A 144,179-nucleotide genomic window follows, 5' to 3' on the forward strand; every position below is an offset into this window, starting at 1 on the left:
ATTGAATTAGAGATAAGTTTGTATGCAAGTGTCAGTCGCATTGGTAAGAATCTTCTGGAGCTAGAATGGGGGTTTATAATCCTAGGCGCATACAAACAATATTTAGGGAGCTTTAAAATGCCCCAGTGCCCACATCCCACTCAAGAATGAAATCTGGGTTTTGGGAGAGTGGAGTCGGGGCGGGTGGGCTTCATGGGCCCCCCCATGTGTGGCAGTTTCCCGAGGCCCTACACGGAGTGCCCTGCCTTGGGTTTAATGCTCTGCCGCAGCGTCTTGAAACTCTTAAGTAATTTTTGAACGAAGGGCCCCTCAAATTATGTAGTAGGCCCTGGGGCCGGGCATTAGCATCTTTTTAAAAGCTTCCCAGGCGGTTTCAGTGTAGGAAGCACTGAATAAAGTGCACTAATAAAGAAGCCTTGGATCAGCTTGCCAGCAAACACTAGACTCTGCTGATGAAAAGAACCCGGAGCCAAAGCCTGTCTCAAAAAGACTGGCGGTTGCCCCGCCCCGGAGCCGCTCCTGACCCCGCCCACCTGCCCTGTCTCGAAGTCGCTAGAGGCCAAGGGGTGTGAGCCTTGTGGGAACCCTCTAGCACATCTCCTGCGTCCAGCCCGAGAACCTAGGGTTAGACAGACAAGAATGGGTGCTGCCTTTCTCCCGGTCCGCTGCTTTTGAAAGAAACAGGCTGAGAGGGCTGGGGTTGCTTAGTGCTCTTTGCCAAGGTCAAGTAGAGAGAGCAACCCATAGGTTTCCCTTGGAGCCAGGTACACAGAGAGGTCTTGAAACCGTGTGAGAGACTTGGCGACTCTTCAGCTAGAAATCTCAGACCCCTCAGCACCAGGAGGAGTGACGTGACCCTTGGCAGGCCAGAGACTAGAGAGAAAAGAAGGCAGGAAACCCAAAGTCCTGAGTGCCTTTCCTTACTGCCCTCACCTTCCAGAGGATGGAACCTGAATCTTGTGTTCTTTGAGTCAGAGACTGCCTTCGCCATCTCCGTGGTTGGAACCCTTGGAATTCTGCACAGAAAGCAAGGAAAGACCAGATTATGCAAAAGAACAGTCTTGAATGGACGAGTGCTACGGTTCAAAAATTGTGAGGTAGATGTATGTTGTTAATACGTTCAGAAATAAAAATTGAGCTGATGAAGAGGCGGGACACAAGGGGCTCATGGTGAATCTTCTTGTTTACTTTGTACACTATCTCATTATTATCAAATCTTTGCTACAACAAATTAAAGTAAGACCAAAAACAAACAAACAAACAAACAGAAACAAAAAAATCCCATGAACTGACTTATCCTCTTAAATAGGTGAGCACGTTGAACATTCTTCAGTCCTATTCCGGGAATACATGAAGTTTTTTTTTTTTAAGATTTTATTTATTCATTTGACTGGGAGAGACACAGTGAGGAGGAACACAAGCAGGGAGAGTGGGAGTGGGAGAAGCAGGCTTCCCGCTGAGGAGGGAGCCAGATATGGGGCTTGATCCCAGGACCCCAGGATCATGACCCAAGTGGAAGGCAGATGCTTAATGACTGAGCCACCCAGGCGCCCTGAAATACATGAAGTTTCAACACGTATTTATTGAGCACCTAGAATGTGCCAGACATTGTTGCAGGGGCCTGGGCCTCAACAGTCAACACAATAGACTCCCCTCCAAAAAAATCCCAGCCCTCAGAAGAAACGTGTTATTCTAGTGGGGAGGTAGACAATAAAAATACATGAGTAAAATATAAAGGATGTTGATGGGAAAAGATGCTACAGGGAAATAGAAAGCAGGAAATGAAGCTGCTGGAGGTTGGAGGTCTGTGGGGGTTGGGGACTCAGGGAATATTCAGAGGATCACTTTGGCCTTGGTGGGTGGGGAAGTTTTGTCCTCACTCCCGGCTAGGACTGGCCACCATCTAGTGCCCTCTTAACAAAAATAACAGAAATACCACGAGGAGACCACTAACATTTCGGGTTGCCGACTTTTCTTCAGGGGCCCAATTTCAGATTTAAAAAAAAAATCGGATATAAAATTGGTTTGCCTTCTACTGTAACGCTTTGATTCAATCTGTGGGCCACCGTTGAGCTCCGCCCGCACATTTTCATGGGGGAATACAGCCAGTGATGTTTCAAAGCAGCTCCTGACTGCTTCACACGTTTTCAAAAGTTTTTAGAGGCTAGGTATCGAGATCCAACCACAGACACACAGGGAGAATTATTCCAGTTTTCCTTTCTTCAGAGAATCGACGCTTTCCTTTTGATTTCTCTTGGCACTTCTGGCTTAAACCCGCTCTGTTCATGTTCAAGTTGGTGCGGACGTCTCTCCGAAGTGCTTGGTTCTCTTCTCTTTTACCGATGCTTGACGAAGCGGGAGGATTTCTAATGGTGACTGTGGGTCCATCTTGGGGTCTGTCCCCGGCATGCATTGCAAAATGAGTTCCTCTCTAGCAGCGGCAGCTCCAGCATTTCCATTAGGGAAGGACACAGGGGCCCGCTTCTAATTGGGAGTTTGAAGGTTGGGGGCGGGCATGGGGAGTTCGGCTGGGGCCTGCTCAAGGTTACATTTGCATTGCAAATACATGATTTTTCTTTGGTTTAGGTGTTTTAGGGGAAATGGCTGGAGAGGGGGTGAGAGCTGGTGGAGGTTGTTAGAGAGGCCGAAAGCCCGCCACCCTGCTCCACACCACCCTTTAGGGCCACAGATGCTTCCCGGACTGGGAGGAGCAAAGGGAAGACTAAGCTCCTAGCTGACCTCTCACTCCTGTGTTCCAGTCCCGGGTCACGATCAGAGTCAACTCTAGGACTTCTTTATAAAGCGCTGGGATTTAGTTTGCCTTGGGCTCTCCTTTGCTTCCTCCTCTCTGCTTCAGCCTTGCGGGGAGCTCCGGCTAATCTCTGCTTCTCATTTCAGTTTAGCAAATATTTATGGAGGATACTCTAGGAGCTCAGCGTTCTACTAGGCAATGGAGAGGGGGATAGAATGATGAACTGATAAACATACAAGTTGGGAACCGACAGGAGTTCAGGCCAGGAAGTCTTCCAGACTCATTTACATTTTAATTTGGGATTACTGAAGACCAAACGCTTTAACACAAAGGGACGAAGCTATTATAACCCAACAAGGGGAGGCAGGATTGAATCAGTGGGGCCAGCGGGGGGTTGGGGGTGTACTGTGTTCAGGTCATCCCATCCAGCACATTTTTAAGTTATGCCACCCAGGTATCATGTAATCTCAAAAGAAGAGAACAAACTCCAATGGTCTTTGAACACATTAATATTCTGTGCCTCTATGATTCTTGGTCATAGCCTAGTTCCATCTTGGGGGAGCCATAAGATTAGGTAAATGCTCAAGATTCTTTCCAATTCCTGGATGATTCTATCCAGCTGTTGTCCTTCATGTACAGAGATGACTCCGCCTATCATTCTTAAACATTCTGCAATTAAACGTTTACTCTGCGCTGGATATGAGAGATTATGGGCTGGCATCCCCAGGAGTTGATGATTCCCTGGTATGTTGGTTTCCCAGGGCTGCAGGAACAGAGTACCACACACAGGATGGCTGAAAGAACCGAAATTTATTGTTTCGCAATCCTGGGGGCTAGAAGTCCAAAATCAAAGCACTGGCAGGGCCTCTGAGGAAAGATCCCTTCTCCTCTCTTTCCATTTTGAGTAGGCCCAGGTGTTGTTTGGCTTGTGACAGACTAACTCTGTCCGATCTCTGTCTTCATCTTCACAAGGTTGATTTCCCTCTCTGTGTGTCTCTTCTCTTCCAGCAAAAACACTAGCCATATAGGATTAAGGGCCCACCCCACTTCAGTATGACCTCATCTCAACTTACATCTTAAATACATCTGTAAAGACCATATTTTCTTTCTTTTTTCCTTTTTTAAAAAAAAGATTTTATTTATTTATTTGACACAGAGAGAGATCACAAGTAGGCAGAGAGGCAGGCAGAGAGAAGGGGGAAGCAGGCTCCCTGCAGAGCAGAGAGCCCCATGCGGGCTCAATCCCAGGACCCTGATATCATGACCTGAGCGGAAGGCAGAGGCTTAACCGACTGAGCCACCCAGGTGCCCCAAGACCCTATTTTTAAAAATATTTTATTTATTTATTTGACAGACAGAGATCACAAGTAGGCAGAGAGGCAGGCAGAGAGAGAGGAGGAAGCAGGCTCCCTATAGAACAGAGAGCCCGATGTGGGGCTTGATCCCAGGACCCTGGGATCATGACCTGAGCCGAAGGCAGAGGCTTTAACCCACTGAGCCACCCAGGACCCACCCCCCCAAGACCCTATTTTCAAATAAGGTCACATTCATAGGTATCATGGGTTAAGACTTCAACATATCTTCAACAATTCCACACACAACATCTAGTGACCAACAATGTTTGTCCATGTGGAGAAATTAGGTTTTGATGGGCAGCCATGAAACATAACAAAACAAAATGGTCCTGGGGGAGGAAACCATGATCTGACTAACCTGATGTGCTTATCAGTTGTGCTAATGAGTCATACATGTATACACCAGATCTATCACACTGGCTTAACTCCCCCTCCCTCCCTTTCTTCCTTCCTTCCATCCTTCCATCCGTCCATCATGGAACGATATGGTTAAATATTTGGTGCTCTGAAATTTATGGGAAGCTCTGGATCGGAAAAAGGTACTGTTTGGGGCACCTGGCTGGCTCAGTGGGAAGAACCTGATCTTGGGGTCATGAGTTTGAGCCCCAAGTTGGGTGTAGAGATTACTTAAAATAAACTAATAAAATTAAAAAAAAGGGTACTTTCCTGTGAGTAAGGTAAATACTGAAGTACTCCTTCGTTGATCACATACCCAAAAACCATAAGAGAGCTTACTAAGAGTTTCATAACTGAAGGATCTATTGTAAGTATTCAGGTTTATACTTAGCTTCGAATTATACATATATACACCTACTCTCACACACACATTTTAAGTAACTTCGCTTGGAGCATCAACATTTCCATCTGTGCATTATATGGGTACTATTGTCTCTATCATTGTCTCGTGTGATAACTGGTGACGTAGTTTCCTAGCACCAGGAGACCAATTACAGTCTGGCATTCTGCAAGTCCAAATCAAAGATGTTGCTCTCTAATCCCAATCAACCAAAGTGAAGAAACTCAGTTCATGCTTTTCTTTTCTTTTTTTTTAAAGATTTTATTTATTTATTTGTCATAGAGAGAGAGGCGAGAGCAAGCACAGGCAGACAGAGTGGCAGGCAGAGGCAGAGGGAGAAGCAGGTTCCCTGCCAAGCAAGGAGCCCGATGTGGGACTTGATCCCAGGACGCTGGGATCATGACCCGAGCCGAAGGCAGCCACTCAACCAACTGAGCCACCCAGGCGTCCCTCAGTTCATGCTTTTCTTAGAGCCAGAAGAGGAGACTGGCAAAAGAGCTGTCCTATCATCTCCCCTTCCCCCATAAGTGATCTCCAATCCTCAGTTATCACAGAAAGAAAGGACAGAAAACTACGCCTAATATGTTTGGGCTCACTGTGAGTTGTAACATAGCCCAAAGAGTAAATGAATGAAAATTTCTCAAAACAATTATCAGGAGAAAATTGCTCAAGAGGGGTAAGCTGGTGTGTTACAGAACTCTGTGCCGCGATGAGGATCAGAATGGGACATGCCGATAGGATTAAGCTGTTAAAACAAACTTGTGTTTTGTTTCAAGCTCACTGTTTTGAATTTGGACCGGTTATCGGAACTCCCTCTCCATGGGTCTATGTGGGATGTTCAGATCTGTCCTTATCAATGTCATGGACGTTTAAAAAAAAAACTTTTGGGAAAACAAGTGGAAGGTGATACAGGATCCCTTGGAGGCTGCAGGAGTGTCTGGTTGCACTCTTATTTAAAGATTAGTGAAAAATTCTCAGTAGCACGGGACCCAAAAGGGAAATGTGAAATGTAATGGTATTTGGTCAGTGGAGCAAAGGGATTTGTACTGGTGAAAGAAAATACAGATGAAGTTATTTGGATTGTGCTTTTTATATCTCTCTTAGCATAATTCAGGCTTAGAAAGGATCTCAATTGTGATTTTGTGGGCTTAGTTTTGACCTGAACAAAACGGATTTGCCAGTTTTGTTTCTTCTTTTTATTCAAATGGGACACACCCTCCTGGTTTTGAGAAATCTGATTGTTATCTCTTAGTCAGAAGCATGCTTGACGAAGTACTCTTTCCAATTTTGGATGGTTAATCATGCTGGATTTTTACCAAAGACCTCAAGGGACACTTAACTTGAAGGACAAAGATGGTTGTCAAGTGAGCTAAGGATTAGGATCTGCTTCTTTGGTGGAAGCTCAGTGAAAATAGTTTAGGCAAAGGTAGATTCAATAAGGCAGACACAAAGAAGTAAAATATGCTTCTGGGGAATAAGCGAGGCAGAGCAAATGCACTGGAACTCATTAAAGAAGCAGCCGATGAGCAATTCATAACCAATATCTGAGATATAATTTAAGACCCGAAGGTCACGTAATATCAACTCTATTGCAACACACATGCACCAAAAGAGTCTGGCTGGCAATTTTCTTGAGCTAGCCTTAGCTGTTTTTATTTCTCACAAAGTGTTTCTCCGTAGGCACGGGCGCGCGCCCGCGCGCGCACATACACACACACACACACAAGATATGAGTAAAATCGGATTTATCGGAGGCATTTACTTGGATTAATTAGGTAATAAAAGCATTTTCAAATTGCTAATTTACTAAGCAATGTCACCGGAATACTGAATTACTTTACTTTTATTATGATGATCAAAAGAGATAAATGCAGGCCCAGCCACAAAACCAAAGCAGAGAGAAGAGAGGCAGCAGTCATTCTTTGCATAATTACTGGTATTTGTTATCCTTGCCTTGAAAAGGGGATCATCAGTTTTTCTAAAGACTGTTTTCTTTGCTTCAGAGCCTCTTCTTCAGAACGCTGTTTATCATCCACGTTGTCCTCATTTACCCAGAAACAAATACATTACGAATATGGTCTTCATTAGTCAATTTAATTTTGGTTCAAAATGTTAATTAAAGAGTGTACATTTCATTCTTATAGGGATGAGACTTAAAAAGAAAACTCTTGGTTCTCAAGTGCTAGGTTAAATTACTAAAGGCAGAGTTGAAAAACAGGGTTAATCAGTGTGAAATTTAGTATCATGAACCTGGAGTTGATTTTGATAATCGATTATTATTCATCTTCCTATCCCTTCAGGAAAAAAAAGGCTCAAAAATCATGGAATCTTAAAAAAAAAATCATGGAATCTATAGCTTTATATATATTTAGGGGGAAAATTTTTGAAGAAAAGAAATGTAAGAGGAAACAGAAAGGAACTTTGCCTCAAAGAGAAAAACACTAAAGAAAAAGCAGCTAAACCAGATACCCCATCCCTAGAAAATGAATGAGAATTTTATTATTTCTTCGTTTAAAAAAAAAATCCGTCCTTTGCCAAATCTAAGAACGCTGCCAACTCGGGAGAAAAAGGATCCATTTTTCTACATAACCACATTTAATAATTTCCATGAAATTGACATTTTAGAATAATGGCAGAACGCCAAACTAAAAATTATGGATTCCTAATCCCTAAATTCTGAGCTAATTTTCTTAAGAAATATCTAAAATACACTTTAAAACGAACCCAATTAATATAATTACAGAGGTCTTAAATAACACATACAAACTGGATCTGTTTCTGTAAAACACAGCTGTTCTGTTATTTATATTTTGCTATTACTTAAAATTAGAAATGTGGCCATATATATTAAGTAACTTTTTGAAAAGAGTGAATCTGTTGTCTTCTGCATCATTAAATTTTTAAAAAGCCCCTACGACCAATTAGCTTGGAAATCTTATATCCATGCCTCCTCTGAATATTGCTGTGGTCTTAACAAGGAAAGCAGCACATTCAGGTATTCAATGTAACAGAAACAAGGCACAGGCAGCAACTTGTATCCCTTGGCAGTTGACATGCTAATTTCTTTGCCTTCTCTCTTTTGCTCACTCCACCCCGCTTCACCAACCCCCTTCCCCCCAAGAAACGAAGCACCCTTCGGGCGGTGGACGGTGCCTTGCGGCGAGTGGAGACGCCGGAAGAGCGCGGGCAGAGCGCGCAGTGCCCACACCCTTGACCGCCGGGTGAATGCGGGTGGCCGCGGCTGGCGCGGAAGAAGGGAGAGGGTCCGGAGCGCGGGGTCTAGGCGGCACCCCTCTATCCCCCCTCCTCCGCCGAGTCTGGGGAGCTCCGACACGAGGCCCGGGGCCCGCAGCCCCCGGCTGGGCCCGGGCGGGGATGGGCGGGCGGGGGGCGGAGCGCGGCGCTGCGCGGGGCGGCGGGAAAGGGGCGGGGAGGACAGCTCAGGCTCTGGCGGGCAGAGGGACGGTGGCAGAACCTGCGGGCTAGGTGGGAGGCTCACCGTCAGGGAGGAAAGGCAGCTAGGACCGCACGGCTGGGCAGCGAAGAGACGCTGGGGGAGTCCGGGGCTCAGGTCGCCTACACCTTCTCCTGCAGCGGACACAGCGCAGCGGGCGGCGCACCGGCCGCATCGGCTATCCTGCGCGCAGGTGGGCACCCCCGCGCGCAGCGCTCTGTTCCCCTCCAGGGCCGCTGCGGGCCGGACGCCCTGGCGTCCAGGCCACCAAGCTCTCGGGGACGAGGACCGGGCAGGTCCGGGGGCAGCGGGAAGGTGCACGGCCCCTTGGTGTTCCCGCCTGTGCGCGCGCGCTGTGCTCGGTGGGGAAGAGGTGCGGAGAAGCCGCCTCCCTGGAGATTCTGCCCCGCGGGTCTCCCGGTCCCCACCCCCACCCCCTCCTCGAGAGCCGAGCCCTGGAGTGGCTTCGGAGGACTGCGATCGCCCCCCACCCCCATTTCGGTGGTGCGTGCAGGTCGCTCCTCTTCCCAGTCTACACCCAGGAACCATCCGGAGGCCCCCTACTCGGGGGCCCTCGGGACTGTAGAAACCTGGGGAAACGGGAGAGCGGTGGCAGGACCAGCTGGGGCGTGTGCGGGGAAGGTAGGAGTTGCTGGAGTATTGTCTGCCGGGCCGGTGCCTGAGCCCGCGCGTTCGCTCGCGCTTTCAGGGCCAGAGTGGGGTTGGGGGAGGGGGGAGAGAGGGTGGGATGGGGTCTGCCGAACTTCTCTCCGAAGGCAGACGGTGCACATGCACTTGGCGCCCTGTGCACGTTTGGATGAGGGTTTAGTGGAGGCACATGGGAGCAGGATTGGTCGCCGGTGGCCCCCCACAAGAGCCTCTCGGGATGGCCCAGCGCGTGTTCGGGGTCGGGAAGGAAGGGAGTGTGAGTGTGTGTGAATGTCTGTCCTAGGGAGAAGGAGGAGAGTGGCTCAAGGAGACTTGATTTTTTGGATTGGCTGCAGTTCTTTAAACCAAGCCAGGCTTTCGGGGCGTTAAAGTAAATTGCGGGTAAGTTGGCACGGATCTCTGGTGGGGCTAAAAACAACAACAAAAAACCAACCCGCTGGGTTTGCGGGTTCGGCGGGCCTGCTGGCTGGGTGGCTCCTGGCGCTAGCTCGCCTAGTAGGTGGGGGTGGGGCTGGGGGGTGGGAGTAGGGGTGGGGGTGGTGCTTGCGACTTTGGCTTAAGGTGCTGGAGCTGGAGCACTTGTTCTCGGTGGACTGTGGGACTCAGAGGAGGTAAAGAGCTGCGCGGCGCGGTGTGTTATTCTCAATTAACTCTAGAATCTGTATCTCTCTCACACGCGCACACACACGCACACACACCCCGGTTTGGTCTGTAATTCTCAGTTAACTCTAGAATCTTTGTCTCTGTTCTCTCTCACTCACACAAAAACCACCCTGGTTTCATCTTATTTTCAGTTAACTCTAGAATCTGTATCTGTGTCTGACTCTTTTTACACACGCGCGCGCACACACATATCCCTCTCATCTCGTGGCGGCTTTGATTAATTGATAGTTGTTTGTGGATTTTTTTTTTAAAAGAAAAAAAGACCTACCTGGATTAAAATCTGTGGGGTGTCGGAAGGACTTTACAGCACTCTACATTCACATTCAAAACGGGTGTAGGGCATTATGATGAAAAATAACCCGTAACTCTCTTTAGAATGGAAAAAGGACTACTTCATCTTAGAATTATTATTTTATTACTATTTTTGTTACTTTATTATCTTAAAGAGACATTTCACGACCGTTGGAGAGAGTACCCTTTGCCTGAATCTCTCCCTCATAGTTTTCTTCTTTGTGGTAATTTACAGAATTCTTAATTACCCAGTTAACAAAGTGGTTAAGTTGTCTTCTGATTTGAAATGGCAGATCTTGAAATGGTTGTAGGTTGGCATGTGGGTGAGTTCTGTGACTCCCATCTCTTTCTTTAATGAACTGATCGAAGAGAGTGGTGTTGATCTGAGGCTTAAAGCATGTTTCGATTTCTAAGTAATTTATCAAATCACTGGGGGAGAGGGACTCCTTAGAAATTTTCCACAGAGGAGAAGGTACTCTTTTATCTCTTGGAGCAAATATTTTGCCACTTTTTCCTCAACTGCCCGTGTTAGTTCCCTAGGAAAGATGCGTGGTTGATGAATAATACACAAGGCTTATTTCTCTTTTATGTCTACAGGTGGCAGTGTGGAAGCCAAAACGGGAGCTTCCCGAAGTGGTTTCTGAAAAATAAAGATAAGCTAGTACAGGAATCAGAAAAACCACAGGTATGTAGAACAATTAATACACCTAGCTGGCTTTATAATTATTGCATTCCAGTATCTTGCCATTTATATAGACTTTTATGAAGTGAAACCTATTTTGAGGTATTCCCAAGGAGAAAACGGCTTATTCTATTCTAGACAATGTATTTAAATAAAATCCTGCATTACTTTTTACTCTGCTAAGAGAAGCATTGTTTGTCTGTTGTGACCATGTGGCTTTGCATTTAACCCATTGTTGCTTGATACTTGCTTTGAAATTCAAACACTTCCCAAAACTGTATAAAACTGCCCATTTTGGGGAATAATTGCATTTGGGACACTTTTAACAGGTCACCCTGTTGAGCCAACGTAACCGCATCTGCTTTTCACAAAAATTACGTCTCACTTGACTTGGCATACCATTCTCAGGCAGAATACCAATGCGTTAAGCTGCTTCTTTTAAACTAGCTCCCCTCTTGTTTTTTTTTTTTAAACTGTCTTGTCTGTCCATTTTCTTCTACCAAGCTAAACATATACAACGTACCTTCATAATTCACCCATGTCACTGAATTAACAGCTGGTTTCATACGGGATCAAAGACAATCAGATTGAGGCCGTTTTTCATTTTGATGCAATTTAAAAGAATTGGCCTTTGAGGGTCTTTCAGATATGAAGTTTTGCATATTAAGGCCCTTTTCCAACAGCTGGGTAGCACAGTGTTACGAATGGTAGAGGAAGGGGGGGGTTCATCCCTGTGGATTTTTACCTTAGAATGGTGCTCTCATGAGGAAGCTAAAGTTATTACTACGTTGGCTGTGTAAGGGACAGACATCAAAATGGCTGTTAAAGAGAAAGAAGCCTTCTCTTTCCTCAGGGTGTATGCATTCATCACAATGCGGGAATGTGGTGATATCTTGTGATTTTTGACATTCTGCCTTTACAGCTGAAGAGGGATTTAATTAGCCCCTGCCAATGAGGGTGTAAAACAAAGTCAGATGCTGTTCCCGAAGCTTAAAAAGGCCAAATTGGACACTTACCAGTAGAAAGCACACTGGGAACTCTGACTCAGAAAGTATAGGCTGCAATAAGGACCGAGAGGTTCTTACTATAAAGGTTCTTACATCCCATGGAGATGGAGTGGCTTCTGGAAAGTTCGAGGACATTTAGGAGCACGTAAGTTTGCACTTAGATTCCTTATCTGACTCCGGCCTCTGGGAAGTAACTAATCAATCCCTCAAAGGCTTTTAATAGGAATAAGGTCTAATCTTCTAGGGCAGAAAGGAAGAGGGCAACAAGTTGACATTTTATTCCGGTTTTGAATCCTGCCAAACTCATCATAGAGACTTGAGGTGCTGTAGAGATTTTATGACGTATAGAATCCATACAACAAAATGCACTGTTTTCGATGTGTCCTGCTCAGTGAATTTTGACACGTGCACACCCCATGTGAACCCCACCCAGGTGAAGATAGAGGACACATCCACTACCCCCGATTTTCTCCTCTTTCCCCTTCTGGGCAGTTTTTATCCCACTTCCAACCTGAATGAAGGTAGCCATGTTGTGATTTTTTTTCCCACATTGTAATTTTTAAAAACTTCATCCGCTAGTTTTGTCTGCTGTTAAGGTCCATATAAATAGTATGCTACAGAAGGGATCCTTGTGTATGTCCTACACATTAACATAATGTCTAGGAGATTCACCCGCGTTACTGTGTGTGGTAGTCATTCATTCTAGTTTCTTACTGATTTGCAGTTCCAGTGTATGGACCTACGTTTGCTTATCCATTCTGTTGGAGTTTTGGGTTGTTTTCAGTGTGTGGCTTATATGAATAAAGCAGCTATGAACTTTTTAAAAAAATTTTTAAAGATTTTATTTGAGAGAGAGAGTGTCCATGCGTGCATGCGGGGTGGGGGTGGGGGTGGGGGAGACAAGCAGATGGGGGGAGAAGAGGGGGGCAGGGATCTCAACGGGACTAGGAGGCGGAAGAAGAGGACGACCATGAAGCAGAGGACGACAACGTGGGGCTCGATCTCATGACCCTGAGATCACGACATGAGCCGAGACCCAAGAGCCAGAGGCTTAACCGCCTGAGCCACGCAGGTGACCCTCAACATTCTTGCTTATGTTTTTTGGCACACATGCCCACCCATTTCTCCTGAGCATATACCTAGGAATGGAGTTGCAGGCTCATAGAGAAGAAGCCTTCTATTTAATTTAGCTTTAGCAGATCATTGCCAAATAGTCTTCCAAAGCGATTTTACCAATTTAAATTCCACAGCGGTGTCAGGAGTTCCATTCGTTCCCCATTTCCACCAACACTTGGTTTGGGGGGGGTCTTTGTAACTTCGGCTGTTTTTGTGGGGGGTGGTGGTGAATGACTAGCTCCCTGTGGGCTTTAAAATTAAAAAAAAATTGGTTGTGGTAAAATACACATAACATAAAATTTACCATGGTAACCATTTTGCACATGCAGTTCGTGCCATTAAGCACATTGACTGTGCTGGGTAACAACCATCAGCACCATCCATCTCCTGAACGGTTTTCATCTTGCAAAACTGAAACTGTGCCCGCGAAACAATAAATCCCGGGCCCCTCTTCCCCCAGCCCCTGGCAACCACCGTTCTATTTTCTGCCTGTGAATTTGACCACTTTAAGTACCTCGTATGGGTAGAGTGCTAGAATATTTGTTCTTTTGTAACCAGCTTTTCGTACTCATTGTACTTAGTTTATTGTACCTTAAGAATTTTTCAGGCTGAATAATACTAAGACTGTATGCTCAGTTTCTTCTATGTGACCTCCAAACACAGCAGTATCTGGGGAATTCATACGAAATTTGTTTATCCTTCTGACACTTCGGTTGCTGCCACCTTGTGCCTGTTGTGAATAGTGCTGCTCTGAACAAGAGCGTACAGATAGTTGAGACCCTGCTTTCAGTTTTCTGGGGGTACATACCCGGAAGTGGAACTGCTGTATCAAATGTTAATGCTATTTAAATTTCTTGAGGAATCACTAGCTACTGCACCATGTTACATTCTCAAAATGTGGAGGGGGGTTCAGTTTTTCCACATCCTTGCCAATATTTGTTCTGTTCTTTCCTTTTTTTTTTTTTAAGAGAGGAGTCATGAGTGAGTTGGGTAGGCAGAGGGGGAGGGGCAGAGGGACAGGGGGAGAGGGCTGCGCACCCAACCTAGCACAGAGCCAGAGTCCGGGCCCAATCCCATGACCCTGAGATGATGACCTGCACTGAAATTGAGTCAGACACTAAACTAGCTGAGCCACCTGGGCACCCCTGTTCTGTTGTTTTTTTTTTTCCTCTTTTCTTTTATGTCCCCTCCCCCCCTTCCCTTCCCTTCTCTCCCTCCCCGTCCCCTCTGACAGTAGTCATTATCATGGGTGTGAGGTGGTCCTTAGCTTTTAATTTATGTTTCCTGGTGACTAATATTAAATGCCAATTCATATACTTATGGGCATTTTGATATCCTCTTATGAGATTTTTGTTAAAATGTCTTGCCTGATTTTTGGATTGGCTTTTTTTTCTTTTTTTCTGTTGGAGTTATTTTCTATTCTGTATGGGAGTCCTTTGTCAGGTATATGTATTATTACAAATATTCCAGTGTGTGGCTTGCCTTTTTACTGTCTTTGTGCAATCTTCTGATAATTTTTTTGATAATTTTTAATGAAGTCCAGTGATAGATTTTTTTTTTCTTTTATGGCTTTTGCTTTTTGTGTTCTGTCTACAAAACTTTTGCCTACTTTGGGGTTATTTTTGAAAAACTCCTTTAGTTATTGAAAATATGTAAAGGCAATCTGCTTGGAAAATGCAGTATTTTATAAGCTCATTTCAAATACGTGCCCTAAGAATGAAAGTTGGGAATGTTCTTTGCTGTAGCAGGTGCCAGAAAAAGTGTTTGAAAAAAAATGTTTTTCAGTAAGATACATGGACACAGGTGCTGTTACTCAAAGTGGCCCCTGTTGTGGCCTCCCCCTAACCTTGACTATGTCCTCAAGGGGCCCCCTGGAGTGGCAGGAACCCTAGGGGGAGAGCCTGCTGATGACTTAGCTTGAAGAAGGGATGTGGCCAAATGGACGAGTATTCACTTTTCCTTAATTCATAATCCATACTCCCCGAATGATCCTTCCCTCCTTCCATTCCCAAGGAAGGTTGCCACTGGTCCCCTTATTTCTTTTACCTCTGAAATAGCAATGCTCTGCAGGATTCTGCCATTTATTAGCCTTTTCTCTTCTCCACCTATATTTTTTCCCCTCGGTGCCCCGTGTTCATGTTTGCTCTTAGGTCTTGAGTTGTCCCTCTCCCTCTGCGCTGTGTTAAAGGCTCCCTGGATCTTTGTCTCCTGCTCTCACCTCCTGTCCTTCAACAGAAGGTCTAGATCTGTATCCTTACCTGCCTCTCCTGGACATCTCGCACAGGATATCCCACAGGTGCTTTTATAAAACACACGTGGTGTTCCCCTTCAGTCTGCTCTTCTGCTTTCCTGCCTTAATTAATGTGTTTACCATTAATCCAGGATCCCAAAGTAGAAATCTTGGCACTGTCTGCATCCTCCCACATGGCCCCTGTCCCTCTCAGAGGCTGTGTTTAGTTTGGTTTGGGTCCCCTCTGGGATTTGTAGTAATAGCCTCCCCCACCAATCTCCCTGAGCCTTTCCCCTTGCCTCTAATCCCCCACTTGTCATCAGCTTGCCTTTCCTAAAACACAGATTTAATCATGTCATTTCCTACTTAAAAGTGATTTGTAGCTCTCTACAGCCTACAAGAGGCATTCAGATTTCCCTAGCATGATTTACAGTGTCACATCCTTCATTATTTGCCTTCAACCTGCTTTTCCTGTTCCCGTCATCTGCCATGTCCTCCCCACACTCCATCTGTCCTCAACTATTTGCCATTCCTAGAACATTCCTTGAGTTCTTCCCTGCATCTGTGCTTTCGCACATGGCCATTTCTCGTCTCCTGAAGTCCCTTCCTATGTACTGGGGACTTCCTGTGTTTTCCTCTAAAAACCAGCTCCAGGGTGACCTCTTCTTGGAGTGAGCCTTCCTATCATCTAAGTAGATCTTGTTACTCCCCCTCTTTTATTGTCATTAGAGGAGATGGGGAAATGTCAGCACGATTGCGTATCAATCTTTGTGCCCCCAGCAATGAGTGAGAGCACTGCCTCACAGAAGAAGGCATTTACTACATGTTCGCTGAGTGAATCCTTTCCTTATGGTAGCAGTTAGCTTTTTGCTGTTTAACAAGACACCACAATATCATTTTATTTTATTTTATTTTTTAAAGATTTTATTTACTTGACAGAGATCACAAGTAGGCACAGAGGCAAGTAGAGAGAGAGAGAGAGACAGAGAGAGAGAGAGGAGGAAGAAGGCTCCCTGCCTAGCAGAGAGCCCAATGCGAGACTCGATCCCAGGACCCTGAGATCACGACCCAAGCCGAAGGCAAAGGCTTAACCCACTGAGCCACCCAGGCAGCCCCCACAGTATCATTTTAGTCAGTGGTTCATTTTAATCTCTATTTTATTTGTTTATTTTTATTTTTATATTTGCTTATTTGAGAGAGAGAGTGGGAACAGCAGGGAGGGAGAGGGAGAATCAGACACTCTGCTGAGCAGGACCCTGGGAATATGACCTGAGCAGAAGGCCGTCCCCACCCTGGTGCCCCCCAGTCAGTGGTTTAAAACAACCAGCATTTAGTTGAGCTCTTGATTCTGTAAATAGGATGCTCTACTGATTGAGCCAGGCAAGTGCCCCAACATATTTTTTTTCTCGTTTTTTAAAACTTCTAAAAAAATTGTATTTTTTCAGTGTTCCAGAATTCATTGTTTATGTACCACACCCAGTGCTCCATGCAATACATGCCCTCCATAATACCCACCACCAGGCTCACCCAACACACCCCCCCCCCCCCAACCCTCAGTTTGTGTCTCAGAGTTCACGGTCTCTTTATGGTTTGTCTCCCCCTCCGATTTCCCCCAATTCCCTTCTCCTCTCCTCCCGGTGTCCTCTGTGTTATTCCTTATGCTCCACAAGTAAGTGAGACCATGTGATAATTGACTCTCTCTTCAGGCTGGCCTGGGGTTCTTCACACTGTGGGGTGGCAGGGTCCTAAGACTGCTGGGTGGGGTGGGGCGCGGGTGGTGGTGGTGGGCACACAAAGCTTCTTGTGGCCTCCACTTGCAAGTGCCACAATGTTACTTCCATTAGCCGAAACAAGGCGCGAAGCCAGCCTTGATCCAGGAGGTGGCGAAATAGATTCTACCTCTTGAAGGGAGAGTGTCATGTTGAAAGGAGCACACATAGAGGAAGATAATTGCAGCCATTTTTTTTTTTTTTCAAGTAATCTACTGCATTTGCCTGGGAGCAGGGAGGTGGGATCTGTGACTTAGGTCACCAGCAGGGAAGACAGCTTTGACCTCAGGTGCACCTAATTGCATCTAAGAGGAGTCTGGCTAAGATGGTCGCATGTTTGCCAGCATCCTCCTTTGATTCTCCTGCAGACTCCTCTGTCTTAACCATTTAGCCAAAGCATATTTAAGACAGCCTCAGTGTCTTTCTGGCCTTGATGAGATACCGTTGATGCTGTAGGAAGGGGGAGTTGCTCTAAAGTGCTGGAGAATGGAGAAACCTCTCTCTCCTCCTCATTCTGAAAACTGCTGTGGATACTCTCGGGCATGGGGGACCCTCCCGTTAGGACGCACGCTTTAGTGTTTGCCATTGAGTTGTCCTGGGCATCCAATTTAAAGGGCACTTTGGGTGGGGGAAGGAGAATGTCGGGAAATGAAAAGGGATCTGACTGATGAGGGTTGTTCCATCTGTGTTCTCTCTCTCACCGTGGGTGAAAAGTGAAGATCTTGTATTGAGAAACAGTAGTAGTTGACCCAATCTTAATGTGTGTGTACTTTCCCAGCTGTTACAAACTGTTCAGAGTGAAAACCTGAATTTAAGTGTTTCTCATTTACTACTTATTCAAGGATTCTTTGTAAGGACTAACATACATTGAGAGAAGTAAGGTTACAGTACACATGCAGGAGCTTGGTTGGAATATACATATATGAAGTGTATACTGGTAAATATCCTCAGAAAAACGCACCTGAAGTGACCCTGACTTCCAGAGGTAGTAGAATAACCTTGGATCAGTTTGAGTTTCTCCAGAACTTTGTTTTAGTACAAATTGGTTTTTTTTTTTTAAGATTTTATTTATTTATTTATTTATTTGACAGAGATCACAAGTAGGTAGAGAGGCAGGCAGAGAAAGAGAAGAGGAACCAGGCTCCCTGCTGAGCAGAGAGCCCGATGTGGGGCTTGATCCCAGGACCCTGGGATCATGACCTGAGCCAAAGGCAGAGGCTTAACCCGCTGAGCCACCCAGGCGCCCCCAAATTGGTATGTTTTAGTAGAGCTGGTAGAAGAAGTAAAAAAACTCAGAGTGCCTGGGTGGCTCAGTCGTTAAGTGTCTGCCTTCAGCTCAGGTCATAATCTCAGGATCCTGGGATCGAGTCCCTCATTGGGCTCCCTGCTTGGCAGGAAGCCTGCTTCTCCCTCTCCCACTCTTATTTGTGTTCCCTCGGTGTGTCTAATCTTTTAACAAAAAGAAAAAAAAGAACACAGATCTAAGATTTTCTTCCTTCAAGCCCATTTCTACTGATCCTAGAGATGCAGGTGAGCTGTGAAGTGACCAAAAGGCATAAAATAATAGGAGGCACTTGAAGGGCCTTAATATCTGTTATGACCTCTTAATGACCTTTTTACAAGTTTGCCTCCTGCCTTGTGCCATTCCTAGATTGCCCACTGACAAAGAGGCATGAAACAGCCACAGCCCGAGTGATCCTCTGTCAAAATAATAGATGTATTAGTATTTATGGGTGAAAATAGAACTTTTTTTTAAAAGATTTTATTTATTAGAGAGAGCATGAGAGGGGAGAAGGTCAGAGGGAGATGCAAACTCCCCTTGGACTCTAGGATCATGACCTGAGCTGAAGGCAGTCACTTAACCCACTGAGCCACCCAGCCTCCCCAGAACTTTCACTTATATTAACAAACACCTTCTTAACATTTTTTCTTATGGCATGCTTTTCCTTTTATTTTGTAGAGAACGAAAGATGTAGTTCAGATCTCACTGTACACTATTCACTGAATCTCTGTATTGTCTTTGCTGCTGGTTTAAAATAACATAAATTCAAATGGCCATAGTTATATTTAGAAGACCATGACTAGTTTGAGTTAGAAAAATCAATATATATGTATATTTTTAAAGATTTTATTTATTTATTTGGCAGAGATCACAAGTAGGCAGAGAGGCAGGCAGAGAGAGAGGAGGAAGCAGGCTCGCCGCCGAGCAGAGAGCCCAATGTGGGGCTCGATCCCAGGACCCTGAGATCATGACCCGAGCTGAAAGCAGAGGCTTTAAACCACTGAAGCCACCCAGGCGCCCCAGAAAAATCAATATTTTTAACTATTCACAATTGAGCAAATTAAGGCATTTTGACAGATTGGAATAGGATTGAGAGAGCTTTGGCCAGTATTCATGTTTTGTTTTTCCAAGAGCTAGCCTGATAGCCTAGACAATAGTGTAAAATGTTTTATATACTGTATTGCTCACATGTTACATAAGGTAAATTCTCCTTTCCAGGTTATGTGTACTGATGTATAAATACATAGCCTATATGTACTCTGATTCTTGGGGAGAGGGAGAGCGACAGTGAGAGAGAGAACATACATCCTCCCATGTAAGATTAAAATATTAGCAAAAGCTGTACGGAAATCATGAGTGAGCATTGTAGAGCTGAGTTACTGAAACAGCCAGGTAGGACCAGTGATTTGAGTTTTATCAGGGATTATCAGTTAAGTATTTACATTGAAGAAAGTTATGATAGGGAAATGACCAGTAAATTCAAGGTGATAGTTTTAGAAAAAGCCTCAGATACCCCATGGAATGGTGTTACAGGAATCCTATCGGCTTTTCAGTGGGGATTTAAAAACACACATTCAGATGGACTTGATGGTTCATCAGTCATTCTCCTATCCTTTGAATACTAATCCCTACACTGGAAAATACTTGAATTGATTTGCTGGTTTTGTAAATAAACCTATTTTTGTCTCCAATGAATGATAGCAAAATTTTCTTGTTAAGCCAACTGTCAATATTTTGGGTGTTCTGAAGGGAGGCTTGGGCACAGAGGTTGGGATCTGGGGCTGCAGATGCTGACTTGGAGAGTCTGGCAGCTCAGCTGTGTGTGTGTGTGTGCGTGTGTGTGTGTGGCGGGAGGAGGGTCTTGGACTGTGTTTTGACAATGAAAATAAACAAAACCATGACATGTATTTGAGCAGGAAAAGGTAATGGAGGAAAACAGTGGAGTCTTAACGAATTTCCAAAAGAGGAGGAGGTATGGCTGTTTTAGTTAATCACAGTGCCTCAGATGTAAATGGCAGGGGGTGTTTTTCCCCAGAACATGTGTGGGAAGCAAAAGGCCTTGTGCACTGAGGGGACGCTCTGGTGATAAAGACTATGTAGAGGGTTAGGCATTGTCTTTTCTTGACCTCTAGGGAGGGCCTTAGGCTATTTTCCTCCTTTATTTACCAGCATGTATGGTGTACTGTGCATGTTCTTACCCATGTTATGGAGAAAGGCCTCCAGACGTGCAGAACTAGCGTGACTGCTGGGGTTAAAGTGATAGCCCGTGGCCACACCTTTCTCTGCCTCTGTGACATGTTTTTCTGCTGTGCCTGCGAACATGAGGTTCACAGAGCGACCAGACTGTGTGTGTGTGTGTGTGTGTGTGTGTGTGTGAGCTCTTCCCAGTGGTGATGTTTGGGGCTCTGTACCTCTGAGGTCAGTGAGTGAGCTCCTGGTGTGTGGTATTTTCCATCACTATCTGTGAAAATGTATAGTCATTAAAATCAAAGCATTACACACATTTTATTAGATTTGACCTTGGACCGGCCTGGTGCGAGCATCGTAAGGCTGCAGTAGACGTTAGAAGGATGCTGTTAAGGTTTCCAGTCAGCTTCTAAAAAGCTGTGGGTGCTGGGCACATCATTAACTGCTCTGGGCTTCAGTTTTATCTTCTCTAACTTGAGAGTGGGACTGTTTACCTCTAAAGGCCCATCTTACTCTGCTACTCCATCAGTCTTAATGCCAGAATTGTGTCCCCCCCCACCCCCGATTTCAGTAAACTCTACCGTAAAGCTACTACTGGGATTAAAAACTTTTTTTTTTTAGAAATGCTATTTATTTACTTATTTTATTTGGAGAGAAAGAGAGCACACAAGCAGGGGCCAGGGGCAGAGGGAGAGGGAGAAGCAGATTCCCTGTTGATCAGGGAGCTAAGATCCCTGAGATCATGACCTGAGCTGAAGGCAGATGTGTAACTAACTGAGCCAGCCAGGTGCCCCTCTGCCTCCAGGGTTGATGTCTTTCATCAGTATTGGAAAATTCTTGGGGGCATTTCGGTGGCTCAGTCAGTTAAGCATCAGACTCTTGATTTCAGCTCAAGTCATGATCTCATGGTCATGAGATTAAGTCCTAAATCAGCTCCACACTCAGTGGGGAGTCTACTTGAGATTCTCCTTTCTGCCCCTCCCCCCACTTTCATGCTCGCTCTCTCTAAAAATAAATCTCTTTTTTAGAGGTTTTATTAATTTATTTGACAGAGAATGAAAGTACAAGCAGGGGGAGCAGCAGGCAGAGGGAGAATCAGGCAGAGGGAGAAGCAGGCTCAGGCTCCTCACTGAGCAGGGAGCCCAATGCAGGGCTCAATCCCAGGATCATGGGATCATGGGATCATGACATGAGCCGAAGGCAGATGCCCAAACATCTGAGCCAACCACCCAGGCGCCCCTAAAAATAAATCTTAAAAAAGAAAATTCCCAGCCATTGTCTCTTCAAATACTGCTACTGCCCTGTTCTATTTTCTTCTGGCTTTCCAGTTACATAGTCAGGAGACCTTTTCATGTTCCTTATGATCCTTTTTTTTTTCTTTTCCTTTTTCTATTTTTTAAAAAATTTTGATTTTTGGAGTGCCTGGGTGGCTCAGTGGGTTAATAAGCCTCGGGTCATGATCCCAGGGTCCTGGGATGGAGTCCCTCATCGGGCTCTCTGCCCAGCAGGGAGCCTGCTTCCCTTCCTCTCTCTCTCTCTACCTCTCTGCCTGCTTGTGATCTCTGTCTGTCAAATAAATAAATAAAATCTTTTTAAAAAATAAAATAAAAAATTTTGATCTTTTAAAATTTATTTTTAAGTAATCTCTATACCCATTGTGAGGCTCACAGGGTGGCATGGCATGCTCTATGAACTGAGCCAACCAGGTGCCCCTCCCTTTTCTATTTGGGCTTTAATAGTGGTTTTTTTTTATTAACTTTTATATTCTAAGTTTACTATATCTAGTCTGCTCTTAAACCCAACCCTGCTAATTGACCCATTTGAGTTATTTCAGAAAGTATATATTCTTGATTTATTTATATATATGTATACAATATATATGTATTAAAGTATTTTCTTCTTTTCTGACGTCCATTTGATTTTTTTAATATAGATTCTAGTTCCTTTGTGAAATTCTCCACCTTTCCATCCATTTCCTTTTTTTTCTCTTCATTTCTTTGACCAATTAGTCAATTATTTCAGAGGTTTCATCTGCTGAATCCCATTATCTGAATCATCTATGAGTCTGCATCTGTTGTCTTTTTTCCTCTTGAATATTGATTACATTTTCTTGCATTTTTTCTAACGTCCTAATATTCTCATAATACTTAATTTTATAACAAGCAATTCTGTGTGAAAGAATTTTACTAGTTCTATACCACATCTTCCTCCACAGAGGCTTTCCTCCTTTTCCTGTTAGGTAAATGTTGTAAGGAGCTGATCACCTTTGTGCCATTGGGTGTTGAGCTGAGTCAAGGCCATGTTGCAGTTTTAGGAAGACTCTGTTCAGCTATGGCTGCTGGAGCTCCTCAGGCGCGGTTCTTCGGGGATTTTAATTGAAACCCTGGAACTAGAAGTTCTTTTGTCTTTTTGGTCCTGAAACACTGTGGGAGATTAAACTTAGCCCTTTGAGGGTCTTGACCTTAGCTTCCTGTTCCTTGATTTCAAATTCACGTGACTGTTTTTTTTTTTTAAATGACTTTTTTTCTTCTTAAGATTTGATTTATTTGACAAAGAGAGAGAGATCACGAGGAAGCTGAGAGGCAGGCAGAGAGAGAGAGGGGGAAGCAGGCTCCCCGCTGAGCAGAGAGCCCGACGCAGGGCTCAATCCCAGGACCCAGAGATCATGGCCTGAGCCGAAGGCAGAGGCTTTAACCCACTGAGCCACCCAGGCGCCCCTCACGTGACTGTTTTGAGGAGAAACCTGGCTATATATTTGAGGGAACACTCTTCTTTAGTAAAAACTTCATCCCCGAAACACTGTGAAACTGGATTCACTCTGCCTTTTAATAGCTTTTGGCCTAATATCTCAGTCTTCCTCTTATAGCTGCAGAACTGAACAAATGTGGGTATTTCCCATTTGTCACATTAGGCTGCATTAGCGTGTTCATCAAAAAGTTTCAACTCCCTTCTTTTCCTCAGTAGAAATCCTTTCTCTTGGCAAATCTTAAACATGATGCTCTTAAGCGCCCTGAGGGAAGGTGAGATTTCTGCTCATCTCAGAAGGGTTCCTCTTCCTTTCACATTCTTGTCCTTGAATCTTTTTTGGTCTAACGGAAGCCTCATACTGTTTTTCTTCTGTGTAAAACATATAAGGTGGGATCTGCAGTTTCAGGATCTACATCATTTTCATGTCCTCTATTCTCCTTGTGGAGTCTTCCGTTGAAACATTCAACCTTTTTTTCAGCTTCGTGATAAAAGTAATTTGGGTAGTGAAGCACCTGCTGACTGATTATAATATTGCCAAAGGAGGAAAATGGGACTACTTCGACAATATGGTCCTCTTCAAAATATTTTCATTTCATTTTTTTCATTTCTCAATTTTAATTTACTTAGAAAACACTTTTTAGGTAGAAGATGGTAATGGAGGCACTTTCTGTTGATTTAAAAGTTCTCTCAGGGGCACCTGGGTGGCTCAGTGGGTTAAGCCTCTGCCTTCGGCTCAGGTCACGATCTCAGGGTCCTGGGATAGAGCCCGAAATTGGGCTCTCTGACCAGCGGGGAGCCTGCTTCCCCCTCTCTGCCTGCCTCTCTGCCTACTTGTGATCTCTCTCTCTCTTTCTGTCAAATAAAATAAAATCTTAAAAAAAAATAAAGTTCTCTCAGGCAGGTTCCTTATTGAACACACTTACTTCTCTTTTGTACCAAAATGAGGCATGACTCATTACACACCCTCCCATTTGTGAGGAGAATTTGCTCCAGAGAATTCTAGGACCATTAATAGGCAGCATCCATATGGTTTGCACGTGTGAAAAGGAGAGAATGAGCCCCTCACATTATTTAAATTGGAACCATTTCAGTGTTAAGGAGCAGTTCCGTTGTTAACTTTTCTTAGAAGCTGGGTAAGGCCTGGCCGGTGCCAAGAGCCCTAGGCCTGGTGGGAGCTCTGAGTTCTAGTATTGGCTTGGCCTCCCACAAGCCCCTGGTCCCAGGGGAGTCCTCCATTTTCTTAACCTGAGAGTTAGGACATTGGAACAGTTGAGTTCTAATCCTTTATTGACCATCTCTGCCCTTTGGATTCCTAGCATTTATCATAAGGAAATTAAGGTTGGACTTGCATTTCAATGAACTGTTTGCTGGGGTCAGTTGAAAGAATAAAACCCTGCAAATTTCTTTAGATCCCTACATTTTCTCTGTTTGTGACCCCCAGTGGGAAATCTTAGATCTAGGACACAGTTTTTGTTTTTTAAAATTATGTGTCTGAGTCCTGAGTCCCTGGATTCCAGTCCTGGGTTTGTCACTTATCTGCTCTGGGGCCTTGGTCATTTCACCAACCTGTAAGGCTCAGTTTCCTCAGCTGGAGAATGGATAGAAGAATACCTTAGCCACAAAGAACACAAACGATGGATAATGTGAAGGTGCTACAAAACCATCAGTTATCATTAGGACTGTAATGACACGTCCCTTGTCAGCAGTAACCATCTGTTTGTTGTGGCTGTCACTATCAAAAATGAGATGAAATCAGCCCAAGGGCATTTAAATTCTATACACCTTGACTTTTGTTCCCACTTAGCTCCCCCCTCCCCCCAACTTAGGGATGGGGTTAGGTAGCTGACACTGCAAAGGATAAGCTCTCTGCTTGAAACCATTTAAACGAAGAGCTGAAAGGGACAGAGGGATTATTCTAGCAAATCCCCCTCTTTGAAAGATGCCCTTTAAGAAGTTTAACTGACTTAGCAAAGGTACCAGAGCCGCTTGGAGGTAAAACCGCAACTAAGACGGACTGTTCTCTGTTTAAACCTTGACTTGTGCAATGACTTCTAGTGTTTTGGTGAGGGACCCAGATAAAGAGATTTCCTTTGCTTTTAAACATTAGGGTTCTCCATTTCTCTTCTCCTTAACCTTTTGATGTCATTGACGTCTCTCCTGCCTCACAGCCAGACCTCCCTTTCCCCCTTTCTGGTGGTGGCACCTCACCCCACTTACCCCTTCCGGAGAAGAGAGTCCCCCACCTCTCACCCAAAGCTGCCACCCCCCACCCACATGTTCTCTGGATTCTGACTCTGTTTGCCTCTTCTGGGTTTTATTCTAAAAGTTACACTGTCCTGTCCCATATCACCTTTCTTTCCCTTACTATTGGTTCTTCTTGGCCTACGAAGGTGCCCAAGGTTCTTATAGGATTTTTTTTTTAACTTCATCCTACAATACCACCACTTCTTTTCAATATTTGGCTACTAGAAGGAGAAATTGGTAAAGCAGAGTCACTCTTTTCTCAAGTTCCATTCATTCCTTTTCTTTTTCTTCGGTTTTAAATAGTTGTGGTGATATGCCCATAATGTAAAGTTTACCACGTTAACCACTTTTATGGATGTAATTTAGTCGTACTAAGTACCCTCACGGTGTTGGACCCCCATCACCAGCATCTTCCCCAGAACCCCTTTTGGCTTGCAAACTGGAAACTCTACCCCCATGAAACACTAACTTCTCCCAGCCCCCTCCTCCCAGCCCCTGGCAACCACCGTCATTATTTATTTATTATTTATTTGATAGATCACAAGTAGGCAGAGGTGGGGGGAAGCAGGCTCCCTGCTGAGCAGAGAGCCCGACATGGGACTTGATCCCAGGACCCTGAGATCATGACCTCAGCTGAAGGCAGAGGCTTTAACCCACTGAACCACCCAGCTGCCGCAACCACCATCATTCTTGATCTTCATGATTTTTCCATGCATTCCTTTTATAGTCTTGCATTAAAGCACCGTGACTGGTGCTTGGTGATAGCCCAGAGAAGTTCTCTGACTCCTTCCCCTGCCTCTGTCTTAGCTTCTGCTCTGCCTCTTTCCCCATTTGTGGCAATGCAGTATTCTCTGCCTTCTCTTGGGAACAATTCACTGCCCAGCTCCTGGGCACCTTTTCTTCCATCTTTGGCCTCTGAACCCTTCTTAGAATCTAGGGTGGCTTCCTCCTCTCCTGATTTTGTAAATGGCTCTCTGCACTGCTGATCAGAAGCAGCCCATAGGCAACTGCCTGTTCCACCCCTTTCTGTGCTCACCAGCCAACCGGGGCTTTTTCCTTACACCCTTGACAGGGTGCTGAGCCTCCAGGCCATCAGCCCCTTGCTTCTCTTTTCTTCCATACGCATTTAACCCAAATGCTTTTTTCAGTAAAGCCTCCACCCACAACCTTAGCTTTAGCTCCAGAAAACTTTGGAATTTCTGATTTCAGTGTTAAGGGATTTCACCTTGTCACCCCCCTCCCCCAGGTTGAGTGCTTCATGGGCAGGGACCCAGGCTGGTTCTTCTCCTATCAGACCTGGCCCTCACCCTAGGCCCTTCGGCAGGGTTGTAGGGATGGAGAGCATTCCTTCATTGAAGGACGCTTCTTACAGACACGTGCTTTTCTGATTTAAGAGACTGAATGTTGATCGATCAGCCAGAGGGAACATCAAAGTATAGTGTCAGAAAAGAGCAGTTCACCTTGTGCTGTTGTGGGAATCTCTGATATCAGTCAGTTTGTTAAATACTGAGTTATTATACGGGAAATACCAACAGCGAGCGTGCTGGGTAAAATAACGGTTCTCCAAGGATCTCGACACCCTAATCCCTGGAACCTATGAACATGTTCAATAGGAAAAGGGAATTAAAGTTGCACATGGAATTAGGATGCTACTCAGGTGACTTTAAAAGAGATTATCTTGGGGGCACCTGGCTGGTTCAGTCTGTAGAGCATGTGACTTGTGATCTCAGGGCTGTGAGTTAGTGAGTTCGAGCCCATGTTGGTTGTGGAGCCTACTTAGGAAAAAAAAGAGATAATCCTGGACCTGGGTGGGCTCAGTGTAATCAGGGGCCCCTAAAAGGGGTGTGTGCTATAGAATCTGATTGTAGCTAAGTTCCTGGACTCCTAAGGGTTTCAGATTGTCTTGAATATCATCTTTGGTTAATGCTTCATCTATAAATTCCTTTCTATAACAGATCTAATTATATCCGTTTTCTGTGTTACTAGCTGTAGTGAAAGAAAGGTATTTTCACGGAATGCTTGTATAACTCAGGTGCTTTTTATATATTACCATATTTAATGTGCTAAATAACCCAAGAAGTTGGTATTATTAAATCCATTTATGGATGAGGAAACAGGCAGGGTGGTTAACTTATACAAGGTCACATTGCTAGGAACTTGGCAACCCTGAGTTTTTACTGCACATTTAAAAAAAAAATTATGAGGTGTGACATTCTCACTTTTGCAAGGCACACTCATGGCTTCTGTTGTCTCATAGTATGTTGTATAAAGTCTTCCCTTGAAATCTGAAAGTTGGAGATTTTCTTTATTTTTTTAACGATTTTATTTATTTGAGAGAGAGTGCGTGTCCGCACAAGCCCAGGAGAGGGGGAGAAACAGGCTCCCCACTGAGCAGGGAGCCCAATGTGGGGCTGCATCCCAGGATCCTAGGGATCTTGACCTGAGCCAAAGGCAGGCACTCAACCAACTGAGCCACCCAGGTGCCCCTGAAAGTTGAAGATTAAAAGTTAAGCAGGCGTCCAACAAAATTTTGAGTGTATTTTGGTCTGTTTCCTTTCTGCCTTTTTTTCTCCCCATGCATACGTATGTTGTAGTTTCCCACAGCAGCCAATCATCGTTTTGGTGTTTTTTTTTTTAAAGATTTTATTTATTTATTTGATAGAGCCTACAAGTAGGCAGAGAAGCAGGTGGTGATGGGGGGTGGGAGCAGACTCCCTTCTGAGCAGAAAGCCTGATGTGGGGCTCGATCCCAGGACTCTGGGATCACAACCTGATCCGAAGGCAGAGGCTTAACCCACGGAGAAACCTAGGTGCCCATTAGTTTTGGGTTTTTATTTATTTATTTTTTTTATTTTTTTATTTTATTTTTTAAGATTTTATTTATTTATTTGACACAGAGAGATCACAAGTAGGCAGAGAGGCAGGCAGAGAGAGAGATTAGGAGGAAGCAGGCTCCCCACTGAGCAGAGAGCCTGAGGTGGGGCTCCATGTGGGGCTCGATGCGGGGCTCGATGCGGGGCTCGATGCGGGGCTCGATCCCAGGACACTGAGATCATGACCTGAGCCAAAGTCATAGGCTTAACCCACTGAGCCACCCAGGTGCCCCAGTTTTGGGTTTTTAAAAAGAATTTTACATTATGTATTCTTCCATATCCTGTGTTTTTATAATTATTATCTTTAATAGGCAATAGGTCGTGTCCAATTTTTTCTTTATTGTTACAAGTAATGCTGAAGGAACGGTTTCTAGCTGGGACAGGCTGTTCTCTTGGTGGAGAGCAGGAGCCCAATCCAGACCACACAATCCAGTTAAAACCTTGGCTTGGAGGTGCTTGGCGCTGTACCTGCTTCATTTCCATTAGTCAGTGGGTGTCCTAGGGCCAAACCCAAGTGGGGGACATGTACTTCTCTCCCCTGACGATTGAAAGGATGAGTAATCCTATTACACAGAGGAAGAAATAGTTGGGAATAATGATCCCATCTGCCACCCGGAGGGGAATAAGATGATTAGAGTTAGAACCTAAAAATAGAGATAAATAAAAGTAGCTGGTAGAGACAGACAGGTGGCTTGTGATTGAGCAGAGGCTCTGTCTTCAGGTGTCTCCTCTTTGGTGACATGTAAGAATGAAAAGCCTGCTGTGCTCCACCCCCCTCCATGTGAAAGGCTGCCTGCAAATATGAGTTCCCTTTGATGGTGTAATTTTGTCATGGTACTTGATAGGCTATTTTTGGTCTGTCTGGATGGAACTTGGCTTTATTGGGTTTTAACTCCAAAACAGTGCTGTGGATTTTCTAGTCATTGAAGAAAAGATGGGCCTAATTTCTGGATAATTCTCCCTCAGTTTCTTTAAAAAGTATACAACCACTGGGGAGCTAATGTCAAATTCCTGACCCCATTTCCCAAGCCACCCGAAATCAACATTTCCAAGGTGGGAGCTTGTTGGAAGGGCCCCATTTGGGGCCCAACCTGTGACCTGACTGAATTGGATTCTCTATTTCAGAAACATCCCCAGGGCATTTGTATCTACATTAAAATCTGAAGAGCACTGATCTAGATTTTCCTTAGATTTGCTCTTCCAGGGGCGCCTGGGTGGCTCAGTGTGTTAAAGCCTCTGCCTATAGCTCAGGTCATGATCCCAGGGTCCTGGGATCGAGCCCTCCTCGGGCTCTCTGCTCAGTGGGGAGCCTGCTTCCTCCTCTCTCCCTGCCTACTTCTCTGCCTATTTGTAATCTCTGTCTATCAAATAAATAAATAAAATCTTTAAGAAAAATGCTCTTCTAGGGGCACCGGGTCTTTTAGTGTCTGCCTTTGACTCAGGTCATGATCCCAGGTTGCTGGGATTGAGCCCCGCATCGGGCTCCCTGCACAGTGGTGAAGCCTCCCTCTCTCTCCCACTTGCCCCTGCTTGTGTTCCCTCCCAAACCGTGTCCCTCTCTCTTAAACAAATAAATAAAATTTTAAAACAAATGCTGTTCTATTTTTAATTTTCTTTTTAGACGGGGATGGGGGAGGGTCAGAGGGAGAGAGAAAGAGAAACTTAAGCAGGCTCTGTGCCCCAGAAATGCTGTTTTATTTTTTTTTCTAGCTTTTATTTATTTATTTGACACAGAGAGAGATCACAAATAGGCAGAGAGACAGACAGAGAGAGAGATGAGGAGAAGCAGGCTCCCTGCTGAGCAGAGAGCCCCATGCGGGACTCGATCCCAGGCCCCTGGGATCATGACCCGAGCTGAAGGCAGAGGCTTAACCCACTGAGCCACCCAGGTGCCCCCAGAAATGCTGTTTTAAAAGAAAAGTTTTCTTGGGATGCCTGGGTGGCTCAGGTGGTTAAGCATCAAACTCTGGATTTTGGCTCAAGTCATGATCTCAGGTTTGTGTGAGTCCGTGTTGGGCTCTGTGCTGGGCACGGAGCCTGCCTAAGGTTCTCTATCTTCCTCTTCCCCTCCTCCCCTACCTCTTAAAAAAAAAAAAGAAAAGCAAGTTTTTGGAATTATTATTGGCCTTTCAGTTTCACCTTAATGAATACAATCAATAATATTTAGGTAAGACTTTTTAAAAGCCTTCTTTTAGGGTATGTAGTATTTAAAATGGGCATAGTTAGATAAGAATTTAGAATTGTTTTTCTCTTTTCCAACTTCTTTTTTTTTTAAGATTTTATTTATTTATTCAAGAGAGATAGAGAGGCAGAGGGAGAAGCAGGCTCCCTGCTGAGCAGGGAATCTGATGCAGGACTTGATCCCTGGACCCCGGAATCTGACCTGAACTAAAGGCAGAAGCTTAACCGTCTGAGCCACCCACGGCACCCTCTTTTATAACCTCTAAGGAAAACATGTATTATTACCTAGAAGGTTTAATTTTGATTGAGCTTCTGGCCCATGACCTTTTGTTGGGCTTATTTGAATTTTAGAAATCTTAGATTTTAAGGGCTCAAACTCCCAACAGTATTAGAAATACTATAACATGTAATGTTTTAGAGTCTTTGGAACAAAACAATAATTCTTCAACTAAAGAATTTCTTGTTATCTGGCCCTGTTATTTGAGAGTAATCTTGTTCTTGAATTTTTTTTTATGTGTAGATTGCATGTCTAAGGACCTAACTCACTGGAGGGTACAGACAGATGCTGAATGAAGTGGTGTTTGTTTAAAAATCCTTCACAAGCTCTCAGATGCCCAACCAGTGTAAGGTGTTCACCTAGTTTCAGGGCAAACCACAGCCTGTGGGGCTATATTTGTATCCGTGTTTATAAAGTTTTTTTTTTTTTTAAAGATTTTTATTTATTTGTCAGAGAATATGAGCACAAGCGGGGAGTGGGGGGCGGCAGGCAGAGCAGACAGGGAGAAGCGTACTCCATCCCAGGACTCCGGGATCATGACCTGAGCTAAAGGCAGATGCTTAACTAACTGAGCCACCCAGGCATTCCTATAAATAAAGTTTTTTTTGGAACACATCCATACCCATTAATTTACTTCATCCTTAGAAAAAAGGAGTCAGCCTAACATTTAATAGGTTTCTCTTTTTCTTCTTCCACACAATATGTTGTATTAGGGCCCTGAGCACAGGTTAAATTCACTTTGCCACTTTTTGGAGTTATCTTATTTTTTAAGTCATTCAAACAGTCCTTTGCAAGGTACTGAAGACAATGCTGTCCTCAGCTGCTGACTTCACACAGATGCAGTAGTTCATCAGTGAGCTGTGTATTCTGTGTTTCGTGGCTATATGCTACATCCCTCATGTAGCCCAAAGAATCTTTTTCTTTTGGAACCCACTAACGTTAGGCTCTTCCTTCCCTGGGGTGCCGCCTTGTGGTAGGCTGTGGGTCCCTCACTGACAAGCTCCCACGCTGGTTAGTCATGGAGGAAAGTGAGTCAGCCCGTGTGATTCATCGCAAACTCAACTCAGAGTAACAAACCCCAGCATACACCTCAGAGATCATGAATCATTAGACTGAGACAACCTGCTGGTGGATACAATTTGGAAAAACATCCCTATTGAGATTTTTCAATGCTTTCCCCTCCTACTATAAATGGGCTTAGAGTAAACATTAAGAATAAAGAAGAAAGACATTACTCATTTGGGTTTTTTGGGGATTCAGTCTTGGTTTTAGCTAACTCAGTATTCATACTTTGTTCTGTACGGTTTTGTGTGTGTATGTATTTTAAAACTAAATATATGTATTTTAAAATTATATATAAAAATAAAAATATATACACATGCATTTATATCTATATCTCCATGTATTTTGAGCGTGTACATGTATGTGTGTAGCTAATCCTCATTTCTGGTAACCTTGTTACAGAAAGTTAAGAGGCTGTCACTATACCTTTTATGGGCCCACTCTGTATCTGGATTCCCTTCTGTGAAAATTTTACTCAGGTGGGTGTTAATCCATTGCTTATTTATGAGTCCACAAGCAGAAGAACCTTCATGCAAAAAACCCCATCCATTTTTTTTCCACCTAAGTTATTTCTAGGGCAAATATGTTGACAAAGCATAGCAGTCCACTACATTCTCAAAATCCGCATATAGATACTGTTTATTTGCAGTTATTGTCATGGGAGAAAAATACACATGTCCTAAGTAATTGTTTAGCTATACATGCTGGGAGTTAATGTCTTCAATTCCAAACTACATTAATAATGAGCAAACTTACGAGCCAGCATATTTTGCTATAGCTTTTTCACTCGTCCACCTGTATGGAGATAGAGATGCGTTATTTGTAAGAAATGACAGATCTGGGGTGGATTCAGCACAAATAGCACTTTAGAGACATTTGAAACTATGGTATTCAGTTAAGTGTTCCCATAGTTTGAAGCTATATTCGTTGCTGAGTGTTGCCAAGGATCCTAGTTCTTTGAGCAGCTTGCAGGAGAGATCTGTGCGGTTGCTATGTGCAAAAGCCCTAGAATAAGCAAATGGGAAATGATATCAGGGCAGGTAAATATTACTACAGTAATGACTTATTTCTATAGGAGAAATTTGAAAAACAAACCTAGAATACTTGGAATATGGCTAGAAATGCGTGTTGCACAAAATGGATAGTACAGAAAAATGAAAATCAGGCTTCTGATATTACTTAAGAGTTACTTTTCTTTTTGATATGGTCTAATTGAAAATGTTATGTTTTGAGTGACTTTTTCATGTCCTGTTGAGCATGGATAAGATCACAAGAGAAAGCGCAGAGACCTGAAAGAAAGTCTCAGTGTTCCATTTTTTTTTCTTAGTATGACAGTACCAAAATATGCTTGTCATATGAAATATAGTGTTCTAGAGCAGCTAATTGTATGGCTCCTTTAATTCCATTATATCAAAGAACTCTTGATCATGAAATTATTTTCTTTTTAAGATTTACTTACTTGAGAGAGAGGTTGTGATAACACGAGCAGGAGTGGCAGAGGGAGAGAGAATCCCAAGTAGACTCTGTGCAGAGCGTGTAGTCTGACATGGGACTCGATCTCACAACACTGATATCGTGACCTGAGCCGAAATCAAGAGTCAGACTTTTAACTGGCTGCGCTACCCAGGTGCCCTGATGTTGAAATTCATTAAGTATAGGCTGGATCTGTTGGGTTGCCCTTTATCTGACTCTTTCATTTTCAGTAGGATAAGAAATGGAGCCACACTGGTATTAAAGCAAAGTTTTTGACTATGAAGTATTGACAATTAGGTTTCTTTGCTGTCTTGTCTTCTGCTGTGGTGGTCTCAACCCTTGCTGCTCATTAGAATCACCAGTTGAAGGTTTTACAAAATACAGATACCTGCGTTCTACTTCAAATTTCTGGTTCGGTTCTGATTCAGAGTGGAACATGGGCTCGCGTGTGTGTGTGCATGTGCGTATGTGTTTAAAGTACCCATGTGGCTGGAATGTTGAGATAGGGTTGAGAATTACTGTTCTAGACCCTTAACAAATCTTTAACAGTTAACCACATCATCCTGATAGTTTGTAAAATGACGTAAAAAATGTACGCTCAGGTAGATGACACCAAGTTATGTCCAGAGCGTCTGGTAGTCTTAGAGTTGTCTGCTCCTCTGAACTTCTGGGATTTTAGCCCCATGTACTACGGATGATGTCTAATTAATGGTAATATTTGCCAACTTAGTTGAAACACTTAGCCAGGAAACCCCTTTGTGAAAAGGGGCCAACCTGGTGGGGTGGGATAGATATCACAGTTAAGAGATGGCTTCACTCAGCAGAATGCCAGTTCCCGAGTTCTACACTGAGAAATTTCTGTAATAACAATCCTGTGAGATTGGTTTTATTTCATTGGGACAACTCAGGACACTAAGGCTTAAAGAGAGTACCTCATGAGGAGGGGGTGGGGCTAGGATTTGCGGGCAGATCAGTTTGTCTCTTAGACACACGCTTTTTCCCTGTTACCACACTGTTTCTCACGGGTTGAGTGGGTCTTCCACGGCCTTGGTTGCTTTTGCTATGGCACGCGTAGGACTAAGATGGACTCCACGCTCGTGGGCAGTTCGTGTTGCCATAGCAAATACCAGTGTATTTGAACGTATTGGGGCTAATGTGAGTAAATGGATAGGTGACAGGTATGTCCTTAAGCTTTCAGACTGTGAAGACTCTGTTAATTTTATGTATGAGTTCTACTGTGGTTGTCTAACATATATATGTAAAAGGGTTCTTAAAATTCTTTCCAGAGAAGAACTGTTGGAGTAGCCTACTAAAACCATATTTATTGAATGCATTAAATGTAATTTATTGAGAGTTCTGTAAAACTTGTCATCTCATAATGATTTCAATTGAGGTAGTTCCTGATGATCGACTTTTATTAACTGAATGACTGGTAATGCCTTTGCTCAGAACTTGACGTGTCAGGTCAAGACTATAAACTTCCTAATAATAATAGGGAAGTACCCACCTTCTAGTTAGCGCAGAGATAATTACAAAAGCAATTTTCATTTACCAGCCTTCTGTTATGTGAAAAGACACTGATCTAATCCTCATGAATTAAGTGGAATTCTTATTTTGTAGTGCAGAAAACTAGACTTCACTAAAAACAAACAAACAAACAAACAAAAAATCCTTCCCAGGACTGCAATGCTAGTATGCTGTAGAGCTAAGATTGAAACTTAATTTTTCTGACTCTAAAACCATGCTTAAAAGCTGTCCTGGTAAGGAGACTCTTCCTTCCTGTTAGTCCTCTGTTTTCTGTTTTTTTTTGTTTTTGTTTTTCTAAATAAAGACATTTCACTTGAAGTGTGTCTTCAAAGTGATTGTTCCAAATTAGCTTATCCTTATGTCTCAAAGAGCCATTTACCATATGGATCTCCCTTTTCTCCCATTTGGTAGCTGGTTCTTTGGGGATTTTTCACAACCTCTTATGTATGTATGCGTGTATATGAAATACAATATACATGCAGAAATGTGGCGGAAACGGAGATGCTGTAAACAAGCACCCATCTAACTGCTACCAAGGCTAAGAAATGGAACCTGGAAGCCCTCTTCCTCCTCCTGCAGTCAGTATCCCTTTCTCCCAGAGATACCCTGACTTTATGAAATCCCTTTTTAAAAAATTTTTAATTTTTAATTTTACTTTTATTTTAACTTTTTAAAAAAATTTTATTACCTAAATATCTCTAAATCATGTAATTTTGCCTGTTCCTGAGCTTTATGGGTGTAGATTAATATAGGATATACTTATGTATCTGGCCTTCTTTGCTCAGTAGATTCCTTAATACCATTTTCTGCATAGGGATTGTGCACATATTTTGTTAAACCGATTTTGGTATACTGGTTCTATTTTTATGTGATCAAAATGGTGTATTTGTCAGTTTTATGACTAACAGTTGCTTCTATATAAAATTATTTCTTTTGAGGTTTGATGTTATGGTCAGCAAGGTTGGTAATAAAAATCCTTTAAAGTTGTAATAATAGTGAGGCCTTTGATTTTATTTTTTCTATGAACATAGTATTCTTATCTGTAAATAATACCTTTCTTTAACTCCTATCTTTTTCTTGCCTTATTATCATGGCCAAGACTTAGTATAGTGTTGATATCCTGTCTCATTCCATTTTTTAAAAGGGAGTGCTTTTGATATTTTACCAGTTAGTATCATGTTTACTACAGATTTTTGGCATGTATCTTTTTTTTTTAAAGGTTTTATTTATTCATTTGTCAGAGAGAGAGAGAGAAAGAGAGAACATAAACAGGCAGAGGGGCAGGCAGAGACAGAGAGAGAGAAGCAGGCTTCCCACTGAGCAAGGAGCCCGATGTGGGACTCGATCCCAGGATCCTGGGATCATGACCTGAGCCTAAGGCAGGCGCTTAACCCACTGAGCCACCCAGGCATCCCGGCATGTATTTTCTTTAAGAGTAGGAATTTCCCTTCTGTTGCTCAAGTTATTTTTTTTAATCAATAGATGTGGCTTTTTCTGTATCGAGATGAGAACATGATTTCTTTTAATCTGTTAATATGGTCAGTTAAATTGGTAGACTTTTATTTGATTATAGATTCAATTAACCACCATATCCTACATCTTTCTTTTTATATATTGACCAATTTTTTAAAAAATTAAGGGTGGAGTCCCGATTTAAATTCAGTTTGCTCAGGATGTTATGAGACTTTTGCAATAATGGGGATTTGATGTGCCTAATATTTTCTGTAAGATTTTTGAATCGGATCAGGAATGAGACTGGCCCATAGTTTTCAGCTCTTGTACAGCTCTAATTGTGTTTTTGTACTTGGCTCAATCTAAACTCCAAGCTGTGTAAAGTGCCCTTTGCTCCTGTTCTCCGGAAGGATTTGTGTAATTTAGCCTTAAGTCTTGTGTTAAGTGTTGTTGCTTCATTAAATTTTTTGTTAGAACGTGATGGTGAAGCCATCTAGGTCTGCAGCTTATTTATTTATTTATTTATTTATTTATTTACTGTGGGAAGGTTTTTAATTACTGATTCAGCTTAAAGGACTGTTCAGGTTTTACATTTCTTGGGACTATTTCAGTAAGTTGGATTTTTTTCACAATTTTTCCAAGTTGTCCAAAATTTTAAACTTTGGGATAAAGTTGATTTACATATGCTCTTTAATTGTCATCACGATCGGCAGTTAAGTCTTTTTTCTCCGTTTTATTCCCCAGTCTTCATTCAAAGGTTTGGCATGTTTATTAATATTCTCAAATGGCCAGCTCACACCTTTGCTGACTGTCACTGTTTTATGCTTGTTTTCTATTGAATTTCTGCTCTTATTAGTATTTTCTTCTTTGTGTTTTCTTTGGCTTTGTTTTGTTCTTAATGTTTGGAGATACATACTTATCTTTGTAATGTTTAGCTGCTCTTATTTTCTAACATACATATTTCTTTTCCTTTCTTTCCTTCTTTTTTTTTTTTTAAAGTAAGCTGTACACCCAGTGTGGGGCTTGAACTCCTGTCCCCGAGACCAAGAGTGTTACATGCTTTACCGACTAAGCCAGCCAGGTACCCATCTAACATATATATTTCTTGTTTTAAGTAGTTATGGCTTCATCCCACAAGTTTTTAAAATGTAGTAAATATGTTATATAGTTTAAAATATTTTCTGGTTATTACTGTTTTCTTTTTCTTTGACCTATGAGTTACTTAGATGTTATTTAATTTTCAAATAAATTGGGGTTGGTTTAGTTCTCCTTGACAACACCATTTCTATTTCGTTTAGTGTAGTTCTGCTAGTGATGATTTCTTTTCAGTTTTTGCTATTCTGAAAATATTTTTCTCACCTTCATTTTTAATACTTTATTTATTTGACAGCAGAGGGAGGGGCAGAGGGAAGGGAGACAGGCAGACTCCCCACTGAGCAGGGAGACCCACATGGTGCTCAGTCCCAGGGCCCCCAAGGTTATGACCTGAGCCAAAGCAGATGCTTAACCAACTGAGCCACCCAAGTGCCCCTAAAGATTTTTACTTTTAAGTAAGCTTTATGCCTAGTGTGGGGCTCAAACTCACAACCCCAAGATCAAAAGTTGCATGCTCCACAGACTGAGCCAGCCAGACACCCATCCCTAATAATTGCTGCTTTGAATGTAATTTGCCTCTTTTCTCTGGCTCCATCTAAAATTTTTTTTTAAGATTTTTTATTTATTTGACAGACAGAGACCACAAGTAGGCAGAGAGGCAGGCAGGGAGAGAGGAAGGGAAGCAGGCTCCTCGCTGCACAAAGAGCCTGACATGGGGCTTGATCCCAGGACCCTAGGATCATGACCTAAGCTGAAGGCAGAGGCTTCAACCCACTGAGCCACCCAGGTGCCCCTCCATCTAAAATTTTATCTGCATCTTTAATTTTCTGCATTTTTACTGCGTTGTGCTGAAAGCATAGATTTTACTTACTCCTTTTGGGTTTATTAGGGTTTCTTGAATCTGAGAGTGGAATCTTGAGTGAATTTTGGAAAATTCTCAACTGTGTTCTTTCTATATTGTTCCTAGCCGATTTTTTCATTCCTCCATCTCTAACGAAATATGTGTTACTCATTTTCATGTGTTCTCCATATGTCCTTCTGTTTCAGTTACCTGTTCTTGCACACAAGTCACTAATAAGTAGTAGCTTGGAACAACAGCCATTTCATTAAGATTCTGTGGCACCTGCATGGCTCAGTTAAGCGTCTGCTTTTGGCTCAGGTCATGATCCCAGTGTCCTGGGATCAAGCCCTGCATTGGGCACCCTGCTCAGCAGGAAGCCTGCTTCTTCCTCTCCCAATCTCCCTGTTTGTGTTCCCTCTCTCAATGTGTTTCTCTCTGTCAGATAAATAAATAAAATCTTAAAAAAAAAGATTCTGTGGGTAGACTAGGGCTCAGCTTGATGATTCTTCTGCTCTTGCTTGCAATCTGTCAAGAGACTGCAGACAGAAGGCATCCGGGGCTTAAACCTTGCAAATGCCTTCATGGATATGTCTGGTGCCCTTGATGGGGATATCTGGAAGACTGATCTTGACAGGGGTGACAGGAAATCTTCGTGTCAGGAGTATGTCTTCTAGTGTCCACTCCTTATGGCCTCGCCATGTAATCTCTTCCTGCTGGAAGAGATTCTTCCTGCTGTAATGTCTTCCTTCCTTCTTCTCTTCTTACATGATGATTCTGGGCCCCTAAAAGGGATTTCAGAAAAATGGAAGTGGTCAGGCTTTCTTAGGACATAAACCCAGAACTGGTACTGGATCACTTTGACGTCATTCCTTCAGTTAAAGCAACCAGTACTTGGGGCACCTGTGTGGCTCAGTGGGTTAAAGCCTCTGCTTTCAGCTCAGGTCATGATCCCAGGGTCCTGGGATCGAGCCCCACATCAGGCTCTCTGCTCAACAGGGAGCCTGCTTCCCCATCTCTCTCTGACTGCCTCTCTGCCTACTTGTGATCTCTGCCTGTCAAATAAATAAATAAAATCTTAAAAAAAAAAGAAAAAAAAGCTAACCAGGACTTGAGAGAGCCAACTCAGATTTAATGTGGGAGGGCAGGACACAAGTTCATGAATACTAGGAAGCATGGTACACTGTGCCCTATCTTTAGAAACTAGCTACCATACCTCTTATCCCTGCTTGTTTGTCCATCCCTATGCCTCTCTCTAATTTATTCTGAATCCCCCCAACTTATTTTTCAGCTCACTAATCCTTTCTTCATCTGTTGAGTTTCTAATTTTAAAAAGACGTCCCAAAAGATTGATTTTCACATGGAGAACTGATATTTCCTTCTTTTTCAAACCCATGTCATTAAAAAAAATTGGTTTCCAGTTCCCTACTGAGTTTTTTTTGTTGTTGTTGTATTTTTAAGTACTCTCTATATCCAGTGTGGGGCTCGAACTTACAACCCTAAGTCAGGAGTCACATGCTCTTCCAACTGAGTGAGCTAGGCGTACCCAATGCTACTGACATTTTTAAGTTTGGCTTTTAGCCCCTTGAATATGTTAAGAGTAATTATTTTACAGTCCAGTTAGGACAGTTCTAGTATTTAGAGTCTTGACTTATTTTTCTGTTGTGTCTTGTTTCTGCTTTTTCTTGCCCATGATTGCTTTTCTTCGTGTGTAAATGGTTATGTTTGATTATGTTTGGTTATTGTGCTTGAAAAGCTAAGATGCCTTACGCCTCTAAGAATGTTTTTGTTTTCTGCTGTCAGGTGCCTAAAGGTACTAGCTTTCTGGAATCCTCTTATTAATCCAAGTCATCTGAGCCACCCAGATGACATGAAGCCTGGCTGTAAGCCCATATGAGGGCTGGTTACTTGCTGTTCACTGTGGTTTTTTTTTTTTTTTTTTAAATCCCTAGATGAGGTGGTCTACTCTCATTGGGCCCTAACCTCTGTTTTTTTCTCCTCTTGAGGCCACAAGAAATAACCTTCATCTTCCTATTTTCCAAGGGTATCAGCAAATACAGCCATGTTTTCTCTTTTGTCTTTTTTACTTGCCAGCAACATGACAAGGTTAGTTTTATAGCAAGAAGTGCATCTATTTCAAATCCAAATGGACAACTTATTAAGAATTTGAAAGCCCATTGCTTCTCGGCCTTTTGGCTAAGATCAAGTGAAGAATTTGAAAGCCCATGATGACAAAAAATAGAAGCTCAGTTAACAGGCCTCAGCAGAGGTCACCTGGAGTGCTATCACATATAACTCAGATCATTCTTTTCTTTTTTTTTAAAAAAAGATTTTATTTATTTGTTTGACAGAGAGAGATGACAAGTAGGCAGAGAGGCAGGCAGAGAGAGAGGAGGAAGCAGGCCCCCTGCTGAACTGAGAGCCTGATGTGGGGCTCAATCCCAGGACCCTGAGACTATGACCTGAGCCGAAGGCAGAGGCTTAACCCACTGAGCCACCCAGGTGCCCCACATAGATCATTTTCTTAAGGGGCAAGTCCCCACATCCGCCCCAGTTACAGTTAACTGTAGATGGATGTCTACATAGGCTTTTATACATTTCATCATGCCAAATTTAACTGTATCTGAGCGAAACTGTCCCATCTATATCCTCCCACCTACCTTGAGACTTGGTACTCAGTGATTTCCTACAGTTTTATTTCTGTCCCCCCCCCCCCCCAGAGATTCTATTTAAGGGGCATCTGGGTGACTCAGTCAGTTAAGCGTCTGCCTTCAGCTGAGATCATGATCCCAGGGTCCTGGGATCGAGCCCCACATCGGGCTCCTTGCTCAGTGGGGAGCCTGCTTCGTCCTCTGCCTGAGACTTTCCCTGCTTGTGTGCTTGCATTTTTCTCTCTCTCTCTCTTTCTCTCTCTCTCTGTCATTGTGAGGCTTGACCCCAGGACCCTGAGATTGTGACCTGAGCTGAAGGCAGACACTTAACCGTCTGAGCCACCCAGGTGCCCCAGTCGCTTCTCACAGTTTTAACAGTAGTTTGATATCTGTTAAGATCTTTTCTTCTACTTTTCTCAGCTGTTATCTTCTGTGGGTACATTGGCCCTTGACAGCCTGGTCCATCATTACTGAAAGTAAAAGGTGATAGAATTTTTAGGATTGATTAGCTTTTTAGTCCATTATTCCTTTAGGTTTTAAGTACATTCTTTATACATTGAGGTAATACATATTAATGGTGATCTTGGAGGACCGATAACTTGTCATACCCCCAGTTTAATATTTGTTCTGGTCAGTGTTGGCTTCCTATGTTTTGCCTCCTCTTTAAACTCCTTTACAATCTTAGACCATTAGAATATCATCGTAGGCACCATCTGAGTCATTCCTTTTTTTTTTTTAAGATTTTATTTATTCACTTATTTGAGAGAGAGAGAGAGAGAGAGAGAGAGAGCACAAGCAAGCAGAGAGAGAGAGAAGGAAGCAGGTTCCCCGCCAAGCAGAGAGCCCGATATGGGGCTCTATCTAAGGACCCCGAGATCATGACCTGAGCCGAAGGCAGAGGCTTTAACCCACTGAGCCACCCAGGCACCCCTGAGTCATTCCTTTTCAATATGTGTATCATGCTCCTCCTGCATTAGAATTATCGGGGGAGATTATTAAACATGATCTGGTCTGATGATTGCAGTTTTCATACAAGGAAACACGACAAAAACAGTTAAGTGCGTTGAATTTAAAGTTACGACTTAATTTATTCAGATATGGTTACATTTGGCATGATGGAATGTGTATGTAGAGGTCTGTCGAAAGAGGTGTGCTTCTTGCCATGAAACTAACCTTGTCATGTTGTTGGGAAGTAGAAAAGGTGAAGCTAGAGTGAAACCATCCATCTTAGGAGGGAGGTGACCTTTGGCAGCCCTCCTTGTAGGAAGGCTGCAACCATTCTCTCTCAAGCCTTCTTACCAATCTGCTAGCTCCTGAGACAAAGCACCTGTCCTGTCAACATCCCTTTCTGGTATTCAGGCTGTGGATGGAATGACTTGAGGGTCAAGATGACATCATGTTAGAGTTACCTGAGATCTCCAGCTGGTGGGTCAAGTTAAGAGTCTGTTAAGGTTTCAGACGCCTGGGTGGCTCAGTTGGTAAAGCGACTGCCTTCTGCTCAGGTCGTGATCCTGGAGTCCTGGGATCAGGTCCCACATCGGGCTCCCTGCTCGGCAGGGAGTCTGCTTCTCCTGCTGACCTCTCTCCTCATGCTTTGTCTCTTTCATTTTTACTCTCTCTCTCTTTCAAATAAATAAAATCTTTTTTCCTTTAGAAATATATTTTTTTCGGGACGCCTGGGTGGTTTAGTTGGTTAAGCAGCTGCCTTTGGCTCAGGTCATGATCCCAGCGTCCTGGGATCGAGTCCCACATCGGGCTCCTTGCTCGGCAGGGAGCCTGCTTCTCCCTCTGCTTCTGCCTGCCATTCTGTCTGCCAGTGCTCGCTCTCTCTCCCTCTCTCTCTCTCTGACAAATAAATAAAATCTTAAAAAAAAAAGAAATATACCTTTTTCTTAAATTTAAAGATTTTATTTATTTATTTGACAGACAGATCACAAGTAGGCAGATAGGCAGGCAGAGGGAGAGGGAGAAGCAGGCTTTTCGCTGAGCAGAGAGTCCGATGTGGGACTCGATTACAGGATCCTGAAATCATGACCCGAGCCGAAGGCAGAGGCATTAACCCACTGAGCCACCCAGGCGCCCCGCAAATAAATAAAATCTTAAAAAAGTACAAAAAACCATCGGGCTCTCTGCTCAGCAGGAAGCCTACTTCCTCCACTCACTCTCTGCCTGCTTCTCTGTGATCTCCATCTGTCAAATGAATAAATAAAATCTTAAAAAAAAAAAGAACAAAAAACAAACAAAAAAGAGTCTGTTAGGATTTCAAGGATTGCTCCTTTGTTACTCTAGTTGTTTTCCCTTTTTGTTGTTCCTAGGAACTTGCTTAAGCTTGTTACTGTTTTCTTCTTTTTGCTTGCTGTTTTGATTTACTCTTGTTGCCCTTCCCTCCTCTTCCTCCCTACCCTCAGGATGCCCAGCCAGTCGTATTCCTTTAGTGGAGGGGGAAAGGTGGTAAGAAAAGCGTCAGGTGACCGGAAGTCTTTCCTCTTTCTGACCTTCGGGGACTTAGCTTATTTCTGGAAGCCTTGGGTTCTTCACATCCAAAATGACAGATTAGATGATGTTTATACTTGAGCTGTCCGTTTCTTAAGAAAATTCTTTTTTAAAAAAGATTTTATTTATTTGACAGAGATCACAAGTAGGCAGAGAGGAAGGTGGTGGGGGGCGGGGGGGGAAGCGGGCTTCCCGCTGAGCAGAGAGCCCGATGCTGGGCTTCAACCCAGGACCCTGGGATCATGTCCTGAGCCGAAGGCAGAGGCTTAACGGACTGAGCCACCCAGGCACCTTCTTAACAAAATTCTTTAAAAATTGGACATCTGCTATAGACTGAAAACTTTTGTCACACCCCCCCCCAATTCATATGTTAAAATCCTTTTTTTAAAAGATTTTATTTTTAAGTCCTTTCCATACCCAGTGTGGGACTCAAACTCAAAACTTTGAGATCAATAGTCATGTGCTATACTGACCGAGCCCGGAGGTGCCCCCATATGTTAAAATCCTAACCCCTGAAGTGGTGTTGTTAGGAGGTAGTACCTTTGGGAGGTGATTAGATTATGAAGGCTTTGCCCTCACGAATGGGATCAGTGCCCTTAAAAGAGAGACTCCAGAAAGATCCTTTGCCCACCTTCCGCCATGTGAGGTTGCTTCAAAAAGATGGCTGTCAGGAAGCCGGCCCACACCAGACACTGACTCTGCTATCACCATGACCTTGGATCTTGGACCTCTTAGCTTCCAGGATCTGTGAGAATAAATGTTTGTGTTTACGAGCCATATAATTTATGGTGTTTGTGTTCTAGCAGCCTGAATGGACTAAGACAGCATCCAAGTAGTAATACTGTGTACTCACTTGGATAGCTTGAGAATCTCTGAGTTTAAAAGCATCCAGGCGGAAGCTAGACATTTGGGAGCCATTGGTGTATAGATGGCATTCATAATTGTGAGCTCTCATGAGGCCACCAAGGGAGGGAGCTGTAGAAGAGAAGAAAAGCCAGCTGAGCACTGAGCCCTGGGACACCCTCCTGTTGATGGTAAAGGCATGCAGAAGGAACCAATAAAGACTGAACAGCTGTGGCCAGGAAAGCAGGAGGAGAACCAAGAAAATGGAGTGTCTTGTGAGTCAGATGTGAAACGTGTTTCAAGAGGGTTGTGTTAGATGCAACGGCTAGTTTAGGTAAGGTAAGGACAGAAAGTTTACCATAGGAGGTCATGGTGGATCTCGATAAGCACTTGGTGAAGGGCTGGCCTGGAGTGGGGGACATGCTTTAAGAGAGTGGAGGGGTAGGAATTAGCAAGTATGGGAACAGAGCAGTGGGGGTGTTGCTGAAATGGACGGGGCATTAGGTCAAGGTTTTCATTTTTGTTTTTGAGGTAGGAGAAACCAAGTAATTGTAATGTTCCTATGCTGATAAGAATGATCCAGTAGAGGGAAAAACATTACTGAAACGAGAGAAACAAGAGCTGTTGTCTTGGATGAGGCAAGAAGGATCTAGTACTCAAAGGGATTGGCCTTACTTGGGAGTTTAGTGTATTCAGAAAAGAGAAGGTAGGATATGTAGACCTGTCGGAAGTCATTAGCACCAACGTTACATATGGTCCACTCAATCTCTACCTTCTAGACACATATAGGATTGTGTTGGCCCACCCCTTACGGCATGGTGGGGTCACGTAACTGCTTGTGAGTTGTTTTAAGTGGTGGACGTCATTCCTTTACTTCATCATTTAATTGCCAGTGTGAACATCCTTGAAGAGTTATTTTCCCCTGTGCTGTGGCCATCAGCAGTGTTCCAAAAACTGGTTTCTCCTCAGCCTACATCCCTGAGTAGGGACAAGGTAGAGCAGGGCCCCTAGCTGACCATGATGGCCACCAGTGTCCTCTGTTGTTCTAAGTTGTTCTTAGAGCATAAGCTTTAGCCTATCCTGAGTGATGTAGGCACAGAGGTAGATAGGAGGACTGACTTGATGGTGTGGGCTTGTGGAAAGACTGTGATGGTCATATCCGGTGTTGCAGTGAAGTAGGACACTAAGCCATCTAGCTGAGTGAGGATGGGGGAAGAGATGCTGGAGATTTTGAGGAGAGAGCGAAGGGGATGAAATAGTCATTAGGGAGAATCTTTGAGTAATTGGACCAGCAAAATGTATCATGATTATCAGTCGGGCAGCACTCAGAACCCACTTGAGGTTGGCGGCCATGATGAAAGCGAATAGTATCAGGGTGTTTTTCTTTCACTGCTGTTGACTGAGTGGGCACAGGCATGGTGTAGGCAAAGAACTGGATTGAAAGAGGAATTGGATTTTGCCAGGCAAATATGACAGAGTGGAAAGGGAGTTGGATATAACATATAAGAGAGTGATTATGTGGCCTATTCTCTTAGGACTTTTTTTTTTTAGGATTTTATTTATCTATTTGACAGAGAAAGATCACAAGTAGGCAGAGAGGCAGGCAGAGAGAGAGGGGAAAACAGGCTCCCTGCTGAGCAGAGAGCCCGCTCAATCCCAGGACCCTGGGACCATAACCTGAGCTGAAGGCAGAGGCTTAACCCACTGAACAACCCAGGTGCCCCTCTCTTAGGACTTTTAATCAGCCTCAGACATATTCTTAAGGTAGTTGACACCAAGGACTGAGAAGCATAGTAAAAGTTAAAGTCAGGTCATGTAGAATAGGCCTCGGTTTATAATTTACAAAGCACTTTTGCACATGGCAGAAGATGAGAAAGGGCAGATGGTACCATTGGGTTGGCCATAGGACAGTGCAGCTCTTTTCTTTTGGGTTGACGAGAAGGCCCCTTATACGCCCATGCCTATCCTCTGTGCTTTGTGAAGTCTCTGCCATAGTGGACCTTCTTCTCTTTACCCCTATGTGTTTGTGTTTAAAATATCTGTACTCCCCATGTGTGGTTTAAGCTTGACTATGATCCTCCTTGGCCTTTTGTCTCTTCTTTACCCTTGTTTCGTTGTGGGATTTGGCTCTTGGGCAGGTGGAGAGGGAAGAGAAGATAGGTATGGTGGGTTACTGCAACTCAGAATTAGGCATGGGGATTGGATCTATAAGCCCCAAGTCACCTAAGCACTTCATCCCTCTGGATCACCTGTGAATTCTCCAAATTATAAGTGAGAAAACGAAAGCGTGAGGTTACTTGTGTTATTTATGCAATAATGGGACAGTTCTTGTTACCTTTAAACACCACCACCCCTTTTTGACTCACGACTTTTTACCTCCCCACATAGGGAATATGGGCTATTAATGGTAGGAATTGTCCCTAATTCTCCCAGTTGGTTTTATGTGCACAGTGTGCCTCTTTCAGACCATGTAGATCTAAATAATATCCCAAAGGGCACACAGTCAAAGCTTCTGTTCTCTCTTTGCAGCTTCGAGGTACAGATGCTGTTTCTAATTCTGGAACTGTTTATAGGGATGCCCCGTGTTGGTGTTGGGTCACCAGAAAGGGAGAGGGGCCAGCTAGTTCTAAGAGTTGTTAAATGTGTCTCTTGTATTTCTTTCTTTAGAGAGGGACAGGGAAGGGCGGGTTTGAGCAGGCCCTGCTGTCTGCTTTTGTGCTGAGCTGGAACCCTGGGCTGAGGATCTCAGATGCCCATTCTTATGACCTTGCATGCAGCCCACCGTGCCTGATTGGAGGTAGCAGTGATGCCCTTGTGGGGCCTCTGTGCTACATCAGAGAGAAGCAATTCCTATGAGGTGCGTCAGGGTTGATGTTGGGAGCCTGGTGCTGATGGGGTTTTGGAACAGAGGTGAGGTTCAGTGGGGTGGAGTCCAGAGCCGAAGACCAGGAAAGAATTCTTGAGATGTCCTTGGTGCAAAATGGTGGTTTATTAAAGTGGGAGAGGACCTGTGGGCAGAAAGAGCTGCTGCCCTGGATTGTGAGTGGTCGCTGATGACATATTATGGGAGGTATGGAAAAAAGAACTTTCATATGCAGAAGACTCACAGGATACTGAGGCCTTGCCATTGTCAAGTTAAGGTTGTTTTTCCATCTAGCAAGGTGTTAACATGAAGATAGTTGGGAACTTCCTGGAGGAACATTACACTCTGCCCACTTCAAGTATCTGTCTATGGGCTGCAGGTTATAAGGACATTTAACTGTGTCTACATTTCCTTCTGGGAGCTAGGTTATTCATAGAAATGCTTTGTTTTTGTAGATCCCTAAGACATTTGTCAACTGAGGCAGACACATGTCTTGCAGGATTGTGATTGCTACACTTTTTTTTTTTAATCTAAAAAGTTTTTTTTAAAAATTATTTATTTGACAGACAGAGAGAGCAGGCACAAGCAGGGGTAGCAGCAGAGGGAGAGGGGGAAGCAGGCAGAAGCAGGCTCCTTGCCTAGCAGGGAGCCTGATGGTGGGGCTCGATCCTGAGACCCTGGGATCATGACTGGAGCTGAAAGCAGACGCTTAAGCCACTGAGCCACCCAGGCGCCCCTTTTAAATTTTTTTTAAAAATTATTTATTTAATTAATAATAAGAAATTATTTATTTATGTGATCTCTATAAGTTTAACTGTGTTTTTCCTTTCCTTAGCTTTAGGGTGTCAGGAGTGCCCGAGGAATGTCAGCTATATCCCATGGGGAGGTGTTGTGCTTCTGCTTCAGCTTCTGCTCTGTCCTCAGCTTGCCTTCTATTTCCTTATCATTGCTGCCCACACGGAGGGAAGAGACCGGCTGTGGCCCTTGGGAGACATTCTCTGGCTTCCGGGAGTCCCCAGGTGGTCTCCTTAAGACTTGCTTTCTGCTATCTCCCATATCTTGAGTGCTTCCTATTAAAACAGGAAGGTCTTTGAGAGGAAGAGGACTTAACAAACTCCCGTGGATGCATACCGGGTACAAAGAGTCATTTCTTAGCATTTCCTGTGGCTAGATTTGGGGATGATGGCTGATGAAGGATGAGATGGGCAGGATCAAGCCTTGCCTCTATCATCCTTGAAGCACACTCCGCCTTGTCTGCCCCAAAAGCCTGTGAGTTGGGGGACTTTGTAGGGTTTGCCGATTTCAGCTCGGGGCCATAGATGATTGCTTGCCCTGTGACTTTCTCTGCACTCACATCTCTGCTTTATTCTTCAGACCCTTGCCAGGATGTATGTGCCTACTTCTGGCCTTTTGCTGACCCGTATGCTGAGAACTCACCCAGGGGAAAGAAAGCCTCACAGATTGGGTCTGGAGTTCCTAAGAAATAGGGTTCCTTAGTACTTGTTTCTCAAGGTCTAAGGCCAAGATACAGAAAGGTTCATTCATTACCTTCCTTGACAGTAGAAATAGCCCTGGACGTTCGAGTTCATTTCCTTTGGCCTGCATTCTTAACAGTGGAACGTGGAAATCTTTCAGAAAATGTGCAGTTTCTTTTCTTCCTTCCTTTCTGGAAGGAAGGCTGGGCCAGTAAGAGTTCACCCCGCCTTTTTGCTCTGTCAACTTCAGAGTCATTCTTGTTCTTCTCACAAAGGTTGTCTCTATAGAGTAACTCTGAGGTTTCGGGAGAACGCAGGCTGGATCAGAGTTTAGAATAAGAGTTTTGGAAGAGGGGTGTCTGGGTGGCTCAGTGGGTTAAGCCTCTGCCTTTGGCTCAGGTCATGATCTCAGGGTCCTGGGATCAAGCCCCGAGCTCCACATCCCCACATTGGGCTCTCTGCTCAGCAGGGAGCCTGCTTCCCGCTTACCACCCCCTACACCCCGCCTGACTCTGCCTACTTGTGATCTTTGTCTGTCAAATAAATAAATAAAATCTTAAAAAACAAAGAGTATTGGAAGAGAGGGAGCTGGTGGAGGGGCCATTCATGAAGTCACACTTGTTAGCACACTTGGACACTCCCGCCCCACATGAATTATTCATTTTGCTGCCTTCGTTGATAATAGCCACAGTGTTTAGGATCTCAGACTGTCTTGTGATATATCCTTTTGCTAAAAGGCTACATATCAGCAGTCTCATTGGATTCAGAAGCCAATTCAGCATGCCGTGCATACCATTTGAGAAGAAGGGGGGATCTGGCCTGCTATGAAAATGTCATGCATGCTTAAAATGAAAAAAGTTTGTTGCAAGCCATGACTGCCAGTACGTTTTAATTCTTGTTCTGGAATCTTCAAAGCAAGTTCCATCGGAAGGGTTTTCATTTTCAGTAAGAAAACTCGCTGAATTACTTGGTTTGTTTTTTAATATCGAAATCGGTAAATTGGGAATGCAGAATATCCAAAACATAGAGTGAAGGCAGTATGTGTATTTTTTTTAATTGTGGAAAAAAAAAAGATACCGCATAACATGGAAAATTTACCATTTCAGCCATTTTTAAAGGTCTATGGTACAGTAGTGATATCTATACACATGATTGGGCAACAGACCTGTAGAACTTTTCCATCTTGTGAAACTGTAAGTCTGTACCCATTCAACATGTCCCCTCTCCTACCCACCCCCAGCCCCTGGCAACCACCTTTCAGCTTTCTGTTATGAGGAGTGTCTTTGTGCCTGGCTTATCTTACTTTGCCTGATTGTAGCATGTGACAGGATTTCCTTCCTTTTTAAGGCTAAATAATACTCCATTGCCTGCATAGACCACATTTTATTTATCCATTCATCTGTGAAGGTAGTGTGTCCTTTCATAAGGGGTTCTTATGAAAGCTTTTCTTGGGAGTTAAAGCAGAAGAACCCCAGGGAACATAGAAAAATCCAATTTGAGACCGTCATGCTGAGCGATAGCACTTCTGTGATACCTCCTATCAGACCTTCATACTGGCCAAACTTGGAATTTCCTTAAGCGGAATTCTAGCAAAAGTGGTTTAGGTGCACCTTGCCCCCAATACCCCTCCCTCCTGTCCCCACACACACTCCTCTTAGAATTAAAAGTCCATCAGACTGGCCTTAGGGAGAGGGTGATAAATGGTGGCATTTTCTCCTCAAGTTGAGCTTCACTGACCCTCTAGAGGAAAGAGATAAGGGGAAAGGGGTGTGGTGGGAAGGCAGCTGTAGCCGCAGTGAAAGGATGGCTGACCTATGAGCTCATTAGGGTTAGTAATGGGTTCTCTCTCTGGTCTCTCGATTTTTCTCACACATCAGCTTCTCTGGAGTCCGGCCCCAACTCAAAGTTGAAGCAGCTCTGGCTAGAGCAAAACCACACCAGCAATCTGCTCTGTGGTCTGGGTTTAGTCTAAATGTTACCAGAGCACCAGAAGACAAAGGTTTGACTTGAAAGAACAAGCAGCATGGTTCGGGAGACTGAATCGTGCCGTGTTACTTTCGTTTTTTCTTCACTTTGGTTCTTCCTCTAAGCAAAAGGAGGAGGCAGATGGGGAGGCCTGATTTGGGTTGTGGCTGGGCTCCCTGTCCTCACAGATGCTATGGCGGCAACAATTTCCTGTCTTCTGCAGGTACGAGTTGTGAGGCTGAGCCGTTCCCCCTCCCTGTCCCTTTATTATTCTTGGATAAGGGTGAGGAGCTACAGAGGGTGGGAGTCCCCGTTTTCTTTTTTTAAAGATTTTATTTATTTGACAGATGGAGATCACAAGTAGGCAGAGAGAGGAGGAGGCAGGCTCCCCGCTGAGCAGAGAGCCCGATGTGGGGCTCGATCCCAGGACCCTGAGATCATGACCTGAGCCAAAGGCAGAGGCTTTAACCCACTGAGCCACCCATTCCCCTCCCCCCCCCCCCCCTGCTTTACCCTTTCCCTGTTGCCAGCCCCACACGCAGAGTGAGTATTCTCCATTCTGTCACTGAAAATGCCCCCCCCCTCCCCCGCACCAGCCTACACTAAGGGGACTGGGGTAGCACCTTGCCTGTCTCTGGAACTTCTTGGCCCTCCTCCTAGGAAAGCCCAGCAGGGTGCTGTTGGGTGGGTGAGGGCAAGAGAAAAGCTTCTGGAAATGCCTGGCAGCTTTAAGGAGAGACCTAAGGTGTCAGGGGGGAAATGCTTGTCTGCTTAAAATATGGCTCTCTGGAGACCCCCAACCCATGGCACGTCAGCCATGGTGGCCAGATATTGGGGGGGGGCAGGGAAGACTAAGGGCCAGGTGCGTAGCTCTGTAGCAATGACCCCTGGCTCTGGTCTGCTTCCTAAGATGGATGCTGGGGAGGAGGTACACACTCAGGTAATTGTCAGGAAGGTTGTCAGCTGACTGATTTTCAGATGGGAGTCAGGTGAGGGCCCTGATGGATCCCTTCCCCAGGGTGAGGGATCACTTTGGGATGGAAGTCAAGGACTTTCTGTTTTGTGGGTGACAACTTGGACACGTGAAGAAATACTTTTAAAACATTTTTAGTGAATGCGTGCGTATGGCCTGTGAAAATAACTTTATACTGTTGATTCTGTCTCCTCACATTTTTAAAAAGATTTTATTTATTTGACAGAGATCACAAGTAGGCAGAGGCAGGCAAGGTGGGTGGGAAGCAGGCTCCCCGCTGAGCAGAGTCTGATATTGGGTCCATCCCAGGACCCTGGGATCATGACCTGAGCCGAAGGCAGAGGCTTTAATCCACTGAGCCACCCAGGCATCCCCGTCTCCTCACATTTTTTAATGAAAATCTCCCAAGTCTACCACAAAGTTGAAAGACTTTTTATCATGATCACACATATGCCTACCACCTGGATTAGTAATAGCATTTTAACATACCTGCTTTATCAAATATCTAACCATCTAGTTGTTCATCTCGCCATGCATCAGCCCATCTTATTTTCTGATGTGCTAAAAAAAAGGGTTACCCCTATATGCTTCTGCATTATAAGTTCAGTATTTGTTTTTTAACTTTTTTAGGTAAAATTTATATACAGTGAATGCACAAATCAAACGTGTAGAGTGCAGTATTTTCTTTCTGTCATATTTTATATAACTAAGCTTCTGATTCTACTCATAGAATTTCTATAAATTATTTAAGAAGTGCAGTTTTTAAAAAAAATGTAGATTTTATTTATTTATTGACAGAGAGCTCAGGCTGGGGGAGCGGCAGGCAGAGGGAGAGGGAGAAGCAGACTCCCTACTGAGCAGGGAGCCCGATGTGGGGCTTGATCCCAGGACTCCCCGTGACCATGACTTGAGCCAAAGACAGACACTTAACTGACTGGGCCACCCAGGTGCCCCTGTGCAGTTTTTTCTTTTTTAAAGATCTGTTCTTTCTAGAGAGAAGAAGAGAACATGCTCGCACATACACACATGCACACACATGAGTGGGAGGGGGAGAATTTTAAGCAGACTCCCCACCCAGTGCAGAGACTGATGTAGGGCTCAGTCCCTCAATCCTCAGATGATCTGAGCTGAAACCAGCAGTCAAACCAAGAGACCGATGCTTAACCGACTGTGCCACCTAGGTGCCCCAGGAAGTAGTGTTGAGAGTAGTTGGGAACGAGAGCATAGGAGGAAAAGATCGTAAAGATTATGTTCACTGTAACATGAAGTTTGTTCCTTTATGGTTCTGTGTGGATGGAGAGAAGGGGAGAGGGCTTTTAAGGTCCCTGTGGATCGCTCACAGCAGGCATGGTTTTTCCGTCCATCCCGGAGAACTGATGGCAAATTTGAGGAGGTCTTGACAGATAATGCTGGAAAGGTCAGTCTTCACGATTATGTTGGGCTTTAATCGATGGATAATTTTTAAAAGGCTTGGACAGGGACAGTCTATAGTTCTCTGGATTTGTTTCCATTTCTCACCTGTGGTTAACGGAAATCATACTGTACTAGGGCTTTTTTTTGGGGGGGGGGGCAAAAATGGTATCCATTTCCCAATTGATTGTTTGGATAAAGAATTTGTGTGAGCTGTTTCCAAACAGGTCGATGAGACATGATGATCAAGAAATATGCGTGGCATAAATTTTTGATCTGAAGGTTTCAAGGCAAGTGTCCCCTTTTCATGAGAAGATGGAAGACTTGTGCTCCTTTTATTAATGGGACTCTGGTCTCTCTTGAAACCACAAACCAACCAAAAAGGCCCAGCAGCATTTCTTGTGTATAGTTACTCATCTCCTTAAATGTTGCAAAAACCCGAAGGGATAGGAAAACCAGAAAAGGGGAGGGTGGAAGTTGGTGATTTCGGAAATCCAGTGACTAACTGCTTGTGCTGACTAATACCAGTGGACTCATAATGAGTAACAATAGTGAATTTAGAAGGGATATAAGTAGAAGGAGAGCTATTTAAAGGTTGCTTTAATACCAAAGACCGCTGAATTGGTCCCACAAGTAAGTAAGTAAGATTCCCTTTGGGAAATTTGGAAATAGTTCATCCAGTTCGCCCCTCCAAAGTTCTGTCTCTCCTTTATCTCCAGGAGTCATCTTGAGGAAGTTAGATACCGGTTCTTGCAAGTATGGCTCCTTTCCCACTTGGCTTCTTGGGGGGAGAATTCTGGGCACATGAGCTTGCTTTTGTGGTTTTGCATTGAAGAAACGCCAGGGGTGTCCACTGAGGAGAACGACCAATTGATTTAAAAAAAAAAATGTTGGTAGTGGTGCCTGTGAACTAGAAATAAGGGTTTGCTGGAATTTATTTTCTCAGTTTTTGTTTCTAATCCTGGCATAAAAATACAAGACCTGACCGACCTGTCCTTTTCAATCGCAATTTTTAAAGCTGAAAATGATAGCAGATAAATAGAGCAGCAATACAACTGACCAAAAGGTGCAAAGATGGGAAAGTCTATTGTGGGATTTCCAGTTATCTGAGTGTCAACCAGGAAATGTTTCTATTTTTTTTTCTTTAAATTGTTGAAAATGTTTTTACATGTTCATTTTCCTTGAAACTCCTTTTTCCTAATTCCGCTTGATGCTGAGATGTAAAGGGACTGGCTGTCATTTCCTGTCGTGTAAGGATGTAATAGGTTGTGTTTTTATTTATTTATTTTTTGAAGATTTTATTTATTTGCGAGACCGAGAGAGTGAGAAAGAGAGAGCATGAGCAGGAGGTGGGGCAGAGGGAGAGGGAGAAGCTGGCTCCCCACTGAGCAGGGAACCTCTGCCTTTGAGGGCTCTATCTCTGAGATGGTGACCTAAACCAAAGGCAGACACTTAACCAACTGAGCCACCCAGGTGCCACCCTCCCCCATTTTATTTTTATTGATACTAATTATTGACTGGTCTCTTGTACTAATTAGACTTAAAATCACTGAGGCCAAGGCCATCATGTGGGTCATTACATTACCAGCACCCACCTAACCACATGCCTAGCACATAGTAGTAGGCACTTACTCGTGGATCAAAGAAATAAAATCATGGATCCTATATTAAAAATGGATTTATCTAGGTAGTGTCTTGGGGATTATGATATCTTATAGGATTTTTTCTTAAAGGATCTCAAACTCCCTTAAATCTAGAACATGACTGCCTAATTCAGTTTTAAGCTAAAATCTTTAATGAGTTTATTTTCTCATTGCTTTTTTTTTTTTGAAAGTTTAATTATTTATCTTTAGGAATCTCTGCATCAAGTGTGGGGCTTGAACTCATGACCCAGAGGTCAAGTCCCATGTTCTACCAACTGAGCCAGTCAGGCGCTCCTCCCATTGTTTTTCTTGTTATCTTTTTTTCTCTCAGTATTTGGGACTGCCAGGCATTTAGGTTACTCATGCATTTTAGAAGTATATATACAAATAATATATAATTTATAATCTATATAACATAAACATATATTATAATTATATATGGGTATTTCCCCCTTTTAGTATAAGTAAGAAAATCTCAAAAGGCATGAATTTGAACAGCATGAATAGAGATGACAAAACCTCAGATTTCTCCAGAGAAGATATTATCTGAAGGTCTTTGAACAATTAATTGAATGGGATATTTATTTAAATAAATTCAAGTCCATAGGCAAGTTCATGAGCAATTTTGCTTTTTGAAGTAATCTAATGGTTTAGAAATAATGAATTGAAATTCTTGTTAAAGCATATGAGTTTCTCTCACTTTAATTTCTTCAACATGAGAAAGCATATCCTTGCACGTAAAGCTGGAGATAGTTTAAGTAATTTTGTCTTAAATTTAGCAGGCTTATTTTTCAGCTAGAGGTGCAGAGAGCAGAGTCATGAAATACCATTCCCTCCAAAGTGGTGGTTAATTTAGATGAAGTTTTGGAGCAGCAGAAGAAACATACTGTAGAGCTTGGTGCTGTCTTTAAGAAAAATCTCATCTAGAAATTTTGCTTTCACAATTAGAGCAAATTGTTTCTATAAATAAATAGTTTGTAAGATCCAATTTGGTTATTGTGTTCTATCCTTTATAGATTTTGTTGCTTATATGAGAATGAGAAACAAATAGAGGGATTTATATGGACATTTGGTTGAAGAGTCACCTTGGGCTTTTGTATGCCACCTTAAATCTAAATTATGGGCATTTCGTGTTTTTATATCTGTTGGTTTGGGCTGCGGCCAGGTGTTAAAACCATTGTCTCTTTTCTGTAGAATCACTATTTCCAGTTCATTCTGAAGTACTATAAATGTTCATCCTGTAACTTTCAGAGATCGAATGCTTTCCAATCTTATCTAAGTTCAGAACTTCAGAAATAGGTTAGTGAACAGCATGACTCTATTTTCATTTTGATATATAAGCACCCGCAAGGGGGTTTAATCCTTTAAAAAAATTCACATTAGTGATGCTTGAAATATCTTTCCTAAAATCAAACTTCAGAATGGAATGTAACTCAGCGTTTTGGGTTTATTCTAGCTTCTCAGCAGAGAGCAGTGGCAAGGAGTGCGGGTGACAGATGTTTTTCAAGGAGGTTACTGAATGCACCAGGAAATGCTGCAGATAAATAAGATTGAAGTGCAAAAGCCATACCATACTGGAGCTGATGGACTCCTTAGGTATTTGCAGGAGGATGGGAAGTGTGTGTGTGTGTGTGTGTGTGTGTGTGTGAGTGAGTGATTATGTTATTGTTGTTCTTGTGGTCAGTTTTTTTAGAGAAAAAGTGGGGAAGGGCAGAGGGAGAGAAAGAGAGTGAATCCCAAGCAGGCTCCACACCCAGCACATGAGCCCTGTGCAGGGCTCCCATCTCACAACCCTGAGATCATGACCTCAGCTGAAATCAGGAGTTGGGATGCTTAACCAACTAAGCCACTCAGGCTCCCCAAGGTTGGGAAATTTCTTTCTTTCTTTAAAATATTGTATCTATTTATTTATTTATTTATTTATCAGAGAGAGAGAGAGAGAGAGAGAGAGCGCGAGCGTGTGTGCAGGTGAGCACTGGCAGGCAGAGGCAGAGAGAAGCAGGCTCCTCGCTGAGCAGGAAACCCGATGCAGAGCTTGATCCCAGGACCCGGAGCGGAAGGCACCTGCTTAACGGACTGAGCCACCCAGGCGTCCAAAGGATGGGAAGTTTTTAATGTCGGTCACCACTGAAGGGCATGGGTTGCTTCAGACTGTAGAAGAGGGTGTGGCACAAAGTAAGAGCTCAAGAAATGTGTTGAATGATGGAATTCATTAAACCTTACCTTAAAATTTTGGAATGCTAATGAAGCATGAATCTTGAAAGAAGACATTTCAAGAAAATAAGGCAAACATTGTTTTATGTAGTGAGAGTCAAGCCATAGAATCCATTGTACAAAGATGGTGCCCATTGATGCTATGAAATAGCCTCAAGAAAAATTGCTGTCAGGTGTTGATGGAAGGGAGGTGAGAGGTGTCTCTGGTAACTGAAAAAAATACGGCGCCATCTAGTGGAACCATTTCACTAGTGGTGTGTTGTTTTGTGTTAAATACTTTTAGAAGATTTAGGTTCTTCATAAAATCTATAACTGATTTTCTTTCTCAGAGAGTGTTATTTTTTAAAAGATTTTATTTATTTGGCAGACAGAGATCACAAGTAGGCAGAGAAGCAGGCAGAGAGAGAGAGAGGAAGAAGCAGTCTCCCTGCAGAGCAGAGAGCCCGATGTGGGACTCGATCCCACGACCCTGAGATCATGACCTGAGCCGAAGGAAAAGGCTTAACCCACTGAGCCACCCAGGTGCCCAAGAGTGTTATTTTTAAGATTTTATTTATTTATTTGAGAGAAAGTATGAGTGTGGGGAGGGGCATTTTACTCCTCCCCCCAATCTTTTTTTTTTTTTTTTTTTAAGATTTTCTTTTTAAGTAATCTCTGCATCCAACCTGGGGCTTGAACTCATGACCATGAGATCCAGCTCTACTAGCTGAGCCAGCCAGTCATCTCTTTTTTTAAAAAAAAACCCTCAATCTATTAAAATCACTTTTTGTATTTGCCAAGTGCTTTTAGAAAGTTCTACTTGTTTTGAAAAGTAGTGAGAGGCAGGAATGAATCTTTGACAATTTTCTCATTTTACTTAACAGAAAATGGAGTCAGAGGGGAGTTTTCTATTTTGCCTTCACTTGAATATCAGTTTCATGCACACTGGAAGGTGGAAAAAAGGACAACAGATTACATAGCAATTGAAAAGTAAACCTCATTTTACCAACATTTTTTTATTAGGACAGTGACTGAAATTTAAAATGAAAGACAAATCCTCTAAAATTTTATACTGTTGAATAAATCAAATGTTTTATTCCTCAAAAGTTGGTATCTTCAGTGCTTTCAAATGCTCTCAAAATGTGTCCCATATTATTTACATAGTTTTTGTAAGCAATAACTATCAATTTCAAGAGTTTCAAAGTCACTTTGCATAAAGTGTTTTGTTTATAGAAACAAATACTTGTATTACAAGATACTTTAAAAATACAAGTGGTTTCTTTTTGTCCTTAAACATGTTATCTTGCTCTCCAATTAATGTAATGGTTTGAGGAATCATGATTAAGGTTAGATGCTGAGTAGGAAAGATGAACATGACAAGTTGAGGGACACAGTGTGCAGCTTATTTTATTGGTTTATGGCTTCATTATCCAGAATACTGCCTTTTGCGCTGTGTGAGTATCTCTTGACTCTTATGACCACGGTGAATTCTGGTGTACCTGAAAGTAGTGGAAAGGTCTAGAATTTCCACAGAGGATATAACATTTTCCTTTAGGGCTGCCCCCACACCTACCTTTCTCAGATCAATTCCAGTGTGGAGGTGCCATTTAAAATGAAACTGCCTTCTAAAGAAAGAGGACTGACACAGGAAATCCTTCCTTGGCCAACGGAAGACCAGCTTATTCAGAAAACTCATCATCAGGTTGATGTTGGCATGAGGGAAGGATGGGTGATTCGAAGATGCCAACGGTCTTTTGAGCTGTGGTCTGCCCATAAAGCCGCCAAGCTTGCGGAGGTTGTGGGACTTTGGGAAGCCAGAGTGTCTGCTTTCTCAAAATGCTTCACTTGACTGGGAAGTAACATGGTGCTGCCTTTCCATGAACTGTGTGACTGGACCTTCTACATTTTTTGCTCAATCCAAGTTATTTGAGAGTTAAACACAAAGCAGAATTGCCTGCTGTCAAGTCTACCTTAGAGACATAGAGAAATCAGTGTTTCAGGTTTCTTATCTACTGTTAGGAACCCTTCTCTCATTTCCTTGATCCCAGGCAACCCAAAGCGGGTATCGGTAGGCATTTTAAGTTTCTTCTCACCTTGTGACTTCTTGGCTGACAGAAATAAATTAGCATGTAGTATTTATTCATATATGTAGCTGTTAGCTATTACTCCTTACGGGTAAAGTAGTTGAAACTTAACCAAAGCTTTGAGGAGGTCGTAACGGAAGGCCACGGACTTAACCATTTTAGGTTTGTGAACATTTGAACAAGTGAGCAATTTGCTGCTGCTTGTTTGCTACCCACACTGGGGCCAGCCCTGCCAGTGTCTAATCACATGAGAAGCATGCAAAGTAAATCTTAGAAAAACTACTTATTATAAATATGGTTTCCTCTAGAAGACAGGAAGCAAGCATTTAGCAGGCCTGTGACTGAAAGAAGGCATTTCCAAATGAAGCCGTCCTAGATAGATTGTATGCTGTCTTGTGAACGGAACTTAAGAGCCACGTGTCCACATTCTGAAGGCTATGGGAGAGATCAAGAACTTGCCCATTTGACTCTATGCTTCTAGAAATTTGTAGATCTGTGTGTCCATTCTGGACTGGGGCCATAAATGATTTTGACATTAATAAGAAATTTTTTGTGTTAATGTTTAGTAAGATTGTCATTATTTTTCATGTACCTCCATATTTTATTTTCATAGCTTGAGTTTAGCATGAAGCATTTTCCTCCAAGTGCACATATTTTTGCATTTTTATTTTTTTAAGTAAGCTGTGTGCCCAGTGTGGGGCTTGAACTCACGACCCCAAGATAAGGATCATGTGCTCTACTGGCTGAGCCAGCCAGGCACCCTGTCCTTAAGCATTTTTAATAGCATTTTGGTTCCCTTTTCTATATTTTTTCTCTTAGAGTCAGGTGAAAAATTGTATTGGTTCTTCTTGCAGTTGTTAATAAGTAAACATTTCTTTGTTCTTTCTTTTTTTCCAAGTAGGCTCCACGCTGGAGCCCAGTGTGGGGTTTGAACTCATGACCCTGAGATCAGGTCTGGACTGAAACCAAGAGTCAAACCCAACGCTTAACCGACTAGGTCACCCAGGCGCCCCTTTTTGTGCTTTTTAAGGAGAACTTCCTAAAATGGTGGAAGTCAGACATTTTAAGCATAGCGTTGAACTGTGAGGAAGCCAGTTGGAGTGACAAAGGAGGGGTTCATGCTCCGCTTAGAAATACAGAGACATCAAATATCACTTGGCAGGCCCTTTGTACATACTTAGTGTAAACCCACTTAGTACAAATGAATTTTCTTTGACTCTCTCAACATAGCTGCTTTGTTAACTTTGGACTACAGTAACAGTTACTTGGTTTTTAAAAATGGACTTTCACCACTGCAAATCAAGAATCCTTGAAGCAGTTACAGGATAAGGCTCTTGTAACCAACAGGCTGTTCCATTGTCCCCTAGGTTGGTCACTGCTCTATGCTTGAGTCCTTATGTTCTGTGGGTGAGCGGTCGCTCTGTTTCTGTACAGTTCTTAGTGCTTAGTCAATGTTGGACATTGTGGCTACAATGGGCTGTGGCTACACTGTGGCTACATTGGGTTCCCAGAGGTAATATGGAGTCAAAGGCTTATGAAAGAGTCTGTAGAGCGTTTAATAAATGCTAAGGCTTTCTCTGGATTGGAATTTATGAAAAAGACATTTTTCTTCATGGACGCTAAATCCTGCGTGCTTTTAACAGAGGCCTGGTTGGGGCTCAATTTGTTTTCATGACTTTTCCTTTGTTATTATTTGACAGTGTTACAAAACGAGGCCTTTGCTGCTATGTTAACTTGATTGTAATTTGTATGTGTCACAGAAGGACATGCTGTTCTTCATCAATACTAAGTCAGAGCATACTTTACACCTTGGATTTTCTTTAGTCAACACCTTGCACTCAGCTGTGGACTAAGTGAGGGTGTTGAGATGAGCCGTGGGTGCTGGGTAAGCTATTTACTTGATACGGCGTCTGGAACAGCTTCATACTTTGCAAAAGAGTTTCCAGCTTATAAGAAGATGGATTCTATCTTAAGACAGGCCTTGGCTAATAGGAGAGAGGTTTGTGGGTCTCTGGGGAGTAGAGTTCCGGAGATTTGATTCAAAGAAAGGGGAGGGAGGGATGTGGTCCTGTCCCGTTTTGGGGTGAACCAGGTGTCTAGGAAGTTTTCCTTTAAGCCTGCTTTTACTCACTTGTCTCATTGTTTTAAAACCCTGCTCCCTCTGACCCTTCTCAGGAACCACATATTAAACGATAAGCGTATTTGGTAATTAAATACTTAACAGCAATTGCTGGTTTCAGAAGAGAAGCTAGGTGTTTCAGAGTTTGCTAGATCCGTCCCTCCTTTTTTTTTTTTTTAAACAGATGGAGAAACTGAGTCCTGAAAGGTTGTGACAGCCTTGAAGGTTCTACAAAGAACTGAAGTAGCATATGGCTCATCTAGAAGGTAAAGATGAGAAGAGCTTCTGCTTGATGGGCACTTTCTTGAAGAGATATACTTTTGCTCAGCTTGGTGAGTATTACCCTTCTGATTATATCACTTACAATTTTTAAAAAATATGTTAAACTTAATTGAAAAAATCCATGTGTTGCTTTTAAAATGGAGGCTTTCGGTAGCGTTTAGATCTATCCATATGTTACGGTTTAGGCCAGATTAACCAGCCAATTTCAGATGTGTTTTTTTGGAAAGCTTAGATGTATAATCACTCGAATTTTCTGTCAAATCACAGCTTGTAGAAGCTATTTCCAAACGGCCTTTCATTTACTGGTTAAATTAAGACTGCTCCTCGGGGCACCTGGCTGGCTCAGTGAGAGGAGCGTGTGACTCTTGATCTCAGGGTTGTGAGTTCGGGCCCCACGCTGGGTGTAGAGATTACTTGAAAAAAAACTAAAAAAAAAAAAAAAAAAGAGAGATAGAGGGAGAGAGAGAGAGAGAGAGAGAGAGAGAGGCTTCTTTGAGAAAGAGATGTGCTCTTAATTGGGGTGGGCCAGCCTTCTCTGAGGTTCCCTGTGTCCTGACTGCTTCCTTTTTGCTGTCCCTCTGTTCGAATGTACCTGGGCTCCTGGTGGGCCCAGGGGCCTAAGTCCAGGGGAAGAACCCCACCAGGCAGCTCTGTCCTCTTCCCACATACTACTGGAGAGTCACAGTGACCACATCACCTGCCAGCAAGGCTCTCCTGGGGTTCTGATCTGTCACTGGGGTAGAGAATTCTTATAACAAATGAAGGACTCCTTTCTTTGGGAAGAAGCTCAGAAAGTGACATAGGTAATATAAACTTATAGTTGCAATCCATGTTTAAGGTCAGAGGAGAATATGGGAGTTTTTCTCCTACACTCTCATGGGTCTTCCTTTGTTGAACACCCATTGTGTGCCAGGCTGTAAAAAGTCTGACCATATTTTTTTTTTTTAAAGATTTTACTTATTTTGACAGAGAGAGACACAGGGAGAGAGGGAACGCAAGCAGCAGGGAGCTGGAGAGGGAGAAGGAGGCTCCCCTCCCAGTTGAACAGGGAGCCCGATGCGGGGCTTGATCCCAGGATGCTGGGTCATGACCTGAGCTGAAGGCAGACACCTAACAGCTGAGCCACTCAGGCGCCCCAAAAGTCTGACCATATTTAAGTTCATAGTGTGACACTGTGAGGAGAAGATTATGGCCTTATGTTAGGTATGAGGTCATAGATACTTAGGAGAAAGGTGTTCAGAACTGTCACATGCCTAAGATCACACAGTTAGTAAACAGTAGAGGTTATTGGTTAGTTCTGCTTGTCTGTTTTCACCAACCTATTCTAAGAAAAAAAATAGCGAAGTAGATGTTTGATTTGCTATTCCCTTTCTTACTTGTATATCAGTGTGAATAATAACATAGTCATCTTTCAAGGCATATATTTTTGGTTTTGCACAATTTCTGTCTGATAATCAAACTGTGTGTTTATTAAAAAAATGTTTTTTTGAAGTTGCACTATATGTCATAGACTCTGCTAGGGGCTCCGGATACCGCAGGAAATGTATATAAAATTAAGTATCATTCTTACCAAGTCCGGAGATAAAACTAGAAGGTTTATCTGTGCATATGTCATCATGTTCTTTATTGACTATCAAGGTGTTGAAACAAAGAGCCCAAGATTGTCATTTTCCCACTGACTCAATAGAATTACTAAACTAACTGGGTCCTTCTTGAGGTTACTTAGTCAGCTCCTGAGGGTCTGGGGGAAATTCAAGCTAAATCATTCTCTTATTAACAATTTTTAAGGAGGGAAGTGCCATTAAGCTTTTAAGGTAGCTGTTGATTTAGACTCGCACAGCTGTGATGATGAGAAATGATTTCTGTCCCATTAGAGCTGGCTGGTATAAACGTGTGTTTTAAGCTGAATACATTTGGAAATCTTAATTTCTCTACCTTTGACCAAAATAACCATCCTTCAGAGGTTTTGAATTGACAAGCAGAGAGCCCCGGCAGGTGGTGGGACACCTGTTTGGTACTGTTGTGGTGGAATCCTCCTACTCACTGTGGTGACCAATCTCTGACGTTACTCCTGTTTCTCTGTCCCAGACTTCGGTCAGTTAGTGCAACTGTGCAATGTGGTTTAGAAGCTCCTAGGAACATCTCTTCTCGTAGTTCTCTCGGGTTCCTCATAGGTGTCTTAACTTTTTTTTTCTTCCAGAACATTCTGTGCTTCATACAGAATTACATGCCTACTTTTGTTTGTTTGTTTGTTTGTTTGTTTTTGTTCTGTTGATTGCTCTGGAGAAAAGAGCCTGACCTCCTGTTACAATAGAATCATCAGACTGGAGTCTGTTTTATCAAGCTCTCCCCGTATGGGAATTTACCACCTGTAAAACTATGTTCACCTCAGGTCTCTGACTATGTTTGCGTTTATGCCTTGAAAGTAGAGGGGGGAAATTGGAGACCCTTTAAATACTCCTGTCAGGAGAGGACCAGTTGTAGGGGAAACCTCTCCCCAAAGAAAAACTTGATCAGATGTTTATGGTAAAGTTTCAATTTCTGAGATAAGTTAGAAGCTGTATCTGTGCACATTTCTTTCTGTCCTTTCTTCACTGTGGAGGTATTGAAACACGGAATCCTAGGTTCAGTCCCTGCTCTGCAGAACTACCCCGTTTACTCAGCAGGGAACTTTTGCTCTCTCGAGTATGTCGTGCTGGTTGCTGAAGCCTGTTTCAGGGCCTTTGTGGTTCCGGGGCTATTTCCCCCACAGTATCTGGGTCATGCTTGGCTTGAACAATGGCTCCTTCATCTTGGTTCAACAAAGTGCCTAGGGCTGGAATCATTATTTTTTTGCAATGTCCGTCTTTTTGTCTTAGCTCCTTGGTCTGCTACTCATGTGACATTCTCCATGTGCTTATCTGAGATTGTGCTTCAGATACAGGACTAAAGCACTTTCTAGGTGGTACACTTCAACAACAGGAAATTTATTTAACCACCAAAAGATCTCATACAACCATTCATCAGGTGAAATTTTTCCATTGGCACCACTATGACTCACTCTAGTGCTGGCGGTGGTGGGTTGTATCTTGAGAAGCGTTTAGAAGACCGTGTATTTACACTCCCTGCATTTCTCCTTAGTAACTTGACACTCATTTCTATTTCTCTGTGTCATTGTTTCATGTCCGTATTCTCTACTGAAGGTCAAATTCTGTGATACCAGGAGCTGTCATCGTATTGCCTCACATACACAGTAGCTGTCTAGTCAACACTTGCTGTTCTGCAGAAAATAAAGAGCACTTGAACTGGGACCCTGGAACTTGGGCTCCGGTCCCATTTTTACCTCAACAAGTCTAGGACCTTGAGCCACTCACTTCCCATGTCTAGAACAGTCTCCTCATCTTGTGAAATAAGGCCATGGGCAGGGAGATTCATGAGGTCGCTTTCGGCATTATGAGTCTCGGTTTGTGTCTGACTAAATGGAGGAAGAATTGCAGCCAGCCAGTCAGTTGAATGCCACGACTTTGTTTCCATACCCAGGCTGAGAGCATGGAAGTGTCCTGCCTTGGGCTGGGAATGGCTGGCCCACTGCCTTCTCGAGAAGTCTGTGCCAGAACCCGAGTCACCTCCTTTGGGACATCTGAGGGCAGTGTTTTCCAAACTTTTTCCTGTAGCAGCTGCCTTCTCTTCACAATAATAAAAGATTTAAAAAAGATTGAACATTATATGTGGGGGAGAAGCCATGTTGGTGCTTAGCCTGTCCCTGGGTATATGCGATGTATAAGAGGGAAGAATCTGAGAAGGCGGTTCAGAGCGTACTCGCTCTGGTTGGAGAGGGTGTAGAGACCCTGTGGCCTTCCCTGGCCAGCTCTACACTTAGACTTAACCCCACCTCCCATACCTACCTGATAACCCCCAGTATCCCCTCTACCCCCATGGTTCCCAGCTCTCATCATAGAACAGCATTCTGGCCTGGCCAGGTGATAGGCATTTGGGTGACCGTAGTCACTGTACGGGCCTAGTGGTGTGGGACGGGCCAGTCTCAGAAACAAGAAATCTGCGATTTACCCCCTCAGCACCCTTCCCTGAGCCTCCCTGAAACTGCCCCTGCTGTTACCTGATTACTGCCAAGAAGGCTGGAAACCTCTCTGCGACAGTCTGAAAGGTCCTGGATCAGATTGTCTCTTCTCTGATCCGGGACAAGTCAAACAGTCCAATAAGGTTTTTTTACACCCATTCCTAAAAAACCCACAACCTATCCAAACACACTGGAGTTGAAATCTATAACCTCTGCAGTCCTATAGTCCTTAGTAAAACCGGATTCATGGTTTGAAACCTTCTGAAAAAGACATTTCCAGTCCCAGATGGTTTCACCAATAAATTCTAACACACATTTCAGACCTAACACCAGTTTTTAGACCATGTCTTTGAGAACAAGAGAGTAAACTTGCCAGTTTATTTCACAAGGCCAGCATTATTGATACCAAAAGATGGTAAAAAGCAAAAACAACAGTGACAAACCCACAGACCAATATCTTCATGAACACGGACCAAAGGAGATTCTAGAAAGGATGTCAGCAATATTGTCAAATTTATGTGTATGTAGTTGTTCTGTTCCTCTGTCCTTTTAATGTCAGTGGGATCCGCAGTCATACTCCACCCCATCTTACATTAGTAAGAAATGAGTTTTTTCCTTATCAGTCTTACCTAGAGGCTTAACAATGTTGATATTGTCAGAGAACTGGCTTTTGTTTTCATTGATTTCTTTCCCCCTATTTCTTAGCTTTCAATTTCAGTTATTTCTGCCCTTATCCTTAATATTTCCACATCTTCTTGTGTTGGATGTATTTTGCTCCTTATTTTCTAGTTTGTGCAGATGGAAACTCAGATTAGTGATTAGAGACCCTTCTTTTTTTCTAATATAAACATTTAATATAAATTTCCCTGGAAGCACCATTTTTAACTGCATGACACACATTTTGTTGTGTTGCATTTTTATTTTGTTCAGTACAAAAATTTTTTTCTCACTTGAAACTTTTTGACCCATATGTTATTTCGAGGTATGTTGTATAATTTCCAAGAATTTAGAAATTTCCCTTTTCTCTGTTTTTTGTTTCTCTTTTTGTTCTCTTTTGATTTCTAGTTTAATTTCATTATGATCAGAAGACATACTTCGTATTGTTTCAATTCTTTTCAATTTGTTTAAGTTTTATACTTCAGGGTCTGGTTAGTCTTGGTGAATGTTTTATGAGTACTTTAAAAGAATACATATTCTGTTTTTGTTACTGTTTTGTAAATTCTCAATTCAGTTGGTTGGTGGTATTTTCTGTTTATTATTTCTATATTATTGAGAGTGGAATGTCAAAGCTTTCAACTATGACTTTAGATTGATCTCTTTCTCCTTTGAATTGTCAGTTTTGGCTACCTTTATTCTGAAGGTTTGCTGTTGGGTACAACTGTATTTAGGATTGTCATGTCTTGTCAAGTTGACCCTTTTAACATTATGTAATATCTTTCTTTGTCCCTGGCAATGACATTGTCTTTGCTTTGAAGTCAATTTATTTTGTGTGTGTGTGTGTGTGTGTGTGTATAAAATAAGATTTTTATTTTTTTTTAACTAATCTCTATACCAGCCTGGGGCTCAAACCCATAACCCCAAGATCAAGAGTTGCATGCCCCAATGACTGGACCAGCCAGGTGCACACACCCCCCCCCGCCCCCCCCGCCACCTGACTCTAGCTTTCTTTGGAATGGTTGTGCATGTTAATACCTTTCTCTTCCTTTTACTTATTAACCTATCTACTAACACTGTATTTCAAGTGAGGTTTTTTTTTTTTTTTTTTTTTTTAAGATCTTGTGTATTTCAAGGAGAGAGCACAAGAGCATGAGCAGGGGGAGAGGGAGGGGAGAGAGGGAGAAGGAGCAGCAGACTCCCTGCTGAGTAAAGAGCCCATTGCCAGACCCTGGGATCGTGATGCTTAATCGTCTGAGCCACCCAGGCACCCGTCAAGTGAGTTTTTTGAAGATACAGTTGGTTCCTATTTTTAAATTCATTCTCACAGTCTCTGTCCTTTAATTTACCTGTGTAGACCATTTTAATTGAGCATAATTATTGATATGCTTGGATTTATGCCTACCTATTTGCTAGCGTTTTATTTTTAATTGACGTCTTGTGTGTCTCCTCCTATCTTTTTTTTTTGTGTACGTGTGCCTGCTGTAAGGATTACAATGTCCATACTTTACAGGAGATTGGGATTCAGCATTTTACCACTTTAAGTGGACTATGGGCACCTTACCACTCTTGTTTTGTTACATTTTTCTTAGGGTTACAGTGGCATACACTGAAAACCCCATAGACCATGTTCTAATTTTTGCTTTCAACAAAGAACTTAAGAGGAGAAGTACAGTGTTTTATATTTACCCAGATGTTTACCATTTCTGCTGCTCTTTCTTAATTCCTGATGTTCCGTGTTTCCTTGTGGTATCATTTCCCTTTTGTCTAAAGAGCTTTCTTTAGCTATCATCTTAGAGGAAGTCAGCTGCCAGTAAGTGATCTTAGTTTTCCTTCATCTGCGAGTGTCTATATTTTACCTTCATTCCTGAAAGATCTATTTGCTGGATATAGAATTCTGTGTTGGCAGTTCTTTCCTGAGGAGAGCTTAAAATATATCGGGCCACTTCTCTCTCTCATGGATGGTTTCTAGTAAGGAATCCATGGCCATTTGAGTTTTTGTGCTTAGAGGTAATATGTCACTTTTTCCTCTCCCTGCTTTCAAGATTGTTTTGTGTCTCGTTTTCAGCAGATTTTTCTTTGGGATTATCCTAGGGGCGGTTTACTCTGCTTTTTGAATTTGTAGATTTATGTCTCTTGGGAAATTTAGCAGGCCTTCCACCACTAGTTTGTTATATTTTGTTTCTGCAGTGCACCATTGCTCTCTTTTTTGGACTTCGTGACACAAATGGCAGACCTTCTGTTATTGTCCCTTGAACCCCTGGGGCTCTGTTGTTTTGTTTTAGATCTTTTTTTTTCTCTTTGTTGTTCACATTGGCCAATTTCTGTGGCTCTCTCTTCAAGTTTGTGGATTCTTCTCTTCATGCTGCATTGAGCCCATCCAGGAAGATTTTAATTCAGTTATTTAATTTTTCAGTTCTAGAATTTCCAACAGTTCTTTATAGCTTCTGTATCTCTGCTCAGACTTCTGTTCTAATGTTGCTTTCAAGATGGTTTATGATTGGTTGCTGGTATATGCTATAATTGCTCTTTTCAAGTCTTTGTCAGATAGTTCAAACATCTGTGTCATCTCAGCATTGGCATCTGTTGATTGTCTTTTCCCATGCTGAGTAATTCTGGATTTTATCCAGGACATTTTGAATGTTATGTTATGAGGCTCTGGATCTTGTTTAAATCCCATGGAGAATGCTGATATTTTTGTTGTCACAGGCAGTCGATTTGGTTATGTTCACAGAACGAGTTCTAACCCAACTTTCTGTGAGCTGTGGTCCCAATGTCAGTTCAGTTGGCAAGGAATTGGCAGTGCTGTATGGACATGTTGGGTGGGTATGCCCTTTGGTGAGCCATCTGGGACATTGGCCTTTCTAGAATATTCTCGTAGTCTCAGGTGGGCTGTTGAGGATGAGATCCATGCATGCCAAGCTTGTGGGTGAGCTTGGGAGTTTATAAACCATTTATCTGGTGCCTTTCCTGAACTTCTCCCTCTACATAAGTTCTTCAATACTTTCCAATTCCATGGGGCTTCCCTTGGTCATTTAGCTAGAAGTCTTGGGATTTCATTACTGCCCTGCCATGAACTTCCACAGCTTTGCCCACGTCCCTGCACCAAGTGACAGGAGTACAGAGAATAAAAATTGGCATGGTTTTACCCATCTCCTCAGAGCCACAGCACTGCCGAACACAGAGGAAGGCTTTCATCCCTTGGGTCTGAACGGTCCTGCAGGCTCCCATTGCTGCAGGCTGCCATTGCAGGGGTTGTGACCCAAGAGAACAGGGCAAAGGAAAAAAGGTGGGGGATTGCCCCCACTCTCTGAGCATCAGGAGTTCTTAACTGCTCTGTGAGTCAGAGCTACTGGGCATCTCCAGGCTTGCTCTCTGTCAGTTCTCTGTGCCCGCCGACAGTGTGTGGGGTTCAGGCTTGGGGCATATGGGAGGAGAAAGTCATGGTAAACTCACTGGCAGGTGAGGTGAGGTGGTATTTCGAATTCCTCTCTTTCCTAATCTGGCTGCTACTATATACTTTCCAGAGTCCTCAAGTAGCTGCTCTGTGCAGTCTGTCCAGGTTTTTATAGTCTGGTTCGCTGGGAAAAACAGGGTGGAAGGTGCTCACTCTATTTTCTGTAGAACCGGAACCTCTGTGTCCATTTTTGAATGTGTAGAATAGGATGAGTATAAACAATGGATGCATTAAACTGCCTTATTTTAAGAAAGATTTTATTTATTTAGGAACAAGCACAAAGAGGGGTAGTGGCAGAGGGAGAGGGAGAAGTGGGCTCCCTGCTGAGGAGGTAGTCCAACACAGGCCTCGATCCCAAAACCCTGGGTCATGACCTGAGCGGAAGGCAGCCTGACCTGAGCGGAAGGCAGCCGCTGAGCCCACTGAGCCCTCCAGGCATCCCCAGTAACTGCTTCTTAATGTCACTCCGCCCAGCTTGACATCTTTGCTTGAGAAACTGACCTTAGGTTGCCCCCATGCATCTTTTAGGAGGAAGGCAGGGTTAATACTGCCAGTCATCTGATGAAATAAAAAAATCGCTTCTTTTTTTTTTAACTCTACGACTGAAAGTGAATGGGAGTATTTTTCTCATTACGCTATTTATTTAAATGAAAACTCTTTTTCAAAGACATAAGTTAATGCATCCAACTCAGAAGATTTCTGAAAGCCTTTTGGTCCATCCAACTAGATAAGGACCACGAAGAGAAGGCTTGTGGAGATCCAAATCCCAACAGGCACCCTCTCTGAGAAGGAAGGAAGTATTTCTTTTTTTTTTTTTATAATTTATTTGTTTGACAAACAGAGATCACAAGTAGGCAGAGAGGCAGGCAGAGAGAGAGGAGAGAGGAGGAAGCAGGCTCCCTGCTGAGCAGAGAGCCCGATGCGGGCGATCCCAGGACCCTGGGATCATGACCTGAGCTAAAGGCAGAGGCTTTAACCCACTGAGCCACCCAGGTGCCCCAGGAAAGAAGTATTTCTTCAACGAAGATCGCTTTGTCATGCTTCTGTACCCTGTGTGAGATGCCAGAAGCTGTATGTGCTTATAATTCCTGTAGAAGGAATTAGCGGGTAAGAGTTAAAATAGTTGCACTGGAATGGGAGAGCCCGCTTCCATGAAAATTCGTCCCCTATAGCTCAATGGCGAAAGGCGTCACTAGGGTGGGGAATGATGAAGACCTGTTATTCAGGAGGGGTGGGGAGCAGGAAGCTCTGCTGGTGTTAGAGGAGAATGGAATGTTTTAGGGAGCGGGGGTTTGTCATTTCCAGGAGCAGGGCGGGCAGCACGGTGGGAAGGTCTGGCTCCAGCTGGAGCCCACTCACAGGATGTCAGGGGGAAGTGTGACTAAGGTCACGGCCACGCCACGTGGTGGGCCAGCTGGAGCCAGAGCAGGGGCCACTGTGGCCACACATCCTGAGTTTCCATGGTCTAACGCAGTGGGTTTGAAAAGAAAGGGGGGATGGATGCAGGATGCTGGCTGGGCGTGCAGCGTGCGTGGGCTGTTCTGTCTTAAGTGACAGTGGGCGGAGATTACAGCATTTCATCTGCTTTTCCTTTGACACCTTTTAAAGATACAACCCACGGTTTTCAAGGGTTTATGCCTGGTGTCTGCCAGAGGGCTCTTAAACCTCTTCAGATCCTTAGGAGCCCAAGGAAGAATTTCATTGGAGTACTATTTGCAACAAACCTGGAAATGGAAAATTAGATGGAGAGTTCAAAATGCTGCTCCCATGAAGCAGTTTATGAGGGGTTATTTTGACATGTGTCTCGGAATTTTGAGACGCTTCCGTATCTGAAAAGTCTTACATACATTTCTCGTAACTTTTCTTTGGAGAAGGGCTGTTCAGAATGTGCAGCAGGTTACGTTTCAGAATTTTAACAGCTTTAGGCTGTTGTCATCCAGTTTTGACAGACTGAATGTGCACTTAGAGGAAATGGAATGTACTTTTAGTCACGGGAGTGCATTGTACCTAAGGAACTCAGGGTTTCAGCTGTGATTAATATTTCGCTGATGAGTTTTCAACTCTGTGCCATGCTCAAACTCTGCCTCTACTTGAACACTGCCTACTAGTTCTTTTATTTCCAAGATTTAAAAAATTTATTTATTAGAGAGAGAGAGAGAGAGATCCCAAGTAGGCAGAGAGGCAGGCGGGGAGGGGGGTGGGGAGCAGGTTCCCTGCTGAGCAGAGAGCCCAATGCGGGCCCAATTCCAGAACCCTGGGATCATGACCTGAGCCGAAGGCAGAGGCTTTAACCCACTGAGCCACCCAGGTGCCCCTAGTATTTGATTGTAAAATGATAAACTGAGCCCCAGAAAATCGGTCCGGGATTTTTACCCTCCATTTGCGAAGATATGAGAAGGTCTCACATGCACATTTTTAATTTCTTAGAGCAAAAAACATACTACTAAAAAGTATGAAGTATGACTCTTTCCTCCTTTCCTCCCACCCCCCAACAAATGATAAAATATGCTTTATGGAATGAGGAAAAGGGCTTTTCTTTACATGACTAGGTAGTTTGATTTCTAACCATTTGACTTCAAGTGTCACCATAGAAACATGGGTGGGAGGCTGTGAGTACTGTAGGCTGTTACTGTCAGACATCTCTGGCAAGAATTCATCGAAGTGTATAAAGCATTTCCTTTAAAGTGCTAAGTATTTATTTAGTTCCGGTGTTCTTCCTAAAAATTAAAGACTTGCATTCCTCCTACGGAGAGAAAAGATAGACGAAATCACAATCTTTAGTTCTAGTATTTTGAATGTAATTGGCATATTCAAAATATGTGCACTTACCTTCAAAATACGATTCCTGGAAGAGACAGGTGTCTGCTTGAGAAGCTGTGACTTCTTCAGCAGCAAGAAAAAGTGGGAACCCACCCACATTTCTTGAGTGCCTCTTTTGTGCCCTCCGGGAAGCAGCAGGTCACCCATTCTGCTTCTGGTTTCTTGAAGTCAGTTTGCAGAGTGGAAAGAAAGTTCATGAACAGGTTGATTGGTGTGGCTTTGGCTGGGTCAGGAATGATGAGAGAGAGAGAGAGAGAGAGAGAGGGAGGGAGGGAGAAGCTGCACAGATAGGTGTGTTTGGGGAATAGAGTTCTCAACTGAGGATGACTTTGTCCCCAGCGGACATTTGGTAGTATTTGTAGCTGTGATGGGGGCGGCGTGTGGAAATGCTGTTGGCATCTAATGGGTGGCGGAGACCAGGAATGCTGCTAAATATCCTGCAGTGCACAGGACAGCCCTCCCCATCCCCCCAACAACAAATGATTTGGTTCCAAATGTCAATAGTGCTGATGTTAAGCAACCTTGACTTAAAATTAACACAGAGAATAGCCATGAAAGCCAAGTCCTCCCTTCTTCACAGAGATGTATGGAAGACATTTTAGCTGGAATTCCTCCATCTTAGCAAATAACTCTATCTAAAGATTATTTCTAGATAGTTCTACTCTCACGAAGTAGATATTCTAGCTTACTAATAACAAAAGGATTTGCTTGTGATTTCTGGGCTTCAAATATTTTTTCGGTTTTCATTTTCAGGATACACTTCTTTTTCTCCAGTCCCAATTTCCTCCATTATAATTATGATTTCTACTTCTACTTGATCTCTTCATCATAGAGGTAATAATTAGCCGGTGACCATTCAGCGTGAAGTATTCTTTTGTCCTGGGTATTTGGAGCCTGCGATTATATTGCCCCTGAGACTCAGATACCATCAAGCAGTCAGGAGTGCTAGAGGGTGTGAGCATTGCTTAGGTCAATACCAAGCATAAGAAATAGTAGGGTCACAAAGTCAGAATATAATGCACTATAAGAGTTTGGCTTTGTTAGCATCAGGTGGCACGAGTATGTGGTTCTTGTTAAGAAAACAATGAAGTTCAACTGAAAAGAATTTTTTTTTGAAGTTTGTATATTCACTTATTTTTAGTCCTCTCTACACCCAGTTCGGGGCTCAAACTCACGGCCCTGAGATCTGGAGTCGCATGCTCTTCCGACTGAGCCAGCTGGGTGCGTCTGAATTCTATATATCGGGCGCCTGAGTGGCTCAGTGGGTTAAAGCCTCTGCCTTCGGCTCAGGTCATGATCTCAGGGTCCTAGGATCGAGTCTGGCATCGGGCTCTCTGCTCAGCAGGGAGCCTGCTTTCCCCTCTCTCTCTGCCTGCCTCTCTGCCTACTTGTGATCTCTCTCTCTCTGTGTCATATAAATAAATAAATTATTTAAAAAAATAAATTCTGTATATCGATGTTTAGCTTGTGCCTGGAGATCTGGAGATGGAGTTGCAAGACCTCAGCTGTTCAGGGGTCTTGGGCTCCCATCTGCCATCCTTTCTTCAGCATTCCAAGTGGTCATAGATTTGTAAAAGCTAATGTACCCATAGTGTCTGGCGCAGTCCATCATTCTTAGACATTCTGGAACACTTACTGCTGTTTAAAATGCCAGAACACTAAAATCAATGAAGAGATAGAATGGGACTAAGGCAAGAGAAGAAAGCTGGAGGCCGAGAAATGGAAGGTTTGTGAAGAATGGGAAGTGTCAAATACACCCCACCCAGGGGTGCTTTCTGCATGTCGGAAATGTATTTGAGCACCTAGCAAAGTGAGAGTTCTTTAGGCACTGGGGATGCAGTAGAGAGAGAGAAGGATAGGATTTAGCCCGAATTGAAAGGTAGAGGGAACAGCAGATAGAACATTCTAGTCTGTTGCTTTTATAAAATAAAACCATTTATCATAGTCCTGGGAGAAGAGCACAGGAAGTGTGCTTAATTACCTGAAAAGGAAGTATCTCCACCCTCTTCAGATAATATTGTAAAAAGATTCCTCCACTTTCTATCCCAACAGAGGTGTATATGGGAATAAAATAACACACAAGTAAAATGGTCTTCTCAGTTATAGACATTAACAGTCCATTTGGAAAAAAATAGAGACCCCCCTATATTACCATTTTAAAAAATCACTGAACATGGAATCTTAGGCCTTTGTTGTCGTGGTTGACTGAATATTAACCTTTTGCCTGCTAACAATTCAGATTCCACAGGAAAATACAAAACAGCCTCATTATTTAAAACGATATTTAGGGGCGCCTGGGTGGCTCAGTCATTTGAGCATCTCACTCTTGATTTCAGGTCAGATCATGATCAGGGTCCTGAAATCAAGCCTCTGCTTACCTCCTTATGCCCTGGGTGGAGCTCCTCGCTCAGCAAGGAGTCTGCTTGAGTTGGGTTGTCTACCTCTTTCCCTTTTTCCTCCCCCTCAATCTGTCTCAAATAAATAAACAAGCCTTAAAAAAACCTCCACAATATTTAAAAGATATACCCTTGGACCTGAAAAGACTTACATATTAATACTGCTCTTTATTCATTTTTCCTACTGATTTTTTTTTAAACTTACTGAGTGAGACAGAATCTACTTAAAAGCCTAAGTGATTTTTACTCAGGGACTGTTTTCTTCTTTGTTTCTCCTCAGTTTTAATCTCTCAAAGAACCTATTCCAGTTTTTTAGAAACTTGGCATGAGTTCTAACCTTTTATCTGCTTCTAACAGGGTGGCTCTGAGGGAGGCCCTTGCCCTCTAATACCAAGTTTGTTAACTATTAGAATGAGGGAGGAGAAAAAATGGTGGCCAGCAAGATTGGCAAAGATAAACCTCGAAGCCAGTTAAAGATAAGTGAAGTTCATTATGCTGTTCTCTCAACTTTTGTGCATGCTTTTAAGAAGTTCCATAATAGAAGTATATATTTTTTAAAGATCAGCAGAAATAGATAAAAGTGTTTCTTGTTCCAGCACTACCTTTGGTGTTCTTAAAAGGTCAGGGGGAAGATCTGAATATACTTCGAGGCCAAGTGCAAAGGCAGGCATGGTATGGGATCAGTTCAGGGTCTGTCTTTGGTTAGTGGAAGATGAAGGGAATAGGTGTGCGTGTTTGAAAGGTGATCAAAGTTCCTTAGCTGTGACTAGTGAGTCTTGACCCACCTAGGCCAGGCTTGCTTTCTTTTGGGGGGGGGCATTTTCAAAAGCGACTAAAAAAAAGTTTATTTAATTAATATCAACACCCAATGTGGGACTTGAACTCCCAACCCTGAGATCAAGAGTCATATGCTCTACCAACTTTTCCAAGGAAACCCATCTGTAGCGTATCCTCTTCAGCCCCAGTTTTTTTCCTTTCCCCTGAAAATTGGCCTGATCTTTCTGTTGTTCTGAGCAATGGTATTATGTTCCTAGACTAGATGTGGTACCATCGCCAAAGTCTTTAATGCTCTTAGCAAGATGATCAGGAACTTCTTCAGTCCTGGCATTCCTAGGACCTGCTAATTTCTGGGACACTTTGGTCTTTGCCCTGAAGCTCTGATTAGGTGTCTTCCTTTGGTGCTTACATTTCTGGAGCCAACTCCTCATTATGTTGTAAGAGTTGTTTCATTTTGATGTATGGGATACCCCTTAGGTAGAACTATTCCCTGGTGTTTCTTGAAACTCACTGATTACTCAAACATCATAGTCAAGTCCTGCCAGAGCTACTGAGGACAGTGACTTGGGGATCCATCTTAAAAACCTTAGAAATTCATTTTGTTCTATTTGTTCAAGAGATGTTCCTAGCAACCCCATGAGTATGCATGTGTGTCTCTTAGTTTTTCTGATAAGGACCAGGGCACTCTGAAGGGCAAAGACTCAGAGCCCAGGTCCTCCGCGCTTTCTGAGCCTGGAGACAGAGGAAGCGCCACCTACCAGCCTGATAGAGAATTGCAGTGCACTCCCCATTGACTTAGTGATAACGATTTTGTGTTAATAGTGACTTTGTGAGTAAGTTCTACATAGATTTCCCTTTACTTAGAACCTGCTACCCCATCTACTTCCCCCAAACTGCAGCCTTTCTCTAAAGGAGGAGAGGCAAAGAAGTTGGCTTACAGTTTGCTACCGAGACCAAAACTTGGCTCTCACATACTCATTTAAGCAATACATATTGGACACATGATGTACTAACGTTAGACTGTGGGCAAGATGCTGGGGCTGGTGTAGTAGGCAAGACAGACTCAGACCCCTCTTCTAATGTAGGAGTGCCCACCGGCCCGTTGGTATGTTCTCTTTGGCCCACACAACGCTGTAAGTGCTGCAGTGTTTTTCCCCCTCGTGAAACATTGGGAAACTTGGCCCCTTGGGACTATATTTCCACATGGCATAAATGTCAGAGAAGTGAGGGGGTGGTATTGAGAAATACCTACCGTGGTAAGCACAGGCTTACCAACTCTTTCATTGTATTCGGTATGTTAGCTCTTGGGAGGGGGGCCTCTGTGATTGCGAACCCCATCTTTATGTGCCTCCCTTCACTGCAATCCCCCTGTGACATAGGGAGCCTTGGGTGAGAGGCAGGACAGGAGGCCAGGTTGAAATGGGACATGTGGCTGCCAGTGGGTTCTCTCTGCCAGTCGGCAATGCTCTTGAGCTCTGCCCTTCATCCTGCCCTGCCCAGGTTGCTGCCCTACCACTCTCACCAGTGTTCAGGATTAGAATTTGCATCAGAAGGGGGATATTGTGGTGCCAGGTTATCTGGTCCTACACAATTGTCTGTCTTTGTGGCTCTTCCTGCCTAGCGCCCCCCCCTCCCCCTTTAACCTGCTCTTCAGTGCTGCTCACCTTTGAAAGCACACCTGCCTCTCCTTCTGGAGTGTTCGGAAGGCTGGGCACTGTTGGGCTTCAAGGCTAGGGGCCGCAGAGAATAGAGCTGCTTACAAGGGCTCCAGCTTCTACTTGATCACTTGGTTTGTTCTGTTTTTGCGTTTTGGGCTTTCTTGTAAATTTCCTTTGCAGAAAGTGTTGCAAAGCTCAAGGTATTGTCTCTTTCATTAATTGAGAATAATTTTATTAATTCATTGTCTTTCCTGATCTTCCTATCTGGTCTCTGTAATGGCATCTTGAATTCTGGAGGGCGGGGTCTCTGTCCTGTTGTGTTTCTCCCTGCCCAGAGCCCAGCCTGGGACTGTGCCAAGTAAGGTTAAAGAATAAATATCCGTTGCACAATCAAATCAGTATCCCGTTCCCGACTGTTAGCGCACAGAGTTTACAGGTGATACCAATTTAAATGTTAATAGCCCAAAAGACTCTTCTGAGGGCACATGCATTCCTTGCTCCTCTTAAAATTTGTATAGTTTTGAATATGGAAGCCATCCATACCGTCCTCTCTTGACATTTCCCTTTTCCGTCCGGTTCTGTCTCATTAAGTCTGGGGCTGAAAGTGAGGGACAGGTGGTGACAGACCTGGTTGGAACAAGCCTGGGAGCCTCGAGCCACCTGACGGTGAGGGGGGCAGGGAGGGCTGGACACTTGGATAGCATTCAAGATGGAGACCACAGCCCTCTCAGAAATGCCCTGGAGACACCCGGACTCTCCCTGCTGAGAAACACTATCCTTACAACATGGCCTCTCCAACAAGGCAACTGATACCCACGAGGGGAGACCCCACATCCCCGTGCAAGGTGGAGGGATGACTGACTGGCACTCGGGAACTCGGGAGTCCTGGTTTCCTTGCTAACCCCACCATATCCTATTTACTTAACCTTCCGTGGTCAGCGGCCGCTTTTAGGACTGCTTCTAGTTTTAGGGATTAAATATGGGCGAGTCCTCACAGCACGATTTCCCATAGGTTCTAGATCTCTCGTCCCTGACTCAGCAAACAGTGCTTTATGCCAGTGCACACATACCATTTATCTTAAGTCTCCACCCGGCCCTAAAATGTGAATTTTGTATTGTAGTCTGCATTAGATGTCTATGCATTTGGGTTAAAACAACTGAAAATTATCTTTGTGAATCCCATTATTTACCATCCTCAAATTTTGGAGTACGATTGACATGCCAGGGATACATGACATGCTGAGTCCCTGGTTTGGTGAATTTCCAAGAGGGTCCTCCTGCTACTTCTGTGTAATTTTTTTTTCCCTCTTTCTAGTCTGTGTAAATTTTTTTTTTTTTTTTTTTTTTTTTGGTGGTGAGTTTCAAATTCCAGGGTGGAGAATATGACTTTATAATAATTATCGCATAGAGCAATTTTCTTTATCCTCTTGGTAACTCTATGAAATAGATTCTGTTACCTTCCTCCATTTTACAGATGAGAAAACCAGCACAGGGATGTTCAGTAAGTTGCTTAAAGTTGGTTCCTAAATGGTGAGGCTGGGATTTGACCCTGAACCTGTGCTCTTGACCTTACTCTGCTGTCTGCCTGTGGAGTAAACTAAGCCAGGGCAATTGATTTGTTTTGTGTCATTAATAACGGTTCGGATTTTGGTGCTGCTTTTCACAGCCACCGCGTGACTAATTTTTAATGTCAGTTCCAGCTAACGTATTTCTCTAGAATGCAAGAGGCTCAATTGTTGGGTTTTACATCTTCAGTTAGCAAGAACTTGGCCAGCCTCACGACTGTGGCCATGGATAGACTCTGCCCAATGACCCCCAACTCCTCCACTTCTGAGAGATGCCCCACAGAGAGTGACCTCTCTGACTGGAGTGTCCAGCGTCTGACTAGAGAGATATTCGAGCTGAGGCTTGTGTCGTGATCCCATGCTGTAGTTGTAGTGTTTTCAAACAATGTGACTAAGATACAAAAGACACTGATACTGAACTTGGCTGCCGTGTCTTTGCAGTATTATTTGGTAGTGATGCTCTTTACTTTTCATTCATTGTGTTTCTTAGCTATGTAAACAAGAAGCCAAAGTGATTCATTACCCACAGCTCATTTTAATGCTTGTGGCTTAACGTTTGCCAGATAACTCAATATATAGCCACACATCACTCTGGGTGGCAAATAAAATCTTTTCTGTTCCTTCCTTTCTTTCTTTTTAAAAATCTGTTTCTTTAGTTACTTTTCTTTATTTTTTCTTAATTTTTTCTTAACTTTTAATTAAAACCTTTTTAAAAGATTTATTTATTTATTTTGAGAGGCAGAGGGAGCACCAGTGAGTGAGGGGGGTGGGAGGGACAGGGAGAGAGAGAGAGAGATCAGGCTCTAAGCAGACTCCTTGTTGAGCACATAGCCCAATCAATGCTGGGCTTGATCTTAAAACCCTGAGATCGGGACTGGAGCCGGAATCAGTAGTTGGATGCTCGCTGGACTAAGCCACCCAGGCGCTCCCCACCAAAAATTCTTTTTAGTGATCTCTGCACCCAATGTGGGGCTCAAACCCACAATCCCGAGAGCGAGAGTTGCACACTCCAGTGACCGAGCCAGCCAGGAGCCCTGTATTTCTTCAGTTACTTTAAAAAATGTCTGGATCAGGACTTCAGACTTACTATATCCAGTGTGGCAACAGCAACAACTAAGAGAGATTAAAAAGAAGGTCTTCAAGGACGTAAAACATAGAAATTAGACCTTCCACACATTCCTGCCTCTGGACCTAAGCGCATTACCTCCATGGATGCTCATGGAGTGGTTTTCCTCTACTGCCTCACCAGAGGCCACCGTCTCCATGGCCAGCTGGGTTCCTATCATCTGTCTTCTAGCTGAAGCTCCTGCAGTTACCTGTATCTTCCCCAGCATCATCCATTTCTCCCATCCACATTCCCTTCCAGCTACTGTGCCTTGTCTTGGCATCAAATACATTTCAAACACATTTCCTCCCGTGCTCCATTGTTTTCACTGCACTGTTTGATTCCATTGTTTTCACCGCCCACGCCCCCCACCCCTAGCCTCCACAAGGACTCCTGTCAAGAATGCCCCAGAGCTCCGCATTCCAAATCCAGTGCTGAGTTCTTAGTCCTTATCTTATTGAGCCTTCAGACAGGATTTGACCCAGCTACTCCTACCCTTTTCCTTGAAATCATTTTCTTCCCTTGGCTTCCTCTACAGGACACTTGGTGCTCTGCCTATCCGAGGTTGTGCCTTGCCAGTCTCCTTTGCTGATTCCTCCTGGCAGTGCCCCAACCTCTTCATATTCAACTGCCTCGGCCCTCCTGCCCTTTCTCTATCTGTCCTCACTCCCAAAGTCAAATTAATCCCTTGGCTTTAAATACCACTTAAACGCTGATGATTTCATCTCACAACCCTCTGCTCAATTTCAACTTCATCTCCGCTTGGATGTCTCTTTGGCATCTCCAGGCTAACATGTCGAAAACCCAGCTTTTCATTCCCTTCTGCATACCTCCCCACTCCTGCCATACCCAGCCTGTCCCAACTTGGGAAAGAGCAGCCTCATGTTTCCCATTGCCCAGGCCAGAAACCCTGGGGTCCCCATTGAGTCTTCTCTTTGGCTTACCCCACCTCAGCAAGTTTTGTCTGCTCTACCTTGATAATATATCCCCGATCTGACTGGTCACCTTTGTTTCTGCTGATACCACCTGTGCCAGGTCACTGTCCTCTCATTTGGATTCATCAGCTAGGCGCTTTGTCGCTCCCTCGCCTCAGGAGTTATCCTTTTATATGGTTCCACTCTCCAGATCAGGAGCCCCATAGCGTTTGTTAACTTCCACTCCAAGCCGTTTGTTAACTTCTCTTGGAATACCGACTACAGTCCTTGAGAGATGATGCCCTGTAGGATCTGCTCCCTCCATCCCTGCTCAACCTAATCGTTGCCATGTCCTTTCTTTTTCTCCCTTTCTCATTCTGCTTGCTATAGCGACAGTGGCCTCTTTGCTGTCCCCGTAACTGATCAGGTATGCTCCTACCTACCTTGCCCCTGCGCGTCTGCCTCATCACCTCTCACCTGTTGCCCAGATCTTTGCAGAGCCTGCTTTGTGCCTTCCTTCAGGACTTGGCTTAAATGCCTCCTTGATCAGAGGGGCCTTACTTCCCTGATTACTCCAAGCAAAAGAACAGCCACCCCTGATTTTCCCCCATCTGCCTCCCAGGATTGCTTGGTTGCTCCATCCTGCCAGAGACCTCATCACTAGATAGCTTACTTTGCATTTATTTGATGATGTGTCTTTCCCTTCTGGTCTGGAAACTCCATGAGGGCAAATATTTTGTCTCTTGTTAATTGCTGGATCCCCTGAACAGCTTGGTACCTAGAAGTTAGATGTACTCAGTAAAAAGAAATGTTGGAATGAATGAGGAATTACCTGGACAAGGTAGTTAGAAGTAAGCTGCAGGAAATGAGGATTTGCTGAGGCCGGAAGAGGACATAAAGAATCTATGACCTAGGATGTATTCTATAGAATACGTCTTAGAGCTAGGGGGTTATTGTTGGAGAAATGACCAAAAGCCCGTGTTTTCTTCTAAAGCAGTTACTAGGAAAATACAAGGAGTCGAAACTGTTTTATTTGCCACTGAGAAGGACTTGACGGTCCCGTGCCAAGTAACACAGCTGAAGGCAGGAGAAATAGCCCATCTCTCAGGCCATTGAAATGAGAATCTCGTCTGACCATCACTAGGACTGCCTTTGAGCCATCATGTCCTGGTTAATTGGCCAAATTTGTTTCTTTTCCTAACAGTACATAAAAGAAGGCAGTGTCTTAAAATCCATGGTGTTTCAGATTGGGTGAAATAGAGTGGGTCTCTTTTCTACATCTTAGAATTCTAAAACTTAAGTTTGTAAATCTTAGTTATTTCTAAAGTTAGTTAGTTTATTTTTGTCTTTGAGATTCCAGTGTGTCTTAAATCAGTGCATACTTAATGCATAGGCTACTGTAGTTGAGTGACGGTGTTGGCTTTCTTATGGAATGTTTCTCTGGTATTGAGCGTGACTAACACCATTGGTAGTAATTATCCAAAAATGAGTTTGGACTTTGGTTTGCTACGATGGGTTGAAGATACGTTTTTCAGACAGCTGCAGGTTTTGTTATTGAACTCTTTCTCTTGAAATAATTACAGGTTGGGGCACTTGGGTGGCTCAGTCGTTTAAGGGGCTGCCTTCGGTTCGGGTCCTGGGATCAAGTCCTGCTTCGGGCTCTCTGATCAGTGGGAAACCTGCTTCTCCCTCTCCCACTCCCCCTGCTTGTGTTCCCTCTCTCGCTGTCTCTCTCTCTCTGTCAAATAAATAAATAAAGTCTTTAAAATAAATAATTACAGGCTCCTAAGAAGTCACACAAATCGAATGGAGAGGGCTTGTGGAGCCATCACCTGGCTCTCTCCCATGATGACGTCTTATGTAAGATGCGGCTGTTAATGGGTCATCTTGTTTTCTTCCGATGACCCATTAGGGTAGGAATTGAGAGGAATGGTCATTTTGTCATATGGTACAACCAGCCGGTTTACAGTGCAGGGTTCCCGGTCACAGGAGGTGAGATCAGAGGCAGACACGCCGCAGGGAATTCACATATTGACTGTCCCATCACAGAGGAAATAATCCGGTTAAATTAATTTGCATTAGGGTAGGAATTGAGAGGAATGGTCATTTTGTCATATGGTACAACCAGCCGGTTTACGGTACAGGGTTCCCGGTCACAGAAGGTGAGATCAGAGGCAGACACGCCGCAGGGAATTCACATATTGACTGTCCCATCACAGAGGAAATAATCCGGTTAAATTAATTTGCATTAGGGTAGGAATTGAGAGGAATGGTCATTTTGTCATATGGTACAACCAGCCGGTTTACGGTACAGGGTTCCCGGTCACAGGAGGTGAGATCAGAGGCAGACACGCCGCAGGGAATTCACATATTGACTGTCCCATCACAGAGGAAATAATCCGGTTAAATTAATTTGCAATCTATTCCTCCAACAGAGAAACTCTGCATCGATCTGTTTTTGCTGCGGCACAGGCTTTCTTTCAGGGAAGTTGTTTTAGAATGATTGAAAATGCTCTATAAAACTCGAGTTCTAGAATCACAGAGTCAGAAGGGTCTGAAGGTCAGCCCCACTCCTTTGCTAGGGTGACGTCCCCTTTATCACCCCGCCAGGTTCCTAGTCCGGCTCTTCCTAAGGGCCTTGGTCCACTCTCCACATGATGGGACTTTTCTGACCCACATGTCAGACAATAGTCCTGCATCTCTGTGCTTTCCTGCCTTCCCTCTGCTTAAATACATCCAGACCCTTTAATCCCGGGGTACCTGAGCCCCCCTCACTACCTTGCAGGCTGCTTCTCCACAGGTTGCTTGGCCACATCCTGGAGAGAGGATAATGATGGATCAGGTATATTCATTAGAGAGCAAATGGAGAGATACAGTATAGGAAAAATAACAATAAAGAGGACTTGGGACAAAAAGCTCACCATTAAGATCATATTTTTTTTTTTTACTTTTTTTTTTTTGTTAAATATTTTTTATTTGGGTGGGGAGAGAGCACAGAGTTCTCCCCACTCAAACTTCCCCACTGAGCAGAGAGAGAGCCCGATGTGGGGCTCAATCCTAGGACCCTGAGATTATGACCTGAACCCAAGGCAGATGCTTAAGTGACTTAGCCACCTAGGCGCCCCTAGATCCTATTTTTTTTTTTTAATGAAATCATTCCTTCCTTTTCTTATTTCTCTTTCCCATTCCTATTATTTATTCCCTCTGATAAGCCAGACTTCTGTGGTGTGGTCTACATTGTGACAGCCCCATTACTCCTGTCTTCCAGCCAAGTCCCCTCCGCAGTACCTCCGCCCCACCAACACCACCACATCTTCCTGGATGCCTGGCCTCTAAAATATTGCTAAAAGTTCTTCCACACTATTGCTCAGTGGGAACCAGGTCACCTGAGCATAGTTTGTGACTGATTTGTCAGGTCTTCAATGCTTCTGCGTGAAGCATCAGATAAATCAGGTTTGGGAAGATTTCTACTGCATGAGGAACTAGATGGTCTAAGTAGGGAGATACTGGCTTGAAATGTGGGAAGTCAGATACAGCAGTATCATTAATGTGTGTTCAGGGAGCAGGGATCTGGAGAGCTGGGGTGGAGATCGCCAAGTTACCTAGTCTGAAAACATATCTGGCTCATTGTTTTTTAGATTTTTACTAATTTGAGAGAGAGCCAGTAAGCAAAGAGAGCAGGAGCAGTGGGGAGGGACAGAGGCAGAGGGAGAGGGAAAAGCAGATTCCCTGTTGAGCAGGGAGCCTGATGCGAGGCTCGATCCCAGGACCCTGGGATCATGACCTGAGCCAAAGGCAGATGCTTAACCCACTGAGCCACCCAGGCGCCCTTCAAGCACTTTCCTCAGGTGCCCCTCACATCTGGCTCATTTTACGTGAACCTACTATTGATAAATCTTTCTAGATTATGTAAATAGATCTTGACTAAAATCTCTAAAACGTTAACGTCATATGGCAGATTTGGAAGTGTGTAAGCCTGGGCCTACAAACTTGGCATCCCTGAAGAGCTGTCGTTACGGATTACAGTTGTCAAATTGAGGAGCAGAGAGGCGTGGAAAAGTTAAAAGCTCTTGCTTGTTCAGAGTGCTCTTGAAATAATTTATTTGGAGACCCCTCCCCATAAAGATTGTGGTGGCACAGAAGACATGGTCTCGTAAATAGAAATGAATTTGAAGTACGGGACATTGTGATGAAGACTATAGTCCTCGAGCTCCTGGGTGTGGAATATTCTGTAGGGGTACTAAAATCGTTGGGGGCTGCTTGCCTATCTATAGACTATCTATAGCTAAATAGACATATCGTGCCTTTCTCTTTAGATAGCCATTTTGTCCCCATGGTAATCTTTAGATTCCACGAATTGCTAAATAGATCGGATTTAAAAATACGGCATAAAAGGAAGTGCCTTTCTATAGAAATCTGGTGGGAGCTGTACCCTGACTGCGAGTAAGTGAGCCGTTTTCTTGTTCTTTATGTACATTCCAAAAAAACTGACTTCATACGTTTTGATCCATCGTTCTCTCAATAAGACTCCCTGTAAATCCTTAAAACGATGGGGATCTACGTATTTCAGCATAAGGAAGCTCAAACATTTTGTCCAGCAACTTTCTTCTCGCCGACGACTACTCTGAAAGAATGCCCATGTTTCCCCCCTCAAGGCTTTGTTGTTGTACGCAGCATTCCCCTTGGAACGCTCTGGAGAGGTGAAACTCATTTATGAGCCGTTGTTTTCATAAACTCAGTGTTTTGCTTCCAGTACTCACGGCAAGATAGTGTGGAACCTGGTCGCTACCCAGCATTAGCCTCGTTGTTTTCCCACTTGTCTCCAAGGGCCAAAGATTATCTGACAGCAACTCCGAAATAATTCCTGTTTCTGAAATTCATGTGTAAAAGGAAATTTTTAAAGGGAAGAGGGTGAGACACAAGTTCAAACTCTTAAGAATTTTTGTAAAGAGTTCTATTGATTAACAAAAGCTCTCCCAGCATCTTCTGGCAGGCGTGCGAGAGAAGGCAGTGGTTGTAATTAATTTTTAGTGAGCACCGCATATTTGATAATTGCTCTGATTCACGCTATTATATTCCTCTTCCTTCATCCACAGCAAAACAAGCTTAATTTGATTCATACCCTTAGGAAGAAAAAAAGCAAGCCTCCGATTACTCACATGGCTGTGATTCAGCTCTTGGCTCCTGCCCCCCTCCTCCACCTCCTCCTCACCCTCGCTTTCTCCCACCCTGCCACCCCCGTACTCACTCCCACCCAGTGGCGTTGCCATCAGAAAACTGAGTCAGTTCGTTCTTTACAATGGGTGGGGAAAGAAGACAACTAATAAAAAAAACTTTTCGGAGCAAAGTATACACGGCTTAGATCTGAACATCTCTGCAGGGAAATGGGCACAGTGGCTGCTTATATAACATGAAAAGCATGGAACAGAGAAGCAAACTCTCCTGGAGAAATGCTCAGATTGTCTTATATAAGTGTAGGTTGAGTCTGTGTGTGTGTTGTCGAGGTGTGTACATACATAGATAGCCAGGTGGACAGGTTTGTCTTTCTTTCTTTCTTTCTTTTTTATTTATTTGGAAGAGAGAGAGAGAGGGAGGGAGAACCAGGCTCCCCACTGAGCAGGGAGCGGGACCTGGGACTCGATCCTAGGACCTCACGATCATGACCTGGGAAGAAGGCAGATGCTCTACCAAATGAGCCACCCAGGCATTCCCACTCAGGCAGGTTTCTATTCTGTAATACTGGGATTCTTACACAGGCGGTATGCAAAGGTAGCCATCTGATCTCAAAGGGTACTTTGTTCTAATCAGAGAATGAATCTAGCAGCTGCTCAAAGATTTTGGATCATTGTAACGCATAGGTGATAACATTGCTTTGCAGCCTTCTACCTCCAAAAGACCAGTGTGACTTGGAGGCCTCAGATTGTGGGGTTTCCTGCCCGTGCGAGTTGTAAGATTAGTAACTGGGGATGGCTGTTCACCCTTTGTGGTGACAAATATTATTGGGGCAGCAGTATCTGTTCATTCCCCAGGGGTTTTCTCATTTATTCCCATTCTCCAGATGAAACAGAAGCCTTGGTGTGAAATGAGGTGACTTTCCCACGTCCCCACAGGTGATAGTCCCAGAGCCTGTCCTGGGACCCAGGTTGTTTGCATCCTGACCTGTAGTTCTGGTTTGTGGGAACCTGACCCAGTTGGATCATTTGGTATTTTAGCGATTGCCTGGGGACAGGAGTGGTAGCCGACAGGGAGTTCTCTGATGGAGCTCCAAACCGGTCTTTCACTGAACTGTTGAATCAGGTCTCTGTGCATCTTGGAACCGACACATAGGGGAACAACATCAAACCTTTACGCCCCCCAGACTCTTCATTTGTAATCCTAACCACCTTCTCTCTGTTTTGCTGGCTCCTCCCCTGCCCCCCTTACTTTACCATCTGTCTCAAACATTGCCTGGGTAAAGACAAGTTGGAGCAGTTGCTCGCCCTTGGACAAAACGTGGAATTACTTCTTGTATCCCCCAGAGCAGTGTTGAGCACACTGGCTTTGGAGAGTTCCATATCTATAAAGTTCACCTGAACCTCTGAAATATCTGGTTGCTGTCCTTTTTATCATTCTTCAAATATGTTAGATGATGGCTGGAAATGATTAGCTTTTGTTAGGGTTTTGGGATGCTTGAATTTCTTCATATAGTTTTTGTATGGAAATCCATGTAGTTTTCTCCTTTTAAGACATGAAATTTCTTAATGAAAGACCGACCACATAGGAGAAAATGCATGCTGAGGTTGTTTTTGTTTTGTTGTTGCTGTTTTGTAACCCCTTCGCACCCTCCATTCCATGCTTTTCCCTTAGGGTAGCTATCGTAAAGTTTTATGTCCTGTGACCCTGTAAAGAGAATAAACAGTGGGTCTTGGGCACTTTTTAAAGAAATTTAAATTCTGTTTAAATTCTGTTAGCCAACTTGTAATATTAGTTTTTGATCTCAGGTACTTTTTCCAGAGCCTGGACCCAATTCCTCACACCTCTGTTTGCAGACCCCATGCCCCCCTCCTCCGGGACAGAGCCCTCGTGCTCACCTTGGTCTTTGACCTTTTCTGGCTGAGTTTCCATGTCTTGACCCATCTGGGCCGACTGGAATGAAAGTTCATTTTGAATGTCTTCCCTGGCTGGCCCTGACTTGGTTCTGTATGGGATTTTGGAAATTCTGAGAAGTTTGGGCAGAAAGACCCAAACAGATGTCAAGTGTAAAATCAGGGGAGTATTGTAAACTACTGAAACTTTGGGAGCAAAATATGCCTTGGCTAGGTGTTTGTCATCTTTGGTAAAATAGGTTAGAAGTGATCCTTTAAAAAAAAAAGTTACAAAACTTTATTTTTCTCATGCAGAAATGTGGTTTGGGGAATGACTAACGTGTGTATTACTCTAAAATGATGGCTCAAAGAGCCGCCAAAGGGTAGAGGTTACATGATAATGATAATAGAAAAGCCAACCTTTAGGGGTACCTGCCTTACTCAGTTAAGTGTCTGGTTCTTTTTTTTTTTTTTTTTTTTTTTAAGATTTTATTTTTTCTTTAGAGAGAGAGAGAGCATGAGAGGGGAGAAGGGCAGAGAGAGAAGCAGACTCCCCATGGAGTTGGGAGCCTGCTGTGGGGCTCCATCCCAGGACTCCAGGATCATGACCTGAGCCAAAGGCAGTTGCCCAACCAGCTGAGCCACCCAGACACCCAAGTGTCTGATTCTTGAACTCAGCTCAGGTCTTGATCTCAGGATTGTGAGTTCAGGCCCGGTGTTGGGCTCCATGCCCTAAAAAAAGGAAGGAGGATGGAGGGAAGGAAGGAAGGAAGGAAGGAAAAAGAAAAAAAAAGACAACCTTTATGTAGTGATTATTATCTGTCGGGCAGACACTGTCCTCAGCACTTAGATGTATTATATTTTTAACCCAGGTACTACATCTAGGCATGGCAGAGCCAGGAATCGAATCACAGCAAGTCTGACTGCAAGCTTTTAAAATGTTATAGATTTTTTTAGATGCCAAAGTTTTAGGTGTTTGATTTTTATTAACGTTCTGTTTTCATAGTCTGTTTTTATTTCCAGTGAAAGCCATGTAATTATAGATTTTATGTTCTCTGTATTGTACAAAGGTAACTTTCCTTAAGCCAATAAAATTTTACTCAAAAAAAGTCAGTGGCTAGATTAATACATCCCTTTTGAAGTATGAATATGTTTTAATAACTGAACAAGAACTGTGTATGCACAGTTAAAATACCAAGACTTCAAAAGTGTAATTGGGAAACACACTTCTTAATTGTAGTGTGTGAGTTTAATTTCTGAAAGTCAATTTTATATGTAAATTTAATGTAGGGTTTATTCCAGGAAAACCCTATGGGGAATTCTTTTATAAAGCGAATAGTCAGCTCCTGAATTAACTCTTTTTCGCTGTTTCAGTGTGTGTGCTCTTCTCTCTGGCTTCATCTACCAATTTGAAAAGCAGATATTTGCACAGTTCTATATATTCTAGAAATAGAATGTATTTTCTATATAGTAACAAAATTAGTTCCCCCTCAAGGCATAATCAACAGTAAATGCCAAGCCTTAGTCCAGGCAGTTGCTGACTTTGCTCAAGGTTAAAGGAAGTATGCTGAAAAGAGATAACTGTAGTGAAACTGCTCAGGCCGAGCCTTCCAGATTTTTTGTGTGGGGAATTGCACTTCTTATTACTGCGTTCTTCCTGTCTGCGTAATACCTGGGAACAATTTATTCCATGTCTTGCCACTCCCATCTTGGTAGTAAACTTTTTCCTGAAGAGGAAGAGTTTTAGGCCTGCCCATTTATTTAATTGGAATGTTCACAGATGACACTTGATGATTTTCAAGTTTTTCTTGTGCTGCTCATAGCAGGTTGGGATTGAAGCTTGGTGCGAGTGTGCGTGCGTGATGTGGTTGTATCGTACTGTGTGTGTTTGAGTGAGTAGCTCAGGTTAGAATGTGAATCGCTGTAAATGCAAAAGTGAAAGCCTCAATGTGGCTCTCATGCTCCCGACCACTTCCTGAAGAACCTGCCACGTGGGCCCCAGACTTGGACTTGAACTTGAGTCCTCAGGACAGAAAGAGCCTGAGTCCCCCCACGGGAAAAGCCTCTGGTGGACCTAAATGCATAAAATCTGTTGACTTCTGTTATATGAACTCAGACATTTGGTTGCCTCAGTTTTAAGAAAAAGTTTCAGGGAGAGCCTGGGTGGCTCAGTGGGTTAAAACCTCTGCCTTCGGCTCAGGTCATGATCTCAGGGTCCTGGGATCGAGCATTGCATCGGGCTCTCTGCTCAGCAGGAAGCCTGCTTCCTCCTCTCTCTCTGCCGGCTTCTCTGCCTACTTGTGATCTCTGTCTGTCAAATAAATAAATAAAATCTTTAAAAAAAGAAGTTTCAGGGGGTAACTATGAAGTTTGAAATATCTGGGAGCAGAGCCAAAGCTTTGCCATACCTTAAAAATAGTCTTGCAGCTTCCTCATTTACGCGATCGTGTCCTTTGAAATCCTTTAGAACGTGCATTCGGATCCTATAATATACAAGTTACAAAGGAAAAATGTGAGCTTGTCAGATTATCTGTAGTCACCAGGCTAATAAAACTGAGTCACTTCTAAATGGGCTGCACTTACGCTACCCTCCCATTCTAGGGAAAATGTGGCCGGGGGAGGCAGTGTGAGTCATCACCTGGTTTGTTTGACATACGCTTCCTTCCATAAATTGGGAATGGCAAGCAGCACAGGGTTCTGGGCTTGCCTCAGAGAAAGAGCTGTTGCAGCCTTCCTTGCATGATCGAAAACGGGCCCTTAGGTTTGAAGGATGAAGCTGAGCCCATGTTTGGGCTTCAGATGGCGAGGGAAGGAGAGAAACCGAGAGACCCAAACAAAGAACATTTGTAAGTACCATTTGAGTTGGGAGGGCGATGGCAGCAAAGAAAGGGTAGGGGGTTTTCACAATTGAATTTTTTCCCTAGGACAGAAATATTTAAGAAATAGATTGGACGTAGTAAAATAAAAATAGATTGGTAGCTACTTCATGGGGGGGCTCATGTACATTCATAAGAGCGTTCTTGATGTGAGCAGTCTAAAATGATTACAAGAGAGTGAGCACGGGGACCGGGGGGGAGACATATATATAATTTGATAGTTAGCATTTCAGATTTGCAAAGTTGTTATGACCATGTTGAATTTTGCCAGAGTTACCCAACCATTTTGAAAGAAATGCCTTTTGGTTAAGAAACTTTTTTTCCGTGGCAGAGTTTGAATCTCCTTCAGGGATATTTTGAGGGGATGGGAAGAGAAGGGGACTTAAATGTGCTTCACACGTTTTCCTACAGGAGTTTTGCAGAGGTTCCCTGGAGCCTTTTAAAAGAAAGCTGTTTAGAATGCAAAATTGTCGGGGAGACTGTAGAGGAAGGAGGAATATATTTATAGCTGAAGCGCGTTTGTAAACTCAGCGTCTGCTTTGGGATTAATTTTTAATATGTGCCAGGCATTCTTCTGATTTCCATCCTGGCTTGGTTGTGGCTCTGTCTCCCCGTCTGTGAAGCTCGGGTGTTCTCTGGTCTAAAGCCGGAGTTGTCACAGCCTGGGCGTTTTCTGTTTCGGCTTATGGCTTTTTTTTTTTTTTTTTTTTTTTTTTTCCTGAATGAGTGTCCTTTGTGTAACCCCAGTAATTCAGAAATCCTGCAGTCATAGGGACTGCCCTGTCACGTGACTTAGGTACTAGGTGCTGCCTGTGATTGGTCAGCTCCTAGTTGGCGGGTCCCTATAAGAGGTCCCGCTTCCGCTGTCCAGCCAGTCTCCTCCTGTCTGAAGTGTGGCTCAGCAGGGGCAGAGGTGGGGGGGGTGGCGGCGGGTGTCCAGTGATTCAGCCACATGTGATACATGACCAAGTAACTGCTTCCTTGGGGTCCGCACATCAGTGGAAGACACCACACTGGTTGTGGCTGACTTGATCAAACTCTGGCTCCCCGAACTGGTAACTGTCACTTTAATATAGCTTACCGATTAAACTCAGAAAAATGCAGCTAAATTTTTTTTTTTTTGCCAGGAACTTGTGTGGACTTACTCCCTGTTCCCCCCCACCCCCTCTTCTTATTCGTTTTGTAACAGGAATGAAATGCAGTTAACTCTTTAGAAAACTTTCGCAGGAGAAAAGTGCCTCGTGTGATCTGGAACAAAGACATTTTATAATCAGATTTATCAAGCTGCGAAGAGGGAGTTTTAGCGAACGGAAGCAGCAGCATTCTGTCACCAGGAAATACTGCTTTATCCAGAATTGGTAAGTGAAAAGAGGCATCGCCCCTTAATAGATATCATATGTTGTATGTGGGAATTGTAAAATTGTTTACAGACCCCTAACAACTAGGTTCAACCAGAGAACACATAAACAGTGAGGAATTCTAGAAAGAAGTAGCCCAAGAATATAGCATAAAGGCTGAGAAGAAGCCAGGTTATTTAACAAAGATGAGCTGGGCTCTACCGGTTAGACAAATATATGTAATATATGACTAGATGGCTTCCCCCCCTTTTTTTTAGTGGGGAGAGACAAATAAAATGCGTTGTTTGGTAGAGTTGGGGCATTGACATTGCATGGGTGTGGATTTCCATTTAGTCTGAATTGAAGGAATGCTTTCAGAATCACTCAGCTCATCCTCCTGTCTCTCTCTCTCTACCCAAGGATGTCAAGCATTTAGTTAGAACTCTACTAAAGGAAAGTTTAAGTAATGCATTGGAAACATTTCCTACTGATGGTGAAGGGCAGATTAATCTGGTAATAGCCTTTTTTACATTTGTGTCATGAGTTTTAAGGTTGCTCTATTTGATTACAATTAGTACAGCAAAAGGGTGGGTATTTCTAAATGGTCCATCAGGTTTCGAGAGACTGTGATTAGTAGTTCTTCCTGGTAGACATGTGTTTGTCTGTCTTCCTCTGAAACAAATTCATTTTTGTAATCTTGAATCTGAGCTGCCCCGACGTTTAAAATTTCCAGAAAAATACAATAAAGCTTTGAATACTCGTGTTATACACAAAAGGTTCTTATTTGTAAACTATAAAAAAAAAAAACCCATGATTTTGTTTTAGGTAATCTGATTTCTTGATTTGGCTTTTTAAGAATGATTGTGCCGGGAAAGTGGAATAGAATAAGAAAATATACTTAGATGGGTGGGTTGGCTTACCTGATCTTACTGGTTTTCTTATTGGTCAATAGAAGCAATCATGTGATGTCTACTCATAGAATCAGATTAAAAAAATGTTATTTAACTGCTAGAGATTATATAGGTAGTTTTGGTGATGTTCCTTTATGAATGTGACTCTATATACTTGAAACTGTTATTGACAGAATGGTAAGTTTGGGGTTATTTATATAGGATACAATGTTATTTATTTGTTTTTTAATGACCTTAAGCCAAATGGAAAGTTGACTCTGAATGTCTGACTTTTGCTTCCTATTCTGTTAATTTCGAAATCTGAAAATCCTTAACCTGAAAGGGAGAAATGTATAATAAAAAGCAGGATAGCAGTGTTGCAGTTTCTCTCTGTTGACACTGGGGTGGGGTGAGGTTGGAGGGGAGGGAGATAAATCTAAGAGGATCTATTAATTATTTTTTTCTTACACACTTTGAAAACTAGTGTTTTAATTATTATTGGATTAATTATTGTCAGACTAGTAATTCTCAAGACTTTTGCATAAGGATTTATTTTCAAAGAAATAAATAATAAGCAAGGTGAACAGAGCCGTTATGGGCAGATCCTCTAATAAATCAGATTGGTGATCCAAATGTGTGAATATTACAAGTTATTTTACTTAATTAAGGTGTGGCCAAGGATGGGAAACATGCTTCTTAGTTCCATGAAGCCCCTGAATTTGTGGGGTTTAGAATCTTAAAGACAGAAAACTGGTGACAAAGCTTTAAGATATTTACAGGTAACTTACATCTGACTGTTAGCTTGTGTTCAGTGATTCACAATTACTTTCAGCTCTGAATTTCATGTAAATACTTGGGCAAAATCATGATGATTTAATAATCTGGCTAAATACTGCTTTGTTTAATGGAAAAAAAGCCTCTGTAAGTAAATTTTGGGTTTTACTCCTCCATTTTAGAAGCCATTGTTTTGAATGAAAAAAATATAATAGAAACCTGCTTCTATTATAAATGAAACAATAAATGCAAGAAAGTAGATTCCAGAAGAATTCCTATAGATCTTTGTTTTTTAATTCTGTCTATTCCTTTGCTACCAGTTTCTTAATTTTTAGAAATACGTGTACAATAAAAGACGTTGCCCTGAATTGGGGTTATTGAGAGTATTAATATTTTTATCTACTCTGAAAAGGTATTAATGGTATGCACATGTCTTTGTGGGCCTGTGAAACTCCATACTGAAGGGAGTCTGGTCAAAATAATGTCTCAAATGGTATTTGATATTTGCATATTCAACGATCTAAACACATTCCCTTTGGGCTTGTTTCTTAAGTTTTTGGTGTGGTGTACAGTTTGGTCCAATTACATTTTTGGGAGGTAGTATATGGCTGTGTGTATATATTCGACTGGAGAGTGGGGAAGCCTTAATTGTAAGCTAAACAAGTGGCTGTTTGTTAGAACCTAGATAAGCCTCCTAGTGTTGTTCCTATGACAACTGAGGGGTTGGGTGTTGAAATGTAGCTTTAAGTTCTCGGTTTGGAAATGTCATTCAGACCTCCCACTACAGTCTCATTGAGTAGGAGGATAATGAGAAGGGGAAAAAACCGTGAAGCAACATCAGTATCTTCGTTCATTTCATGTCTTCCTGACTTGCCTTTGTGTACAGATCGCCATGGGAGTGCTAAACACAGGTTGTGAACAAAGTGATACTTCAGTATCAAATAAACAGAAAGGGGTCAGAAAAGTTGGGGAAGATAAATAACAACATATGGGGGTAATAAAGAGGCAGGAGAAGTTGGCTTCCATGGGTTTGTGCAAATCCTTTAGCCAGTGCTGACCAGCAGTGAGAACATCTTGAAACAGTTACTGAGCAGCTCTTCAAGAGCTGAAGATCTTTCCTTAAATGCAACATGGAGCAACATTCCTTTGGTAGCAGGAGACTTTACCACTTTGGCATAATGTTGGCTCATCTCTTCTAGGCTGGCTGCAGAGGATATGGTTGGCTTTGAAGGTAACACATTTTTAAGTCAATTATTTGTCATTTCGTAGCTTGTCTGTTTCCTGTGGGAAAGATGAGGGCGTACTGTGAAAATTGTGGTAAAACTTAAGTATTTTCTCCTATATTTAAAAATGACTTTTAAAAACCCTTTGAGATTACTTGTGGCCTCTTTGGAGAGATGACTTGGTTGACTGAGTAGCTTATGGTGCACTGTATTGGGGGGAGGGGTTGTTTAGATCATATTTGGCATAGATTAATTATGCAGTCATGAATTTTCCATGCCTGAAGGGCTTCCTATTTTCCACTCCTAAGTGGTTTTGACTATTTATTTGGTCATTAACCACGTCCGGAAGTCAGAAAGGAAGAGAAGACTTCAGTGGGTTTTGGCCCCTGGCTTAATATATATAGGTCCACTGTCTCTTCTGAAATCCAGAAAGCTCTGCAAACCAAAACACTGTCATGAAAAAGGCTTGGTGGTGAATCCTGACCTGAACTGATGGAAGGCTGCTTATAGTCTTTATTTATCCCACTTAGTACCAATGTTTGTATGTTTTACTGTAGAAATAGTAATGGCCCCTTCTCTCTCCTCCTCACCCCCCGGGGTTTTTTATAGGTAGAATAGTTACCCTGTCTTCTTCATCAAATCATCATCATAATCACCAGGGTGTCAGATAAGGGTTTGTGGACCTCTCATTACCCATACACCTTGAGTTTGTGTTCTGTACTAGGCACTGCTGTAAGTGAATCCCTGAGCTCTAGAGCAGTGCCTGGCACATAGAGGTATAAAATGCTTTACATTATTAACTTCTTTAATCCTCAAAAAAACTAAGTATTGGCAGTGGGGAAACTGAGGCACAGAACGGTGAAGCAGCTTGCCCAAAGTGACAGAATCCGGAAGTGTAGTAGAACCCAGGGTTGGAAGCAAGTGGGCTCATTGCAGTCTGCTCTCGATGAGCCCACGGCAGGTAGGAGAGACGCCCGGAGATGGGGCCCTGGGACTCTTGATTGAGTCATGGGGATGGGTCAGCTGTTTACCTGATTCCCAGTCACCCTGTGCCCTGGTGTCCTCAGAAGCTGGTGACCTCACCGCTGTGGGCATGGTCAGGGGCCTGCAGTGCAGTTTTTACACCAGGCTCTCCTGGGTGGGGATATGGGAGATCCAGGGGTTTTAGATGCATTTCAGGCTTCCTAGTATTGCTTTCCATCTGCTGTCAGCCTGACTTCTTTATCTTGAAAAATTAAGACACAAGAAACAACTCTTAACTCAGCTCCAAGGAAATGATCTTGAGTGGCAGGTGGGCAGGTCTTTTTTTTTTTTTTTTTTTTAAGATCATTTTTGGAGCCCCTAACCCAGTGGGAAGTCTGCGTTCTGCGGAGGGCCTGGGTCTCCTTGGAGGGAGTAGCTCCCTGGCTTGGGAGCCACATTGGGACAAAGCAGGGGCCCCTTGGGAATTCAGGAGCCTGTGGAACTCGAACTGCACGACTCTGAATGCACAAAAGTAGTTTTCAAAAAAGTATACAAGGCGTCTAATACCTATGTATCTCTAGAGCTAAAAAAATTTCCTTTCCGCCAAGCTGACAGCAGCCTTCCCATTCTACTTCCCACATTCACTCTCCCTCGACTCTGCTTGATTTTTCTTTTTCGCACTTAGCTCTGTCTGATGTATTCCTTATGTATTCGCTTGGCACTTCAGTCAAGTACTAACAGACATGTTATTTTTTTGAACTCACTTCAGGATCCTTGATTTATTTCTCTTTGATCTCCATCTTCAAACTTACTCTTTCCCATTAATTTCAGGCTGCTATCAGAAATGAAAGGTTCTCTGCCCTTTGGGTTTTTCTTACTTATTAGTTATCATTTTTTTATTCACAGCCATGAGAATTTCTTAAACACTTTTTTGATTATGCAATCAGTATTTAGAGAACTGATGTCTTCATTCAGGAGAGGAAACTAGCCAAATTTGAATATAATCATGGATTATTTTTAAAAATCAAGAATATTTTAAATTTCAGGGAGGAGGTACAAAGTAAATTACCTTCATATTTTGAGAATGCCTTCGATTTTGATAGGGGAACTGGGGAGCTGTGCCAAATATGGATGCCATCAAAACATGGCAACCCTCCTTTCCATGGGTTAACATACTAAAGCCACCTACCTGGTACTGGTTTTTCGGGGGATAGAAAAGTTAAGAAAAAAAATCAATATAAAACAGTTCTAAAATATTACATTAAAGAATGTAAGTGATCTAATCTTGGGCATTTCCTAGCTTATTCCTAAGTTCTCAACTGTAGCTTATTGCCTTTCAATCCTATATAGATTCTGGCTTATACAGTTCAAAGTATTTAGTGTACTCTACAATGTAAAATGAAAAATACCTGTATATTATTAACTAATGTGGTCATGTAACTATATCATGAGAGGGCTTACCTGGTTGATTTTCTTTCTTTAATTCTTAAGGGAACAGATTAGGTGCATAAAAAATTGAATATAATATGCTTTTGCAGTCAAATGCTCTACCACTGAGCTATAACCCCTACAATATGCTTTTGTAAGGCAGTATAATATTGGGACATTTTACTCTTCTTTGTTATATTTTAATAGTAAAATAGTTTCTTGTTGCTTTCCTTCACGTGATCAACCTAATAGAGTATAAAACAGGCTTAACCCCCTTACTTGAAGGTAGTAGGTAAGGCCGTTGATTATGAAAAGCAAAGTAAGATTTTATCTTAAAGGATCTTCCTTTCCTACCTTGGAAGACTTTCATTCTCCTTAAGCACCCATTCCACTAAAAGCCCCTTGCTGGTGGTGGCGTTGGAGGAGTGCCTTAGTTTTCTTGCCTCTCCTGAAAGCGGACAGATACTTTTTTAAATGAAAGCCCATCAGTTTTTCTCAGTTAGGATTTGTGTGACCTCTCTGTAAAGTGAGACTGAAGTTCTTAACAATGAGAGAAACTGAGTTGAGTTTGTATGAACCCAGCGAAACTTTCCGGGGTGTTTCAAAGTCCTGATTACCTGGGAAAAAAAAAATCTTCGAACTTCTAGGCATTTTCTAGTGAGTATCGTGGATGTGACCGTGGTTACCATGAGCCCAAGAAGGTGTCCTCTTCACAGCTCCCATTGAACTGTTTGCTCCCTGAGAGGCCCAGGCTTTGGAAACAAGTAGACCCATGCTTCCAGCTCATTCTGCCTCTTGCTGGTTAAGTAAACTACTCCATTTATTTCCCTAAGCCCTAGAGAGTGGAGTGTCCGTCTGAACTAGCTCATAGGGCTGTTGCATGAAATGAGAGAACACATGTAAGGCACGTGTAACACAAGTGTAACACACTTGAGTTCCCTTCCCACATCCTTTTGGAAACAGACTTCAGTTTAGTCTCAAAACCTGCAGATCCGTTCCAAGTTCTAGGTCTCTCTCTCGTATCAGATGAAGGAAAATCGTGATGGCAATGGTGGCCACCATTTAGCGCCCACTTCAGCGCCGTATTCTAGGTAGGCACTCTTGCACTCCACCCGCATTGTCCTGTTTAATCCTCTGAACAACCCACTGCTGCAATATGTATGCCCATTTCACAGATGAGGACACTGAAGCACAGGGCTAAGGGACATGTTTAGGTCCATTCATTCCCCTGATAAGCTGTGGACCCAGAATCTGAATCCAAATAAGCTCTCGCCAGTATAGATGGTTAAGTACTTCTGGCAGAAAAGCAGAATAAAAGCTGACTGAACCTGAAAGTCTCAGAAATGGTCTTCTCATTTTTATTCTGCAAAGTGTCACGTCTTCCAGACTAGGCCCTCTCAATATTGAAATACACAGTTGACTTTTTCTGCTTCTTATTTCACGAATCAATGGGAGCAGTTTTAGTCATTTGTGTTTGTGAGCTTAAATTAGGCCACTAAAGTCCAGGAGGGGAATTCCTTGTTTTCATTTGATCTCATGCGCTAACAAATTTACTCATGCAACTTCCCCTATTTTTTTTTTCTCTCAAATGTTTTCACTTGAAAGTGGGGGTGGAAGGGAGAAGTATGTGAGCATTTGGGTTCCTGGGATACACTTTATAAACCTCTGGAGATTCTTTATCCGGTATAGAATTAATCCATAGAAAAGTAAAATGAGTAAGAATTGCAGGAAGCCATCTATGTGCATAAAAGCCTGTATTTGGATGAGGAGTTGATTTTCAGAGTATGGGAAAGGGGTTTCACATTGAAAATTTCCTCCTCCTTCAAATGTGGGCTGAGAATCTGACTTGGAAGGCAAGAGGGGGCTAGCCTCACCCACAGATTCAGGGTGCTTGGAAATATCTCTCCCTTTTTTAAAGATTTTATTTATTTGAGAGAGAGCATGAGTGGGGTGGGGAAGGGAGAGGGAGAAGCAAACTCACTGCTGAGTAGGGTGCCCGACACCGGGTTCGATCCTAGGACCCCGAGATCTTGACCTGAGATCAAGGCAGGTGCCTCGCCAGCTAAGCCACCCAGGTGTCCCTAGAAATCTCTTTAAAAGCTCTTCTGGCTTTGGACCAAGCCTGCCCATGGGAAGATGCACTAATGGAGCCTGCCTTCCCCCCTGTCTCCCGATCTCCCTCTCTCCCTCCCTTCTTCCCTCCTTGCTTCCTTTTTATGTTCCCATAACTGATTCAGTGCCTACCTGAAGGCACATGAAAGAAAGGACAGGCTGAGGGTCCATTAGGGGAAGGCAACCCACTCTTCATTCCTTTCCCCTCAGCAACTACATCTTTTAGTTGATCCTTTGCCATTTGTGCGACAAGGCATATTTCACGGGCTGACATTCATAGAAGTCTTTAAGCATCTTCCTTTGGCAGCCAGGCTGCTTTTTTAAAGTCAGGGAAAGAAAAGGCTTGTGACAGGAAAATAATGCAGAGAAATGGTCTTTCTTTCTTTTTTGATGGTGGTGAAAGGAAGGACCCCTAGTAGGGAATGTGGCAGGAAATATAGTCTAAGAACTTCTGAGCTTTCAACTCATTTCCCTGTTTGGAGCATAGTTAAGAGAGACCGCAAAGTTGTCCACAACAGTGTCTTGGAATAGAATTTTTAAGTAGAATTGAAGCTAATTTGGAGGGAAAAAAAATCCTGCTATGCACTCAATTAAATTTGTTGCAAGTTCCTGAAAATATCTTTAAGTCGAGATATGAAAAATGGGAGCTACCCTCTCTCTTGGGGAGATGAGGATAGGTAGGGAAAAAGGATTTACACGATGAAGACTTTGTGATTTTTAACCTGGGAGTCCTTTGCCATCACTTTTGAAAAACACCTAACCAACCATTTCTTTTCTTTGTCATTGTGGACTTTGTGTGTTTTCTGGTACAGGCTGATCACAGCAGCAAAGGCAACGAAAGCACTTTCTATGTTTCATCACGAACAGTGAGGTCTGCGTCAGGAGGTATATATTGGTGCAGTGTGGGGAAACATTAAGGTAGATGTGAGAGCAAAATTACTCAAACTCTGAAAGGATGGCTCATTGTCTCAGGGCTCTTCTCTCTGAGCAAGATCAAACAAGGACCCTCCGGGACAAGCTAGGTTGGTAAGGCAGTACATTCTACCGTTTTCTCTACCCTGTTTGACATCTATACTCTGTAAACCCCTTCTGATCAAACCCTTCCTTATCTTCTACCATGGATAGCAAAGAGAGAAAAAGCTGTTCTTTCTCCTCTCCTCCCCCACAACCCTGTATGATTTCTCTCAATGTTTGGGGAAATGATCACGCTCTTCCAACTCCCGTCCACCTGGCCCTTGAAGTATGGGGTGTTGGGTTGGCGTCAACAGAAATCAGCCCAAGTGCCAGCTGGACTTCTGAAGCTTGTAGCGGAACTGTTGACAAAAGCATCATGTGGGAAATGTTCATTTGACAAAAATGTGGTGTATACCTACCACATGCCAGGTGATGTTTTCGGTCTGGGAATGCAACAGCAAACAAGGTCCTTTGCTGTGTGGCAGGACGGGGGAGGCTGACAGAGGTCGAGCAAGGAGCATGCAGGAATCCGTAGGTACCTATTGGAGAAAAAAAAAAAAACAGGTCAGATGTCTGAGTATATGGGATTTGGGGGAAGAGCAGCTTTATCCATGGCTGTTGGGAAAGCCTTCTCTGATGTTGCGGTATTGGCTCAGAGGCTTACCCATGGGTATGTGGAGGAAGAAGGTTCTAGGCAGAGAAATCAAAACCACCACAGTGGAGACAGGAGGAGCAAGCTTGGTGTACGAAGGGTTAGAAAGGAAGCCAGTGTGGAACAAGAAGCCAGGGGAAAAGGTAGCAGAGGAGGTCTGGGAGGGAGTGAATGTCAGATCACGTAGCGCTCCGTTGGCCATAGAAGCTGCTAGAGGGTAGGCGATGAAAACTAGAGAGAAGGAAGGTGGCACTGCAAGAGCAGGAGCGATTGATGGAGGGATCCTGGAGAGCCCAGCCTATGGTGATCTTTTTGTCATTTAAATGATGATATGAAAACCTTGATAGAGAGAAAGTTGAGCTATCAAATCTTTTCCAGGGAAGGAGCCAGAACAGGGTAATTCTTCCTGTCACTTTTATTCCTCAGAGAGGTGTAGGGTCCTCAAGTGACTCGTGTTTCTCTTCCCTTCAGCCTTGCCAAAAATTCACTCCCCATGGGCCATGTCTTTGTCCATTTCATACCCAAGTGAAACAGTTTAGAATTTGGAACTGCCATGGTTTTCAAGTACTTCTATGTTAAAAATTCTGTGTTTTCTTTTTTCGTAGCCCTCAGGTTTATTATGTTCAGTGAATTGATAGATTTCCTCATAATTTTGTATGAAAACTTGTTTGATCCAGGTTAAAAAGCTGTCTTATGCAGCACTCTTGTTACCATTGGAGGCAGAGAGGGAGTGGGAACGTCAATGCAATTGCCCCATCGGGAGGAGCGGAATTGTATTAACTTATTCTCTTCTAAAAAATTGTGTTAAAGACATTTTTGCAGTCTCTTCAAGATGGAGTTGATTGCTGTAAATGCATTGCAGCTCCGGACCTATCGTTACCCAATAGTAAAAGTCCTCCCTTTTGTGTAAGGTATGTATGATTTCAGTCATCTGGGACTTTTCGTATTAACTGATGTGACCCCAGAACAGACACAAAATTACGTACATGTCCTCTCATTGACATCAGACCATGCCACTGGGTCCGACCACATAGAAGGGTTCGCAGGGGCTTGATAGCTCTTCGTGATGATTGTCCAGATTTATCTTTCCTTCACACCTCCTGAGACTTTATCCCTGAACTCTTGGCATCTGGCCTGACTTTCCACTAGTTAGTCATGCATTTGGGTTAGCACTCATATTCTCTGTGCCAGGGACCCACCTGCAGAAAAGAGTTACTGGTTTTGTCATTTATAGTTGAGTTCAACTGGACCGGATTTCCTCACTGCCTCTGGCTGAAACTGATTGAGAGAATGAAAGTTTCACTTGTGGGTTGGAGAAATTAGTAATTGGGGAAGATAGAGTGTTTGGACGAGGGCCTCGTTTGCTCCTTTCTACACCCCCCCCTCCCCCGTACGAACTCTGTACTGGGAGAAGGGAGTGGAGGGTTGGCTCTTCATGTGGAAGTCAGCCCCCTTGGATGAGCTAGATGGAGAGCTGAGAGAGAAAGGTGAAGAAGTGCACTGATAAGGAAGGATGTAGGAGAGCCCAAGGAGACCTGCAAATTCCTGGTCCTAAGTCCAGGTGGCCTTGGACGCTTCCTTGCCTTACTTCTTTCTGGCATCCCCGGCCTGGGGTCCGTTCCTGCTTAGCTCCTGAGAAATGAGGGGCATGTTCCTGATTTCAGGAATGGGAGTCCAAGTCCCCATCTCCCCCAAATTCTCCTGCATACATCTCTCACCTGAATCCGCTTTCTAGGTGAAATAGAGAGAGCTGGGTGTTAAGGTCTCTTTTCCACCAGTCTCTGACTTCTAGCTTTGAGGGAAACGCATGTGTTACCCAGGAAGCTGGGTATTCTCTTTGGACCTTTGTCTGAGGCTGCTCATCTCTGATGGTCTCCTGGGGCCTGAGCCGTTTTTACCCCATGCACCCCGGGATTTCCCCTTCTGCTTCCCCCATATAAATAGACCATTTGCTGCCTGTGTTCTAAGACCTTGATATTTCTGCCTTTGACTGGAGTCTATTCGGGAACAACTGTGTGGTGGCTGGGCACTGCAAAATGAGTCAGTTCCTGCAGTTTGGTTACAAGTTCTCAAAAAGTATTTCAGAATGTGGATGTGGTCAGCAGAGTCATTTTCCAGGCATCTAAAAGGAAACCCACATCAACTGTAACAATTGAGCTGAGAACCGATTGCCTTGCACAGCAGAACCAGGCCTGCTTTTCCTCAAAGGAAAGCCCGTAGCTGCCCCGGATCTAGGCGGCCTACCCTGTAGATCTGAAAGGAGACTTGATCTTCGAGCTTGCAAATCACATTTGAGCTGCAACTGATTGTGTGAACAGAGAGCTAGAGGTTTGGCCTTCGTCCCTTTCTCAACATGGGCATGAGTTTGACATAAATTATTTTTGTAAGATGGGACTCTTAGGGGATTAGAATCCAGTGAGCACAAAGTGTGGAATGTGGCTTCCGGACAGCCACTTTGGGGATTTTAGCTAATGCGCTGAGGAAGAACTAAGATGTTTTAGGTACCACTAGAGTACGTGAATGCACGATTATTTTGTTTCCTGATTGAGTTCTGAAGCTATGTAGACTCAGCAGTAGTGCCAATAAAAAGAATTCAGTCCTTCTCAAGCTTTCAAAGAATTTCAAGTTTGTCATAGCATTTGGAGAATATTTTAGTTCAGCACTGGTGGATTCTGTTGTCCCCTTGGGTACCAGGAATTGTGTAAGATTCTGATTGAGTTCTTCATTACCTGTTTTGCATCATCCATGAAAACCTATGGAGTTTTCAGTTATAAGGAAGCAACCTGGAAAAAAATGGGCAATTTGAACAGACACTTCCCCAGAGAACACAGACAAGTGACAGAGAAGCACATGAAATGATGTTCATCACCAGTAGTCATTAAGCAAATGCAAATCAAGACCCCAGTGATCTACCACTACACACACCTATCTGAATGGCTGCAATGAGAAAGGCTGATCATACAAAGTGTTGGCAAATTTGTGGATGATCTAGAACTCTCTTAGTATATTTAGGTAGATATGTAAAATGGCACAGACATTTTTGGAGATGCTTGGCCATGTCTTACATCATTAGACATATGCCAACCTTAGGATCTAGATACTGCTCTCCTACAGACAAGAAAGCCCATGTCTACATGCTGTGTTTACAGCTGTTTTATAAGTAACAGCTAAAAACTGGAAGCAGTCTGAATGTCCATCAGCAGGTAAATACATCAACAAATTGTGGTGTATCTGTCTGATGGATACTACCCAAGAATGAGAAGAAGTGAGCTGTTCATAGAGTCAGCATGGAGGGACCCCCACCCTTAGGGAAAGAAGCCAGACAGAAAAGAAATACATACTGTATGATTGAATTTATATAATATTCTGGAACACGCAAAGACATTTAGAATGACAGAAAGCAGATCCCTGGTTGTTTGGGGTGGGAGAGGTAGGGTGGCAAGTGGAAGGTGTTACAAAAGGGCAAGGGGAACATTGGGGCTGGTGGATAATCTCACTGTCTTGGTTATGGTGATGATTTCACAGGTGTATGCATGTGTCAGAACTTAGTCAAACTGTACACTTTAAATATGTGCAGTTGATTACGTGTTAGTTATTCCTCAATTTAAAAGTAACCCAAAAAAGCAATCACAGTGATGGTAGATAGAGCATTAATAATGTCCTTATTTGAAAAAAATAAAGACATAGCATCTCTTGGTGGGGGGAATCTGATGAAATTTTAATGGGATAGAAATAGAACCTTCTAGTACAGATGAGAAACTGAAGTTAAGCTGAATATAGTAAATGTGAAAGCTTTAGTTCTTCCTGTTTCCAAGGCATTTCAACAAGTGGTTCAAGACCGATCTTGTCCAGCACTGTGGGGTCAGCTGCCTGCCCAGGTTTTATAAGCATTTGTCCTCCAACATAACTGCTCACCAGATGATGAGGGAGGGCTTAGGCATCTGAAGCGGGGTCCTGATTGCAAAGATAAGGCATGAAAACACCACCTTCAGATTGTACCAGTGTTAGAGAAGTCAGTCTATTTGCAGTGCACATGGAAATTGGTAAAGCACTTTCATAAACGTCATTTTGTGTGATCATCTCAATAATCCCTTTACAGGTGGGATCAGTATTCTGTCGTTTGTTTGGGAAACACCCTGAGACCCAGAGAAGCCACACTGTTTGTTCAGAGTCCCCAACATTTTGGGCAGACATCACCATTCTTCGTACCATACCCTACTGCTTCCCCAAATTCCTGTTATTGAATATGTGGCCAGGGTTCTCTGCGCATTGATTTGTCAGGCAGTCAGAGGAGTCCCTTCTGTTTGCATACGAACTGTTCATGGCCGTGATCTTTCATCCTATTTCCCCATCTGTAAATGGCTAGTAACATAATTGCAGGCTTCACCAGATTGTCGTAAGGGTCAAAGTCAAAGGCTCATATGGTGAAAGAGCCGTGGGAGCTCGTAAACACAGTGGGGGGGGGGTCATATTTACCATGTTCCTGATTCCCTTACTGGGCCTGCTTACTGATGGCATGACAGTGAGTGAGCAGCTTTGTGGAACCCAACGGGTAGATGGGAGAGCTTCATTCCTTTAGTTGTGTCATGACTTCCATCAAGATTGTCACACTCATAATAAATGAAATTATTTTATTACACTCTTCCTTAAAAGATACTAAACAGTCCTTAGTTGGGCTCCCAGTGATTGAAACTGGTGGCTTGGAAAGGACAGAAAATAGCTGAAGGCGGGTGCCATTAGGGTTTACTTAGCCAACAAGGTTGGCCCATCCCTGCTTGGCCTCTTTCTCGTCTTTGGCTAATGCTGACTGCCACTTATTTTTTCTTTGCTCTTTTTCACATCCAGTGGCCCTCTCTCTTCAGTATCCCTCTTCCTTTGTGATCAGTCTGTTGCCAACCAAACTTCTCCCAGCTTCTGTGATAAATGATATGGGAACCACTGTAGCCTTTTGTACTCTTTAGGATGGCGTTTCACAAAGCATGTTTTCAGGAGACGGGGAAAAACTGTGGTCAGATAAGTTTGGTTTGAACAACATTAAATAGGTTTCTTTCCTGCAGGACTTCTCAGAACTTTTTATGTTTGCATGGATACTTCAAGAGGAACATACGGTACAACGATGTTTCCCAAATTTAATAGATTGAAAGAATGCTGTGTAGGTGTGTGGAATCATCTCTCAGTTTAATACTCCAAAGTTGAACACACTTTGGAAAATGCTGTTTTGTAACTTGTTATTTGATATGTTGGTAAAATGACAATTTTCCAACGAGTTTTCAGTCTGTACCTCCTGGCACATTGAATACAAAACATGACTTGTTTTCTTGACTGGGTCTTAAGAGTTCCAGCTTCTAAACTTTTTATTCATGGTTTTACAGCTCCTTTAGGTTTCTTATAGCCTTCGAAAATCAGGAGATGTAATCATAGGAGGGCACAGAGATTTTAAGGTTTTGCCTAAGGATGAAAGTCCATGAAAGGAATTTTCTCTCTCTCTCTCTCTTTTTTTTCACCAAATGGTCTAGATTCTGCCCTTTGAAGTACCTCCATTTATTCCATTCCTAAATCCGTGGTCCATCCTGGCTTCCATAGGGGCATTTTAGAAAGAAAAGTTATGGACACACCAGCTGTCTGGTGGGAATGGGGCTTGTGTTAACTGTGAGTGCCTGTAGCTGTAGGAAGACTTTGACCTCTCAGCAAGAATATATCACCATATGGATTTTTTTTTTTAACAGTTTGTTCCTCAGACCACAGAAAGTTGAATAATCAGCATAGGACTTAAAAGAGAGATAATGTCAGAACGAATAGTAATTGTCAGCAAGAAATTTGAATAGTTTCATTGCTGTTGCCTGTCAGGTAGGAATGGGAAGTGGGAGCATGAAATGGGGGGTTAGGGACATTGAGTTGCGACGCAGACCAGGTGATTTGGGACTTGGGCGCGAGTTCGATCATTCCTGGCCCATCCCATCTCCATTGGGTGTGTGGGTATGCCAGGGAAGCTCAGTCTTGTGGTTCAGGTTCCCATGAGGTTCTTCCAGGCTTGCCTACTTACATCTAGTGTGTTCTCATGAGAAGTTGAAGGTTCCCCTGCATTTTTAAGCTTCTTATGCCCGGCCATTTTCTGAAAATGCTATTCCTTGCTCTTCCTTTTTGACTGAAAATCACTACTGTGGTACCTTGCCATCCACACTCCCCTGACTCCCCTGACTCCCCCCACCCCCAGCATACACGCACATTCTCTTATCCGCTTTGGCCAGTCCTTCCAAGGTTTTATTATCCTTTGGTGCCAACTGTCTCTCCTGACCCCTCTCTCCACTCCTAGAAAGAGGAACCAGATTTCCCCTGTGTTACCATAAATATAAACAGCAGTTGTGTTTCTGTTATTTACCCTTTCAACTTAGCGATAAAGCTTGCCACCGCGTCTCCCCCAGCCTTGCACAGGAAGAGAGACTTCCTTCCTTCATCTCCTGCCTTTGCTCAGGCCTGTGAATAATCTTTCCTTTCACTCGGACTCCAGATGCTCACACCTTCTCGAACTTTTCTTTTAAACTCCTGAGAGTTACTCGTCCTGTATCCTTCCCCTTCCAGCTTCCGGTTGTCTCCATCTGATACCTTTCCTCTTCCACCTGGTTGCCAGGACCATCCATGCAGCTGTTCCCTCGTTGACGAGTACCTACGTGTGGTGGCTGGGTGTCGGGCTTCCCTTCTACCCCTTTCCCTTTGATCTCTATTGACCTACATCTCTCCTCCTTGCCCTTAGTCTTTTTCCACGGCCCTCCCTCTTCTCTTTTACGTCCTAGACTGTTTTGTGATGATCTCAGAAATCCCATCTCCACCTGTAAGCAGCGAGCTTCATCTTTGGATAGTTTTGTCTTCATTGTTTTGAATCTGGCTCATTTTAATCAGATGGATATGGTTTCTCTAAGCACTGATGTGTGCTCGACAGAACCATCCATATAACAGCAAAAACCTTCCCTTCCACTGTGAGCATAGACCTAGTCTAGCATCAACACATAAGGAGGGAAGAAAGGGAGAAAAATGCTGTCATCACGACTTTACAGGGCTCAGTCCTGAGTTAATACCACCAAAAATCTTTTTATTTCTTTTTTTTTTTTTAAGATTTTACTTATTTATTTGATAGAGACACAGTGAGAAAGGGAACACAAGCAGAGGGAGTGGGAGAGGGAGAAGCAGGCTTGGTGCCGAGCAGGGAGCCCGATGTGGTGCTCGATCCCAGGACCCTGGGATCATGACCTGAGTTGAAGGCAGCTGCTTAACAACTGAGCCACCCAGGTGCCCAAACTTTTGGTTTCTTTATGACAGCTGAACTGGTCACACATCCACTGGGCGGCGATCACAGTGGGAGCACATACTTGATACTTAATACTGCTGGCTTTCTTCCGTTCTCTAGAAGTTTAAAAATAGCCAATTCTGCCCTTTTCCTTTAACACATATCAGGACAGTCTTTATAAATGTCAATTAGCTTTTCCTGTTTTCCCTTTGTTACACAAGTAGAACCCACGTTGTCATCCTGTTCCTCTTGGTGAATGAATGTCTTGTGGGTGTTGTAGCCATAGGTCATCAGATAATATCAACAGGCATGATATATATATGCAGCCCCCCATCATTTCAAACCATTTTTGTTAGCCCCTCCAAATCTTCACATGTATCTGTTAGCTGTCTACCGTTTTCCTTTGTTGTATGAGCCTTTTACCCAAACCAATAATTTTAACAAATCCACATACTACCGTAGACCTTGTTCTTTTCATTCATTTAGGAGAGCCTTTCCGAACCCCCAGGACTCTTCCATACTGGAAGGCATTATCTAGGAACATTTACCCTGAGACAGTGCTATCACTAGCCTACACTCTGTTAGGAAAATAGGCTTTTTTACAAATAGCTTGATGCTATAAGTACCCACAAATCGTATAGCAAGGTGCCATAAAACTAAGATGGGAAGCAAGTGTTGTTTCAAGGATAAATAAATAGAAGAATTTTCCTGAAATGGAGATGCTCTCTCACTATTTTCTGGTTTATTTTATTTATTCCAAAGATGTTGTTTTTAAGTAATCTTTACACCCAACGTGGGGCTCGAACCTACAACCCTGAGATCAAGAGTCCATGCTCTGCCGACTGAGCCAGTCAGACAACCCTTGGTTTATTTTTCAAAATACGTTAGTACAGGTGCCAGGCACTTCATTCAGATTCCTTTGACAAATATTTACTAAAAGATGACTCTGATCCAGGGTGCTATGGTAGTACATGGGCAATCTCAAAAAAACAGAACTCCGTTCTTAACCCTCAAAGAGCTCCCATTCTCAGAGGGACACATTTCTAAACTAATAATTGAAGAGCAATTTGGCTTGTGTTTCTGGCCGAGACACGGACTAAGTGATCTGCAAGCTGGCCCTGGGCAGCATGGAGCTAACTTTCCAGAAGACTTCGGGAAGGCCCTTTAGAATCCTAGAAGAGTCTCTTTGAGCCGGGCATGGCAGAGGGGAAGAGCAGCGGGCCACGCAGTGTGAGGAGGATAAGTATTCGCTCCTCTTCAGTTCATTTGCGCTGAGTAAAACTTGATGGGAAGAGTGAAGAGAGACCAAATGAAAACTCTCATGCTGTGAACGCATACAGTAACCGAAGTTTTGTACAGCACAGAGGCATGATGCTGATTTGATTGTAAGTGAAATCTGCAGTCTTCAGGGGTGTGTCATTTAGAAAATGACACAAAGCTTAGAAACAAGACCAATTTTCGAAAGACCCCAGTAATGCTGTGGCATCGTAATGGGTTAATTCTGATTAAATAAAAGTCTGAGGGAGTCTTGGGGAAGCTGCCTGCTTGGTTATTTATAGGTTTAGACAACAGTCACCTTGTGTGGATATTCTTTTTTTTAAACTACCGATAGAATGCAAATTGCTTTTTTCTCCTCTTTGATGGTAAGAGTTCTTCACTGCAGTGGCACACTGCTAACATTGTACAAAGCGAATTGAGGGGGTTTCTTTCAATGAGGGGGAGAGTGACAGCGAGATGCATTTGCACGTGGATGAGTTAATTTCTGGAACTTGTCCATAAGAAGGCTGTTACTTAGATGAAAATTATCCTTTTTCTCGGAGCGTTTTTAATGAGTAAGATGATTCATGTTTTCATCCAGTGATTGTGTAAAAAAAAAAAAGTTTGGTTTTCATTGAGAAGGATTAAAGGCATGTGTCTAATTGCTAAATATTATTCTTAAGAAACTAGTCTGAGTCTGTCTTTATGGGTCCTAAGTGGTTTCGCCTTTAGAAGCTTGTTTTAGGATCTTTTGCCAACCCCCTCCCTTCCCAGGCCTGTTCAGACTAGAATGATCTGGCAGGGCTGGTCTTTATTTTTTTCTTCTTTTCTTTTTTTTTTTTTTAACGTCTTGAGCAGAAGCGTCTGAGAAAAGGTTCACCTTGCTCTTCAGCTTGACTTGCAGAGCAATTTACTAAATAGAGCGATGTGAGAATCAAGTGACCGTCAGCTGGTGTGAATGTTTTCGGTCAGCCTGGTCACGGGATCTCAGGTATGTGAGAGCTAGATGGGCCGCTGCCACACACACCGGCTGTGGCGAGACCCTGGCTCGGACGCTCTCACTGTCACACAACAGGAATCCCACGTTCACAAGAACGTACTTGAATGAGTCACCTGTATTTAAAAGGTTGGTTTTTGCCTCTGACATCATTTCAACCTGTGGCCCACAGTGTGTATATATGCGCATTTCTTTCCGGGGCTGTAGTGAAGTTCGAGAGACTTTTTGTTCTTAACCACGTAGGAGTCAGTTTGTTAGTTGTTTTGTTTTCTTGTAAACGACTTCATTGAGGTATAATTGATATACAGACAACTATACATATTTCCTGTGTACGGTTTGGTGCATTTGAACGTAATGCAAATGCCCATGATGCTGTCAGCACAGTCAAGATGTGGCAGACATGCCCAGCACTTCCAGAAGTTTCCGTGTGTGTGTGTGTGTGTGTGTGTGTGTGTGTGTGTTCAGAACACTTACTGTGAAGTCTACCCCATGGGAGACAGTTTTTGTTCACTTCTGGAGGAAACTCTGACTTTGTGTTCTGTCAAATCCATAAATATATTTTAGAAGTTGACTGTACTCCCGTTGAGTTACAGAAAGATGCTGGTGCATGCCTTAAAATATGTGAGATCTCATGGATGGGTGTTGGAGGGGACACCTAGAGCCCAGCTTGGCAGTTTTGACTTGGGGGAGGGAACATTCTGGCAGTGCTATGAAATTGTTCATCCCTCTCCATTGACTTCCATGTACCATGCTGGGGGGGGGGCAACATTTCTTTTCCAAAACCACAATTTCTAAAGTCAGTGACACTTTTGGGGGGCCAGATAGAATTGTCCCACGAATCCCTTAAAGAGACAGGGTAAAATCTACTCTTCTTTAGTTGAATGTCTCACGAAACTGAATTTCTTTCATTTCTAGTGGAATTTTGATGAGAATGCCATTTTTTATCTGTCATCTTTGCTTTAAGCATCAGTGGGTTTCTTCTTGATTTGGTTTATAGGTCACCCCTGTTCTAATTCTGGAGGGGAAGCTCTTTCGATTCTAGGTTAACATTTCAAGAAATGGTCTTTATCCCACTTCCAAGCAGGCTTCTCAACAGCAGGTGGCAGGCTTCACTATTCATCAGTCTTCTTCTCCCCTTAAGACTCTCTTTCCCATTCTAGTATACCTCCATATAATGGTTTGTAACCAGAATGGACAGAATTTTTAGAAATTACTGTCTTTGTTTTTGTTTGTTTGCTCCATGAGTGAGACTTACAGCAAGTACCTTGGTTACAGTTTTGTCAGCCAACCCTGGGGCTGACTGGCTTGTTAATTGTTAAATAATGGAATTACATAATGTAACATTTTTAGTTGGACCCGATTCCTTTTCTTTGACTTCGACTTCTAAACTTCGGAAATGTGTTATCGGTTAATAGCCTTTGCTGTAGTATATTCTTTAGATGTTGTATATTTTAATAAACTTGAAAAATGTGTATTTTATTGGTTGGTGATTGACACTAATCTACATAGTGCTGCGTCTAATAAACTCTGATTTACAGTTTTCCCTTGTTGTCTTAGCTAGATAAGTCTAGAAGTAAGAGGAAAACACCATCTTAACTTTATAGTTCTTTAAATATAAGGATATTTGGAGGATAGCTCAGGCAAGTGTTAACAATTAAAAATACCCTTCTTCTACTCTAAATATAGGCCAAACCTTATAAAAAGATAATCCTTTGGATTTTGGCATTTAAACTAACCAAATTAAACACTTGTTTCACTGTAATGGCCAGACTTATTCATAAAAGTAGAGTTAGGAACATTTAGTTTTAGTGGTTTATGAAATGTCAATTGGCGTGGTCTATAAATTTTACATTGAGGGTGAATCTCAGTCAAACCTGTGCAAGAAGGCTTTATTTCCACTTTGGTAGGTATGCCCAGGCTTTTAGACAGTGCCAAAATATACTTCATAGATGGAATTGGTTTTAATTTATTTAAAAAGAGAGGGAAAAAACCAAGTAATCAAACAAAAACCTACTTCACCTTGTAAATTTCACCTTCTCCCCTAAGATCTAACCACCTGGGTGAAACACTATTATTATAACTTGGCAAGTAGGTGCTCTCTTAAAATTAGACACCTGTGATTAAATAGTTAAATCATTCCCTTGAAATGTACATATTGAGAGCTTCCAGAAAGCTGGTCATCTTTTCTTATAGCTAACAGCAGTTTTTTTAAAGGCCCTTTTCTTGGCAACAAATATTTGACCTGTCCAGTCAGGTTCTAAGTGTAGCCTTTCTTCCGAGTGATGATAACTTTTCTAAATCTCTTCCAGGTGATAGCCAGAGCATTTTAAATTTCTAAAAAGGTAGGAGTCGAACACCTGTACTCAGAGCAAAGTCGTGTAGTCATTTATATTCTATAATAATCTTAAAAGTCAAACATAATAATTGGCCACAGTGGTCATGTGCTGATAGAAGAATGCCTTCTCGAAGACACCAGGTGCTGCTCTGGGGCCTTTGTTCTGACTTTTGCTTCCCTCTGACTTTTGCATACCCTCCCCCAGATACGTGACATGTTTCTTCTCCTCCTTCAGGGAGCTGCTCAGATGTCACCCCCACAGCAAGGCTTTCCCTGACTACCTATGAAAATAGCATTCCTCTTCACGGTGGCATTCCTCTGTGAAATGATCACACCTATCAGTTGAGTTTCTTTTTTGCCTTTGCCTACAAACCCCTTAAATCTTTGACCTCGGGGACTGTCACATCCCCAGTGCCTGGCATAAAGTATGGAAAAAGCACCCAGTAGGCATTTCTGGGGTGAATGAATGAATGAATGAATGGAGAGGACAGCTGTCCTTTTTTTTATACCTGCATTGGACTATGGGAGGAAGGCTCGAAGTTGACATCCTAGTGAGCTATTGCTTTGAATACTTGGTGACATATCTTTTTTTGCAGTTTCCTTTGATGTTTTAGACATTCTGTAGAAATAACTAGATCATCCTCAATGTATAGAAGGGAAATAACTTTTTTTTTTTAACTGCCATGTATTTTGGGTATTTGCATCATGGCTAGATTGGCCAAGTTCAAGTGGTATAAAGCAAACTAGAAGTGCTCCAAGGCCAGTAAGAGTGGGTTGGGTTTTTTACTTGTTTCTTTGCTCAGTTCTTTGTTTTTCATATATAACCTTCTACTGCAAAAACATGCTGAATAACCAATATTAGATTTTTTTTTCACAGTCATACCCTGCAGAAAGGCAGGGATTTCCATCTGTTTGGTTTGGTACTGGATCTGCAGCCACTGAGAGAGTATCTGGCACTTTCCTCCATATCACTCAAATCCATATACACTGAGGAAATAAACCTAGAGGTTGCTTCAAACTCAGTATGTGGGATTATTGTCAGAATGTCAATAAAGAAAATACGGAATTGAGATCTGTTGATATCATTTCCACATAAATCTCCAGGATTAATGTTTTTCCTCTTTCCTTCCACAGAGCCCCTCCAGAAGGCTGTGGATCACCACCTCCCTGCCAGAAAGGCATAGGTACCCTCAATGGCTCAGTAGCCAGTGTAGATCCTGTCTTTTGTAATCAGTAGCTACATCTGGCTACTGGGTCTCTGATGGCATCTTCAAGCCTCTGTTACAGCATCTTGAGCAAGGTTACTGGGAAGTCTTTACCCTGATTTACATACACATACACACACATGGCTGGAGTGTGGGAACCATCAAGGATTATGAATATGAGGTATATTTGATTTCAGTACCACAAGAAGGAAGAATCCAGAGACCATAAGAAGGAGGAATCTTCGATTGGTTTTCTTTTCTTTTTTCCCCTCTTTTGGAAAGGAACATCTGGAAGGGATCATCTGGTCACAAAGCCATCTATCTACCTACCTACTTATCTACCTATATATCTCATCCATCCATCCATCCTTCCTTTCATCTCTTGACTTTTAAATAGCATTCTAAGTGCAATTAAATAAGGACAGTTGAATGGTATGACAGTTTAAGGAACTTACACTTGTAGACTTAGAGTAGGTAAGTCCCAGCAGCACATTCTGAGCTGCCGTGCCAGTGTGCTAGACACGATAAATACCAGGAGCTTTGCAGCAGGCAGTTGTGTTGAAATCCTTTGTGAGGAGGACTTACAAGTCCAACATCCAGGTCTGGGGCATGAACCTGGCATACAATGTAGATTTCTGTGTATCTTGGGCAACAGCTACATTGTCTGCTGGGTTTCAGGCTACCTGGAAACACCTTCTCCATGGTTGTGTCCTCAAGGCTTCACCTATATGGGTTTGGAATAACTTTTCCAGGAGGCATAAACCAGTGGGCTTTAACATTGCACAGAGTGTAGAGAAAGGGCCTCATGACAGCTGATCACCTTAGCAAAGAATGATTCTGTTCTGATTTTATCCAAGACGCTCTCAGATACCAGCCTAGGAAACCCAATGAACCAGAGAAAATGGGTCATATCATCCTTCCTTCCTCCTCTCTGCCTTAACTCTCAAAGATTGATCACTTATATGTTGTTACTAATTAGTATTTGGTTTCTGTTGTAATTACTGTCACAAGCCCAGCACCTATATGGGCCCCGTCACACTCACGGTCCCTCATCTTGGCTTCTTGCCCACATCCCAGAACCCGATTTAGCTTTGTTCTCTTTCTGCCACAGCCCTGTAACTTCTGTGAGTGATTCAGTCTTCCTGAAATCCATTTCCCTTACTCTGCCCTAACATTTCCATCCTGTCATTTGCTCCCTGAAGTGAACTCTGGAATTTAAGTGTACTGGATTTTTTTACCACCATTCACCATCTCTTCTGAAACCAGAAGAGCACCCCCCCCCAAGACTGATTTATTCATCCCCGAGAGAGGGAAAGATGGGGTAGAGAGAGAAGGGACAGAAGGAGAGGGAGAGATAGAATCCCAAGCCCACTCACCATTGAGTGTGGAGCCCATCATGGGGCTCGATCTCATGACTGACTGAGATCATGACCTGAGCCGAAATCAAGAATAGGATGCTTAATTGACTGAGCCATCCAGGCACCCCAGACAAGCAACTTTCCTACGGAATGACAGAGAACTTGTAAAAATAAGTCCCCGGTTTGCAAGAGAACGGGAAGAAGATAATGGAAATAGCTTCTGGAAAACTATGCTTACATTGTGTTTTGTTTGCTCCAGGTAAATAAATGTAATCCTCTGAACAGGGGAAAAAAAAAGACCTAGCAATTGAAACCATTACATTCTCCATAAGAAAGGAATATAACTTTTTGAGAAGTTTTAAACCTGTAGCTATATGAATTTGAAGATTTTTAGTTATGTGATCTGTATTTTTCATTAATGTGAATTAACAGATTTAAAGTGGGAAGTGAATAATGGGGAAAGGCCTGTATGTAGTAGTTGATTATGGTGATAATAATGCCCTTGTGTCACCCCATGATGAATTCAGTAAAAATAAAGCTAATGACTTGGAGTTTTGAAAAGATGGTGCTTTTTTGTGTGTGTGCGCGTGTGTCTTCTGGCTTTTTATCCACCTGTTGGTTGTATCATCTAATTCTGCACCAAAGCCACTGGCCCCTGTATCCTGGGAGAGAAAGTCCCTTGTCTTTGAGGTCTCGGGGTAGCATGGTTATATTTAATACCTCCTAATTGTCTAAAGCCATTTACTTTCTCCCATCTCCATTCCCATACTTGTGATGCTCTTTGATCCCCTTTGTCATTAAAATGAAGTTAACAATGCGGCCTGCTTTGAGGAAATCCTTACCTGGTCAGGTTTTCATTTCCCCCTCATGTCCAATGGACCAGTATGAATTGATCCCCAAAGCAAGATTCAGGGTACAAATGACCAGGGCGGGGTGGGTGTGCTTTTTCTCAATCTTTTCAACCCCCCAAAAAGGGATGGACATCAGTGTGTTGGATCTTCCTAAAAGGCACACAGCAAACTGGCTGTAATCCCTTTTTTTTTTTTTAAAGCTTTCCATTTTGAAACCATTTCAGACTTTAAAAAAGTTACAAAATGTAATACAAAGACAGTGCTTTATATGGGAGTTTAAAATGGGGCAGCCCTTTCAGAAAGGTTTGGCAGTGCCTCAGAATGTTAAATGGGGTCTCCATATGACAGGAGAGTTCTCTTATGTATACACCCAAACGAATTGAAAACAGATACTGGAAGAAATACATGTTCACAGCAGCACTATTCCTATTTGCTTTTTAAAAAGATTTATGTATTTTACAGAGCATGTGTGTGGGCGTGGAGGGAGGGGTAGAGGGAGAGGATCTCAAGCAGACTCCTAGCTGAGCAAGGAGTCCAATGGGGTTTGAGTTTCATGACCCATGACCCATGAGATCATGACCTGAGCTAAGACTTAACTGAGCCACCCAGGCTTCCCTGCTCTGCGTATTTATAATGGCCAAAAGGTGGGAACCCAAGTGCTCATCAACTGAAGAATGGCTCAAAAAGGGAGATACATCCATGCAGTGAAATATTTTTCAGCCATAAAAGGGATAAAGTACCAATAGATGCTCCAGCACAGGTTGAACCTTAAATACATTACACAAAGCCAGACACCCAGACCCCATGCTGTATGATTCTATTTCTTTAAAATGTTCAGAACAGGCAAGTCTAGAGAGACTGACAGTAGACAAATGGTTTCCAGGGGTTGCCTGAAGGAGGGAGTGGGGAACGACTGCTAATGGGTATAGGATTTTTCTTTGGGGTGGTCACTGTTCTGGGATTAATGTTCTGATCATGGTTGTACAACTTAATGAATATATGAAAGACCACCGAATTGGTCTTCTGTAAAATATACCTAGGGTGAATTTTATGGTATATGAATTATATCCTAAAACTATAAAAGTCTCACATACTCCTTTTTAGGATTTTATTTATTTGAGAAAGAGAGAGGATGAGCCTGGGAGGGGAGATTCAAAGGGAAAGGGACAAGCAGACTCCTCACTGAGTGCAGAGCCCAATGTGGGGCTCGATCCTAGAACCCTGAGATCAAGACCTGGGTTGAAGTCAAATGCTTAACTGACTGAGCCACCCAGGCACCCCTCACATATTCTTTGTCATTTCCCAAAGAGTAAATTACCTTATGTACCTATAGTTATAAAAATCAGTAAATTAACATCAATATAATACTGTAACCTAGATACCTGATTCATATTTCACCACTCGTCTCACTGTTGTCCTATTTCAGGTCCAGGATGTATTTAAGATCCCATTTTAGTTGCCATGTCTCTAGACTCCTTTAACCAGGAAGAGTTCTCAGACTGCCCCTGTCTTTCAGGACTTTGACACATGACCAGTACAAGCCAGCTACTTTGTAGAAAGCCCTTCAAATTTTTAAAATTTTCTTCTTTAAAAGATTTTATTATTTATTTATTTATTTATTTAGGTGGGAGGAGCAGAGGGAGAGGGGCAAGCAGTCTCTGCCCTGAGCGCAGAGCCTGACATGGGGCTAAATCCCAGGACCCTGAGATCATGACCGGAGCTGAAATCAAGAATCAGATGCTTAACTGACTGAGCTCCCCAGGCACCCTGAATGCCTTTGAATTTTTATTTCTCTAATGGTTCCTTATGCTTAAATTTGGGCTACACATTTGGCAATTATACCTACCACACAAATGACGATTTGCTTTGATTGGTGATTATTAGGAAGCACATTATGTCAATTTGTCCCACTACTGGTGGTGTTAACTTTGACCATTTGGTTAAGTTGGTGTCTGATCCTGGCCACTTATTTTATTTTACATATATATGTATGTGTGTGTGTGTGTGTGTGTGTGTGTGTGTGTGTATATATATATATATATATATATATATATAGTTTTAATTTTGAGAGAGAGAGGGAGAACAAGTGCATGAGCAGTGGGAGGGATAGAGAGAGAGGAAAAGGGAGAGAAGTAGACTCCCTCCCTGCTCAGTGCAGAGCAGGGCTGTCATGGGGCATGATCTCAGGACCAACGATCATGACCTGAGCCAAAACCAAGAGTTGAAAACATCTGACTGAGCCACCCAGGTGCCCCTACTTTATTGCTTCTAATTCTGCATAGTATTCTATGGAATGTAACTGCCACGTTTCAGCTATGCCATTTCCAAAGATGGGCCCCAAAAGGAAATGAATACCTTGCCACCACCACCAATAACATTGTAGTAAACATTCTCCTGGATCTGTGTAGGAAATTCCTTGGAATATATAGTGAATGCTGGAGTTGTTGGGTCATAGGAGATACACACGTGTGTGCACACACACAGACACACATGCACACACACCCCATACCCCTCAGAATGGTCTGATAATAGGCTTCCAACATCATTGAATGGGACTTCCTATGCACATTCCTGCCAATAATTAATACAATGAAGCTGTTTTTGCCAGTCTAAAACATGTAAAGTGATATCGTACTGTTTCAATTTGCATTTCTCTGGTTGCCAATGGTTATGGACATCTTTTCATATGCATTTGAGCTTTGGGAGTTTTCTCTAAGTTTCATATCTTTTTTGATCTTTTAGCTTAAAATTCTGAAATAACAGCACACACATGGGAACAAACACACAAAATAAATAAACAACTAAATGAATAGATTTCTCTAAGCACCACTCAGGTCAAGAGATAGAATATTGTCAGGACTTCAGAAACACTATCTCTCTGTCTGTCCCAGTCACTATCTCTCTTCCTCCCAAAGGTAACTGCTATCCTTAGTTCTAAAATTACAGCTTAGCTTTGCTTGTTAATGATGTTTCCATAAATGAAGTTAAATAGTACATAATCTTTTGGTTTTGACTTATTTTGCCCCCCAAATTGAGCATATTGTATTAGGTGTAGTTCATTTAGTTCATTTCCGTTGCTGCATCTTAATCCACATTAGTAAGCATTTGGATGTATGCAGTTGTGTATTTTTGCAAATATTCTTGTTACGAATGTTCTTTCATTTATAATGTGATGGCACAGATGCACTCATTTTGTTAGAATGCACCTAGGAGTAGAAATGTTAGATCATAGAGTATGGGTAAGTCAGCTTCAGTAGATAATGCCAGTGTTACCTTGTGATTGTAACCCCTTACACCTCCATCAACCATGTATGGGAATACCTGTCACTCTACATCTTCACCAACACCATATTACAAGTCTTCTTCATTTTGACCACTCTGCTAGTTATGTAATAGATCTTATGGTGCATTTAATTTGATGACTAATGAAGTTCAGCACCTTCTTATATGTTCATTGGCCACTTAGATATCCACTTTGATGATGTGCCTGTTCAAATCTCTTGCACATTTTTGTTTTTTTAATTTTTAAAAAAGATTTTATTTATTTATTTGTCAGAGAAGAGAGAGCACAAGCAGAGGGAGTGGCAGGCAGAGGGAGAAGCAGACTCTTTGCTGAGCACGGAGCCTGATGCTGGACTCTATCCTAGGACTCTGGGGTCATGACTTGAGCCGAAGGCAGGTGCTTAACTGACTGAGCCACCCAGGCATCCCTCTTACACATTTTTATTTTGGGTTGGGTTACTTGTTGACTTGCAAGAAATTCTTCATATACCCTGGATGTAAGCCTTTTGTTATTTTACTACAGATATCATTTATTCTAATGTCCCTTTTGTTTTCTCAGTGGTTTCAAAGATCAGAAATAGTTAATCCAATCAATCAATCTATTCTTTCCTAATAGTGCTATTTTTGGGGGTAGCCTGTTAAAATCTTCCCCTAATCCAAAAGTTGTATTGTTTTGCCTTTCACGTTTAAATCTCCAGGTCTTCTAGGGTTGGATTTTGTAAACTGGGAACGATTGCCATCAAATTTCTGTTTTTAATATAGGGCTATACAATTTACCCAACATAGTTGAAGAGATTTCCCCCACTGCCCTGCAGCACCACTTTTGTTGTAAATCAAATGTACCTATATGTATGTGTCTAGATACCTATTCCATTTTATTGGTCTATTTAAGTATTCTTGTGGCAATACCACATTATCTTTATTACTATAGCTATATACGTTTTCGTATCCACTACAGTTGTTTTTCTTTGATATTGCTTGGGGTATTTTAGGCACTTTGCATTTGTATTTTAACAGAATCCACTCTCAATTTTGACCGAAGGGTTAGGATTTTAATTGGAATCATAGTTAATCAGTTTGGGAAGAATTGACATTTGTACTTTATTGAGTTTTCTGGTACATGAAGATTAGGATCTCTGCATTGGTTTAGGTCTTTCTTATTAAGAGTTTCATGGTTTTCTGTGTAGACCTCTGAACACACCATGCATCAGATTCATTCCTAAGTATCTGACCTTTTTTGATGCTACTATAAATGCTATCTTTTAAAATTTCATTTTGTAATAGATTGTTGCTGGTATATAAAAATGCAGGGTTTTTTTTGTCTTCAATTGCAACAACGTTGCTGAACTATTTGTTAATTCTAAGATTAACTTGATTCTTTTGGACTTTTCTATGTATACAAATATATTTGTGAATAAATTCTCTTTCTTTCTAATCTCTATCTATCCGTCTATTTATTTAACTGTACTGGCTAGGTTATGTATTATGGTGTTGAATAGAAGAATAGATAGAGGGCATCCTTGTCTTATTCTCATTCTCAAAGGGAAAGCTTTCAACATTTCACCAATAAATATAATATTTACTCTAGTTTCTCTGTAGAATGGATACCTTGTAAGGCAGCTTAACTCTCATTCAAGGTTGTTGAGTTTTGATCATTAGCAGATAGTAAATTTTAACAAGTGATTTTTCTGCATCTATTGAGATGATCATCTAACTTTTGTTTCCTTTGTTTAGTTAATGTGAATTAAAATGATGTTTAAAAAAATCTTTTATGAGGTATAATTTACATTTATTAAAATGAAACCACTTTAAGTATATAGTTTGAAGAGTTTTGATAAATGTATACACCCATCAACAATCTTTACAATCAAGATATAACGCATTCTATTATCCCCCAAATTTCCCTTCTAAGTCAGTTCTCACCCTTGCCACACACACAAGGCACACACTGATTTGCTTTCTATCATTGGTGATTGAGTTGCCTTTACTAGAGTTATATAAAAATGGAATTATGTGATATGTAATCCTGTGAGTTAATGAGTTTCTTACACTTGGCATAATGTTATTATGTTATAATAACATTATTTGTAATATAATGTTATATAAGATATTATTATAATTCATCCATGTTGCATTTACCAGTAATTTGTTCCTTCTTACTGCTGAGTGTATGGATCTAACACAATTTGCTTATCCGTTTAATGGATAATTGAGCTCTTACCAGTTTTTGATTATTATGAACAAAGCTTTTATGAATATTCAGTCTCAGTATGGACATACATTTTCTTTCCTCTTGGGAAAATGCCTACAAGTCATAGGTAGTTATATTTTCAATTTTATAAGAAACTGCCAAACTGTTTTCCAAAGTGATTGTATCATTTATGCTCTTATCTACAATTTATGAGTTCCATTAGCTCTCCATTTTTGCTAAGTCTTGGTATTGGCAGTCTTTTTAATCTTAGCTGTGGGTGAGAGTAGTATTTTATTATGGTGTTAAGTTGCACATTCCTAATGACTAAAGATGTTGATTTTCTTTTCATGTGTTTATCTGCCATTCATATATCTTCTTTTGTTAAATGTTTATCTTTTGCTCATTTTTAATTGGATTATATGTCTTATTATTGGTTCTTTTTTTAAAAAGACTTTAATTTTTTGACAGACAGAGATCACAAATAGGCAGAGAGGCAGGCAGAGGGAGAGAGGGGGAAGCGGCTCCCCACTGAGCAGAGAGCCTGATGTGGGACTCGATCCAAGGACCCTGAGATCATGACCTGAGCCAAAGGCAGAGGCTTAACCCACTGAACCACACAGGCACCTCTCATTATTGGTTCTTAAGAGCTCTTTATATATTCTGGGTCTATGTTGTTTTATTAGATATCTGTTTTGCTAATACTCTCTCCCAGTCCGTTGCATACCCTTTCATTTTCTTGAGTAGTGTTCAAACAAGGGGCACCTGAGTGGCACAGTTGGTTAAGCATCCAGTTCTTGGTTTCAGCTCAGGTCGTGCTCTCAGGATCATGAGATTGAGCCCCATGTGGGGCTCCACACTCAGCACAGTGACTGTTGCAGATTCTCTCTCTCATTCTCCCTTTGCCTCTCTCCCTACTTGTTCGCTCTTTCTCTCTCAAATAAATAAATAAATCTTTTTAAAAAACACTGTGGTATTGACCCAGAGATAGATATATTTATCACTGGAACAGAGTAGAAGACATAGAAATAGACCCATATATATGGCTAATTTATTTTTTTAAAAGAGGGCAGAATAATTAATTAGGGATAAAATAGTCTAAAATATCAGTTTTTCTAACATTGTTAATATCTAAGAATACTTTTTTTTTATATTAACTGTGTATCTTGTGACATTGCTAAACTTACATAGTTATCCTAGTCTGTTTGGACTGCTATGACAGGATACCATGGACTGGGTGATATATAAACAATATAATTTTTTTCTTATAGTTTTAGAAGCTGGGAAACCTAAGCAAAAAGCACTGGCAGATTTGGTGTCTGGTGAGGGTCTGATTCCTTGATTGCTGTGTTTTCACATGGTAGAGGGGGATGAGAGAGCTTTCTGGAATATTTTTTTTTTATGAGGGCCCTAATCCCATTCATAAGAGCTCCAACCACATGAGCTAATCACCTCCCAGAAGACCTACCTCCTAATACCATCACATTGTGGGTTAAGATTTCAGTTTTAAACTTGGAGAGGGACATAAACATTCAGTCCAGTCCATTTTAGTATTCTTATAGCTTTCTGTAAATACCTCAGGATTTTTTTTTTTTTTTACATTCTTGGTCGTGTCATCAACACATAAAGAGTTTTACTTATTTGTATATTTTCTATTATATATGCCTATATATAATTTCTTGCTTATTACCCAGAATAAGACTTCGAATACAATGTTGAATAGAAGTTGTAAGAACAGAAATACTTTCTCTTTTTTCATCATGTAATAAGATGATCATATGGCATAATTTTTTTTAATTAAAAATTTTTTATTATTACGTTCAATTAGCCAGCACACAGTACATCATAAGTTTTTGATGTAGCATTCAATGATTCATTAGTTGCATATAACATCCAGTACTCATCACCACATGCCCCCTCCTTAGTACCCATCACCCAGTTACCCCATCTCCCCACTGCCTTCCCTTCTGTAACCCTCAGTTTAGCATAGGTTTTTTAAAATTTAATTCAAAATTTTCAGTGTTCCAAGATTCATTGTTTAGGCACCACACCCACTGCTCCATGCAAGATGTGCCCCCCTCAATACCCCCCCAGGCTCACCCAACCCCCTACACTCTTCCCTTCCCAAACCGTCCATTTGTTTCTCAGAGTCCACAGTCTCTCATGGTTCCTCTCCCCCTCCAATTTCTCCCAATTCACTTTTTCTTTCCTTCTCCTAATTCCCTCCTTATTATTCTTTATGCTCCACAAGTAAGTGAAACCGTATGATGATTGACTCTCTGCTTGACTTACTTCACTCCACATAATCTCTTCCAGTTCTGTCCACATTGATACAAAAGTTGGGTATTCATCCTTTGTGATGGAGGCATAATACTCCATTGTCATGTGGACCATATCTTCTTTATCCATTCATCTGTTGAAGGGCATCTTGTCTCTTTCCACAGTTTGTCGATTGTGGTCATTGCTGCTATGAACATTGGGGTAAAGATAGCCCTTTTCACTACGTCTGTATCTTTGGGATAAATACTCAGGAGTGCAATTGCAGGGTCATAGGGTAGCTCTATTTTTAATTTCTTAGGGAATCTCCACATTGTTTTCCAAAGTGGTTGCCCCAACTTGCATTCCCACCAGCAGTGGAAAATGGTTCCCCTTTCTCCACATCCTCTTCAAACTTGTTGTTTACTGCCTTGTTAATTTTGGCCATTCTAACTGGTATAAGATTGTATCTCAGTGTGGTTTTGATTTGAGTCTCCTTGATGGCTAATGATGATGAACATTTTTTCATGTGTCTGTTAGCCATTTGTATGTCTTTTTTGGAGAAGTGTCTGTTCATGTCTTCTTTGGCATAGGTTTTTTTAGTCAATAAAGCAAAAGACTCTGTTCTTTTTAAAAGATTTATTTATTTATTTATTTGAGAGTAAGCACACATGTGTGAGGAGTGGGGTGAGGTGGGGAGGGACAGAGGGAGAGGGAGCAGACTCCCCATTGAACATAAAGCTCAATGCTGGGCTCCATGTAGGGCTCCATTCATATGGGCCTCCATTCAGGGCTCAATCCCAGGATCTTGAGATTAGGACCTGAGCTGAAACCCAGTAGAGTGCTTATTCGACTGAGCCACCTAGGCACCCTTGACTTGATAATATTTTGTTGGCAATGTATGTATCTGTGTTCATGAGGGATAACTGTTTGTAGTTTTCTTCTTGTAATTTGTTACTGATTTGTTATTACAGTTCTGCTGGCCGCATAAAATGAGTTGGGAAGTATTCCTCCTTCCATTAATTTCTGAAAGAGTTTGTATCAGATTGGTAGTATTTCTTCTTTTTAAATGTTTGATAAAATTCACTAAGGCAATAATCTGAGCCTGGAGTTTTCCTTGGAAAGATTTTTTTTAAATATTTTATTTATTTATTTGAATAAGAATGCATGAGCAAGGGAAGGGACAGAGGGAGAGGGAGAAGCAGAGTTCACGCTGAGCGGGAGCCCGATATGGGGCTTGATCCCAGCGCCTTGGGATCATGACCTGAGCAGAAGGTAGATGCTTAACTGACTGAGCCACCCAGGCACTCCTGAAATATTGTTTTTAAGATTTTATTTATTTATTTGACAGAGAGAGATCACAAGCAAGCAGAGAGGCAGGCGGCGGGGGGCCGGAGCAGGCTCCCAGCTGAGCAGAGAGCCCGATGCGGGGCTCAATCCCAGGACCCTGAGATCATGACCTGAGCTGAAGGCAGAGGCTTAAGCCACTGAGCCACCAAGGCGCCCCCCCACTGGAATATTTTTAACTAAGAATTTAATTTCTTTTATAGATACTGGTCTTAAGATTTTCTGTTTCTTCTTGAGTCAGTTCTTAGGTTTGCATCTTTCAAGGAATTTGAGTTTTCCCTTTATTTCTTGATGAATGATTTCAACACTTTTTTCAGTAATTAATATTAAGAATACAGAAAATCAATGAGGATAAGAAAACTTGAATAACACAGTCAAGCAACTTAATCTAACTGATATTTATAGAACACTCCACTCACAACATAATACACATTCTTTCCAAGTTCACATGGAGCATTCACCAAGATAGATAATATTCCAGGCTATAGAACATGTTTCCAGGGGTGCCTGGGTGGGTCAGTGGGTTAAAGCCTCTGCCTTCGGCTCAGGTCATGATCTTGGGGTCCCGGGATGGAGTCCCACATTGGGCTCTCTGCTCGGCAGGGAGCCTGCTTCCCTTCCTCTCTCTGCCTGCCTCTCTGCCTACTTGTGATCTCTGTCTGTCAAATAAATAAATAAAAAACCTTAAAAAAAACATGTTTCCATATGTTTTAAATTAATATTCATCTAAGTAATCCAGAGATGAAAAAAGAAATGAGAAAATATTTTTAGTTGAATGAAAATGAAAATCTAGCATATCAAAGTTCATGGAGTAGCTTTAAATATTTAGATTTATATTAGATAAGATGAATAGTCCAAAGTCAATTATTGAAAATTCTACCTAAGAAGGCAAAAAAAGAGCAAAATAAACACATAATAAGTAAAAGGAAAGAAATTAAAAAATGAATAAAAATTGAGCAATAGAAAACGTACAAACAATAGAAAAATTAATTAAGCCCAAAACTGGCTTTTGAAAAAATCAGTAAAATTAAAAAACCTCCAGCTAGATTGATCAAGCAAAAACGAGAAACCACAAATTATATGAGAAATAAAAGGGGATATCACTATATATCCCATAGATATTAGGATGCATCCCTAAACTTCTCTTTGTGAGGTTGACTTAGCTCATAATGACCTTTATTTTCTATGTAATTGTTAGAGTAAATTTATTGTGTTTCTTAAAAAGAAATCCACCTTGGATTTTGATTGGATTGAATTTATAAATTAATTTAGATTGAATTGAGACCTTTAGAATATTGTCTGATTATCAAATAAGATAAAAATTTTTTCCCATTTTACACAGATTGTCTTTTATAGTCATTAGTAAAATTTTCAAGTTTTCTCTAAAGAAGTCATATATTCTTGGATTAAATGATTGCTAAGTAAATTCTTTCTTATCTTATCAATGATATCATTTATTTCTGATGTAGATGAGTGCATTGTACTTTGTAGGCTATTTGTGAATCTGGCAGTTTTGCTCAACTTATTTATTAGATTTAATATCTTATATTCTGCTGACCTTTCTAGGGAGATGAACTTACTGAAAATAGTGACAATCTCATATACTTCCTTCTAATACTTAACGTCTTCTCTCTTTTTCTTCTCCTGTGCCTCTGGCTAACATTTCCAGTACCATATTAATTAGTGGCTATTTCAGTGAGCGTCTTTTTCTTATTCCAGATCATAAGAGGAATGCTTATAAATTTTCTTTAATAAATATAATGTTGGTGGTAAGTTTTATTAAGTAAGAAAAATCACTTCTAGATTGCTTAGTTTTTTGGTCATAAATATTGAATTATATCAAATTATTTCTCTCATGAATTGAGATAGTGATTTCTTTCCTTCAGTCTGTTATGAACCATCCTTTAACTCCTAGTGTAAACATGATCTGTTTTGTTTTATTGTTGTTCAATTTTTATATTAATTTGGCTAATATTATCTTTCAGAATTTTTAAAGATTTTCTTTATTTGAGAGGGAGAGCACAGAGGGAGAATGAGAGGGAGAAGCAGACTCCCCGCTGAGCTGGGAGCCCAATGCAGGGCTAGATCCAAGGAAAGAAATTAAAAAAACAGATACTTAACCAACTCAGCCACCCAGACTTCCTTCCTTCCCTTCCTCTTGGAATTTTAAATGTATATTCAAAAGTGGAAGGGGCCAAAGTTTTTCTTGTATATATATTATGTTCCAGTATGAAGCTAACCTAATTTCCTTTAAAATCCTGGAACCTGAATGAAGAAAATAGGAGAAAGTGACCTCTGAGTTCTTTGAGATTCCACAGAATACATGATTTCTCATCAACTCTGGAAACAGGTGACTTTCTGCTGAGGCAACATCATAACTCAGCTCATTCTCTATTCATTTGACTTCCTTAACCAGGTTTCAGTTTAAGGGTCCAGTGTTGAAATACTGTTTCAATGTGCTTATTTAAATTTACTCAGTGGGATTCCATAAGTGAATAATAATAAATCCCTGTAGTTACTCAAAAGAATAGGGTAGATCTAAATGCACTAATGTGACAGAGCACCCAAGAACCAAGTGAGAGAGGAATGGTGTAGGGTTATGCATGTAATATGATCTCATTCACTATTTGTATATACACATGAAAATTATCTAGAAACATACCCAACAAAGTGTTAAAGTGGAGTGGGCTGAGGAGGGAGGATGATTTACTTTTCATATTATACCTTCCTGTTGAGTTTGATTCCCCCAATTTATTTATTTATTTTCTTTTATTTTAAATTTAAAAAAAATTAACATATAGTGTATTATTTGTTTCAAGGGTACAGGTCTGTGATTGACTATTTTTTAATCCTGTGGTTATATTACATTTATATACATCACATGAAAATAAACTCCCCAGATAAAATTTACATATTCCTTTCATATGTAGAGCTCAGATATTTCAACCTATCAGTCTCCTAATATTTGAGGATTTTTGTTGGTAGGAAAGAGAGTCATAATGCTGCATTAGAGAAATATCTAGAGTTGAGTGCTGCATTCATTAGGGCAGGTTTACATGAATGAAATCTGTGATCAGGTCCAGACGCATTGAAAATCAGTCAGAATCCCACAGGACAATACCCATCCCAGGGTTGCAAATTGCAGCTTTACACTGAGCACCCTCTCCATGGCGATGTGGGTGGTCAGTGGTAACTGGGCTGCTTTGTTTAGACCCATTGCCCCTACAAAGAAATTCTGATTTGAAAGTGCCTGAATGATGATGGATTACTTATCACATTTACATAAAGGGGACAGCACACACAAATACTTCATTACTCCTTGGCTTCGCATTTATTTTGTTAGGCTACATGCATTTCATTTGCATTTGGTTTCATTGAAGTAATGTCAAAAATTTTAGGAGACTGGAATCCTAGTAAAAGCAACAGTTTTCCTCCATGCAATGTAGGAAAAGCATAAAAGAAGAAAATAAAAATCCGACTGCTAAGGAATGTAGGAAAGACCTTAGGGTTCGAAGACAAGAAAGAATTTTTGAGATGTTTTTGGTGCAAAAAGGTGGTTTTATTAAAGCACAGGAACAGGACCCGTGGGCGGAAAGAGCTGCACCAGGGTCATGAGGAGTGGCCCACTATATACTTTCAAGTTGGGAGGGGGTTAGGGATAGCATATGTTTCTAAGGATTTTGGAAGCAAGGTTTCCAGGACCTTGAGGGGGCTAACCTTATTACTGGGAAAGGGTCATTTATTATTGTTTAATAAAACCTGAGTCACAAGACCCTTTAGATGTATATCAGTAGGTCATGTGCTTGGCAAATGATTGCCAATGTGTATCTTGAGGGGGGGTAGAGATAAAGGAAGTTTCCAAAGGAATTTTTATGTTAAAGTAGACTTACAGGATCTTGGGGGTTGGGCTAAGATTACCTGTTACCCTAACAATGTATTAACATCGAGGCAGTTGATGTTAATGTCACTCGGGAGAAATGTCACTCTGCCTATTTCAAGGAATTGTTAATTGGCTATAGGTAGTAAGGAAATTCAATAATTCTTCTTCTGTCTTCATTTCCCACATCATAAGTACAATTTGATATATATATTTTCCCTTCTCTTTAGCTCTCTTTAGCTCTCTTTAGCTGTGAATATATATTTTCATTTTTAACATGTTTATTTTTGTCCAGTTTTACCTACAATCTATCACATCTTTTTAAAAAAGATTTTATTTATTTATTTATTTGAGAAGGAGAGAGAGAGCTCAAACACAGGAGCAGGGGGTGGGGCAGAGGGAGAAGCAGACACTCCTACTGAGCAGGTAGCCCAATGCAAAGCTCCATCCCAGGACCCTGGAATCATGACCTGAGCTGAAGGCAGATGCTTAACCGACTGAGCTACGCAGGCACCCCTTCAATGTATTATATCTTTTATGTAACATTAGGTATTCTTCTAAAACATGATTCTCAGCTATTTAATATGATTAGTCTATAATTTGTTTAACCAATCTCCTATCATTAGACATTATATATTAACAATATTTAGTACCATAAGTTACTTTATTCAAATGAACTTTTACATACCAATGGTTTATCTTTTTTTTTTTTTTAGGATTCTTAGAAGTATAAGTGAGCTCAAAGGATATAAATATGTTTTATCTTTTAATACAAATTGTTCTCTGGGAATGTTGTACCAATTAACAGTCTTACAAGCCCCATGAGTTTCAATTTCCTTGCCATATTGTCAGTATATATATATTTTTTTAATATTTTATTTATTTATTTGACAGAGAGAGATCACGAGTAGGCAGAGAGGCAGGCAGAGAGAGAGAGAGGAGAAAGCAGGCTCCTGCTGAGCAGAGAGCCTGATGCGGGACTTGATCCCAGGACCCCGAGATCATGACCTGAGCCAAAGGCAGCGGCTTAACCCACTGAGCCACCCAGGCGCCCTATTTTTTTACATCTTTATTAATTTGGCAGGTAGAAATGGTATTTTGGTTTAGTTTGGATTTATTTGATTACTGTTGAGGCTGAATGTACTTGTAGTTATTTTGATGTACATGAGCTATGACCTTGTCTTTGACTGTATTCCTAAGCACATGGTAATATGGTAGATTCTCTCTGGGTAACTCAACAGTGCTTGTTGATAAACTGACTGTCCTACTGAAATTTCCTTTTTAAAAAAATTTCTTGTGGTGTGCTTGAGTGGCTCAGTGGGTTAAATCTTCTGCCTTCAGCTCGGGTCATGATCCCAGGGTCCTGGGATTGAGCCCCACATTGGGCTCTTCGCTCTGTGGGGAACCTGCTTCCTCCTCTCTCTCTGCCTACCTCTCTGCCTACTTGTGATCTCTGTCTGTCAAATAGATAAATAAAATCTTAAAAAAACCAGCAATTTCTTGAACATCTAGACTTAAAATGTACGCTGTTGCTGTAAATTTTCCTATCTCAGAACTCTAGAGAAATGAAAATTTCAGCTCTTTTAGTGAGAGTTTTTTTTTTTTTAAAGATTTTATTTATTTATTTGACAGACAGAGATCACAAGTAGGCAGAGAGGCAGGCAGAGAGAGAGAGAGAGAGGGAAGCAGGCTTCCTGCGGAGCAGGGAGCCCGATGCAGAGCTCGATCCCAGGACCCTGAGATCATGACCTGAGCCGAAGGCAGCAGCTCAAACCACTGAGCCACCCAGGCGCCCCTCTTTTAGTGAGAGTTTTAAAGGCCAGGTTCACAGTCTTATAAAAGTTCCACATATGATGATGACAATATTAATGCAAGTTCACTTGGTTCTGTCTTCCAGAACGTTCCCAAGGACACACATTTTAACAGTGTAACCTCTTTGTTATACACAAATTGTAGAAATTGAGATTGAATTAGCTATCAAGGACACAAGATTTTTTCACAGATGCTGTGTATTTTTGTCTCCTGGGAGTCATCTGTTTTACTTGATGGCATTTAGCTTACCTGACTTCCGCAAGCAAACCTGGTAAATAATAGTTTACACACAATTTTGGATTTTAGCACAGATGTGCTTAGGTAACCCAAAACATGTATATAATTGGAATTAGAGCTCCTACATAAAATACACTTGACTCTCAATTCCTTGAGTTTGTGACTAGTTATTGCCAAATTACCAGAACTGTGCTGTGAAAAAAAGATTAATTGATCACCATCATCTGTTAATAGAGACTGTAAATTGTAATTAATTAACAATGCTTAGGAAAGGATTAATTTGGTTAATCCCATAGTATATACACTCCGTATGGATCATGGATTTTCAAGGTTTTAAAATTTCACAAAATGTGCTTATCACTAAATTTAAGTTATTTCCACTTTTAATTTGGAAGACATCAGGATTATGAAGTTCCTTAGTAATGTATATGATCACTAACCTTAATTGTACAGTGTTCTAGAAAGATTAGATTAAATGTTTTAGTAATCCTCTTCTCTCCTTGAAATCAGCTTATCATTTGTTGAGAGGAAGACAGATTTTTTTTCGGTTATTTTTTCATAGTTTATTTTCTAGAAAGCCAGTTTACTGTATACCAATTTTGTTACCCTCACACAAATTTTGAAATTAGGAATATGTTGTTTTTAATAGTTTACTTCTGTTGGGTCTTCTTAATCTTAAGCTAAACTTCTCATTTAGTAAGTTGATCTAGTGGACAAAGAGCCAAAAAAAGTGATCTGGTTTTATCTGTTCTAGTACGCTGCATTTCCCATATACTCTTCTTAAATTGTGACAGTTTTGTTACCTAATTTATGCACATACTAATCGATAACTTTGTGTTAATTTTGTAGAAGAAAACTGAAGTACCTTAAATCATTTGTGGAGGTATTCTTGCGAATTAAGTTCTACAAATTATCTCTTCTAAAAAAAGTTTTAGTTGTTTCTTTTTTTTAAATTATAGTTTAATTTTCTAATAGCTGTGTAAGAATATACATAGCTTAAGAGGCACATAGGTCTATAAGACTTGTGGAGGACAGCTGTGCCTGACCTCTTCCCTTCTACTCTCCCCTCCCCCAGCATTTCCCAGTCCCCAGAAACTGCCCCCTTCAACTTCTTTCCTTCTTCCTTTTGGTATTTGCTCCTCCCTTTTTTTCCTGTTTTTTAAAAAGTAAACTCTACTCCCAACAAGGGGTTCAAACTCACAACCCTGAGCCAGCCATTTTGTCTCCCTTTCCTAAATAAAATCCTTACACTGCTACTTCTTGATTTTTCAGTGCTAAAAGTTGTCCCCCTACCAGCTCATAAAGGACGCTTTCCATCCCCTATTCTTCTAGTGTAGCTGTATTGAACAATTGGAACAATATTCTGTGTTTAATTATTATGGCTGTTAATGAATGCTAGTCACAGCTAAGTCATGAAGTATACTATGACTATTTTTTTATTGCAGACCTTTTTGTTTTCCCTGGAATAGATAATTTTCTTTTTTCTGTTTGTTTAGTTTTCTCTGTACCTATGAATACTTCACCCCCAGACGCTTCTCTGTTTTTCCTCTCAGTAAGTTTGAATACATTAGATACTCTATCAATTTCTTCTCTTTTCAGAGAAGTCTCTTCCAAGACTTCTGATGTGCTTAAATATGGACAGCTTGCTCCCTAGGCCTGCTGAACAGTCATCCTAGACTCTCCCTTCATTACCATATTCGGTATTGTTTTGTGCCTTCTTCTTCTTTGTTTCTCCTATTGCCTTTTCTTGTATTTTCCTTTTTTGTGGTTTACTGTCTTTTTTGGTGAGCATGTCCCCCTATAGTTTCCCAAGAAAGAGGGCACAGTAGGTGCAATTTTTGAGACTATAGGTGTTTTATTTTGCTCTCATACTTAATTCCTAGTTTCACTGAATGTAGAATTCTAGGTTGGAAATGATTTTTCCTTCAAGTTTTGATGGCATTGTTCCATTGTTTTCTAGCTTCCAGCATTGCTGTGGAAAAATAAAATGTCATAATGATTCATGATCCTTTATATAAAAACTGTTTTTTTTTTTTTCATCTCTCTCTCTCTCTGGAAAGATTTTTTTCTTTGTCCCAAGTGCCTTGATGTGGACCTATTTTTCTCCATTACAATGAGTTCTTTCAAACTGGAAATTCAAATCTTTCAATTTTGGGAAGTGTTCTGGAGTTATTTTACTGGTGATGTCTTCCCTTCTATTTTTCCCTGCCTTGTGTTTGTGGAACACAGGAATGGGAGAAAGGGACAGTTATTACTCTTCTTTGTAAGTCTTAGAGACCTATTTGTCTCGAACTATACACATTCCCCACTACTTTTAGAAAACTATAAATAAGCTATAGATAAGAAAAATAGCTAAAGCTTGAAACAATTTGCAAGACTTAAGAATTCATAAGATTACCTCAACAAATGTTTTAAAATATTTTCAAATCTCTTCTACAAAATGAATTCACATTATTCAAATCTGGATCTTCTGAATTGTGCCTTGACTTATCTTTTTTCTTCTATTTTTATTTATTTATTTTTAAAGATTTTATTTATTTATTTGACAGACAGAGATCACAAGTAGGCAGAGAGGCAGAGAGAGAGAGAGGAGGAAGCAGGCTCCCCGCTGAGCAGAGAGCCTGATGCGGGACTCGATCCCAGGACCCTGGGATCATGACCTGAGCCGAAGGCAGTGGCTTAACCCACTGAGCCACCCAGGCGCCCTTTTCTTCTATTTTTAATTGTATGCTTTTACTCTGCTTTTTGAGAGATATTCTCAACTTTATCATCTTCCTAATCTTTTATTGAATTTGTATTTGATTTCCAATAGATCTTCAACTCTTTGTGTATTCAGAATGATCTTTTTTCATATCAACTTGTTCCTGTTTCATGGATATAATATTTTGTCTCTCTGAATGTGTAAATAATCCTTTTTCAAAACAGTTTTCTTCTCTCTGCAAAGTTTGTTTCTTCCTATTTCTGTTTGGTTGTTTTGTTCACTTTGTTTCATATTTTCTCATATCTGGTGACCCTTGAATGTCTGAATACATTATAAAGCTTGGGGCACACGAGTAGGTTTTCCAGTTGTGGAAAGAACCATAGGGTGATCTGCCTGAACTCTTTCATGAGGAAATGCTCAATGTTACTACATTTTTCCTCTGAACTGGTCAGATTCCCGAGAGAGGACCATTACCATCTTTTTGGCCGCATTTGAAAAGCAGACTGGGAAAAGAAAGCTGGTCAAGTCAATAGTTAGTATGTAAAATTTCCCTTATTCTCCTTATGTTTATTTTAGCATTTCTACCATCTGCTGTACCTGGTGTTTCTTAGTCAGGAGACTTGCTGTCCTTCTTATTCACTTAATGAATGAAACTTCAGTCCTCTGCTAAAATAAGGTAGAATCTGTGTCTCTTGGCTGTTTGGAGAGGAGACACTTTGAGACCTAACATCTTACACAGATTTTCCACGAAGCCTCCTGTTTTTAACCTTACCTTAACTGCCATTTCTTTTTTTTTTTTTAAGATTTTTTTCTTTATTTATCTGACAGAGATCACAAGTAGGCAGAGAAGCAGGCAGAGAGAGAGGAGGAAGCAGGCTCCCTGCAGAGCCAAAAGCCCGATGTGGGGCTCGATCCCAGGACCCTGGGATCATGACCTGAGCCGAAGGCAGAGGCCCAACCCACTGAGCCACCCAGGTGCCCCTAACTGCCATTTCTATTGTGGCCACCAATCCCTGAGCTCTTAGGGAATTCTGAGGTGCAAAGTGGGTGTCTCTTGGCTTTCCCGACTGCTGGCTTAAAATTCAGCTGAGTCGAGCCTCTTAAGTAGTTACCATTTCTCCATCTGTTTTCCAGCTTCCAAAATTTTATTGCTGTTGTCCTCCCTCGCTTCTCTTTGTTCTTGAGGCTCTATGGCAGATGTAATGTGTATGTTCAGTTGGTCATTATTATCCAGAATGGTGCCCTCCTTTTCACTTAAATTCATTATGATATTCTTGTGCTTTTCTAATGCATTCATTTCTGCCCATTGCTCCCACCGTCCCTCTCTTCCTTCAATTTAGCCATATGTTCAAATGTTAAATCTCATTTATGATACATAAAGAAGGTTCTGAATGACAGTTGGAGATTTCAGTGCAACTGTTGGAAGAAACCATATGGTGCAAGTGTGCATGAATGTGTACACACACACACACACACACACACACACAATGATTAGATTAATTGCCTGGTTTATTTAGGAAAGAATATAGGATCATCCTGGAAGCAAGGTGGCCAAGCAGAACAAGGGCAGGATTGGTATATCCTGTGAACTTATCCTTCCAGCTTCCACCCAGCATCCCTTGGAAGTTGCAAGTGACACTGAACACTCAAAGTTGAGGTATTTTGTTTGTTTTCTTTTTTTGATCTAGGAAGCATTTTTTAACTACACTGCAGTATCACTGAAGAAGAATTTGCACAAAAGGTATGTCCTCAGAGGGAAATATTTGGAGATACCCTAGAACATTGGAGACAGGCTGGAGAGTAGATGGGCAAGTGATTCTTAGCTAAACTTAGCATTGGGAAGACTCTAAGCTCATTTAGGGGAAAAAATACATTGAGTGTGCACATGCCCCTGGATGTTCTCTGCAGCCATCTTCTCAGTACCCTGGAAAGCCTGTTTCCCCCCTGGCCTGTCTACGGTCTTTAATAGCATATCCCTTTTGCTGGAGTGGTTCTGATCCTATGTTTGGTCAAACGTTCATACAACATTAAATTTTAAAACAATCTCCCAAATGTTTGATTTGAGTGTTGATGGAATATGACAACGCTGTTGTCCAAAGTCTTGCTATAGAAGCCACTTATTACTCTTGCAACCATTAATATTAATTTTGACATCTCACATCTTTAGTTCTAAGTAATTGCTGACCCATGCAAGTGATACAGAAACTTGCAATTTTAAAGATAAAATTTAACGTTACCTCACTTTGCATATGAGATTTCTCCCAGTAATACATTTTGGTTTTTTGTAATGAAGCGCAGTAGGACTTTTTTTTTTTTTTTAAAGATTTTGTTTATTTATTTGACAGAGAGAGACACAGAGAGAGAGGGAACACAAGCAGGGGGAGTGGAAGAGGGGGAAGCAGGCTTTCTGCTGAGCAGGGAGCCCAATGTGGGGCTTGATCCCAGGACCCTGGGATCATCATGACCTGAGCCAAAGGCAGACGCTTAACCACCGAGCCACACAGGCGCCCCATAGGACTCTGTTTAGTATGGATTGGTTTCATTATAGAAGCTTCAAAGAGTGTCATAAGGTGCTCAAGACCCTCATATGGCCTTATGGTGGGTGCTACAAGGACCACAGTGTTTGGAGCAAGCCTATTCACAGAGAATACTTTTCTAGATAATAGCAAACATAAGTGAGTTCAAACAGACCAATAATTGGAAACAGAGTGAGAGTTTGTCACCAAGGTATAAATAGCTAAATAATTCATTGCCATTCATAAAAAAAAGAACATACTATGTGACCAAAAGGAGTAGGTTGAATAGTTTCAGTTGAATCATGGAACACTACATCAAAAACTAATGATGTACTATATGGTGACTAACATAACATAATAAAATAAAAAAAATTGAAAAAAGAAAAAAAGAAACAACTGCCACTCCAATTTTCTGTTTAAACAAAGACTTGTTTTGGCACAAAGATGAGAAGCCTGGAAATGTTCACCCCAGCAGAGCCTGGTGAGCTGTAGCCATGATGAAAGCAGCCACCGAGGAGAATCTCACCCATAAGCCAAGGAAGGCTGAGCTCACTTGCCCCAAATTTTGTTCCTTGCCCTGAAATTTCCTTTAGCAAGTTTAAGGGTCCTGCGTGTTTGGCGGTTGAGTCGAAGTTAAATCATCAGCCCTGTTATGAGTTCTTGAGGTATTTAATTCTTTTGGCAAATATTTTTTCTCCTTTGGATTTAGCTCAGATGTAAGGAGTGTTCTAAATCTGAGCTTTCATCTTAAGGAATAAGCAAAGTTTATTCCCATTTTGTCCTTTCCTACAGGATGGCCATTTTTAAGTGAATACAATTCTTTAGCAACTAGTATTATATGTTTTGGAACTCTGAATCAGAGATGTCAGAAAATGCTCTTAAATCCACATTTTTTCAGGCTTTTAAAAGAGAACACAGACTCAGATTTCAAGATGACATTTTTGAAAAACTGCACAAACTCCATTTTCTTCTGCCTTGCAACGTAAGAGGATTTTGGGGGCAACTTCTTATGTCTGTTATGCAGTTTACATGGCCTCTGGTAAAAGTTACCGTTGTGGTTTATGTTTGATCTCTTTGTGGAAATGTCCTTCTCTCCCTTTTCAGTGACTGGATCTACACATAGCCCATGGTTCATCAGTATTCACATTTTAATGAGTTCCAAGACTAAACATAGAACTGAAGAACATTTTTCACCTGTAAAATATGTATATATATATATATATGTATATATATATATACATATATATATGTATATATATCTCAGTTAATGGTATGCATTTCCAAAGTTGTACATCACATTAAGAAAAACATTTGAATGATTATCCAGAGTGGCTGCACCAGCTTGGGTGATGCAACATGGGGGCTTAAGTGGGTAGAAGAAGAATCAATGAAACAAGATGGAATTGGGAGGGAGACAAACCATAAGTGACTCTTAATCTCACAAAACAAACTGAGGGTTGCTGGGGGGAGGGGGTTTGGGAGAAGGGGGTGGGATTATGGACATTGGGGAGGGTATGTGCTTTGGTGAGTGCTGTGAAGTGTGTAAACCTGGTGATTCACAGACCTGTACCCCTGGGGATAAAAATATATGTTTATAAAAAAAAATTAAAAAAAAGAAAAAAAACACACATTTGAATGAAAGGGCAAATATAGAGGGTTTTTAAATCCAAATCCTGGTGCCATTTGCTGGAAGGTTTATAGCTAAAAAAAATTCCCTCTACAGAAATTTGACAATCAGTTTGCCCTCTGTTCTGTCTTGTGCATGCTTAAGATATATTTAAAGTCTTTGGGTTACTTTCCAATATTATAAGGACCTGGTTTTGTTGGTTTCTCTGTTTATTTTAAGTCCTATTTTCAAAACAACTTCATAGCTGGGAGAAACTAAAACATTATAAAATTAGCTCTAGAACATATTATAAAAGCTCCTTTAAAAAAAAAAATATTACCTTTTCAGAGACCCTGGGTAACGCAATTGGTAAGCATCTGACTCTTGACCTCAGCTCAGGTCTTGATCTCAGGGTGGAGCGTTCAAGCCCCATGTTGGGCTCCATGCTAAGCATGGAGCCTACTTAAAAAAAATTCAGAAATTAAAAAATATATATTGTCTTTTCAACTCTTTTGTATCGAGGGGTGTCAGCAATTCACAGATAAAGATCATCAGCCTCACTTTACAGATGAGAGTTCTGAGACTCAGCTAGAAAGCCAAGATATGTATCTGCTTTGGGCAAAATGACCTTAAAGAACAGTAATCATAAGCATATATGTATCAAACCAATATATATCTCTCTAACTTTGATTATCTTGTTAGTATATAATAAGTGTGATGAAAAGAAAAAAAAATAGGTTTATATTTATAATATGTTTTTGTATATATTTCACAGATATATCCTGAGAGGCTAAGTTGATGGCTTGGACTTTGAACATTCCTAGTCTGCATTCTTAAAAACAACACCAAAACAAATAAACAAACAAACAAACAAACAAAAAATGGATAGGAGGCTTGAGCGCTATGCAAATTTTGTAAAGAACTTGCCTTGAGAGTTTAGTTCTGCTGGCATCCATTGATGCCTGCAGTGTGCAAGGCACTGTGCCAGATTCTAAAGGGGTCCTGAATTTCTTTTAACAAATAATCCCCAAATCTCAGTAACTAAACACTTAAGGCCCAAGCCAATGTAGTCAGCAAGTGTCATCAGGGTGGTGGGGTGACCCAGGCTTTAGCCAGTCTGTGGCTCCACTTGAAGGACTGACTGGATTCGCACCAAGCCCAGCCTGCATTCAAGATGGCGAAGTAAATTAGTCAGGGTAGGTTATACACAGTGGTCTGGAGTTAGTTTCTATAGGCTCACAAGAGCCAAGGGTTAGCATATCTTCCCAACTTGATGTTTAGTGACCTCGTTTTCGTAGCTTGAAATCAGCTGTGGTGGGAGTATTTATATCATGCAAACCTACAAATTACAAATTGGGATTTCGTTTTATTTTGTTTCACTTGGAGATCCAGTTGGTGAACAGTTACCAGCACCCAACTGGTTATATGAGCTGCTGTTTAAAATAATGTCAGTATCTCTATGACTTGATGCAACAAATTTTTCTTAGACACATCACGTGTAATACCAGCTGACGGGACTCTGCTGCCAGCAATAATCCAGGGATTGAACTCCTTTCGTTGTGAGGCTCCACTGTCTTTATATGGCTTCATAGTTATCCCGGGATGTTTCTTCACAGGCAGGGGGTGGGTGGCCAGAACACAGAGAAGGCCCACCACCCCTTAACACCTCACCCCCAAAGTGACATTTCACTTTCATGCACTTTTAGTAATGAGAACTAATCACAAGGCCACGCCTAGATGCAAGAGAGACAGCACATTCTTGATGGTGGGAAGTAGCAAAGGAAGTGACACCTTAAAACAGTTGAAGGCTGAGCAAATTTAGGGGGGTGAGGTGGGGGATTCAGGAAGACCTGGATTTAGGAAGTACTTATTATGTTGAATGAGCCTTGCTCATGTGATGTGAGTTTGACCCATTCTAGTGATCCAAACCAGTCATAAGATAGTCCATATTCAAGAGGAGGGGAAAGAAGTGTCACCTCTTGAAGCAAAGAGTGGCAAAGTTACATTGTAAAGAGGCACCAGTCACAGGTAGACCTGATTTTTTAAATAATTTGCTACAACTCAGTCCCAGCAGGATCCCAACAACCCAGCCTACTGCCTGTTCTGGAAGCCATTTTGTGACTTCAGCTATCTGTGATGGTGGCCCTAGGGTTCACTTTAAAATAATTTGCCTGTGGTGCCTAGGTGGCTCAGTTGTTAAGTGTTTGCCTTCGGCTCAGGCCATGATCCCAGGGTCCTGGGATTGAGCCTGGTATTGGGCTCCCTGTTTAGCGGGAAGCCTACTTCTCCCTCTCCCACTCCCCCTGCTTGTGTTCCCTCTCTTGCTGTATCACTCTCTGTCAAATAAACAAATAAAATCTTTAAAAAAATAATTTGCCTCATGCCTACAAAACATGGGGAGAACCCCAAATTCTCCAGCTGAAATCTGCCAATCCAACCCTAGGTCTCTACTTCAACTCTGTTTTGTGTTCCAGCCATTTATCTACTGGTCATTTCATCTTTATAGGCTACTGACTTCTTGAAAGCGAGGTCTGGGGCTTCACCCTCCTGTATATCTCCAACAGTGCCAAGCACAACTTTGCATATACCAAATCGACATCCCATTTCGATCAACTTTTTCTGCATGATCTGCCCTGATAGGGAATTATTTCTGATTATCATTCTGATCACATCTCAAGCAAAGAAAACAAATGAAACAACACTGAGGTCACCTAGAGAGGAGGGAGGAGTCAAGATGGCGGAGGAGAATTTATAAAAATTTTGTTTCCAGCCACACTGTTTCTCACAAGCCAATACCATCTTTTGCCTGGTATCTATGCCTGTGATCAGGCTTCTAGGGGCATGCCAAGGAAAGGCAAATACTTAGTGGATATTGGATAGAATAATGGGAAAAAGTGAGAATCAAAATTTTCCACAACTGCTTTTTCAAAGAACACAAAAAAATGGAACTTCAATCTTGTAAAGGGCTATGAGCCCCGTGTGTGGAAAACATACCAAAACAATGAAAGAAAAAATAACTTGCATAGTATTGCCCAACCACATACATACCTCTGTCCCCCTATCCCAGGCTGAAGTGACTGTAATTTATGGTGAAGCCATTAGGAAAAGTATAATAATTCCAATAATGCTCTACATGATTCCAGGGCTATCTCATGACCCTGTCAGCCAAAAAGTATGTGTGAATATACTCACTGCTAATTCTGCTGCAGTCTTTGTCCTTTGAATGTGTTTGTAGATACTCCCTCCACTCTGATGAGGACCTGCTATTCCAAGACAAGGAAGTTTCACATGAGTTCAAGTACTTTATCTAGCAAGTCAAATCAAATATTCATGTGGTTTTAATCTCTCTCTTTTTTCCCTAATTAACCAATATAATTAATTAATTAATTAATTAATATCACTAATTTCCTGATTGTGATTGGGGGAATTAGCCAGGCTTCTCAATCTGCTTGTCTATAAAGTTGGGTTATCCATTCATATGAAAGAGAAAAGTCTGTGAAAAACACCGATTTTTTTTTTTTTTCAGAGATAACCCAGCTTGAGTCAGATTTGGGGCTTTGCTCATTCCTGATGATCATGGAGGAGTAGCTCCCTCTAGCCCAAGGTTTTCTTTGGGACAGAAGTGGCTCACTTCCATCCCCCTTCCAGCTTATTTTTGTCTCACTACCTGTGTTTTTACCTTGCCATGTAATTTTTGTTTTTCTTTTTTGTTAGCAACTGGATGTTTAGTGTTTTTTTTTTAATGTAGTGAGTTATTTACACTTCAGTTAAAAACCTTTAAAATCAATGACTGAATGGCCATCTATGTGAACTATTTATTATATATCATTGATTCGAAGCAGAACAGAAAAGCATTATCTATAGAAACACCATACTTCTATCATGTAATTCCTGTATGTTTAATAGTTTTTTTGAGGTATAATTCACATTAAATATACTGCACATATTTAAAGTACACAATTTGATAAATTTTCACTTGTGTATTTCCATGTGAAACCATCTTCACAATGAAGATAACGGACATATTCATCACCTCCAAAAGTTTCCTCATGACGTTTTATAATTTCTCCCTCCCATTCCTTATAGTCCTGCCTTCCCACACCCATCTCCAGACTGTTAAGAATTTTTCCTTTGTACAGCTCTCTTTTCTATACACTGTGAACTCCAGTTGCCTTAAGCTCCCCAGATTCTCAACTCTTTTATTTCAAGTCAAGGAGTTTCCTGCCCCCTCCCTGAACTCCCCTTTCTTGCATTGTGACCTAGACAGCTTCTCCAGGAAGTAAGCAGGGGCAATCATAGGACTCACCTCCTTGTTTCTTATCTTTTAGAGATCAATATCTTTATTTGTCTGCTGTCCAAGGCCTTGATAACCATTGCTTTATATATTTTGTCCAATTCCTTAGTTGTTTAAGATTGGAGGATAAATCTACCTGTTATTCCATCTTGACTAGAAGAGGAAGTTGCTCATAGTACTTTTGTTTGCTATAAAATTTTTATGGGGCTATAAAATTTCTGCTAATAAACTGTAGAAAAATGTTTTCATAGATTTAGTAAGCAGAGTTGAAAAGTAAATTTAATCTCCCATCTTCTTAAATTATATTTAAGGACATGGGACTATTAGGGACATCAATATTCATTATAACTGTGTTTGAAGGAAAAAGGATGAGTTAGTTGAATAAAAGATTAGAAGTATATGAGTGAGGAGACATGATTTCTTGTTTCCTTTGTCTTTTCTCCATTTTCTTACTGTACCTTCTCTTCAATGCCTGCCCATGCTCCTACATTTAAACTTTACTATTCAACCCATCCATCTATCCACTAATATGTTTGTCAAATGCTATTGACTACCAAGGACAAAATGAATTACAAGACAGGAAATCTTTTGCAAGGCACTCACATATAGTGGGTGAAAGTTCAATTATTATAAAGTGAATAAAATCTTGAGGCAATGTGGAGGGTGGAGTCATTAACTTTGGGTGGAACTGGGGAGCAGATCAAGGACTGGGCCTCTCTTGGGAGGATTCATTTGAGATGGGTATTGAAGAATGAGTAGCATTTGGCTAGGCCAAGATGGGAGGGAGGCGGTATTTGACAGACAGGAGATGAGCCAAGCCAAGGTAAGTGTGGAAAATGGGTTAGTCCTATTTTTAGACTGGTAAAAAGCTGATCATGGTTAAAGTCTAGGGTATGGTGGAGAGTGTGTGTGACTTGGCAGGAAATTAGGCTGTAGAGGTAGAGGAGGCCAGGCTAAGAAGAACTGTGAGTACTAAGCCAGGGAGTCTGAATTTAAATCTTCCCATAGCCTGAAGTTTCAGGACAAGGAAGGTACATGATGAGATGTGGGTCCTGGACTCTTTAGGAGAGGAAGGTAGTAAGAGGGCTCCACAGGAGGCTGCTGAAGCTGTCCAAGAAAGGATATGAGTCTCTGAACACAGACAGGGAGGATGTGGACTAATCTGGCAGATATTCCTGCAAGAGAATCTGCAGTATACAGTGATCAGTTGCACACTAAGAATGAATATGTCAGAGACATGAGAATAAATGCCTCTCCAGCTTAAGAAAATTGACAGTTATTGTGTCGTTAACTAATATGGAGACAGAAGGCAGAATAGGTTTGAATTCTCTTTTAGTCTCACTGAGTTTGGGGCTTCTATGAACTGTTCAAGTGGAAAATTGTAGCAGTCAATTGGACTTTAAGAGAGGTTTGAGAATCAATGGCATAATGGCATAGTTAGAATGATCAAAATTGGTTTGATCATAGGACATAAAGTGACAAGAAAATAATATGGCATTCTTGTTATATGAAAAACTTTAATGAAGAAGTTTTGTACTTCAGATATCTATCAGTCAAAAAATATTCAGGCAGACCAATTTCTAAGTATCCCAGTGCAGGAGATAAAATTCAGTACAGTCGCAAGATACAAAAGGAACAGAGAGAAATCAGTTGCATTTCTATACACTAATAACAAGCTTTCAGAAAGAGAAATTAAGAGAACAATCCCATTTATGATTACATTGAAAAGAATAAAATACCTAGGGATAAATTTAATTAAGGAGGTGAAAGATCCATACTCTGAAAATGAAAAGACACTGATGAAAGAAATCAAAGACAACACAAATAAACGGAAACATAGGCTGTGCTCATGGATTGGAAGAATTAATATTGTTAAAACATTCATATTAGCTAAAGCAATCTACAGATTCACTGCAATCCCTATCAAAATACGATCAGGATTCTTCACAGAACTAGAGCAAAGAGTCCTAAAAACTGTACGGAGCCACAAAAGACCCTGAATAGCCAAACCAATCCTGCGAAAGAAGAACAGAGCTGGCTTCAAACTGCACTACAAAGGTATAGTAACCAAAACAGTATGGGACT

At 42.0% G+C, this 144,179-nt stretch overlaps 1 long non-coding RNA gene across 1 annotated transcript; it reads left to right on the top strand.

Annotated features, from left to right (window-relative positions):
• The first annotated feature begins 9,071 nt into the window (after positions 1–9,071).
• On the top strand, positions 9,072–93,026 carry LOC101677760. The gene is made up of 4 exons (XR_199640.3): positions 9,072–9,407; positions 10,578–10,665; positions 60,920–61,067; positions 91,550–93,026. It is a non-coding gene; the product is annotated as an uncharacterized LOC101677760 (long non-coding RNA).
• The last annotated feature ends 51,153 nt before the right edge of the window (positions 93,027–144,179 follow it).

This window comes from Mustela putorius, unplaced genomic scaffold, assembly GCF_011764305.1.
Source record: "Mustela putorius furo isolate JIRA1106 unplaced genomic scaffold, ASM1176430v1.1 tig00003903_pilon_pilon_pilon, whole genome shotgun sequence".
Classification (NCBI taxonomy): Eukaryota; Metazoa; Chordata; class Mammalia; order Carnivora; family Mustelidae; genus Mustela; species Mustela putorius.